The following is a 144179-nucleotide window of genomic DNA, read 5'->3' on the forward strand; positions in this document are numbered from 1 at the left end:
AGCTCTTAACTAAAGCATGGCACGGCAATTTATTTCCCATCCAAGGACTGGGCTGGGTGCATTTTGGCAGTCTCTGAGGACAATAGCATCTGTGCAATTGCAGATAGATGTAAACAGATAGAAGTGGGTGGTTCTAGTCAATCAGAAGAAATACTGGGACTTGGACCTGTAGCAGGAGTATCATCCTGATGTTGTCCAGCTTCAGCGAATGGGTTTGGAAACAGACTTACGAAAGATTTTTTAAGAGATGTGGAGTTGCATTGGCATCCATTGCCAATGTATGTTCACATTAAGAAAAATAGTTTGCATTTAATACAGACTTTCGAAATTGTCAAAACGAGTCTCATTTCGCAGCTCTGTTCACCATGCAGCACTGTTCCCCATGGCTGTTCTTGCTCTACCTGTTATGATGGATCCTTCTTGTGCCAGCTGGAAACCAAATGTTCTGCTGCAACTTACAGAAAGAGTAATTGACTTGGAACCTACTACGTAAAACAGTGAAAAATGAACAAACCTTGTTGCACGGGGCTCTGGTTTCGTGACTGTTGCCAATAGCTCCTTGAAAAGAGTACCATGGGGAATTGTCCTGGGTATAGTGCTTGGACACCTATCAAAGTTTACCTTCTCCCCCCACTTACCCTCCTTTCTTTTCACTCGCCCCACAGTTCCCCATCCTTCCAAACGTGGAGTATTGCTCGCTGAAATGTGATTGTTCCTTATTTCCACCTTCTGAAATGTTTTTCTCCTTGAAAATGAACGTGAAATGCTGCACAACACCCCCACTTCCATGCATTATCTCTGCTGCTTAATGCATACACCATACACATGAGATGATTGTTACTGGTCCAGCAGGCAAAATTGTGACAAGTGGAAAAAGGTGTGGAATGCCAAAATGTACATTAGCATTAACCACCTCGAAAGCGTACTCTTCTCCAAGCATTATGATCCTTGTGTAAAGATGATTTCCTAAGGAAAAATTTTTCAGAATAGCCATTTCCCTAGCATTGCCACATTTCATGAAATCTGAGGACTTCAAAATCAATTCCAATGCTCATCTTCCTCCTAGTGGCAAAATTTTAAGAACTAGCTTTGCATAACAGCTGACCTCACACATTTGGTGAGGGATCATGGTGAGTGGCAGCACGTGTAAAAGATAAACCCCAGCTCCTGTGTGGTGCATGAGGGCTCCTCACACCATTCACATCAAGAGGAGTCATTAATCTGAGCTTCCCACCAGGAAATTCACAAATGCAAAATATGTTTATATTGCCTAGCAGATATTTCAAATCAATTAAGGCTGATGTAATGGTGAGAGATTTAAAAAACAAACCAAAAGCCAACAGCTCCTTCGTGGCACTGAAGGCATAGCATGGGCGAAACAAAGCACATTCCTGAGAAACAAGTGCCCATGACTCTGACATGCAGAGCACTGAAGAAGACCAGCACTCCCTGAATGCTGACATCAATATATGAAACTTTGGTACTGCTTAGCATTCTGAGGAAAAACAACATCTATCCATAGTGGGTGGGTCAGTGTTTCGTGCTGAAACATCTCTTACCCTCACAGTCCCTGTTAGACTGATAAAGCTTATCATGACCCTTGCATATACCAACACCTTCTTGAACTGTTGAAAAATCAGAGTAAGCTGATTTCAGTGTTATGTATGAGATCTCCAGCCCTGCTCTGTGTGTGTGCCATGGCATACCAGGATTGACTTCTACTACAAGCCAAGTCCAAAAGTGAAGCATCCACTTCACTCGAAAGAACTGATAAATCAAACATAACACTCCACTTTTCTGCTAATACGCCCTGTTACTATGGCGTGTCTAAAAATGGATCATCAATTTTTTGGAAAAAAAAAAGATAAATTTGTCTGTAGACAATCCATGCCACGAAAAGCTCCCACAAATGCTTAAATAGCTATGTCATAACAAATGAATGTGACTTTTGCAAGACAGCTCAATCATTCATAAATGTGGTTATACCATTCTGCATCATATTTAAGTACGCAAGCTTGGTAATCAGCAAATTATTGCCAAGTCCACCAGCACTCTGTGTTTTCTGGGCTTAATAGGAAACCTGCTTGAAGTCTGAACTCATGCCTATTAACTTGTGTGAAGGCAGAACGTCATGTCTTGTGTAGCAATAGATGTAATTATCATTGATGGCAAAAATGAATCATCTAGCCACACTGCCCAAGTCGCAGAAGGGAAAGGCAGGAACTGGGAGAATGAGGAACTGCCCACTGTCAGAGAAGATCAGATTCGAGACCATCTGAGGAACCTGAAGGTGCACAGATCCATGGGACCTGATGAGATTCATCTCTGGGTCCTGAGGGAACTGGTGGGTGATGTTGCTAAGCCACTATCCATCATATTTGAGAAGTCGTGACAGTCCGGTGAAGTTCCTGCTGACTAGAAAAGGGGAAACATAACCCCCATTTCCAAAAAGGAAAAAAATGAAGACCTGGAGAACTAGAGGCTGGTCAGTCTCACCTCTGTGCCCAGCAAGACCATGGAGCAGATCCTCCTGGAAATTCCACTAAGGCACATGGAAATGAGATGATAGGTGGCAGCCAACAGGGCTTCACTAAGGGCAAATTATGCCTGACAAATTTGGTGGCTTTCTATGGCAGTGTTAGAGCTTTGGTGGATAAGGGGAGAGCAACAGACGTCATCCACCTGTATTTGAGCAAAGCATTTGACACTGTCCTACACGACATCCTTGGTCTCTAAATTGGAGAGAAATGGATTTGACGGATGGACCACTTGGTGGATAAGGAATTGGCTGGATGGGCGCACTCAAAGAGTTGCAGTTGATGGCTTGATGTCCAAGTGGTGAACCGTGACAAGTGATGTTCCTCAGGGGTTGGTATTGGGACCAGCACTATTTAACATCTTTGCTGGAGACATAGATGGTGGGATTGAGTGCACCCTCAGCAAGTTTGCCAACAACACCAAGCTGTGTGGAGCAGCTGACATGTTGGAGGGAACAGATGCCATCCAGAGGGACCTGGACAGGCTTGAGAAGTGGGCCCATGCAAACCTCATGAAGTTCAAGAAGGGCCAGTGCAAGGTCCTGCACGTGGGTCAGGGAAATGCCAAGTGCAAATACAGGCGGCGCAGAGAATGGATTGAGAGCAGCCCTAAGGAGAAGGACTTGGGGTGCTGGTGGACGAGAAGCTCAATACGAGCCAGCAATGTGTGCTTGCAGCCCAGAAAGCCAACCATATCCTGGGCTGCATCAAAAGAAGCGTGGCCAGCAGGTTGAGGGAGGTGATTCTGCCCCTCTACTCCACCCTGGTGAGACCCCACCTGGGGGTCTGTGTCCAGCTCTGGGGCCCTCAACATAAGGACATGGACCTATTGGAGTGAGTTGAGAGGAAGGCCATGAAGGATGATCAGAGGGCTGGAGCACCTCTCCTGTGAGGACAGGCTGAGAGACTTGGGATTGTTCAGCCTGGAGAAGGCTCCAGGGAGACCTTATAGCGGCCTTCCAGTACCTAAAGGGGGCCTACAGGAAAGGTGGGGAGGGACTCTTTATCAGGGAATGGAGCAATAGGATGAGGGATAATGGTTTTAAACTGAAAGAGGGGAGATTTAAATTAGATATTAAGAAGAAAAGCTTTACTCTGAGAGTGGTGAGACCCTGAAACAGGTTCCCTAGAGAGGTGGTAGATGCCCCATCCGTGGAGGTGTTCAATGCCAGGCTGGATCGGGCTCTGAGCAACCTAGTCTTTATCTTGATCTTTCTTTCCCTTTAAAACTATCTTTTTTCCTCAACTGGCAATTTCAAGAACTTGCCATAAGCTAAACAATTAATTATCAGTCTTTTAAACAATTTAGCATGAAGTTTAAACTAGTACATTAGTGCCGAAGGAATTAACTTCGAAAGTGTCAAATATAGAAAGTAATTGAGCCAAATAGAAAGAAGTGCCTTGCAGGTATATTTAGTGCAGATGTCCGAATTACGATGATTAGTTGTACAATTAAGTCTTCTACTGATGACCACAGTAATCTGCATAACATTCAAGAAAGTAACACACAAACCTGCTGCAGTCAAAAGGAAAGAAATCCTGTATATTAAGGTTTCCAATGTATTTTTTATGAAACCTTCCCTTGAAGATCCTTGCAGAAGCCCCTGGTATACACTCTAAGTCAATGCAACAAAAGTGCCAATAAAATTATAGTTTAATCCATTTGTCAACAAAAGGGCCAAGTGATATGAAAAAACCCGAAGACTGCAAATTACTTACTGACACTAACAGGTTACTGTTAAGAGAATTTTCACCACAAATTTGTCCATAGGCTGCAAGTGTTTTTCTGATGCAAATGAAAAAGAAAAAGGGTAGGCCACCAACTGAAAGAAAACATTTATTGAATCAAAGTCAATACTTTCCTTTTAATATCTACAAGCCAACACTGAACTGACTTTATTCAAGAATGAACACAATGTACAAAAAAAGTATGTCTGTTATAAAAATATGTCAAATTTTTTTTCCTGGCTATTGAGCTGAAAACATTTTAACAAGTGCAAGATAGGTTTGGCAAGCAAATTTAAGCTGCTATTACCAATGACAAAGTTCAAATAATTTTATAATCATAGTATATTTAGGACTCATTGATAAAGTGGCATTGGAAATGTTGACCTCTAAAAAAAAAAATCACTGCACTGCCACATGTTTATGCACCCCATTGAACATCTTGATCTTCTGTCATCATGAATCAGTACCTTAATCAGTGAAGACTATCCAAACTAATTCAAACTATTCCACCAGATAATTAGCACCTACCACTGGAATACAACTTAGGAAAGGCAAACTACCTCCACGACCCTGTATTTTGTGTTTCGCTTGTGAACTGAGAGAGAAGAGTAGGTAGGTTCATACATGTTTAAATCAACCTGACAGCTGTTGCAATGTGAAATCAGGGGAAGGATGGAAAAAGAATAATCATTTACCACAGCAATCTATAGTTACGAACACATGCGTGTTTACATATAAAAATGGATCTGACTAGGCTCAGTTGTTGTTTGGATGTTCGGCTTTTTTTTCCACATAAAAACTTAACTCAACCAGGACTCAAATCATTGACTTCTTTCAAACCACCACCAAGGAGGAAAAAAGGGACCATTTACAGAGATAATCTGAAAACAGTGCAATATTAAAATACAATTTCACAACATGTGAAAGAAACATGCTTTGGAACCTGAGCAAAAGGCATTTACTGACTTAGTAAAAAGTCACCCTGTATGTTGTTTTCATTGGCATCTGTTCCGCCAGATTAGTATGTTGCTCTTAGCAACTTCCATGGCCCCTAAATATTTAGTACACAGAAACTGCCAACTACTTAGAGAGGTCTACTAAACTTTTCAGCTAATATTGCAGGCAGTCTGACATGCTGCTACTGGGAATGACCATACAGCTGAAAACTATGAAAAATTATATAAAGAAAAAGCAGCAGCCAAACATGATGCTTTTCTTTTTTAAACAGCCTAACGTGCTTCCACAACACTTAGATACGGTACTACACTGGTTTACAGTCTCAAGGTCAGCTCTTTTAAAATAAATATACTGAACATTTACAACAAACACCTCATGAATGCAAGCTCTCTCTTTATTATTTCAAGACCAGTTTGATCAAAACTAAAATAAAGACATAACTCTGAAGCAGCTAAGTTACAAGTCCTTCTTCAGAAACAGGCATGACTTGGTGCCACAGCAAAATTTTTCACGAGTCTGCAGGAAGCAACTTTTTTTTTCTTCTAGCACCAAGCAGGCCACCATACAAAGCAACCTCAAAAAGCATGCGGTCATCTACTCTGCTGGTTTTGTATGAAATAATCATTTGTGCTTGCAGGTCCCAGACCTTTCAAAAATCGTTATGAACAATAGATGATTGATGACGTTAATGGAAACTCACTCATTTCTAAATTACTGGAGTGGAGAAAAGATTAAAGACTAAAAAGCAACAGAATGTTGTGCATTAGTATTTGTGAGGGATGAGGGAAGCTAAGGTTGGTGCTTTGATTTGCCTAAAAACAAACAAAAAGCTGAAAACAATCCTAAACAGCTCTATGTCCATGATACTGGTAGAGGCCAATGTGTGCATGCCACTGAAAGGCACAGTTGGACCAATCTGATAAATGGCATCATCAGAGCAAAACAGCAACTTTTCACTGGAGCAATCACAAAGGGTGAACAATGAGCCATCACTTCTCTCATCATGAGCACAGAAAGCAGTCACCAAGGCAAAAGAGGGGACACAGGAAAGAAGATACAGGAACTCACATAAACCTGGAGGACAGAAAAAACACAATAAGCTGAGTTTTGAACATTGAGTGACCATTTTCCTTCTGTAACATTGCTATTCATTGATTTAACACAATACATATTATACTTAAATGGATGGAACTGTTGCAAAAATGGTACCCTAATCATATCACAGAATTCTTCTGAAGTTTGTTATACAACTAACTTCACTTGCAAAGATTTGCCTACAGTATCACCTTAGGTATAAATCAAGCTTACAGACAGACTGATGCATTCAGGACAATCTCTTGTTCATTGTGTAAAAAAAAAATAACATGCTTACAAGATATTGAAATTTTTACTCAGAAATGCACTTTTAAATTGAGCATCATAAAGACAGAGCTATTTTATAGGGAGCTAATTCTTCCTACTACTCTTACAGTGCCTAAAAAGCAGAGTGCAATACTTACTGCAAAGGTTTCCCCGAGGTTATCCTGCCTTTGTATCTACAAGCTGCATCTGAACATTTGCAGACATGCCACCTCCATAGCCTCCCTTGGACTGCATTTGGTTCTGAATGGAGCTGACCTGGAGACAGATGGAAAGGAGGGGCAGAAAAACACGACAGACAGTGAGCTATGGCGTCTTCTTGCTTCCCATTTTATTTCTTGTTTAGGTTGGTTTTCAAGTGCTCCTTTACCGTTAAAGCTACCTTACTTGTGCATGAGGACATGTGCAGCATAGGCTTGCTCGAATTTTCACTTCTGCAAGCAGCTCTGACAGAGAGATGGAAGAACTGGTACTGAGGCTGAAGTTTTTCCTCTCCCCCAGAGAAAACTGGCTGATTCAGGCTTTCAGTGACCAGCTTGATTACTCAGAAAAAATTAATCAAATCTCTTACTGGTATCCAACTCCACTCCACCTGACAATCTTTTTATATGGAAAATGTTCTTTACCAAGTATGATAAACCAGAGAAGTTGACACTGCTACATTAAAATAAAATAGACAACTTACAAAATATCTGGATAGTATCTGCATTGTATGGCTAACTTCAGATAATTAAAAAAGGACTTTCTAAACCAAGAAGGAGCTTTTGGTTTGTGGAAGGTTTTTTATTTATCTATTTACGTAACACCACACACTGCTTTCCTTAATTGCTACCATTCCTTTAAATAGCAGGGTATTTATTGTTTAAACCATATTCAAACTATCAACTTCCCTGGAAACAGCTTATTTGAAGGTATTTTTAGCCTGATACAAATAAATACATAAAGATACCTCACACACGCAAAGACACACACATCCCTGTACGGCTTTCATTGCCCTTATCAACAAAAAGGAAAGGAATCCATAGTTCTTTCCTGCTTGTGTTGCATGAGTCAAAATAATCATCGCCAGCTGCCTGCAGGAAGACAACCCCGACCTTGCAGGTTTTTCTCTCTGCACCCCATAGCATACATAACAAGTACACAATAAGCACAAAAGAACATACTCATTCAAGGCTATGGCTTCTGAAATTGAGCTTGCAGCAAAGCCTATGCCTGCAGGGCACCACTTGGGATTATTACATGCTCCTTCACAGAGACCTTGAAACACCACCAGAAAGCTGTATTAAAACAGCACTGGAGAAATATTAGTTTGCACAATATTTTCCCTGTCTACAAAGACAAAATATGTATATTCTTTTCCACAGCAAAGCAAACCACATGCATACACACAAAATGAATGAGCACAACTCTTTCTTACACACTGTTTCTCAAACCACTGTGAAAAAGAGAGCCTGTTTTAGGATCTTTGTCTTCAACAGTATGGCATATTGCAATGCAGTGCAAAAGATCTGATTTTTATGTATTTAAGCAGCACAAAGTAAACCAATTTTCTATGTTGGCACTTTGCTCAAATAAGTGATACAGCTGCAGCAAAGTGATGTTATATTCACATTTTCTTTTATGGAAAAGTGTTCAGAGCCAATAATCTAGTGGTTTTGACAACACAGACTACAAACTCAGTAAGGAACTGCGGAGAAGTGCAACTACATCCATAGGGTGTTGTTTAAGAACTTTCACGTTTCACCAAGCTGGTCATCTTCTTCATCAAGCATTTTCTGTTACTCACTGGAACAACAGGAGTTTGAATTTAATTTTTTTTCCTTAGAAAATAATTAATCTACATGTAAATGTGTTCATAAGAATTACTTGAGGATGGCATTAATTTAATCTGAACGAAACCTGCCTCTATTGAAGAAGAGACAGAAAAACATCTCCAGGCTTCCCAGCCTGGACAACTTGACTACATGGCTTTAAAATTTTGGAGAACAGCTAATCAACACAAATTACAAGGCACTTGTGTAAATTTTTATAAGTACACCTTCTAAAGGTTAGAATATTTTCTCTGGTACTTGAGTAGGTAAGGAAGTATTAGTTTAGAACGCAGAGGCTGTTAAACCTAAAGCAAAGAGAATGCAGCAAATTAAACTTGCCTGCATTAACAGTTCAGTGGCTATTTTTTGTATGAAAACTTAAATAGGAAACATACAATGTTAAAAACACTAAGCAAAAAGTAGGTCTTACAACTGTAGGCCTATAAGGTGGTATTCTTTCCGAAGCATTGTCCTTTTGAAGCAGTCTTGAGTTACAAGAACAAGCACCATGAAATGCAATTATTTTTCTTCTTTCCCAAAGATGTCATTGCCTTTCTTTGATGACACATAACAGCAAGGTTCTTCTCTCTTACATCTAATTTAGATAGGATAAGATTTTGTATGGGGAAAAGGATTGAACCAATTAAAGACCATACAATCTGTTGTGCTGCTTGTCTATCTCATTGATTTCCTTCTTTCCCTCCCTTTTAGAATTAGGAAATAGCACAGATGGTCCTTGAGAATGAAAACAAGGAAAAAACTAAGAAAAGGATGGAATACACGAAATCAAAGACTAAACTGAGGAATATGAAGCGGAAGAAGAAAGCGAGAGATTTCACCATGGAACATAAAGGTAAAATAAGAAATAAAGCGATGGGAATGAGAAAGAAACAGTGTACAGAAGGCTCCTACTGATTAAGTGTACCTTTGACAAAGGAGCAAGGCACTCCACAGAGAAGGCAAACAAAAAAAAGCAAAATATTTCAGTAGTCAGAATCTGTACTCAGAATCATAAGGATACGTAATGAAGAACAATGTTGATGAAAAAAAAGCACAGAGCAGATAACGGATGAAGAACCAAATTTATAGAGGAAAAGCTAATGAAATTGCAGGAGGCCCTCCTAAGGTATTCAGAAGAGAGAAAGCACAAGGAGGTTCATGAAGGAGTATAATGTCCATACTATAAAGGAAATTAAACAGCAGAAAACCATGTAGAGGTTAACATCCTAATCTTGGAATTTGCACTGCGAAGAATGAACAAGGAGACTGGCTGCAGTATTACAACAGTAAGTCAACACAGAAGAGGCAGGAAAATAAGCGATGTGGAAAAACTAGAGATTTGTGTGTCTGAAGAGAGAGGGGAGAAAGGATTATTTTTTGCATACAGATCCTTTCTATCTGGATTCAGAAAAATCACTCTGTCCACTTATGCAGCACATTATCCAAATGAAAAAAGTGAAAGAGCCAGTTATAAGCATTCAAAATTAAAAAAATGCTTTAAAAAAAATAAAGCAAGCTTCTCACTTTATCACTTTATTATTTCAATTTGTAATGGCTTTAAAGATTAATGTAATATATTGCATTAAGTAATTAGCTTTATTTTATTAAGTTGAAGCTGTGTTTGTCCATTTAACTTGCTTACACGTGTTTTAGTACAAATCACTTCCAATCCATTATGTTGTTTCTGGAAAATTTTAGTATATTGCTTGTCATGTCAGATTTTCTAGCTTTGCCCTTCCCCAATATGTACTGAGTTACAAAAGTTTCTGTCTGATCTCAATAAGCGGTAAACTAGTTGAAACTACAAATGACTCCATTTGCCTACATTAAAACTGCCTCTTTCCTTTACAGCTCTACTCTCTATTCTGATACCTGTGACAGAATTCTTTTTTTCGCTTTGTCAAGAAGTATTTTTCATCATTTTCATCTCAAAACATTTCTTTCCTTTAAAGAGGATTATTACGTTCAAGAAGTATTTTTCATCATTATCGACCGACATTTCACAAAAATATGAAGATACACAAAAGAATCTAACCTCATAAGCTGATTTTCAGTATGTATCTTAGCCTCTGTTTTTCACTTTGAGAGAGATAAAAATACCTGTTGCTCCTATCATCTACAGGAAGCCACAAAACCTTGCCTGTGACATCATTGCTCTCTCTGGAAATAATTCACACTGCAAATAGGGCTACAGAGCATAGAAAAGGACAACAACAAGGACACACAAAAATATTTGTGTGCACCGTAAACCAACTTAAGTTAGAGTTTTACATGAACTATATTTAAAATAGCTTAAAGCATTTAAGGTAAGAAATCTAGTCAATTATAAGACACTTTAAAATGTTTTCTCTAAGATAGACTAGTATATTTTCAAATATACCTCTATTTTAGTTCATACTTGCCATCAGAATGAATTTTTTAAAAGTATTCTACACATAGCCTGCACAATTTATACAGTATCTACTATGTATTATCAATAAATATAGGAATTTTAAAAATTATATTCCATAATTTTCAATGCAGGTGTTTAGGACTTGGAATTAAGATTCCAAGCAGGTTGTTCTTCGGCAGGTTCCAAGCAGGTTGTTCTTCAATTTTATAGAGATACTTTCTTATAGCTGAAAGACTCATTGCTTCAGCTACAAGATACATATACAGTGTTCCTGTATTGTAAGACGAAATAGTCTTCATTCGCTCATGCTTACCGAATTCATTCCACTGAATAGGTCTCCTGATCCTACATGAGCTGTGTGAACAAAGTTTGTTGGCTCCCCAATCATGCTTCGGTCAATCCGCCGCCGTCTTTTCTGAAAGGAACGTAAAGAAACCATCTAACTGAGAGTTGCTGAAAAGCCAAAAACAATGTGTGTCATAAATGTAAAATTTAACTGTCCACAGGATATTTCATACACTGTAAGATATTTTCATAGAGACAAAAAGCAGAGTCCAAATTCCCAGGTTAAGCAAGACATTGGTAATACTGTCCTTTGTTTTTACTTGGAGGATCTATAGCAGATTATTAGACCAGCACTGATACCACTCCTAACATTTATGCCAACAAAACAGTTGTAAATAACCTTATTGCATTCCACAGTTCGTTAATCAGTACTTGCAACTTCTGCCTATGTTTGTATTTAAATCATGATGTGACAAGATCAAATTTGAGGTTTAGTCATTCAAAACAAGAATTAAGGATCAAATAGTATTAGTATAGTCTGTGAAACCGCTATTGTAGAGAATTTCTGATTGCGTGCCATGGGAACTCATGTCACAATTTGTAATATGGCGATGTTCAGAACAATGCCTTGAGTTTGATCAGATTTAGTCACAGACATATCTTTACTGATCCCTGTATGCTAAGATAACTTCCAGTCTGTGTGATTGTAGAGTGGGAGCTGAAGGGGTGCAGTGTGATAGTAAAGCAGGATGCCAGATTAGGGACTCCGATTCCTGTGCCATAAAACAGAAGGCAAGAATTGCTTAACCCCTGCCTCTCCTTTTTTCAGAGTCACAGCTTCATTTTTTATTAATGGAATAACACACAAATGAAAAACTGGAGGCAGTAAGGACTTCCTCTAATTAAAGCTGTTTTGGTTGCCTACCTCCAGCTAACCCTTGCATCTAAAGCAATAAAACAAGAAAACCCTATCCCACATTTCTTAGGCCAGAGCCAGGGAGTTTACACAGAGCAAATCATGCAGTGTGCAGTCACCATATGCCCGTAGCCTGTATTTGAAAAAAAAAAAAAAAAAAAAAAAACCACCAAAAACAATAGCCATGAAGCACAGTATGAATATCACATGTGATATTCCTATGTGACACACAATTTAAGGTGTGTCACATAAAATACTGTGCAATAGCTAAGAAACTACTTGAGCTCAATTAAAAGCTTTACATCACCTTAAAGTCCACTCAGTCTCATTTTTAAAGGTATCTTCGTTTCTAATCTGCAGTGAGGTCATAAGACCACCCAGACCGAGACACGAAGGTACATGCTTCATGAGTGGGCTAGCTGCTACTGAAACAGAGCTATAGATTAAATCTTTATGAATCAGAACCCACAGCTATGAGAATACATCACGGGGTTTAGCCAGCAAGTACAAAACACATTCAATCCTTTCCTGTGCCTTCTCCCTATTACTAAAACCAGATTTTAGTAGGTACCTTAGTGCATCATATTAATAGGTGGTGTGAGGAGAAACACATAAAACACTTCTATAGAAATAACAAAATAAAATGACCCGATCTATGCCATAACTATTAGTGAATTCTCTACTCCAACAAATTTGACAAGATCAACAAGATAAAATAATCATAGCTATAAAAATATCTTCATGTAGTTCAAGGGCTTTCACAAAGAAAATAGTTATGGAAATTAACTGAGATGTCTCAATTTCAGAAAACATTAGTACAGTTCACAGAGCCATAAATAGCCACAACAGAATCTATTACAATGTCCCATCAATGCATTAATATTTCAATATAGAAGTCAAGCTTACTTACAGGTACAGCAAATGATTTCTTAAGTTATGCATGACATCAGCTAGTAAAAAGCATATGTGACTAATGTGGGGGGAGAGACCTCACACCAGGTTTATGCTTCCACTGGATAAGAACTGCTCCTCTCACATGTCCAGGAGAAGCATCTCCACAGGTGCAATGATTATTTCAAATGCACATTGCTGTATTTACACAACATAGTATTGTTAATATGCTGTGACTATGACACAAAAAGAAGCTCTAGAGAGCTGTATGAAACACACCACTCCAATCAGAACACCTAAAATTGTTTCAGGTCTGCAGTAGTTGCCCTTCTCCCCCTTTAAAAAAAATAACCAGTCAGATTCATTTATAAGTCTAAACAATACATCCATGATTTCTTGTTTTTAGTGTACTTTTGAAATGCAGGAGTTTGATGAAGAGAAAATGTAGACATTATCAAAACTTTTGTAATTTTTTGTTTATTTGTTTTGCAAACAACCAAACTCTTTCTTTGGGCAACTAAACTTACCTTCCTCCTTTACTTGTTGCTAAGATCCCTGGCATGCCAGTAACAGTATTAGAGTGCCAGATCTTGTGAAAACTGTAAATGACTCTCTGCTAATCATCAGCTAGTCAACCAGTAACCACCAGTTAAACTGAACCGCTGTCAAACCCTGTTTCTTATCTTAAGTGAGTTTCTTATCAGAGGCCATCAGCCAGTTACACCCTGGCATGTGCCCATTGATGTGATCTCCATGAAGCAATGTAAGAGTATTTAAACGCTCTGCTATATGAAGAGCACAAAGCAGTTCACTCTGAAAGGAAATCAAATATTGCTTTTTTTTTTTTGCTGCAGGAACACACAGTTTGCATTTACATTAGCATTTTAGCTTAGATCATGAGCACGCTTTTGAAGCCACTTTGGCAGTCCCCATTTACTAAGCTTCAATTTCAATTCAGAGTAGTCTCGGAGTGTACAAATTAGACTTCTTTTAGGTAAAAGCTGAACTGGAAGATTAGCTGATGCACTCCCATTGCTAACAGACATTGAGGCCAATGGACCATGTGAGCCAGCCTGAAGCAGACCACAAGACATCTAATGCACATCAAGGCTCCCCAACACCTGCACTACTACATAGCTGCTCCTACTAGGATGTGCCATTTCTGTAGATGCAGCCTCAGCCAGAACCAAAATGACCAGTCAGCATGAGTGAAGGGACAAGGGGAGCACTGTAAAAAGTCACCTCTTTTCAAGGAATGTAACACAGAAGAATGGCATAGGGCAGCACGCCTGGAAAGGTTATAAAGCGTTTACTGAGCTCACCATAAACATGAGCTTTGCCAGGACTTTATTGTAAGGTTGTATTTTCTGAGGCTCTGTACCTGTAAGAATGCATGCAATACCATTGTTCTATAAACAATAAGAATTAACACACAGATTGATTCTTTGGTAAATTTAGTATACCTAATTTAAAATAAGCTGAGAAGGAGCACATTCACATCTTACTTAAGAAATGAATTGTACAATTATGCTCATTTCCTTCTGTGTATCACTTGTGCCTTTCCATCCTTGTTCTTAGTGCAGATCATGTGCCAGAGCCCAGTGAATATGAATTCTCTCTAGCCTTCACCCATGCCCCAAACTCCACTTGATAACACACCATATCTTTCTTGTTAATTTGGGTGAAGTTACTGAAAAATTTAGTATCAATGAGCAAAAAAAGTTTAAAATCTGAATTGTAGTATTTGACTTTTTCCCCCTCCTTGCCTTATACCAAGGCACTTCCCCCTTTACTATGGGGGGATGGGGTGACAAGGAGCACAACGGAGGTGAGACGAGAGGAAGAGACCTGTAAAGGGATCCTGAAAGTGGAATATGAAATGTCATCATTTAATGGTTTTACTCAAGTTTGTTTCCTTTAAAACAATCTGCAGAGTTTGGATTGCGAAGCACACACCAAATAATCGTTACACCACATAAAGAAAAAAAAATAAAATCTTTAAACAGAAGTAGAAGAAATGCAGGTTTGTGTGTTAACTGTTTGAGAGGAACGGAAGTAGTCTGAGGACCCATCTCAGAAGCTTTGCTTTGAACGTGTACTAGATGCAATGAAACGGGATCACATCAGTTACCATAGTAATGAAGTAAAGAACTGAAGTCTCTTCTATTCTTAATCTGCAAGTGATGCTTTGCACCCATACAGGGTAGCATCTCTTCCGAAGCACAAGAATTAAGAAAGCTACCAGCTGTTGCATCACACAGAAATTATTTTAACCCTGCAAGTTTCTTGAAATTTTTGATAAACAGTTTTAAACTTGTTTTAAAAAATTAAACTAATTATACCATGTATTCAACCTGCCCTCCAGCAAAGCCACAAGCATTTTACTGAAACACCATTTTCATAGTTCAAAAAACTACTTATTGCAAGAAATTAAAAACTCTAATTTGTTTCTTTAAACAAATAATAGGCACACACTGATGGGTCCAGAGGCATGCAAAATTTCCTTTTCATTCCCCTCTATTTTTGGCTTTCTCCAAGTTTCGTCCAGAGGCTAGGCTGTGCTTCTCTAGCTCAAATCGCTTCGTAGTGATTGCAACAGTTCTGAACGAGACAAGTTCTCTGCCTGTATATATACATATAAAAAATATAAGTTTTGGGAATTTTTCTCCTTTGCTGGGTCATGCATCCCTCTCTGCACTTCACGACAGGCTCTCTCAAAAAAAGAAAAAGAAAAGACACATGGAGTAGCATCAAGGTCTCAAATATATCAGAAAATACTTGAGTGATGTCACTTAGATCCTAGGAGGCTGATAATTATTTTTCTGGAAGCTGCTAAAAGTAGAAGTCACAAGTGAAGTCAAACAGAATATCATAGAAAGGTATCCCAAAGTCAAGTACAAACTTACATATGCTGGGGATCAAAAGCAAAGAAGTCTCTTCTATTTAGCTGGCAGAAAACCATGTTCTGCTAAATCTACACCAGATTTTTTGAGATAGCTGCTAGATACATATTCCAAATCCAAGTCTGAGTGAAATATAAGTGACACACAGCACTACAAAGGACCCTGCAACACGAAAGCCTGCGTGGATTTGACCTGCAGAAGGCTCTATCTCAGTCCTCAAATGGAAGTGGTATTGCGGGTGCACATAAGGAACATGCTTTCCAAGCATAAAGTGACACATGATAGAAACTGAAGAAATTCAGAGACAATGGTAAGTTATTGCCATATTGTGAACACGTAGTTTCTGAAAACAAGGCCTCTTTATTAAAATTCCCACATATGGCACTCTTCTCCTACCATTTAATATATCTCCACTTTACATAGAAGAAAACTGTCAACTCTTTTTTGCCACACAGCAATACTCTTTACCCAGCTGTTTGTGGTCCTGGCTTTTTATATCTTAGGATCTCAGTCAAGTAAACTATAAGAAACAGGGCAACAGAATACCCGCTGCCCTCAATGTGACTCTACTATAGGGAACAGACAGAGAACACCTACACTAACAACAAATTAATGGCAGGGCCAGAGTGAGAACTTTGCATCTCACATTAAGATGAACAAATTTCGGTATTTAAGTCACAAGTAGTAAATCTTTGTTTTGATCATTCTTCTCTAAAACCAACACAGATACAGTTGCTTTTCTGTTGAGGAGAACACTGTATTATTGTTTATTAATTATTATCTTATTAGAATTAATGTTAATTATTTATTAATATTATCAAGCTACCCCAATGCAACACTTTCCTACTGCTAACTTTGTAACATTTACAAAGCAAGTGTCATTTTACATGACTGCACTTCCATATATATATAGTTTTGTCTTATTTTATATGCAGTAAAAATATATTACACAATATATTTATGTATTACATAACAATATAATATATCATATATTACATTTCAAGGCATTTTTCTGTCACTTCATATTTATCTGTGTTCCAAAAAGCGTAGGGCACGGTAAACTAGATTAAAAAAGAAATTGCGTACTGATCTGATCTATCCAGTCTAATCTTGTGCAGCACGTTTCCAACCAGACCCAAATCAATATGAAGTGATCCATATATAAAATGCAAGTGATGCATCTTCCTTTTTTTTTGACACAGTTCTTTTCATCTTTCATTCTAACTACCTGTAGAAGAGGAACTTTAGTTCAAATTTGTTGTAATTTCTCCTTATTCTGCAACACTATTATTTCTCGTTATGTTATTTTGGCTTCTCTGTTTTTTCAATACAAAATTTGTAAGCTTGCCACAAAGATTCACATGTAGAAAATCTAAAAAGTGGCATTTACTGAGGTATAATCCCTGTGCTTTATAGTGTCTCTTTCTGAATAAAATGATCAGAAACAACTTCTGTATTTTAACTTCAACGACACATATCAGGGATACATAATCAGGGGAAAAAAAAAAGAAACACAAAAGAAAACACCATGCTTTGGCACTTCATCTGATGCAGAGTAAAAGCATCAACTTCCCAAGATTAATTTTCCAGTCTTGTTTCAGTTTCTTCTCTAATTTCAGACTATTTTTTTTAAAAAATTAGATCTTTAAAAGCAGTGTAGATGTGTAAATTAAGGTACTCAATATTCCACATTAAAATGGGCATCGCAGCAGCATTTGAGGCTTCAGTGCCAGGATTGTCTTCATCAAGTCAGCAATGGTTACTGCTGGGTGGCAGGGTCAGTAACTGAGGTAAGACAAAAAATTGGTTTTCCATTTTCTTAAATGATTACTGTCATAAAACAAGGTTATCTCTCTTGGCAAAAAGATCACTAAAGAACATTTAATTCTTCTCTGCAACCTAGTTCAAGACTTAATAAATTTACTTGCTAACTCCCTACTGGGAAACTCTCCCTGGTGAACAGAAGTGAATAATTCATCTGGACGGTATAAAGAGTTCGGCTTTGCAGAATGAGTTCCTGTGGTCAGAGAATGACCACTTACGTTTATTATCTCCAAAAATTTCACTGTTTTCAAAGCAGAAAGACAACTGTGAATTCATAAACACTAGAAACTTAGCTTTTAAACTTGTCTCCACAACATGAGGGTCATTTTTTCAGACTGCTCAGTTACTGCCATCTCAGACAGTAAAATGGGATCAAATACAGTAAGAAGTAATTCACTCTCTATGATAGCTCTTCACAAGCTTGACTTTTAAATAACAGCAGGGTAATTTCAACATAATGAAGTATAGTAACTTTTAACCATGCCTTCTAATCCTTTGCCACACTAAGAGATCTAGAGTTAATACATCTTTCCATACTAAAATGATCCAAATCCTGAATTCTCCTAAAATAAAATAAATCCCAGCAGAGCCACCACAACTGCTGTTCTTATGGTAGATAAGACAAATGCAAACAAGGAATACACTCCTGGTTCTCTTCTGTTCCTGCCTAGTGCATTTGTTTACATGATTGGGAGCTAGTCGTCTCATACATCTAACACTGTAAGGATGCACCATACAGATGGTATGTGATTTGCTAATTTTTATTTCTTAAATAGGAACTATCAGACTTATATGGAGGCTCACAGTTATTGCGTTTAACCTCCCTTCACAAATAACCCTCAAACAGCAACATTTTTTGGAAAACATCTGTTACCATTCATTCTAGTGTTAATTTCAGGCTTACCCAATGAAAAAAGCAAGCTCTTTTCATCTGCTGATTTACTCTCTGGGATCTTTGCCACCAGTCAAGATAGGTGTTTCATAACTCTTTCCCAAGGACAAAGTGATCTGTTAAAAAACTTTTCAGTGATATAATTCTGTTGAAATAGAGCTGTTTCCTAGCTTTGTATTCAAGAACTCTGCTGAAACTTCAGAAGCAGTGCAGACCAAAGATAAAACTAAGATAGAAATCTAAAGAAAGGATTTAATCAAAGACAAGATAGTAAACCATTTCAAAACGGGGGATTTGGATGGTTACAGGAGAAACGGAAGAAAACACCCTTAATTTTAATTTTCCTTATTTGATCTCTCCTACTTTTTATATCTTCTCTGAAAAGAGCACCAGCAACAAAGGAGTCCCTATGCTGTGCCACCCAGCTGATCCTCCACATGTTAGCACACAAGAAGAGCTAGGTACTTGCTCAGAATAGGAAGTATCAAACCATCCTGCAGAGTGTGGCTTTCTGTCTTCCCACATACATGCTGTTCTGCTCCCAAAATAGTCTGATGTGCACAGGATGGCTGGCTGCCTCTCAAGACAAGCTATGGTCTGAATGACGTGTCTGCGTTCCCAATATTGACCTAAAAAGGTCTTAAAGAATGTCTTTCATCAAAACCTACATAAAGGGGCCGCAGAGGCAAGGGTGTATCTCGTATATGTTTCTGATTTTTTCTCCCTAATTAGGAACGTAGAGATACATGTTAAAAACAACAAAAAGCATGTACACATATGAAGCTGGAACGCTAATACATGCCCATCTATCAACAGGATCATTATGTAGCAAACTAGTACTATGAAACCAATGGCTGGATATATACAATCATAGTATATAATATTTTTGAAGAAAAGGCTACACACCTCCTAAACATATCCCTGAATATTGTGGTACTGTCCATTTTTTTTCCAGCTTTTTAAACCCGTGAGGTTATGCTGCCAATTCCAACATTTATTCAACCTGCAGGTACTATATGAAAGTTGATGAAATTAAAGAGACACCATCCACGGTAATGTTAAAATTCCAGTCAGGCACTAGCATATGCTTAAAGTTTAACATTGAATTTAATTTTTGAACCATAAAGTGTCACTGATGTTACCGAACTGCAGGAGAACACATACACTCTGAAGAAGCAAGGTTGAAGAACTAGACTTTTAAGTTTCAAATGCCTTATGTCAAGAGGTCTACCACACCGAAGAAACCCAACTAAGATAATATGGAAAATAAATTAAAATGCTAGCCACTCCCTCTAAACCACTGTATTTCAGTGACAGATTTATTCTAAAGCAGTAATGTGTGCTACCTAAGCCCAACATAGTGATGTTCTGACCAGCTCTATGACCTTCATCAGCTGTGAAATACCAAAGCTCCTACCATTACTAACACAGTCCCTTACATGGGCAGTTTCTAGCAGATTAAAGATTCTTCCTTAATGAGTCTTGATTGCTTATGGATCTTACAAACCACAGCTTCATGAGAACAGAAGCAGGAGGAAACCAGCACAAGTTTTCATGCCTGCTCTTACGCAACAGAGATAAGTAGCAGGCCTCCAGCACACTCAGATTTTATAAAGTTCTCCAAAAATCCAGGACACTACCTGACTTCTCTAGCTAAAGAAGAGTTACGAAATTGAGACAAAGGATTGAAAAGAGGTAAGTTTTTAAATTGTGTAAGCTGTTACAATTAGCATCCATAATCACTAAATTATCACTTGTACACTGGATTTAGACTTCAGGCAAAATCACTTGACATTTACTGACCAACTCAAGTGGCAAAAAAAAAGAGTGAGCAAATCTGACTGCTTTCTGAACTCCTGAGCGAAGGAACTAGCAGTTCCATTCATATTTAGAAAAAGACAAAAGTAAAGGGAAAATAAGAGAATCTAAAATGGCAGAGAAGCTGACTTTATCAAACCTTTCAGCCTGGTTTTAAGTACAACTTCACATCAAATTAATCTATTTTGTAAATGAATACCTCAAACAGGATTGCATATTGCTATCTCAAACAGCTCCTTTGCTTTTAGCAAATTCAGCACCTTCTTGAATCTTTTGATGTGTACACTTTTGATCCGTTTATACAATATTCCATTACATTACGATGGTGTTAGTCACCACATGACAAAACTGGCAATTGTAGCCTATGTTTTCTAAATAAACAGGAAAATTTGCCAGATGAGGTTAAATGACTCTGAAAGACAACAGGTCTTTTAAGAAATGTGTTTAGCTCACACACTAAAGGGAACTTGTTCCGTTCCAGATGTGTAAACCAACTTTAAGTCACACAGTAAATCAGAATCCATTCCTTGGTATAGCTAGCAAGCACTATGCTTTTCAGAATACACATTAGCACAACTTTAAGATGACATTTGCAACTTGTAACTTGGCTGTCATGTTATACCACAAACTAGCTTCTCTTTCCAGTAAGTTTATTTTCATTACTTTTCATGGTTAATGCCTCTTTAACATAATTTTTAAACACAACAGTCATCTAAGATGTTAATACTGGTTTTCTACTATATGGTCTTCTACGTCTTTAATGTCCTTAGACAGACTATGCAGTCTGATTGTAGAGTGACAGGTAATTCATCAATGATAAAGACACAGCAGGGCGTGATGAAAGGAACAAGTCGGTGATACCGGCTTGTGGTATCTCAGCAAAAATCAGAACTTAGCATTGAACTCTTTTCTTACAGTTACCAAGCTGCATAACTTCGAACACATTAACTGTCACTTGGAACAGCTGCTTATTAGCAGGAACCAAAGTTTATTGCTGCAGGAACCTGGAGCAATATGTTGTGTTAGCAGGAACCTGGAACCAAAGTTTATTGCTGCACCTTTTAGAGTGAATCCAGAGCTGTGACACAGGTAAGGGACAAAAACTCTGCTGCATGTGGTATAGAAGGAGACACTGAAAGAGTGGGTTTGTTCACCCTTAAGTAAAGAGACATCTGCTTATGGTCTTAATGCTCTTCCATTACCTAACAGGAGAGTACAGAAGACAGACAGACTTGGAGGTGCACAGTGATAGCATGAGAAGCCACAACCTGAAGTTGTAATATAGAAAATATTGATTAAGTAATAATAATTTAAAAAAAATTGTTATGTAGGTGGTCAAACATTGGACCAAAAACGCAATGAATCTGAACGCCCATCCCTAGAGATCCCCGGAACACAACTGGACATGGCCGTGAGAACGCCAGTCTAGTTGGTTCTGCTTTGAGTAGTTGCATTGCACTAGATGGCATCCAGAGATCTCGTCACCTAGATTATTTTCCAAGTCTCCAACTTCAGCTGATGATGAAGAGGAAGAATGTAGAGCAGGCTGGAACTGACTTTGCTGTAATACAGATGCAGTATATTCTGCCCAGTAATCAAAATCATAATGTTAAAAGATACAGATTAAAAAAGTGATGTAAAGCTACACCACAATACAAACATTCTGGAAATTTCTAATAACTTATTTAAAAAGCAAATCCCAAAGTCCTGATAACAACATGCTGCAAAGTGCATCATGTTAAAGCTCTCTTTCCTTTCACTCGCTGACCTTTTCTAACAAGAACACAGGAAATACTTGAAAGGTGATCTGGCATGATGAGAGCTGTAGTTCTCTAGAGGACGTGTCAGGATTACACCGTGCAGCCCCTCCTGCTCAGCCAAATAAATGTCACCCTTCCCCAGCCACAACACAAACAAAAGCCTCGGGTGTCCCCAAGTACACTGCGTATTGAAATTCTTTCATTAAGAAATTATATTTCATGTTCGCAAATCCTGTTGTAAGTCTTCCTAGAGCTAGCTGGATAACATAAACAGGTTTGTTATATTCTGCACGTGCAGGTGTCTGCACGCATTTGCAATCAATATGGAAGCATACATGTTGCATAAGGTACATTACATACAAGCCTTCTGTACTCATATGTACACTGTATATAATCTTCTAAATCAGAATGATACATACATACCAAACTCCATTACAGAAAAGTACAAGAACAAAAATTAAACTGAAATATTACCTCCAAACACGTAATAGCCACTGCCAGATACAGGATCCTCAGTCACATTCACCACACAAAATCAGTCATTTAATAAGTCTAACACTTTCCCTGGACCAGCTAGTTAAAATATCTACTGCTCTGAAGATAACGTCTCTAAACACACTGTCATATGTGCTTGCAAGCAGCAGTTTGGTACTGCACATTGTGATTCACCTTCAACTATGACAACAAATCAGGGCATATATGGTATTTTCAGAAAACCTCTGCACACAACTCATAGTAATTCCCTTACTGGGAGAAGATGGATCTTCAGGAGTTATGGCACTGATATTTTTCAGCAGTAGGATTCATGTGTGGAAGCTCTAGTACTAGTGCCAGAGGCGAAAACAAAGCCAAAATATTTAATAATAATATCCTCAAGAGTCAACAAACCCAAAGTGAATTCATCAGCTTTTAAATACCTCTGTGAATGTAACCTTAGAAGCCTGACATTAGTTTGCCCAAATAGCAACAGCTTCTTGTTTGTTTTTATATATATATGCAATGAAACACCTAAATATTCCAGTGGCATACTGTACTATTTACTTCTCAGTGAAGGTTTATCAAAATGAACTTGCTCTCAATGAAGATACTTTCTTTTTTTTGTACAAATCCTTTTTTAAGGAAAGTAATCCCATTACAGTTTTGCGTATGTCAGGTCCATGGGACACATTCCTGACTGCTGACCTTTCTGTCAATCTTCCCATTGACATTTCCTTGATAAGTTATTTGTCACCTGTGTGAATTTGTCATTATCTCTGGGTTCTCCTTGCTGCCTAAAAGGCAACCTGACCATCCTCATCAGCACAAGTGCTGTCACATGGCCTCGGGTACACTATTTTGCAGTGGGGAGAAGCATTCATAAACATGGAATCACAAATTTGATTCTGTGGCCATCCCACTTCTTGCTCCTGTGAGGACTTCTGCAAAGCTCCCAAATTTGACTGTCAGCACTGGAAATATGCCCATCCAGTTCATTCTAGGTAAGTTACTGGAATAAGTGCATCCCAAAATACATTATGATATGGTCTGTCTGCTTGCTCTTGAAGCACTAAAGCAAAAAGGAGTTACAACCTATGCAAGGGAAGCAAGAACAGCCTCCCATATTCTTCCCATAGTCACACATTTGAAAGGTGATCCCACTAGTGGATATGGAAATGATGGCATTATACACAAAATAAAAAAAAGAAAATACAACAGCATCCAAGACAATTTAGCAACAGATGGCCCGGTAGGTATCTTAGGGATACTTAGATGCCGAGATGACACATAGCACGGCTAGAAGCATTTCTGGAAGAATACTCTGCCAGCAACTCCTAAGAAATGTTCAAATCAACAGCTGTGCTCAGACTTAAAATACAATTCTGAATGTGTCAAAAGCTGAGCAGAAAGCTATATGACACACACCAGCAACACAAAACCCCATGCCCAAAGTGGGGCAAATTCCCACAAAAGATGGAAGGGAAGTTGTTCAAGACCTAATTAACAAGTCCCAACAGAAGCATGGGGGCAAAGGAAGAGCAGCATGGCGTGCCATTGCAAATCCATAGGGTCAAAAGATGGACAATGAAGAAGAGAGGCCATTGTGAGGGAAAACTTCTACTCAAGCACTGTATTTCTACCTATTTGAGTTCAAAAAGAAACATAAAAAGGAAGTAATTTCAAGGAGCGTTCTGCTTTCCCTGGCAAACCAAAGGAATCCTGGCTGCCTAGTCCAACCTCCTATCAAAAGGAAAACACCACTTCCAAGCATGTACAGGCACTTTTGCATAATCTAGCTGAGGCATGCCACAATTCCACAGGTCTTGAGTGTAAACAATCATTAACTATTTAAATTTCATCAAGTCAGAAAGCTCCCCATATTCCTAATTTATTTGTCAAATTCTACTCTTCTAAATACAGCCTTGCTGAAAAGAGGTATTCAGGAGCAGTAGGTCCTTACTCCTCCACTAGCTGCACTAAGACGACACACAAATTTTGTTGAGGACGAAGTCTCAGGTATATTCATTATTCAGAATTTACTGCCAGACTCACGAATAGGATCAACAACCCACCCACATAATCTTTTTCAGAGGCAGTGTTGGCTGCTCATAATGTTCAGAAAAATCTGTACTTACTAATCCATTTCTGTGGCAAGCCTATTTGTCCTTGTTTTGCAGGTCTTCTGCACTAAGTCATGTCTGATAAATTTATTACTGTGAGAGCAGAATTTTTATTATTGTATTATTGTGTCTCCTTCTTGCATACTTTTTGACACCATTCTTTCAGTCTAGTACTGGCAATTCTGAAGTTGTATCCACTGTAGAAATCCAGGAAATATAGTGGCTTGCTTAGTGTGTCAGAGCTAATGGTCTTGCCAGCATAAGTCCACGTTTAGGAGCTTCTTAAGTTAGGAAGAATAGGAAAGAGTGGTTCTTTAACTGTCAGCAAAACAGGAAGCTTTAGCATTGCAACACTGAGCACCATGGAGGTCCCTCACACTCCTACAAGTTTCTTGCATTATTAGCAACTTCAGAGCAACTGTTTCTCAGTTCCACATGTGTAGTCAGCTTCTATCAAAACCAAAATACAGCCAACATCAGCTGCGGGCTACAGACTTACAGTCACTGGCAGTTAAAAAAATAGTCAGAATGAAGAGAAGAAAAAGCAATGAACATACAGAACAAAACCAGGTTTTCTAAAGAGCTGCAGGCTGGGAATTTCTAAATTGGGCGCGTACCAGGAAGTGTAGATTATTTATAGGAAATATTTTTCCTCTTATTCTCCAGCAAATGGAACCATATGATACCTAAAAAGAAAGGTACACAACTCCGTTTTCCCAACCACTAGAGCTATGAACGCGGAACTGAATAGTAACTGTTGGTAGGAAAATATCTACTGTCTCTAAATTTAAAAAAAAACAAAACACAAACCAAACCAACAACAACTAAGCTGAAACACTACCACCACCACTCTATGTTTCATAGCCTGAGTGTCAGGTACCCTTTCAACACACAGGTCTCCAGTGGACTCTGGCAGCTATGCAAATAAAACAAGTTGGTTTTGAACAGCTGGCTCATGAGCATGACAACTGCCAAATTCCAATCATATCAGATTTTAAGATTCCCTACCACGGTGTCATCAGGCCACACCACCCAGAAACGTACTTCCATGATCAAGGCAAAGAATTTGCAGGAAGTTAATTTTGTTGCCAGATGCCTGGTTTCTACCCAGATTTTCATGGTTTCTATGCCTCAACCTCGCTTCGCCATTTCACTGAGTTTCCCTGAAATTCTGTGAAGATCCATGGACACGGGCATTACAGTACCTACCTACAGCTGTTCTGAACAGACTTTGCCACTTACATGCTTCTCAAAAGCTTCAAAGTTTTACACTAAGGTGAGCTACATACTACATCAAAATAATTTAGGACAAGGAGAGATGCATCAACATGAAAGGTCTCACTTTTAATAGGCAGAATATTTAATAGCCAGAGTTGTCTACCATGGAATTGGCAAAACACCAGTTGCTACTTTACAGTTACCCTACAGAGAGCTTCTCAGAGCTTCTTTAACCTTTCACTTCAGATGGCTGGAAATCGTGCATTAGAAATATTTTTGAAAATGAGAAGGTTGTGGTGGTCCTGCTGTCCCTCTGGTGTTTGCTCCATATCCCTTTCTTCGCTGCCTGCTGAAATGTACACACATGCAGGCACAGACAGCCGGAGAAACATCATTGTCCACTGCATACTCACTTCTCAGGAGCCCTCCTGCCTCTGCTCTTCTTTATTATAGTAACTTTTATCTCTGTCCTGGTCCCCTAAAGGTATGGGTCAACTTTGTCATTTGACAGCCCCTGAGGCAGGAATTTTACCCAAATGCTGCTGCTTTTTCTTACTGTAAAGAACAACTGATTTACAAATTACCTTGATAAAGGATCCCAAAGGCTGCATAGCTAGAAGACAACAGAGTAGCATTAAGAAATCCTGCCACTTTAAGCTTCTGGTTATTCCCTCACCTTTCTTTGTCCTAAATCATCTGTAGCTGCTATGTTAAAGTCCCTCCTGAAAAAAGGGAATTGTGATAGCTCTTCAGAAGCTTAAAAAGCTTGTCTTCCTAAAAACAATGTATACTTGGCTTATGCTTTTATGCAAAGACAAATATTACAGCTTCAGAAGTGACCCTAATTCTCTCTATAACATCATTCTAGACAATTTTAAACATAATTTCTTAAGCCTTAAAGTGCTAATTGTAACATATTATACTGAAAATGCAAATACACTTTAAGTACACTTTATGAATGTAATATTCTTTAAAACTCAGGGGAAACAAATTTCTCCACTAAGAACAGCACAAAGGAGTTTTGTTTTCCAACTGCAAAGCTAAAGAGTCAGAAAGGGGAAATGCACCTTGACGCATGCATCATCAAGATACTGAACATCCCCTCTTTGGTATCACTAAGGAAAAAATTGAGAAACCCAAAACTTGCCCTTCCCAATTGCTTCCCTGCAGGCTTCATTTTCAGACAACTCCTCTGTGTTCTGAGATTGTATAGTTACAGTTAATTTTTGTTTAAGAAACCAGAACAAACAAACTTGCATAAAACACAACATAAAACTTAGGTATGGCTGTTTATCTGTGCAACAGTAGCAGCATGAACCACACCGCAGTTAATGCATCCTGCAGCATTTCTTGTCTTACGCATTGCAAACATAAGTGTCTGCTATGTTTAGTCATAAAAAATGACTTGTCAGTGATATTCACCTCTGCAGTGCCTGCAGAGCCAACATTGCTAAGAGCCTAAGTTGAATTCTGTTCCTTCTTGGTCACGACCAAATTATTTACTAAATTCCAGTGAAATGAAGCAAAGGGATTACTTGCAGAAAACTTATTGTACCACTGTGGGGAAAAAGATTCAGCTTGACTCTCTGAACCCAGACTGAGTTTGTAGACCTGGCAAGTGGAAGTTTTACTTCTTTTCAAAAGTGGTTCCTTATAAGAGTTGATCACTTGATGTACATTTTATTGAGCAACAAACAACTATATGGTAAAAGAATTTTTCAAATTGTATTTCAGAGCATGCTTCAAAGGGAAAGTTCTGTCTGTCTTTTTAGATAAAAAGTACACAGACATCAAACCCAAATAAAATCCTCTCATTCCCTTTATCATTTTTCTTTTCTTTTTATTGGGTAGTAATGCAAGCTGAATAAATCTGGAACACTAAATTACATAAGTTATTATGTAATGTAAGGTACTGTAAAGTACCTGATCATTTTTCCTATTATATAAAGTAGAGATAGCTCAGACTGATTTAAACTCTTCTGTTCACTCTGACTAAACAGAAATTAGTATTTACACTGCTATCAGGTTCAGAGAGAGTGAGCAAAAGACAAAGATATTGCAGAACGTCATTTTGGTGACAGGAAGCATGCTACCAGCAGCATACAAGGACACTAAATTCACTGTCTTCAAAGAAAGATCAAGATGCCCTCACATTTGTAAAATATTATGGCAGATGTTACAAAGCAGTTACTTCACACAAGTATTACACACTTCATAAACTCCTCTTGTATTATAATCTCTTTAGATATAGAAAAGCCCTTTACAATGAACATCAAGTAAGTGGTTAATTTTAAAAATACAGATATGTAATCTACAATTAACATAATCTCTTTTAAAATCTAGCTAGAATAAATGTTCGCCTTAACATTTAAAAACTGTGCTGCCTTAAAAAACAAAAATCACAATACTTATACACATAAAAACCTGCTACTAAACATCCAAGAGTTTTATTTTTTTATTATTTGGTAGTGCTTTTCCTCAGACGATCTCAGCACAGTTAGCAGGATCTCAGACAGGCACTCAGAAAAATATTCTGGCAGTTGTTTTTTGCTGTAATTCAGCAGATTATTCCCAACATACACCAAAAAAAAAAAAAACCAAAACACCAAAATACAACCCATCATCCAAAACGTACTTCACAAATGAGAGAAACACTAAGTGTTGCAGCCTGCAGAAAACCCCATAAACTTCAGTTCTTTAACCACTACATCAGCTAACACACATAAATCTTCATATATTAGTCAGTTTCTTGCCAGATTTTAATCTCAGTGTATATGTATTAAAATGTGAAAATTTCCTCTTGATTATCTTCTCTGTGTAGGAACATTACTCTCCTTTTGCAATGCAAATGTTGGCATTTTATTCATTAATTAGAAAGAGCATCTGAATCTCACTGACCTGAGATACGTGCATGTGTTTTATTTCTTTGGGAGTAGGGCCATACAAAGAGTCCCTGATTAGATCCTTTCTAGTCTTCCAGCTGCCAGTTTAATCCACACTGCTTTCACCATGGCCGCTTTAATTGCCTCTTCCTCCCCATTCTCCCTACTGGCAGCAGCCTACCATTGTGGTTGTGTAGTGTTTTACAGATTTGCACTGTCTTCATGGTTAGCTTACAGAAATGATAATATCCACATGACATATGGGACTTAGAAATCTTTGACAGATTTTAAAATAGTTTTTAAAAGCAATAATTAGGTAGCCTCAGTTCTTCTCTCACGTACAAGTCCTCTTTCTTTATTCTCTGAAGTACACACATTACAGTTATTTTCTTACCTCCCCTAAATCTTCCTTTGTTTGCATTACAAACTGAGGAGGCATTTCGTTTTCAAGCCTTAATTCTGATGTTAAAGAAAGAAAATACACATTTGATATTTTCCCATGGAGAATATAAGGTTCTTTTGCCTGCAATTCTGTAGATCAGCCTGCTTATTCTTGTGTTGCCATTTCTTCTTTTTACAAGTTCAGCAATGCCAAGCTGCTACCACAAACACAAGCAATTCAGTATGTTACATGCACATATGTTACATGCACATATGTTACATGCACATATGTTACATGCACATATGTTACATGCACATATGTTACATGCACATATGTTACATGCACATATGTTACATGCACATATGTTACATGCACATATGTTACATGCACATATGTTACATGCACATATGTTACATGCACATATGTTACATGCACATATGTTACATGCACATATGTTACATGCACATATGTTACATGCACATATGTTACATGCACATATGTTACATGCACATATGTTACATGCACATATGTTACATGCACATATGTTACATGCACATATGTTACATGCACATATGTTACATGCACATATGTTACATGCACATATGTTACATGCACATATGTTACATGCACATATGTTACATGCACATATGTTACATGCACATATGTTACATGCACATATGTTACATGCACATATGTTACATGCACATATGTTACATGCACATATGTTACATGCACATATGTTACATGCACATATGTTACATGCACATATGTTACATGCACATATGTTACATGCACATATGTTACATGCACATATGTTACATGCACATATGTTACATGCACATATGTTACATGCACATATGTTACATGCACATATGTGTGTGCATTTGCATATCCTAGCAGATTTGTTTGGAATACGTGCCTAGCAGGATTTATTGCCCCATTTTAACAGTAATCTACTATTTAACCATCATCCTAGAGCCCAGGAGTTAAATGTTTTTTAAGTAACTGGAGTACGGCAAGCTGTAATTAAAGTAATATTTGTTTCAAACACAGTTAAATAACATGCCGTCCTATATTAATTTTACTCAAGTCTTTCAAGGAATCTATCTGAATTTGTCTTGGAAGCCCATTACGTTTAGAGGAACTTGATGAGTCATAAGAGTAATTTCCTTTTATAAATAATACACTCCCCTGACACACAACTTTAGTTCCCAGCTGAACACAGCCAAGCGTGCTTTCTTTAGATAATTTAATTCCTGATAGCATCAGTTTTTCAGTTCGCAAAACTAATAAAGCACCCAAAAAGGCAAGTTTTATGCAAATATGCTTGTGAGTTAAAGATTAGTAACTACAGTTTATGCAACTGTCTTTTTCAAAACACTGATGTGACATCACATCTAAAATTCTATCATTCTGAGTAACCCCCAACTAACATCTACTCATCAGTCCCGTTGAAGACTTTTCCTCCGTTTTATTCAAATCCGATTCATTTTTCGCTACCCACCACGTCATCATATATGCCCCAAGCAATTTTTCCTGTTCTTTCCTCATTTAAGGTCAGAGGCTCTGAAGCCACTGAAGGACTACCATGCAACTCCCCAAGTAACCTGTCTGACATCTTCCAGCTGTAAAACAAGGCGAGCAATGCTGAAGTTTCAAATGTGTCAGGCCTCAGCTGCAAGAAAACTGAACTCAAAGTCAGTGGCATAACTTGGGGGTTTCAGTGGAGGCAAGACTTTAACCCGTCCTTAAAGCAGTGTGAGGCCAGAATAAGAGACCGCCACAAATTTCCAGAGCATTCACCTGGACTCAGCCATCACCACAGTCACTGCCCATCAGAAATGTTTTTGATTTTTAAGTAGCAGAACTTAAAAGGTCACAATTTCTTTTAACAAAGTGAAACTACAAAGCCCTGTGCTGCACCACGTCACCCCAGAGAGATGGACGTAAAACGGAGGGAAGGCAGACTCTGATAAGCAACAGTATTTCCCGCTGTGCGCTGTGATGAGATGAGCTCTGCACCTCTGCTGCCAAGGCGGAGAGCTCCGTTTGGCCAATACCACCATGCCAGAGCAGTACAGCCATGCTATGTAAGCAAAGAAGTGTTGGTCTGGGCAAACTCAGAAGACAAATCACAACTTAGTCACAATTTATTTCTCAATCTCCGTGGATAAGGCAGCCACATACCAACTTGAAACTATCTTGTGCAGCTTAGAATAGAAACACCTAAACCATAATACAGACCTGCCTAAGATAACGCAAAATTAAAATATTCAGGTTTGAGAGAATCACAGTACCAAACCACAGAAACTATAAACTAGGTAGTCCTTTATGATAAGCCATCAAGCGGTACACAAAGGGTAGTTATTCACACTGAAAAACAATCATGCCACAAGCAAGAGAAACCAACAATTATGAAAACCTCATGCCTATGAAGACAGCATATTATAAACCCACACTGTTTTCTGAGACTGAATGAGTTGAATTTGTAACTGTAAGAGAGATAATGCAGCTTGAAACTATTTTAAAAAATTCCATGCAAGCCTCTCCTTCTTGATGTCAGGTCACTCTCAGAGCACGACATGACAACAAATCACTGAGTGTCACACGTTTATTTGAGGGAGAAAACAGAAAGAGAGATGGTATCTTTCCTTAGCTACAGTAAATGACAGCTCTCTTGAGGCTACACCCAAATGGATCAAAAACACTCTAAAATTATTTGAAAAACAAAAATAAAACTGAGAGGTTCGGAGAGGCATTACTTCCCTGAATCTGCATCAGAGTACAGTTCACAGCTTCAGTTTTTCTGCCCAGCCTCCCCTCCTGTATTCTCCTCACTCCATGGCAGCATATTAACCCAGAATTACAGAAGTCAGCATTTTTAGAGTGATCAGCTAAACCGCTCTGAAGATGAAAGTGAGAAAATCATTGCAAGTGATTACGTGTTAAAGTCTATGGCTTAATGGATACCTTATAATTTTAGGATCTCTGAGAATACATGAAGAATAGCTATAACATAGGAACTCTGCTATCATGCATGTCTTACACATAAGTAAGAGTCACAACAGGAACTGCAGAAGGAAAGGTTTCAGGAACAGTCTGAAAGAGGAAAACTTTCATCATTGTGAAATGTTTATGTTGGAAATTAAAAAAATGAAAGTGCAGGCAGAGATCTTTAAAACAGCCATTTAAAAATGCATATTTTGTGAGTTGCATATTGGTCTTAAGAATTATCTCCAACAGAATATCTCAGATGTATTACAGTAAAGTTACAATAAAAATACAGTAAGATAGCTGCAGAAGAAGTTTTTACACTTAATACTCCCTTTTATATCAAAACCAGTTAAAAGTAAAAGGCTGAGCGCTTAGCTTCAGGGCAACAACTGACTTCTCTATTTACTAACCCAAAGCATACTTCCACATGAAGTCAGTGAGAGTGCACATCTCAGACTATCACAGAATGGTGGTGTCCAAATTACCTCTGCCTTTAGCTGTTGGCAGGTAGAAACACCCCTAAACCTTCATGTTTGCCCATCTTCCCTGCTCCAACATAAAAAGCAGAACAAGAAAAATAGCTGAACTGCCAAGCATTAAAATTAAGGCACAGCAAAAATATCGGGGCTTTGCAGCTTCAACTTAAAAAAATTTACAAAAGTTGCACTGGATTTGTTAATTTCAGAAATACTTCAGCACAGTCTCCAAGGGTGGCTGCAAAACTAACAACTTTTGCTAGGCATTATCAACTATTTCTTTTGGCAGTTTCTTTTGTTAGTGACTCATGCTGAGTTTTGCTGTTGAAGATATCTTCTCACTGAAAAATTTGGAGATGTAAAGGAAACAAGTAATTTAAAGGCTCTAACATTGGTGTTCAGATCAAAGAGTACAATCTACTTCCTCCCCATATTTAAGTAGAAAGCCTGAGCTCTGTAGAGCCTGTAGATATCAAAAAGCATATTAGGTCCTTCCTCAGAGATGCTGATAATGGCAAGACACGTTCTCATGAACAGAAAGCTGGTATAATTATTGTTTCCACCCCCAAAAGAGCTATTTTCCAACCCATCAACTATTATTATATTAAATAAATAGCATAAACACAGCTAACTAAGAAATCCTAAAAAATTCCCAACCATCGTAAAGGATCACAAAATATTCAGATAATTTTCAGTCAGGTATTTACACATAAACACAAAATACTGTCTTTTTTCTTTTCTTTGTAAACTTTTTAATACTTGAACATCACAACAGATATTTTAAAATGTGTAGGGGCTAATTTAAAGGTAAAAGAAAAATCTAGAGACCTCTATCAGGCTGAAAACAGCAGAAACAGATCAGGTTTGAGAAATAAAAGCCAAGCACTTTGCTGCTTATTTAACTCTGCCCCCTTTGACAACGTGTTCCCTCAGGCTACTTCTAAAACAGCAGTGAATAGGAAACAGAAGGAATCTGAAACATCCAGACTAGCAGCTCAATATGTAACTCAGTATGACAACTCTGAAATCTGAGGGCTCTGAAGAGTTGTCACCTTTTACATTTGAGTCTTTCCTAGACTTACTGAATGTGGTAGGCTGATCAAATTTACTGAATAAGAGAGCCTGGGTTTTTGTCATTTCGAGCAAAAAGCTGCACATGGCACAGCACTACAGTAGTGAACAGGGAGCCTGTCCCAGTACTTCTTCAGTAACAAACACCTGAATTTCCGTGCATGCCTACTGAGGCTGATTTGTTCTGCATTTGTTATGCATACTGAATGCTTCATTATCTTTATTGTGTTCAAGTTTTTAAGAGTTGCAGTGGTAGATGTATCCTTAGCTATGTGTATGACTCCCTAGAAAAAAATAGCTAGTGCTGACAATATCCATCAGTGGTTAACTTCCTTAAGCAACCAGAGTCAAGATCATTTATGTCTTCTATAGCATTCAGTTCAGTTGATAAATACAGCAGTATGTGCAGGGTTTTTTCTGCCCGTATTTTAAGATGGGCCTCCCCATTCTAAATACAGATCTGTCAGTCTTCTTTCATACATCAAAAAAGACACAAGGAAACTTCACTTTCTAAACCACTTTAAACATTTATGGCATAGCATACAGCAAAAACACAATAGCCCTCTGACAAAATACAAAATGGAAATCATCTGAACAGGAGAGAATTAACAAAACAGAAACTAATTAACTAGAGAAGGAAGCCTGGAGCAAGAAGGAGGAGAGCAGTTTATTCTTTTATAGTACAGCAGTAATTTTACTGCAAGGTCAAAGGCAACTGAAGAGCTCAGCTGTACTGGGCAGCGGCCCAAACCAGGTGGGAGTGCACCAGATCATGACCAAAGGCTTCTTAGACCAAAAATTAACTTTTCAAGTTAAAAATGGACAGAACACAAAAAAAAAAAAGTGGAGGAAAATAACAGATTCCTGGTGTAGGCGACGAATTCAGCGTAAGAAACTGCGGACGTGTTCTCTGAAAACCTACAAGATAAGAAGCTCTTTAAGCTTCTGTTACCAAGCAGTGCATCTGGTCATGGGGATTTGGCAGAGTTTACTGAAAAGTAGCAGTGGATGGGATGATAGCACAGAGGAAGCATGGGAAAAAAAGACTCATCTTGTCACTGGGAAGTGCAAGATCAGCTTACAGAACCCATAAAGGGTATCAGTGGGAGGTGTAAGAAACCTGGCACAACCACAGTAAGTGCTACCCTTCTCAAAACAAAAAAAAAAGTTTGGGTCAGATCATAAGATATTGAATCCAGGCTATTTAAACAACCAAGAAAACCTGAACATAGTTTTTTAAGAGATTAATATCACCTCCTCGGTATCATGAAAAAAGATATGAAAGCAACTGGTTGTCTGAAGTCTTCAGTGTGGTAAAATATATTATCAATCCAAATCTGACAAGAGAAAACTAGAAGTGGATATGAGAACACCTTCCCTTGGCTTTTGTTTGCATTCTACTGTGGTAAAGACCTCAGGCTATTAAGAAGCAAGACCTAAGCCACCATTAGGAACACGTTTCCTTCAACTGTATCACTATTTAGTTTTGTTTCTTTGGATCCTCAGTGCCTTCATTTATGACCCTATTTCAGAGAAGCATAGAGGCCCATGTTCAAACACGCCCCTTCCTTGATATTATGAGTACTGCAGACTCAGGAACACCAAGTGAGGTATTCGGCAAACAAAGTAACATTAGGAGAGAAAGTAAACCACTGCTTTCCAAGATGCCTATGTTTTATTTCACAGCAACATAGTGCATCCATTTAGCACTGACAAAAGACAAAAAGCTGTGCCGTGACACTTTTCAATAAAAGATGATGGTAATACTTGAATCCTGTCTTTTAATTAAGAAACATCCTAATCTGACCTAGTATAATATAACTGCAACATTGTTACTGTTCTGCTCTGAGGTATGTTATTACAGAAATTATGGCAGTAAAATCAGGTAAGTAATGTGTTCTTATTGCCATAAAGATTGCAAATCTTATGTAAAAAGATATAGTTCAAACCCATGAAAATGCACTGGAAAGCACCGCTATGCAAGTCTGGAAGGCATACGGTGTACTGACAATAACCTAGAAAATGCCTGTGTGTACAGCACGAATAATAGTCTTCTATGCAATTGACTGAAAAGACTTAGTGCATTTTTCATTTTAAGTGCACTATAGCTGCAAAAAATAAAGATGCCGTACTAAAGATGCCTAATATAATATGCTAGAATTTTGCCAGAAGAAAGCAACAGAGATAGTCCCTGCATCCTGGATTTCAAGAGAGGAGGAAAACTCCTTAGTTCAATGAAAGCTATAAATACCCCACAAACACGCAACTACTTTAAGTTCCATGTTGTTTTTTTTCCTCCAGTGAAGAGGCTTAAAATCTATATTTCAGAGGTTATCAGCTTAAAAACAAAAGGAACATTTTAAGCATTGATCAGAACAAATAGCAAATTAAGTAACTTCCTGCTTTCAAGGTCTGTTCTGAGAGGTTGATGGTTGGTGTTGCTGAACATGAAAGTGGTAGCTGGGACACTGTTAGTCAGGCCATGAAGAAGTTGAGATGCAGTAGGTAAAATGAAAGAAGGCAAGTGAAAAAGATGAAACCAGGCTGATGAGACATTTCTCCTGAGGAACTGGACTAAATTGACAGATTGAATGCATGGCAGGGGACAGACAAGTAGCTTTTATGCAAATTTGTGTGTTTCACCTATCTTTTGATACAACAGGGCAATAAGTACCAGTATTTTGGGGCTAAAAACTAGCATGTTTTTCAGCATGTAAGTGTCCCTGCAATCACACAACACCTGCAGCAACAAGGAAAAACTGCTTCTTACCACTTAGCAGTTTGCTCACTCTGACAGTACATGCTTTGCTACATGCCAGAGAGGAAAAACATTCCTGTACTTACTCAGATGCATATATATCTGATTAAATACTCCACTTACTGTAACAGTGCACGGCAGAACAACTGCTGTACAACACAACACAGCAAAATGAGCTGGGTAACCGCAGGGGAAGGACAACTAAGCGCCTATTGTCAAGCATGCCAAGGAGGGCCCACAACTCTTTTCTGAGATGCGTCCTGAAGAATTCTGGCACTTCATAACGAGCAAGGCTCCTACAACATTTGAAAGGCAGAGTTCAGGAACTAGGTCAATGCTCAGCAATGTGCTGCTTCTATGTTAAACATATGAATGGCTTTAATTTTCTAAGCAAATACACACTACCAGATCAGCAGAAACATACAAAAGTGGGTTGTTTCCCTTTTCTCGACTTTTGAAGTACAATCTCCACCCTTTCCATGAGTAATGACCCACAGATCACTACATGCTGTATTAACATACCATGCATTTCTTGGGTAATGACTGTATCATAAAGCTTGACTCAAGATTTTATAAGGACTGAGCCTCAGGATTCTTGTAAAAAAACAGAATACGCCATTTTCTAGCTCAAAGGTTTTTAACAGTCACAGCTTATTTTTAATTGAAATATATGTTCCAAAAACTAGGCAAATAACTTTGGCTACATATGGACGCAGGTAGCATTTTAAAGGACTGAACGGTATTCAAGCAACGTGAGAGGACTGCAGCTTCCCATGTTGGTATCTGGCAGTTCATCTCCCACAACTCTCCTTGACTAAAAGTGAGATAAAGTTGTATTCATTTGTTAGAAATGTTAATGGACACACTTTAATATTTGTGCTGCCACCCAACGATTAGTCTGGCATTCAGGATTTGTGCAATGACAAGGCCTAACATAAGATTGTTTTTTTTCATCCTTTGGCTTCCCTAAAGCCAAATATTATCATCTGAGTATATTAATGTGAGTTTGCTCTATTTGCTCTGGAATTCTCTTGGTCACCATTAATTTCAGCATGACCTTTAGTAGTAACTGGGCTCTTTTCCATGTATTTGCAAGATTACCATCCTTTCTATAGATTCATTTAGCTTTATCTGGATGCCACCCTACACAATGATTTTTCTCACAGTCCTAACCATATTCCTGGTTAATTCCACCTTCATGTAGGCAGACTCTCCCAACAGCATTGGGCTCAGAAACACACTCTAGAGGTACTAAGAGGGCATGAAACCCGAGAATATTTCTGTACTTTCTGTCTTCCTTACATATGCTTTGAAGTATTCTTTTATCCAATTGTTTGCTATGTAGTTTTTCACACAACTGCCATTCCAAATTCTATTTAAAAAAAAATAAAATTATTTACAGTATGAATGCATCCCTTCACTCTCCTGAGGTTTCATCTAAAAATTAACACAACAATTAAGGCTTACTTAAAACAAGGTGGAGGAGGACTGGATTTCATGCTGGACTTTTTAACAAAATCCTTTCCTTCTTTCATCATTGTCCAGTCACACCTGAAAGCAGGCTTTAAGTCACACAGAAGTCAGCACATTTACACTAAAAAATGACTTGTTTTAGAATGACAGTTTAGAACCTCTTCACCCTTCCCTTCCCCTCCTCTTCAATTCAAACAAATAAAGGCTCTTTCCAAAGACTTTGGATAGATTTCACCTTAAGGACAGGAAAATATATGTGACAACCGTCTAGAACAGACATTTTTTTGTCCCCACTAAGCCAGTATGTTAGTTAATTCCTTATTTCTCACTGAGCTTGGCCAGACAGCACTAACTTAAAAAGCCGTAAGAAAACCAGAAAAGGTGACCAATGTTGTTAATTATACGAAAAGAAAGCAGTGCCAATATTCATACTTACAGGCTGAGGCTGTTCTGCAATACAGCAGTTGAAACACAACCAAAACTCACTCATTGTTTACAGTCTGACGTGGGAACACAGATGAAAAGCAGCACTCAACCTCCGTAAAACTGTCTTCAGGTAGCAAGTTCTTTAAATAGGTTTATTTATAATGGTTCCAATGTAAAAATCTTTTCTCTGTTGAGCTCTTCTCCAAAGACGAGTCAGTCCCAGGACAAACAACTTGAAGGCAAAAGGTTATTTTAGAGTCTTCTTTCAGAAGGTTGGTCCCAGCACCACAGAAATATTACGTATGCTTCTTTGGTCCCTAGCGTTACGTGAACCTGAAAACAGAAGTACATTACATCAAAAAGAAAGAATACACAGAATCTCGTGCTCCCGGACAGCCACCCACACCAGTGATTTCTTGCTAATATCTTGAACCACGGACTAAAGAGATACTAGCAAACAAGTCACATGCTTATTTCTACAGCGACTACCAAAAATGGCATATAGCAGAAATCCATATGAGGCTTACATTCCAGCTTTGGTTAGATGAAATAATACGAAGAAGTAGTGTCCAATCTTTTGGCAGCCATCTTTGTCTGATCTGTTTCTAACTTTCAAATGTCATTTTAGAACGTGACAATTGCCCACACACCCCTTTAAACTCCTTAGGGAATTGTGCCTATTGACACTTCGTATTTCTCAACAGAAAAGTTCCCAGTCCATTCACAGCATGAGGTTTAAATAGTATTAAAGCCCAACCTTGTCGAACAGCTGCCAGGCAAAGGTGTGCTTTTCTAAATGTTGAGGAAACAAATAAATACATTTCTGTATATGGAAAATTTGCAAAATGGCCGGACTTGGTCAACTCAAGGTATTTTCCTTCCACTCTCTCTACCCTACTGCTTCATGTACAGTTGGCTTCAAAATAGGAGATTACTTGTAGAGTGTGAAACTGTTTCCTTAAACTTCTGAAATCCCTCATGTGGAACAACTGAGGCTCCAGATTCCAGCCATTCCTTTGCTAAAATAGTGTTTATTGGTTAATCTCCAACCTGGTCTCTTTCAGTAAAAGTGCAATAAAAATTCCTGTGAGATTTCACCCTGGTTGTTTATCTTGCCATCTATCACTCACTTTACTTGCAGAAAGTGAGATAATGAGTATTCAGGTTTTATATACATACTCCTTGACAGTTCTATATACGGCTGCATCTTCATTCATAGAAATGTGTGCATAACTGTGCATCATTATTTGTATGCAATTCCTCACAGTAAGTATGAAGTGGCTTAGAGAGTCCGTGGGATACATACACACACATTCTGTGGCAGACCAGTCCCACTTAGCTACTGCCTTGTCAGTTCTCTACATGCCAAACACACAAGCAATGAGGTCCCTCATTTACTACATACATGCTAAGTTACTGTACTGTGCAGCCACTACTAGCCAGGTACTTTCCGGGACTGTTGGCTACAACACGCATATATGCTCCTTTCCCACACTAAATCCAAAGCCTCTGGGAAGCTTTCCCACCTCTTACCTTTTAAGAGACAAACCAGCTTGATGGTTAAGAAAAAACCTAAACAAAACCCTAAAAAACGCTTCTACACCACCTTTCTTTTGTCAGACACTTCTCGGAATTTGCATGCTACACAATTATTTTCTAAACTTGATACATCACAGTGGGCTTCTCTTGCTGTGCTAGTGACCCAATATTCTGATTTGAAGCTCCTGAACTTCTGACGCCCACATTACTGCTTCCTCACAATATCTTTTTGACAAGTCCAGGTTTAGCATATCAATTTCTTGTTCTCACAGAGGGTTAACTTCCATCCTGCCATTACACCCGGGTACAGAAGACTTACATGGAAAGGGCAGGGAAATTCCTCTGTTGAACAATCTCCTCATTTGCTCACTGATTGCTGGCACACTCCTCCAGCTCACTGCAGCGTTAAGTGCCTGTCTTGAGCTGAAGCCCTGGGAACAAACCCGAAGGGCTTGTGCGTGCTCCAGAGAGCCTGTAAGGCTCTTCCTGGTTACAAAATACTAAAGGGTGCAGAAGAGTTTCTCCACCCAACCACTCTCAGCAGGAAGGACTTGTGCCCTCCAGGACAGAGTTCTCTTTGAAACTGACTCTCCCTCTTAAATCAAAAGTTGCTGAATGACAAAACCAAGATAGACACCGTGCATAATAGTTTCTGATAACACACGCATTCTTAAAAATGTATTTTATCTTCTATAGCCTGTGTAGTGCCACATTTCTCTTTCATCTCGTGGTTCTGCAACCAGTAACAAGCTGTTTTCCAATCTGCTGTCTTTTAGTTAAAAAAAACTGTGGTAGGAGGACATATCTGTAAGCCTGGAGAAAACTGACAGTAAATGCACCTCTTAAAAGGCAAACAAAAGCTTAGCAGTATCTGTTAGAGCACTGGAATTTTATACACCCCCACTCTGCTGAATAAATGATTTTTATATTAACTTGGCCACTGTAAAAGATCAGGTATGCTGCTGCACTGAAATGGAAAGAAAAAGAATTAAACCAAAGGCAAAAAGGCAATGTCAATGGCAACACACTAAGACTTTTTTTACACTGCTAGCTGCTAGTTTAAAGACTGAGTTGAAATGGTAACATTCTGCTGTTCTTTTCCAAGTTATTGGTTATAAAGAAAGAAGGAAAAAAGCACCATACCGACCTACAGCTACCAGTCAGGTAGTTATGTATGATCTGCTCTGTAGCAATCTCGTGACAAAGTGCTCTTACAAAGCCTGGACTGCACCCCAGACCCAGCTGCAATTAATGAGATCCCTAAACATGTGCAATACTTCACAGCTAGTACCTTGCTCCGTGGTAGGATTGAGCTTTTAATGTGGCTCTGTTTGCAGGTGTTGCTGCATTTGCCAGCTGAAGAGGCTGAAGAATACAGCTCAAGACAACAGCTACGTCACTCTTTGTTTTCACTCTTTACACAATTTATCGTGCTCAGAGTGGTAGAGCACCATACAGCTCATGTCTGAACCAGAAAGTTAATCGGAGTGATGAATGGTAAAACACTTACTTGTTTTTTCCCATTTAAACTTTCTGAACTCTGAACGCAACCTACTTTAGAGCATACAATTCACATTGCAAGAATTCACAGGACTATCACGCTGAACAACTTCGTCACATGTTAAGGCTTTTACACTGTATGTACAACTTTAATTTCATCCCATTTATAGAAATTTTAAGCAGTGTGAAGAAATGAAGATATTTAAAAGGATGCATTGTTTAAAATTTAAAGTGAAAACCAGTAAGGTAATTTTCATTACTCTGAAGTTTATTCCACAGTAGGTGATCTACTGCAAAACCCCAAACTACCGCTTATTGTTGAATACCAGTCATAAAGGCACTAAGTGCAAACACTGCATTAATGTAGTGGGGGTGGAGAACATTCTCTTACAGTATCAGCAATTTTTATTAACCTTTCTGTAGGAAATAAACAGAGCAGGAAAAGAAGAAGGGTAGGAAAAAGAAATCAATCTCCCCTGCAAACTCTTACTGGCAAAAAGCAGGTTGGAGAGCCTTTACCTTAGCTGATCCAAACAGGAATACGCTGCGTGCTTTGGAGGGTCAGTTAGAATAAAGGTACTTATTAATTATATAGCTTAAGAACAGAACACTGTTTTTAAAAAAACATCTATAAAGTTCCTTTTAAGGGTGAACTCTCTACATCCTTTGTCTGCATACTCTTCACTATGGGTTCAAACAGGAAGTGCGGTAACAACGCTCTTTGACAATTACTTGAAGCAAATAAAACCACAGGAAGAGAAAGAAAATGAGTGCAGGTGTGAACATCCAAATTTAACTAGACTTGCTCAAAGCTCAGACTACTATTTAAGGCGGGGGGGGAGTGTTGGGAAATGGGTAGTGTAAAAAAAAGCGAAACAAGCACAAAGTCATGACTAAGTCATGACATACAAGGACATGGCATACATGATGTACCATGACATGCACATGTATGCACAAAGTCATGACCAGGACTACTACTTGTTTTTTAGTCTCAAGTACTTTATAAGAAAGAAATTTACAATTATTCTATATATGGAAGCATCATTCCATAAAAGACAGTTTTTTGTTGTTTTTTTTTGCCTTAAAGGCTCTGAACAGCTACCATTTGTATCAATCCTGCAAGCTGTAAGTAGAAAATTATAATTTCAGTGTGCATTTTTAAGACTTCTTTCATATTTTCCACTTTAAATCTCTATTGTAGCAATACTACTTCCTCTTGCTGCTTAGCATATCCAGTCAAGTAGCAGCGAGAAATGAGGGGGGGAGGGGGATTAAGGTGCATCCAAACTAAAAAAAGATGTTGTGCTGGTGCACACTTCCATACACTTATAGCTGTAGCAATTGGAGGATGCTACAGCTACAGCTGGAACCTTTGGGTTCCAGATCCCAAAGGAACCAAGGAGTGCTTGCTTCATTGCCATTTTTTGAAATAGAACAAGCTGTACAAGAAGAAATAGAGGTTTTAAACAAAAACTGCGTATAGGGAAAGTTGCCTTCACACATGAATATTCTATCAGAAACTTTATCTCACCAGGGCAGTGTATTTGTAGAAGCACTCTTCCTCCATTCCCTTCCTTCTAGCAGAGTGGGCACTTCTGGGGACTTTGGCACTGCTTTTAAAGCACCAATTATCTTTTGCTCTTTCAGATCCTGAGAAACCTGAGCTGCAAGTAACTCTTGCCAGACAAAGGACGATGTTCACCATCGACATAGGCTGAATAAGGCTGAAATCCCTTTTTCACTTCCTCATAACTTTCCCATATCTATTCTGCTCCGACCAACACCATCACCCCCCAAGTACTTCAGGGTTTAGTTTCAAGACATTGAAGAAGCTTCTTCAAAGTTTGAGTTAGACTTTCTTGTGTATTTTCAAACCCTGAATGCATAGGTCCTGACTCTAGAAAGGTATTTTATTCATGTCTCTATGATACAGTTTTGAACATTATGACTAAAACTCTTTCTAAGATTTTAGTATAGGGTTTTATTTTGGGATTATTGGTCATTTGGAGTCGGGGTTGCGTTTTTTTGTCCCTGTTTATGCTGAAAGCATTTTCATTAGTGTATTTCCTTAACAATTTAGGAATAGGTTGCTATCAAAGCTCTACACAAATTGCTAGCCACAAATGACTACATATTATGAGAGTGCTTTGCTTCTGAATTTGCTTCTGAATTTCAAAGAATATTGAAAATAGTAGAATAGGATGAAGGTACTCTTATGGCTTACTTAAAGGAGGAAGATGAGGGTGGTTTTTTTTTTTTAATTCTTGTTCTTGTTAATAGAATGGAGTCTAGCTTTAAGAACAATCTCTTCTTTCACTGGAACCAAAATACTTCCAGTTTTTGTTTGTGTTTTCAGTTTGTAGGAAGACGCCACAAGCTTCCCTGCAACAAGTGTGCCCATCTGAGATAATACATGGGAAGGCAGCAAGAGATATAGCAAGTCTGTAAGGAGAAATACTAGCTTTTCATATCAGGTCACAGACAGCGTGAGAGGGAGCTGAAAAGCAAGTGAAGGCAGGAAAGCAGGCCATTCGGTCAAGCAAAGAATGGCTCACACAGTGTGACAGTAATCAAGTTTGCAAGTGCCAGCTGGGACCTTAAAGCAGAGAGCCTTTAAACATATTTAAAACATCTTGATAGCATGAGGCTCAAACATTTGTTTTATCATTGACAAATGTCCCATCCTGCCCCCCCGCTCTTTTCTTCACACGACCCATCTGCAATTGCCTTACTCTCTAGCCATTCTATCAAATTTAATTTCACCTTGAATAGTCCTTATTACTTTGTGCACAAAACCAACAAATGAAATAGACAGCATTACAATGATCCCATTAAAATTACCTGTGTCCACTCTGAAACAGGAAAACAGTTTTCAAAGCTTCCTGTGTCTTCAATTAACAATTGCTTTCAATATACATGGGTTCAATGCAGGTTTCTGAAACACCTGACTTATTTCATACTATTTCCCATGCATACATGCAGACAAGAACCTACTTCTCTGAAAACCACAGCACAGAACATCTAATACTTCTGCATTATGAAAATACACTACGAAAAGATAGAAAGACTTAACAGAAAAATAATTGTCCAAATTTATTCACTAAAAAACAGGAAGGCAAACCAAAGACAAAATAAATATGTTTTGTCCTACATAAGACATAGTCTAGGCATAATATATTTTGCCCTACCTACAAAAACAGTCAGTTAAGAACAAGTGTGAAGCCTTTGAGAATCCACTCCTATGGGTTAGGAAATGTGATTTCATAATGCCTGCCCATTCACATTAAAAAAGAATAAATCCTGTTAGTCAAAGTTCTAATCAGTCAATAACATTATCTTCTACAGTGGCAAGCCCTGTTGAAGGTAACACAAAAGAACACATTTCTGAGCTGGCCTCCTTGTTAATTCTAACAGGTAATACCAGTCAGAGAGAAAAAAATAAACAAGGCAAACTAGTGGTCTAAGGCAGGCTCAGTACAGGGTAACATTTCCACAAAGAATGGAAAGAAAAAACAGAAGAAAAAAAAACCACCAAAAAACCTAAAAACCTTCCCGAAGAGGCCTCTGACATTACTTCTAAAGTAATGATGGGAAATGGTCAACATCAGCATCCAGAGAGTCCATCATTTTAACAACAGTGTAGCATTAAAAGGAATGGAATAGTCTATGGGGACAAAAGTACCCATGACAAACTATGTGGCAGACCATACAAGATATTCAAGGGACCCCTACCTGTTTTTTAGTATTACAATACGTAAAAAGCATTATTCACAACATTCATAATATTCCCTTTTCCACAGAAAACTAATACATCAAAGCAATTTCCAAGGAAGTTCTAGGATAGAGGAAAGGAATAAGTGGGAACAGGGGGAGAAAAGGCCATTAGAACTGTCAAGAGTTCACAGAGGCAAACTCTCCTCAGCACAGTAAGTGTTTTGTGTTAAAACCATCAACATGGCACACTGCTGTTGCAGATTTTAAGTTACTTTTCTAAGATAGACAACCTTGCAACAGAAGTCTGCCACTGTATCTAAAGTAATTTTAACACACTTCTGTAGATTACTGCTGTCACTTCCTCACCTCCCACTCAAGCACAAAATAATTACTAGACCAACTGCAGTAAGCAAAGCAGCATCACGTTTTGTGGGACTGGATAACTAACGTTTACGCAGTCACCCAGTAACACTAGCAAGGGTGCACATTTCCCTGGTTGACATGCAATATGAATCACCTCTGTTTAAGCCTTTGTTGGCAAGTGGCGATGATATGTTTCCAACAGGAAGAGTGCATCAGCTCAAGCAGCATGCTTCTGCTTCAGCTTTCAGTTCCGTAGCTTGCAAGCAACAAAACAGCAATAGTTTTCTGTTCAAAGTGCAGCAGAGCAGCATATTTTTCATCTGCTAGCATTTAAGGCCCTACCATTTCTTTATAGTTATTCTCTAGCCTTTTTATAATTTCTCTATTATTAGCTGCTTTAGATGACTTGAACTGTGTTTGTGCACCTGCACATATGCACATGGGAGATTGCTTAAAGAAGCTTAAAAATTAAGACAAATCACATTTTCAAAGATTTCAAAGATCACTCTAAAATAGAAGTGGAATTTAGGCCATTTGGAGTATGAACTTAAAGAAATTATAGGCAGAGATCTCTAAGTTCATGCAGCCCATTTTCTCAGGTATAGCAGTTCCCAGGTAGCAGTACAGTATATTGTATTGTACTTTCAGCACTCCCATCAATTCTCCTGAATAACCACTCTGCAGCTTAATACAGATCACATTGCCAAGCTCTATAGCCTATCCAGATCTCTCTGTAAGGCCTCTCTACCGTCGAGGAAGTCCACAGATCCTTCTAATTTAGTACCACCAGAAAACTCACTTAATGTACATTCAACTCCTGTGTCCAGATCATTTATAAAACATGAAAGAGCCCTGGCCCTAAAATTGAGCCCTGGGGAATCCCACTGGTGATTGTCTGCCAGTCTGATGTAACCCCATTTACTATAACCCTTTCAGCCAGATCCTTCAGCCAATTGCTTACGCAATGTATTCTGGACTTGTCTAGCTCTATGCTGGACATTTTGTCCAGAAGAATACTGCGAGATGGTATCAAAAAGCTTTGGTAAAATCAAATCCCCATATCTGTTGGCTTCCCTTGGTCAACTAGACAGATGACCTTGTCATAAGAGGAAATTAAGTTTGTTAAGTAGGACTTTCCCTTTGTGAACTCACACTGGCTATGAGCAATGATGGTATTGTCTCTCAAGTGTTTTTCAATAACTCACAAAAAAACGTTCTCCGTAATTTTACCAGGCACTGAAATGAGACTGACAGGACTGTAACTGCCACGGTCTTCCTTCTTACCCTCCCTGAAAATTGGGTTAATTCACTGCTTAATTACCATTCAATCATTACTTACCATTTCCTTTTAATTCAATCATTGATAAAATTATAATTTGATCATCATTTAATCATTAACAAAACCCTTTTAGTTAAGCCCATAACAATGACTTATCTTAATAATTCCCCTGCAACACATCTTTTTATACACTAGACAACATGAACAACTTTATTAACTTAAAACTTTATTTGATAAAGTTTATGAAATCAGGTAGAGATGTGCAATTTTAAAACCAAAACACACTATGCTGTAACATACATAGAAAAATAGCCAAGCATACATAGAGTCAGCTTAACATAAAAATAAATGGTGCACAGACAAATCTCTAAGATTGAAATGCAATTTCAATGGAGATACCAGAATTATTGGCCTAGTTAAGGAACAAAGTGCTGTACAAAACAGGGAGTTTCAAAATGTTCCAGAAACATTTTAACAAAGTACATATTCTCAGCAGAACAGTTACTGCTGTTCTGAAATCTTAACACACAGGAAGCTAAATTGCCTCCTCAGAAATGACCTGCCTATCTTGCCAAGAAACACTGAATTATGTTCCCTGTGTACCCACAAAAAGTTCAAGGCCATTACTGCTAAAAATGCCCATTTGGAAAATGCTCTGTGGTGGTGAATCTCAGTGGTGGTGAAGTCACCTGGAGTTTCACTGTCAATGTAAAACCACTGTAAATCTCAAATGGTTTGGCTTCCCTATGAAAACCTCCATGTATACAGCAGGATATGGCTTACCTACATCGATAGGTATCCAATGAGTGGAAAAACCTAGAATAAAGGTGTGTCAAGACTAAGAGTTATTTTTCCAACATTTTTTTTTTAAAAAGTTGTTCATACCTGTAAACGCTAGCCAGGTTCATTTCAGTTCCCCAAACTGAAAGCTGCTGACAAAAAATCATACAGAACTTGCAGTGCTTGCTTACTAAATATGAAAGAAACCTTATGTATCTCTGTTCTTAGCCAGTGCCTCGTGATAAGGAAGTTAATAGGCAACATGAAAAGTGTACTCTGACACCAAATAACCAGAGGATGACACTATTTGAACTCCACAATGAACTTCTAGCTATATTAACTACAGCTATTCAAAATTGTAGTCTCATACAATAGACCTGTATAGCATATAGTTAGAAATTTTACTTCCCTACTTCCTCCTAAAAACCAGGCATATCACAGAGAGGATATAATATTCTGGATGTAAATTCAGTCTGACAACAATTTAAAGAACTTTTGTTCATAAATTGCAGAGATTATCCTATGTCACAGACTTTCCAATTTTAACCAAGAGATGCTAAGAGAATGTGTTTAAAAATGCTTCACAACACAAACAACTACTCTTGCAAATTCTGAGGTGTTTTTTTTTTTTTTTTAAAGGAAAAAAACCTAAAAACATTTTCTAAAAAAAAAAAACAAAACCACACTCCCATGGAATGACTTGTGATGAATACAAACATTTCTCAAAACTGAAGACCCTTCTGTTCTTTGCGATGCAAAGGAAATATTTTCTTTCAATGTGTAGTATTTTAGTGTAGTATTACAAGTTTCAGCTTGCTGCAGGCAGATCAGCCTTCCCCAAGGATCAAGCCCTGGGTCAGGGACCCCCAACTCAGCTTCCCGGCCCAAAGGTACGGTCTCACTGATGTTATGTGCATCTGCAAGTACGTGCCAGTGCAGATAGTTGACAACTTTTTAAAAAGCTGGACGAGATAACAGATGGATAGTCAGATTATTAAGATTTTGTTTTTCTCCCCACCAAAAAAAACTGATTCACCTGCACCACACTTATTCATTTTGACTGCAGAAGTGCTGCAGGCAGTTGGTTTTGACGTAGTCATGCATCTGCTGTTAATAAAAAATGCTGCTCTTCATTTGCTTTTAAGCATATTTTGCACTAGAAACACAGAAATGCTCTTCCTATTCTTTTCCCAATACATTCTAGACTAAGCTCATATCACACAATAAAAATTATGTTCACTAGAGAACAACTACATCACATTTGCAAAGCAGAGTCATGCCAGCTAGCGACACGACCTAGCTGAAAACTACTCAGAACAGTACATTTCCCTCCTAAAAGTCTGGGGGCAGGGGGAGGGAAAGTACACTAAAAGACATTATGTATCATATGAAAGGAGACTAACTTTCAGGCTTCAATCTCAATCCAACCAGTGGATTGGAAAAAGAAGGTACACACTGCCACTGACATTTCCTCCCAAAAAATGTCAGTGTTGCAGCCTTCAATGCTACTGCTGCTACATGCGAGAATGCTGCAGCATGAAAAATAAGCCATTCTAAAGCAAAAAGTGCGCACAGATGTAAATCTGCTCTGTGTTTCTATCCAGGGCAATAAAGAAGTTTTAAATAGCATGACATTTTTTGCTCAATTTACCTTTACAGTCACTGGTTTAATTGTTAACCACCTTCTTGGTAGAAAATGGTTTTCATACACTAAAGCTCAACCCACAGCAAAGCTACCTGCTTCTCAATTTAATGCAGTTTGAAAAACAGTACTTTCTGTCACACCACCAGGTGTTGAGAGACAGGTGTTGTGAATGTACTATCAACTGCAGCACTTGTGCTACCTGGAGTCTTTAACTAGGCTCTAATTTCATTAAACAAAATTAACAGGCTTGGTTCCCATAACTGACCAGACAGCTTTATTCTGAATTAGCAAGTAGCAACCATAACAGCAGAAGACCTTCCCATAAAATCTGCCCCCCCCAAAAAATCCCCAAAACAACCACACCACAATCCTTCCCACCCTCAAATGAGGGTATTTCATTCTTTAGCCAGACAGCATTTACTGCTTACTTCCTATTAGCTTCCAGTTACAGTTATGTTACTACACTATGTCTTCTGCCTTTCAAAGTCTCTGTTCTTAATATCACTTACAGATAAAAGTACCTTATTAACAAAGAAATCAGAAAACCTGTTCTGGAAAGAAAAAAAAGTAACTAACCAAGAACATGCTGGACATGAAAGTAGATTTGCCATTTGTCACACACATTATTTCTACAGAAGGAAGAGGTGGGTGCTCAGTTGTTCCGAGATGTGATTTCATGCATAATCATTGCACTGCACTTAATGTACTTCCCACGTGGGCACCTCAGGAGGTGCTGAGAGTGGCTATATGTGAGGAATCTGATTTTCACAAGCAGAGTAGTTGTACCCACGCCATACAGGATTTTTGAGCAGACTACGGAAAGTAAGTCTAGACTAGCTACTGCAACATCCACATGCTACTGCAACATCCACACAAAAGCAAAAGAAAATCCCACACATGAACAGTCATATCTTGGCAAAGAAATCAACAGATGAATGAGCAGATCTTTTCTATTCCATTTTTCTTAATGATTCTGTGTGAAAGAAATCAAAAGGTCTTTAATGTACATTAAAAAACTGCATTACCAAAAAAAATAAAATTGATTTGGTACTCATTTAAAGACTTGGCAAAAAGTTTGAGAACCAGTATCAAGCATGTAAAAGAACTGCAACTTTTTTCCTGAACTTAATATACTCCCAGCATTCTAACACAAGCATAATTCTTAATCTTGGGTCATGGTGACTTCACTGATATAATTTGTGAAGTCAATTTTGTGACAGGATTGTCATAGCAAATGCTAGTAATTACTGAATTATCGTAAAAAAAATATGCATAAAGATCTTAGAGTAGAATCCATTATCATGAATCATATTGCTAACTATTTATCAGGAATTAGTATAATTGCTTAAAAAAAAAAAAAAGAGACACAACAAGGAGGCTTATGGCAGGCACAGGATTTGCCATGAGCACTCTGACTTTGAGGAAGTCTCCTGACCTCTACCACTTTACATGTGTGGGAAACTGAGGCATAATGACAATATTATTTTATAACTCAAGATAGTCAAGGACATTCTTACTCAACTTAGTTCCAAGCACATGCATTTCCACCAATTTATTGATCTCAGTGTATCTCTTCTCACAGAGCTAGCACACTGAAACTGCTCTGTGATGTTAAAGACAGAGGGTAAACCTTTGCCCTGCAAAAGTGACCAGCGAATGTTTATTAGTTTTTAGAATTATGTAGGTTAATCTTTTACATTTTAATGAGCAGGCATTGAAAAGAACAAGATAAAAATATGATATATTTTCATATAAAGCAACAAGTATATTTCTCAGCGGAACTTTTTCTGAACTCTGCTCACAGAACTCTGAAGTTGCCGTGAATGGTCTGCCTTGAAAAAAAACACTGAATATACACTGCTGATAACTTTAATCTTTAACGAATTTAAAAAAAAACAACTCTGCACATCTGTCTTGTTATCTGCTTTCATTGCATTCTAGCAATATAACCAGTCACATATTCAGACCACTTCATGACGAAACCACAACATTCTTTTTAAAGGGAACCTTTTCACTTATTCAATTTTGCTGCTCAGAACAAACATATCAAGTGATATTTTGCAGGTCTGGAAGTAATACAACATGTTAGTTCTCAACTAACATTATCACTTTAAGAAGAGACTAGTTTTAATCCTTCATTAGGTGTGAACGACTGGTTGTAATATTTTATGAATATATTGCAATGGCTGCAGTATCCACAGATACTACTTCCCTACTAGACATTCAAAATTATAGTATCCACGTGGGGAGTTAGAGTATGATACCTATCAAGTTTTATGTACTTTTAGTATTATCATTTCCCCTATGTCAACCCCATCTTCTGTATTTATAAAAGCTCTGCAGTATAGTCAGCAACTCTTTGACGAAACATCATTGTTACACCCTCCTTAAAAAAAACCCTAATGGATACTGTAAGTCTTTTCTTTAGGTAAGATATTAATATATCACATATGCAGTTGTTATACTTACCAATGTTTACTTGCTAGGTACATGCCAAGGAAAGATAATCCCAAAAATATGAAAGAGAAGATTTGCCACCTTTGCTACCATTAGGCAACACCACAGGACTACAACTGTACCAGATAGCACTGCACTACTTAATGTTTATCAATACAGAGTTTGGACAAATCACTGGAATTTTATGTTTTATTTTGCATGGATTTATATATGACATAACAGGATTTTTAAATGCCTAATCTTTTCCTCAAGATACAGACTTTACACTTAAGGCTTGAGACTACAAATAAGAGGCAAAGAAAAAAAAGTTATACAAGAAAAATATGCTAAAACAAAATATGGTTTGGAAAGAAAGCTGACTTACTAGTGGTGATCTACAGAAGTTATCTGAAGAAACAACAACATCCTGCTTACTGATGCATGAGTTTTCTAGCACATCGTCACGTAAAAAAACCTGCATTTCTTTGCGTGGTTGTTCTTTCCATGGTTGTTCTTTGCCAAGCACTATTAAGCTGAAAGTAGATTCTTATTTTTAATCAGTCAAAACAACAAATAAATAGATAGTTAAGTCATTCGTTGACTTGAGGCCACTAATATGTTTCTACTGCTTTGTATTTAGCCAAATTTTCAGTCTTCTTTTGGGTTCGTTTTTTTTTTTTTTGTAAACTAAAGGGGGAAAACCCCTGAAGTTTGCAAGTTCATTGTGTAGATAAGTGCCAGCTAAACTGAAGATGGCCTGCTTTAGAATTTCTAGATACAAACAGAAATGGTGACAAAAGGACTGGTGATTCTTGCAGTCTGAAGAGCCCTCTACAATGTTGTTATATAGTATTCTATGCAAAGACACATTAATGTCATAATTGAATGAAAACTAAGATCTTGACATTCTAGTCTATTTTGTGATCCTGTTTTAAAATAGGCATTCAAATGTCACTTGAAGAAAACAAATTATGGGGAATCCATTAGTACCCTTAGAAAGTTATTCTGATGATTAAAGCAAGCCAAGTCTTAAAAGTATGCCTCTTTGTTTCCGTACAATTCAGTTATACAGAAACTTTATCATCCCTTCCTCTAAATTTTGTTCTCCCTTTCTCAAACAACATTTTCTCAACCTCCTTACTTTTCAAAAGGGAAGATACAGGAAGCAGTACAAGTAGGCATCTGGAAGGTGTGCATGTGGGGAAAGATCACACATCACTTGCCTTTTATTTTCATTAAGTAGGACATTTCAAGTAAAGGCATACAATTTATCATTTTCTTTTTAAAAAAATTAATCAAGTCTTTGTAGAAATTTTCCTTACTTCACAATCTACCTTGACATTTTTCCCATGCATGTATTATATTTCTTTTTTCAAAAAATTTAAAAAAAAAATATTCTGTTGGTCTTACCTATGTATCTAGCTTCTGTAGGATGACCTACCTGGTACAACTCAAATCTTAAAAGAATAAAGATACTGGAGTAATGGAGGAATCTGCAATTTAGGAAAAGTGAACCCCAAACTTATAAACATTTTCCTCCTTAACCCTTCCCTCAAGATACTTGCACTATTATGCTGCTGTTAAGGCTGAAATTGGTATTAGCTAGAGTTTTGTGAACGCTTCATCTTTCTGCCAGTATTTCAAATATAGCAATCACCCTCAAGGTGTGTCAAGCTGCCAGATACTCAGCCTCTGGTGGTTTTCCTCTTTGTGCTGCCTCTGTCATCCCTGTAGTACTGCACTGCGAAGCAAGCACGTCGAATCCTAGGAACCACAACTTAGAAAACAAAATAGAAAGAACAAGCCAAGCAACCGTTTTTTGCTGAGTCCACCTCTTCCATACAGTGAAGGTGAAAAACAGCCCTTCAAAGTGATGTGAACCAGGTGCTTCTTGCTACAGGGTCCTTTTATGCTTATGTTCCCAGAAGTTTTGTTGAAAGAGAAGCCATGCTTCCTGCTCCTGCCCTGTGTTGTCTAGCCTAGCACGGTCTTAGACATTGCTCCTAACTACTTCCTGCTTTCTCATCTCTTCCTCAAGAGTACCTATACTTCTGTCCTCCATGCACACATACGGTAAGGCAACAAGTTTCACTAAATATTGCATTTTGTAATGGCCAAAATAGTATCTACTTACAGCAGGTGTTATCAGTGTGAAATAAAATTTTATCTCTGTAAGACAGCACAGCAATGAAGTTACATTCTTTTTCCTATTGTGGGCACTTCAATTCCACTGTCACATTACCTGACAGCATTTGCTGAATGAATGAACTGAATGAGCACTTTCAAGTACAAAGACCTAGCTCTGGGTAGTTTGCTTGGGAGAGGAATGGAAAGCGAAGAAATGAAATTATTTACAAGAAAACACATTTAAAAACAGTATCAGCATCTGTAGTATGGATCAGAGGCATACTGTCTCCAAGCAATCCCTCTTACGTTATTTTAGTTAGTCACTTTCTTTCAAACACGTAAGGAATGGGGGGGGGGGGGGAAAGGCCACACACAACACACTGCCCTCTTCTTTCCAACCTTCTGACATAAACAAAACCCCTAATGGAAGCCTGGAAAATAAACAGTGTTTTGACCATGATATTTCTCATGCCAAAACAATTGCTATACATACAGTACTTCTGCTGATAGACTTGAAATATCCTGAATAACAAATATGAAGTATACTACTTGTGCCTCCTTCTATGAAAAGAATGCTGCTGCCACACAGAGTAAGAAACTCTATAAATATAAGCATGAAGATTCAAATGTTTCTCATTTCTCACATCAATCAAAACTGTTTGCCCACTTGAAACAGAGAAGTACAAGTTCCTTTACTCAAGACCAACTACGGAAGTTTTTCAGACATGCAGTCTTTTTATAACACACATGACAAAGCCGTAAGTAAAATGGCAGCAGCAACGATTGCAGCTCTTCATAGCAGGAAGGACCATCAGGTTCCTCCCGGACCTCTTTTGTAAACTATGCTGATGAAGACTGCAGAACAAGCCACAAACCGTGAAGTGAATTACAAGGCTTAGCTGATGATGGATTTAACATCAGATGCTTCCGAGTTTAAGCTTGAAATAAAATGGTTTGCCAGCACCACCTACTCTGTTCTCCACCATCTGTTGTCTTATTCTACTCTTTTGACAGGTAAACTTAGTTAATCAGAGTTATTTCTCTTGGCGAATGCTTAGTTCCCTAGACCACAAGGTAAATATATATTAGATATTCAGAACGATCATCCTGGCTCCACGTGTTGTTATGAAGACACATGAAATACCATTACAATTTGCTAACATACAAATCCACTACCTTTTCTGGTACTTCCAGGGTCAGGAAAGCCTATGGATACTGGTACATGCTCCCCTTTAAATGAGAGTATGCCTATGATTTAAACACTGGGGAACTTTGTTCTATGCTGGGATCACAGCAATTTGGAGATACAAAGCACTAAGTAGCACAACAGCTTCATTTTCACTCAAGAACTGCCGTGGCGAATAACCAAGAAACAGGAATTAAACAGACAAGATTTGTAAAAATAAAAATAGCCCAAACTAGCATACTGTCTTTTACAAAAGAGGTAAAATTGCATCTTCTCTCAAAATCAAAAAAACTGCCCTATTTTCTTTAGTTCTATGGAGACTTTTGCACCTTTCCCCAGTTACCTTGAACTAAGAAGTTTTGCAGCCACCTTTGAAGAAGAGATTGCAAAGGTTTGAAGCATATACAATTGGCAAACATCTTCATACTGACCTTTACAAACTTTGTGATAAAGCACACTACAGAACTGCTGGCAAACTCCTTCATCACTGAAAATTTAAGCTGTAAAATTCAGTAGAATCCTCTCTGTTCAAGGGAAAAAAAAAGAAAGGTCTTTTCTGCCTTCACATTTCTCTTAGTTGTGTATGGTTTTGTTTTCTTTGTGTTTTTTTTTTAATCATTTAATAACATCATAGTATTTAATTTGTATAATCCTTTCCAGGGAAAGGCATGGAGATGGGTCACTGGGGTTTTGCTGAAGGGTACCATCAAGTCTGCATGTAGAACTGAATTAAGCAAATCAACTCAAATGAAAAGCAAGTGGCAACTACTTTGACTAAATTGTCAAACAGTTGTGACAATTCAGTTTACCATACAAAGCTTACCTATTTTGAAATAGATCATATCTCCTCCAATGCCATACACTTTTTTTTTTTTTTGGGGGGGGGGCGTGTGGATGATATTCTCCTTGAATCTGCTGACAGAGATATTCTCTGTATATTTGGCAACAAAAATCAAACAAACAAACAAACCCCAAAACACACACCAGTTCCTTTACCTGGGATAACAATTTTTATCTGAAAGTTAAGATTCAGGTGTAGCAAGTATGCACTTAGATAAAAGCTACATGTACTCTTTAACATGTTTTTCCATTATGGTTACTCTTTTTCAAATAAAGAAAAGGTATGTTAAAGAAGCTGTCAAGCTCTTCAAATTTGCAACTTCACTTTCACTAGCAACTTCTGCAAAGAGCACAAGATACAGTTGTTAAATCTAACATTGAAGTCTAACATTTTGACGCTGTTTCCCACAGCATTCTCCTGGAGAAACTGGCTGCTCATGGCTTGGACAGGCATATGCTTCAGTGGGTAAAAAAACTGCCTAGAGGGCTGGGCCCAAAGAGTGGTAGGGAATGGAGTCAATTCCAGTTGGCAGCCAGTAACAAGTGGTGTTCCCTAGGGCCCAGTACTGGGGCCGGTTCTGTTTAATACCTTTATGAACTACCTGGACAAGGGGATTGAGTGTATCATCAGTAAGCTTGCAGCTGACACCAAGCTGGGAAGGAGTGTTGATCTGCTTGAGGGTAGGACGGCTCTACAGAGGGATCTGGACAGGCTGGATCGATGGGCCAAGGCCAGTGGTATGAGGTTCAACAAGGCCAGGTGTCAGGTCCAGCACTTTGGTCACAACAACCCCATGCAGCACTACAGGCTTGGGGAAGAGTGGCTGGAGAGATGCCTGGCAGAAAAGGACCTGGGGGTGTTGGTTGACAGCCACCTGAATATGAGCCAGTAGTGTGCCCAGGTGGCCAAGAATGCCAATGGCATGCTGGCCTGTATCAGAATAGTGTGGCCTGCAGGGACAGGGAAATGATCATCCCCCTGTACTCAGCACTGGTGAGGCCTCACCTCAAGTACTTCGGCCAGTTTTGGGCCCCTCACCACAAAAAAGACATTGAAGTACTGGAGAATGTCCAAAGAAGAGCAACAAAGCTGGTGAAGGGTCTAGAGCACAAGTCTTATGAGGAGCAGCTGAGGGAGCTGGGATTGTTTAGCCTGGAGAAAAGTTGTAGGTCTCTACAACTACCTGAAAGGATGTTGTAGAGAGGCGGGGGTCGGTCTATTCTCCCAAGTAAGAAGTCATAGGACAAGAGCAAATAGCTTTAAGTTGCACCAGGGGAGGTTTAGGATGGATATTAGGAAAAATTTCTTCACCAAAAGGGTTATCAAACATTGGAACAGGCTGCCCAGGAAGTGGTTGAATCAGCAACCCTGGAGATACTTAAAAGATGGGTAGACGTGGTGCTTACAGACATGGTTTAGTGATGGTTTTGTCAGAGTTAGGTTAACGGTTGGACTCAATGATCTTAAAACTCCTAACCTAGATGATTCTATGATTCTAAGTACAGCATCAGATCCTATCCCAGCCCAAAATATTTCCCTCATTTTTCCTACCCCTCACAAAAATACAGAGAATTCTACAATTTGAGACTCAAGGTGTCTCCAAATATTATACAGGTGTCAGACCTTTCCCTAAGCACTTTACAGCAAGTCAACAAATACACCTAGTGAGGGAACACATTCTTCCTAGCCTTCACCTTCAGTCCAATTTAATTGTTCAGGCTGAATACAAAACAAGTTGGGGAAGAGGCAAAAGAAAAAAAGGAAAGCCAAAATATGAGTAACTCCTCCCATCTACAATGAAACTCCAGTAAGTCTTGCTTGAACAGTTTAAGAGCTTTCTACCCAGCTCCTGTGCAGGATATTCTTGCCTGTTTTGCAGAGCCAGCAGAAGGGAACACTCCTGACTTGCTGATGCCCCACATTAGCACGTTGGCCTGATCAGAGAACATCCAGGAATCATCACATCTGCTGTTCCATTTGCTCTGGGCTCTGACTTACAATCAGCTTGTAGCACAGATGTTGGAGACTACATACAGGAGGTAAAAAGTGGAAAAGAAAACAAACAAACACCTGTACCTATCTTGCCAAAAAATGGCTACTGCATTTGTCAAAATACTGGAAAACAGAACTAAAATAATCAAACTTTTCACATCACCATTCTTCGTTATAGTAACTAGATGAGCATGGTGCAGTAACAGCGCCTTCAGCGCTGGCAAGACGGACTTTCTTCCTAAGAGGACTTGATTTCCTCTTTTTCTCCCCAAAAAGGAGGAGGGGTGGCTCACATGCAAGGTTCAGCATGAAGGCCAGATATAGCCAAGATCGTTTCACGTAGGATGATCGGTCACTTCCCCAAAGCCCTCTTTGTCTGCCACTCAGCCATAGATCATTTGGTTTAAGGTATTCATTATTCAGTCTCTCCCTCAAACAAACGCCCCCACTCTCCCAGACACGCAGCCAGAACTGTGGCTGGTGAATCACTATCCACAGCTGGGTAATTAATGAAGCCTATTGTATTCACATCAGTAGCATTATCCCAATTCATTTACAGGACTTCCCATGCAAATAGATGGGAGTGCCACATCTTACAAATTAAATATTTAACCTGAATTTTTCTATAAAACATCTGTTCCAATAAGCATAACCACTTTAAAAGCATCAATACAAATCTTGCAAATAGTCCCAGGAATATATGTACATATATATGTATATTATTTTTTTTTTTTTTTTACAATAAATTAATTTCTCAACCCACTGCTTCTTTAAGGATTTTGTGCATCCATACTACAAAAATCAGCTCAAACGGAATTCCTTCGTGCTTTTTAACTGGTGACAATGAATTGTGAACTGTATAAAACAGCACTGTGAATCCTCCAGGAAATGCATTATCAACTTAAGACTCTAAAATCACACACGCGCACACACACAGAAATAATCTTGGATTTTTACTACCTGTTATGCGAAAAAGCTTGCAGAGTTACATTCAATAAGAGAAACTCCTGAAGCCCAAACCAAGATAAAGTTAAAAGTAACAAACAAAGACACTGGCAAGCCTTAAGTCATTGATTTATCTATGTAATAAAACCCCACATAGATTGAATTTAGTCTAAGCATTAAAATTAAAAAAAATAAAAAAAAAATCCCTAGGCAGAGTAACAGGCACACAGGTTCTTCTAAATACTATGTTGCTGGTTTAATTTCCTCATCTTCAAATGTGACCATCCTCTGTTGGGAAGCTGCCCTCATTCTTTTCTCCAGGCCCTGTTGCTAGGGTTGCAGCTGCACAGCCCATTTCTGTCGAAGCGCATGTCAGCCACAAAGGCTTCATTATGTACTCCTCCAAGCAGGCACAGCATCACCAGAATAGAGCATTCCCCTTTCTCCCCTCACCAGAAAGTGGGCAGGCACCTCCCACCACTCCGCTCCGCTCCGTCGTGACCACTTACATAGGGAGGGCTAGGGAAGCTGCCTACCACCACCACAAGTTGCATCCCTCCAGGGATGGGTCTTCAGAAGCTGCTCATCTATGTATTATCCAGTCATCTTTACTCACAACTTGATGGGAATTTCAGACTGCAGTTCGACTTAAGAACTAGTGAGACGAGATTTGGTTTTTTTTAAAACCAGTAAGAACAGTTTCCTAATATTTCTAATCTTCCAGAAAGAGTTGTGTTTAGAAGTCCTGGCCTTCTCTGGGACATAAAGATTGAACACACAAAACAGAAAAGGACACAACAGGATCAAAGGACCAAATCCACACACTATGGTGTGGTTCATTCACACTGAACTACCTTCCCAGGGCTTAATTTAAACCTATATTAGCATTAAGAGCTGAATTAATTCTATGAACACGTTTAAGTGGTTGTGCCACTTGTTAAAGGGAGAGGGATATGGGCAGCGTTTCCATTTGGAAAATTTAGAAAAATAAATAAATAAAACAAATTCAAAATAATTAAAAACTAATTGCTTCTTAGACTGGTTTTGGTACCTGGTTCTTGCTTGTAAATGCCAGTATATTGTCAGCAATTTCCTATAAAGAAGTTATTTAGCATTCCTAGTGTCAGAGGAAATAAAACGGACAAAAATAATTGGTTTTTACTTTGGACTCCTCTTCCTCAGGGCAAAAAATTCATTGTTGAACAGCAGAAAATGAATACCGAAGAGAAAGAAACTAAGTCTCCATAAGAACCCTGAGTATCAATACATAATAACTCATAAAACATGTTTTTTGAGGCTATGTGCAAATAAATAGTTTACAATGGAAACTGAGAAGATTCATTTCATAGACAACAACCCAAAGTGATCGTTAGTTTTACATTAATAAGCACAGGCAGAGAGTACATGGGGTGCAAAAACATTCTCACATAGGATGTCAGACTACTACACAGCAAGAGGTGGAAAGGAAATCACATTTTTTGTAGCCCTTAACTAAAGGTCAGGCTATTTTTTCACATAATATTACCAGATGAGCAATCCTCTCCCTGAAGGTCTGTCTCTTTAGCAACAGTGGACGAAACATTTGAGATTTGTGCCAGCTCTGAGGAACCCAAGTCTCCATACAAGGCAACAGGAGTTCTAGAGTTTGCTGCCTGTAAGATTACCAGAGCATCCTGGCAAGGTTATACACTTACCACACTGCCAAAGAGTCAGCGTATGACAACTTCCAGATACAGTCTGACACTAAAAGACTGCTACCTGTCCCATGATCTGACACCTGTGATCTAACACTGGAAGGACTGTAAACAGAAGGATGATATGTTAACTCCGTGTTGATACAGGACATATGCTAGTCTATTTCCTGGTAACCTTTTGAAAAACGTGTTAGATCTTCCCTAATGTGCTTCCTCTTGGTACTTCTGCTGAGGTCTTTGAGCCCCATGTGATTATTTCTGAATGTGCACAAAGCAAGGCAGAGATGAACAAGCCTATTTTTTCAAGGGAATGTCTTTAAAAGTTCACATTTTGAAAAAAAAGCAATACATTTACAGTTAACTGTCTGAGTTCTGTGTAAAGCACTTAATAACCTGGGGTGGGGGGAACAGTCAGGAGTTCAAATAAAGAGATCCTGAAGAATCCAACTGGTATTATTCAAGGACCATGACTCAAATACTTCTAGTGCAACAGAAAGTTAATTGTTCTTCTAATCCATAATTTGTGATGCCTTAACCTATAATTTTGGGCTTCCTTCCATGTGAACATCTCAAATATTTAAAGTAGGAGTACAACAAGATCAAAAAAAGGTACAAATACCATGCTTATTTGTAATACTATGTATTTTAATACTTGATTCCACCTGCTCTTTTTCCTAGCCTGATCTCATACCTCTGTCTATCCAACTCCTGTTGTATAGGTCTGTAATTGGGATAGTAGAACAATTGCCAGGAAGAAATTCCATTTCTATGTTAAAGGTATATGTTTGCTAGAGCCCAAAGAAAAAAAAAACAACAACAAAAAAAACCAACAAACAACACATGTATTTCACCTTAGCAGCAAGCAAGCCAGAAGTAACTAGAAGCATAAAGAAGGGTAAGAGTCAGAGGAGCAGTAGAATACCATACAGTGGTGCTGAAATAACTGCAATTCTTGAACATGCAAGTAGTGAATAACACCGCTATTTGTCAAGAGAGTGAATCTGCTTTTCATGTTGCTAGTACCTCCATTTTTGAACATTTGAAATTAACTAGTATTTTTGTATCTTATTTTTTTTTAATATATCCCTATATACCCTCAACTTGAGACTGAGATTTCAAAACAAATGCTGATTTCACTTGCTTTATAATATACTGATATCCCAGAGAGTTGCAAGATTTAGACAGTGCTAGTAACACCAGTAATAATAGTGCATATTGGTCATCAACTTTCATTCATTAATTCTGTACCAGTATGTTGATGGGGAAAGAGACAAAGTGTTTGGGATTTTTGCAGGAGTTCTGAAAACAGCAATCTAAAATACTCTCTTCCACTTTTTGATTAATAGCCTATTTTACTGTAATATTGAAAAGGCAATACCTCAAAAATGCAGTACTTTCTAAAATGTAAAAATACCAATAGCAGGACAATGAAATAAAGTCTTTCAGAAGCTTTTCTGAGAAGTTACTGCTCTGAATTTATGAAGTGACAGACATTTCTTCTTTTCATAATTGCTTCTTTTCATAACTGTTATTAATAACTATGTTATTGAACATAGTTATTATCAGATTGTATCAGAATACAATCCGTTTCTGCAAAACAAGCTATTATTTCTAATTGTATGTGAATGTATCTTCCTTCTAAAGGATTCTCATCTATCTGAAAAACAGCAGTGAAACAAACAAAAAACCACTTCCACACTTGAGCTCAGCCTGAACTACCAAATTAGTAATAGCTGTGGTGCTACTCCACTGTAGAAGCTTCTGGTAAGTAAATGCTATGTGACTTTGTTAAACATATATGAAAATGAAAGTGCATTTTCTGTCTTCCATAAAGACAGGAACATGCACGTGCTTCTGTTACAGTTTGTTTTGGGACATATAGCAAAGTCATACTTTTTCTGCAATAAAGCTTTACATCTGGGAATTTGATACCTATTTACAAGAGGTTACTAGCCACCACAATGCAATATTTTAGGTTAACAAAGAGCATCCAAAAGCCTCCGCTCCTACATTAGTAACACATATCAAGTCCCTCACTCTTAAATGGCACTGCAGTCAGATTTTGCAGAGCTAGCAACTTTTCCCAAGCCTTTTAAAACAGAAGTTACAGTTTTCTCCTGTGCCACTCCATGGAGGACTTAATAATGTAACATTATCCAGCAGCCTTCCAATTCTGGGTCCATCTAGCAACATCACCACAGCAGTAATGACCACTACAGCCATTTTGAGATACAAGCAGCTGGAAGGAACAGGAAGAGACAGAAAGGTGACAGGAAAGGTTGTAGTGTTATACTTGGTGAAGGAGAGAGGGAAAGGAGAAGCAATGCAGAGCACAGCAAAACAAACTATACTCATGAAACAGATATGAAATTTACATACAATATAAAATAACTGGGTGGGAGATTTTTTTGTTTTCAAACATATAAAAATTGGCAAAAAGAGGAAGTAAAAGCACTTGTAATGATACCACAACAGATAATCCACTGCATTAAGAAGCTTTTCTGAAATATATCAAAATATCCAGAGGCAAAGATAATGCAGGAGATATTCAGGAGGTAGACGCAGAGCAGAAGAAAAAGGGACAGAAACAAAGGAACCATTGCATTTATGAGATAGCATCTGTTGACAAAATGTTTTTCTAGACTGGCTTATCTGAAGGTAAATAATGAAATTTTGACAGCAAATCGTATTTTTCTTCTATGGCAACCCTGTTAAGAATGAGAAATTTCAGCGATCTTACATGAGTTTGTTTTCCTTACCACAGATAAATCAAGTAGTAACATCTGTGTACAAACTGGTCTGGAGATCTGCACTTTAAAATCAACTGGGACTACAGAGACTCATGTCACAGTGTGGCTTTTCATTTATTTGTTAAGTCACAGTCCATTAAAAGGAAGAAAACATTCGATAAAGCAGCTCCCCAGACTCTTGTGGTATCTCAAGTTAGGAGCCTTATGTTAGAAGCATCTCAAAACAGAACTGGAAATTTAGGTAGATAGATTTTCAGAAGTGTTAAGTACCCAGCATTTTCCACTCAAAGCCTTCCAGATTTTTGAGAAGCAGGTGCTACTCAATTACAGATTTGGCTTGCTGTTTTACAAATCAAACAATTCCTCTGGCACTCCCACCTCCCAATAATTAATTACAATGCTTCCCCATGCCTCCCTTCCCTCTTCTGAATAAGTAAATTAACATCTTTTCATATACATGTTGTGGAATAATTACTAAATTGGCCAAGAATACAAAAGTACAGCATTGTTCACACATTAAGGAAAGTCATAAAATCAAGAGGCTTCTGAGGTAGAATACAGCCACAGCTGGCACGCGAAGAATGCAACATCTGCGATTCCCTGTACAAGGCTGTTTGCGAAACTACACGAGGGATGGAACGGAACGTGATTGTTCTGTGGCCTTCCCTTGTGACAAATAGCAGATATGGGAATGAGATGGTACTATGGAATGGATAAGCGGCCCTACTCGCTACCCGAGCCAACATTTCGTCAGATGTTGATGAAATGCTGTGCTTTGTGCGAACTTTGCTCCCTACAATATACCAAAACACACCTCCATCCCGGAGACTATCCACCCCCAAGGTGCGACCACTCCTCCTTGGGTACACCAATCATAATAAAAGTATTTATGACTAAAGTCACTGAAACTCCACTTTGAAGATAAAAAAATAGTATACAAATAGCCTGCGAGAGCGGGGATATCAGGGAAGACACCATCGCAAACAAGTCAGGAGAACTCCATCACTGACTTCTGGGACCAGCTGAGAAAGGCTGAGTCTTTCTTCCCCCTCACGGGGATGCCTTTGGGTAAGACTTCGATTATACCGAGTGTTTCCTCGGGGAACTTAGAAATTTCTCTAGAGAATCTCTATGCTACATTTCTATCCAGGCTGTATCGTTTATAACTTTGTCACACGTTTTGTATACTTAACAATATCTTCATTTGCACGTGCTTTGCAGACAGTGTATTTATCACCAGCAATCCTAAGAACATATATATCTCTTGTTTAAATAAACTGCACTGTTTAAGTAGCTAGTCATTTCGGTTTCCCACTGAACATGACCAAAGACTTGAGAGTGGCCGTGCTAGTTCATGAGCACGACTAGACTGAAGGTGCAGTCCACTATTAGTGTATCCAAATCGTAATAGTTTAATCATATTAAACACAATTGGACTGATAGCGCTGAATTGGGCATCACTCAGAATTTAAACCTAGCCGCACCTAGCCTCCCACCTCGGTGAGCAGTGTTAGAATGCAAGGGGGTTTATCTTCTGCCAAAACCGCTTTGCCCCTTTTCATGCAACACATGTATAGCAAATAACTATCACCCATGCATTCCTCTTAAAGAGGGTATTTCACATTTCCACATCACCACAATAAAGGCATCTTCCCTAACAATACTGCTAAGTGGAAAAGACTACTCTTAAAAAGGGGGCTAAGCTAGCATTACCATCCTCATTTTTTTAATTCACTCATATTAACTAAAAAGCAAACAAAAACCCCAGCAAAGCCACTGCAACTCCCCGACCACTATTTTCTTGCCTGAGTCAACTCAAAAATTGCCAATTCAATTGACAGTAGCATTCCTCTTCTGCTGGTCAATGGGATTTAAGGAAGTTACAGCTTGAGGACACTCTTTCAGTTCTTTAAATTCCTGCACAAACAAGTCAATGTGCTCAGGATGTGCAATAGCAGCTCAGCCTCCAAACATGATTCATACTTAAGGCTGGTTGACCCAGCTTGACTGACAGAATAACTGTTGACAAATACTTGGAATGAACAAACCAGCCTCAAAAGAATGGTCAGTCATGCATATTCCAGCCAGAGAGGGGCACGTATCTATTATGCAACAGGAATAATGGAAATATTAGCCTGCTTACCCTTCCTCCCCAATTTACTCAGTAACAGATAACATTCCTGGCAGGATTAATAACTGGGAATCAAGAAAGACTAGAAGGAATAAAGACTGATATACATTTAAATACAGGGAAAGACAGAAAAGATGTGCTTCTTCTGAATTGCCTCAGTCAAAAGAAGAAATCAGATTCTTTAAAAATGCTGCAGCTACTAGCTTATGCTTAAGGAAGCAGGAACAGCAAGAAATTACTTTGCTCATTATATTTTAAAAAGAAATTGACATTGCAGAATGGTGTCTTGTGAGAAGCCTAATATGATTTGAAGAAAACATATTCCAAGAAACTAGATCAGTCTCTCCTGGACACAGGGTAGCATCCAAACGTCTCAACCAAACTGCAACAATTCTGGACATGAGTAAATTGCTGACTAGGTGTCTGTGACACCACAGAAAGGAAGCGAGAGGTCTGTGAAATCTGCATGTCCAAAGCTGAATATTAGTAAGATTTTCAAGACAGTATTTTGAATCTATGTGCCAAAGTCCTGAATAAGTTCTTACTGGAACACATCCCTCATTCAGGGGACAGAGCTTAAAGTGCTTTTCTTATTAAGGGAGCACCCAGTAAGTTAATAAACAAACCCATAATGTTAATAAACAAAGTTAGAAAATAATCCATTCTATGTCTTTCAGCGTGCTTTAACAACTGTTCATGCAAAAAGATGACATGACATCAGAGTGGAAGAGTATTTTCTGTGGCAAAGACGAACCTGTTAAATTGGACCATTAGCAAAAGTCTGTTCATTACTTCCTCTTTCCTTCTTGATACTACATCATTAATATAGGAGAGAATATTGTCCTTTACCTTCTTTTGAAGAAAACAGACAGTTGCTATGGCTAGAAGTTCCACCCAGAATTCACAAAGAAGATTTAGATATGGTAGGGGAAACAAATCTCCTCCACTTGTGTTCACTTTTGCATCCAGCCTGCTCTAAAGATCAAATTCTTAGACTTCATATGAGCTCGTCTCTGCTTCTGAGCTACCTAAGTATATCATGTTAATTTCATGCTGTAGAATAGGGTTCCATAATTATTTGATACCTATATCAATCTAATTTGATTATATAATGTGTGCGTAATGTCTGGTAGCTTTTCTGAATGAATAGGCATTGTACATTGGAGGGCAACTACAAATCTGATGTACCAAAGACAGACAGCAAGCACTAAACAATTTGTGACAAGGACTATTAACACTCAGCCTGGGCTCTCCCAGGAAACAGGACGCCAGTGTTCAAGTAGTCCCAGGACATTTGTCCTTGGCATTCTCACTGCAGACAGTACTTTGTCCTGAGTGTTATGCTTTGGCTTGGGGCATCTTCTGTGGAGATGTGATTATTCATGGTGGTAAAAGCCAGAATTACACTCTTAAGCTTCATGCCTTGATTATAAAATGGCAGATTTTTTTTCCTGCATAAAATCACATATGAAACAAAAATATGATTGCTAAGTACTGCGTGTATAAGAGGGCAGGAAGCACGTACAGGTTTTTCAGGATGCCATATTTCACACTGTACGTAAGCTTAGCCAATTTAAGGAAAAGATTACAGCGTATGACTGTACTTCCAGAAAGAAAAAAAATAACCTTACAGAACAGAACTTCCCAATCTGTTAGAGATGCTTTAAATATCATTATAAAGTACATTCTATAGCTAGTTAGAAGTCTAAATATAAAACCTGAAAACCAAAAGATCTCTTAGGGCGCATATTCAATATTTCAAACTACAGTAACCGAACATCATGCAGGCATACTTCCTAGCATCATTTCTTTGTGAGCCTCGTGCTTTCCTTCCCCAGTACACTGCAGGATGGCTTACCCACAAAGGCAGACAAACCAGTTTAAGAGTCTAATTGAGATATCAACCAATATTCCCAGCACAGTTTCCTATCCTACTTTTTGTTTACTATTCTTTTCATACAGACAGGTGTAATGGAAGTTGGTCCATGATAGCAATTTTCTTATTGACCATCTTTGATTCCTTGTTTTCTTCTGTTTTATGGTTTCCATTGCCACAAAGCTTCAATTACATTGTTCCTTGTGTTCCACTTTACTGTGAAAAGTGACAGCAAAAGTTGCACTGTGGGCTTCTGTGTTAATATGGTTCAACTGGATCAGCTGTGTTCTACTTCAAAATGCAAACAAAATGCTTCAGGGAAGAAAACAAACCCATTTTTGAAGACCTATGTAAGAAGCAGAATCAGACACACAATCCAGCTGCATTCCAGTGATTTGAGGCAAGTTTAACAACGAAGGAAGTGGAGGACAGTCAGATACACACACAGCTCGTGCAAGAGACAGCAGTAAGGCAATGTATTTGTACAAATAGGCATTTGAAAAGGAGTAACAGAAGAGCACAGTTTTGCACATGTGTAACTTCAGAGTTATTCTACAACATTAATGCAATGATCAGAACTCGGGAGTTGCAGGCAGAAGTTAAGCTAAACTGAAAAAAATAAGAGTTCTTCATTAAACAAAATGTTAAAATCCAGCATCTTATGGGAATTTTTTTCCTTTGCCCTTAAAGTGAACAATACATACAAATTTCAATTAAATAAGTGAACTGAAACTTCTCTTTTTGCAATTGCTCCAACTTTACGAATCACTTATTAAATTTAAAATAAAGAGTCATACAGAAGTGATGAAAGCATCGTGGATGAAGTCTAAACACTTCCTTACACAGGAAACTAAAATCCATGAAAATCTTAGTCAGAAAAGATGGCCCACGAGCCAAATTTGAAAACCATACACTACAAAAGCAAGGTAATAGAAAAGACATATTTCAGATTTTGAAGATATGCAGGCTTTTCTGTGATGGTACCCAGACATAAACACAACACATGAATAGTCTGCTAATATGTTAGGCTAAGACTTCTGGCTGCAAGAATGTACTGAAGAAGCATTGCAGAAGCTTTTAGTGTTAGATGTGAATGGAGTAAGGCTTTCCTTCACAAACTCTGATATGAAAGCATTTATCTAAAATTCACTACCACTTTGACACTAGCTCCAGAAGGGAGAAGATTTTTTTTTTTCCCACCTTCACCCCCACCCCAGTATTCTAGACCTTTAGTGAATTAAGTGATAAGTTGCAATACTAGAATGGCAAAGTTAAGGAAAACACATTTTTATCTTTTCTTTTCAGATTGTTCTGGGTTTGCTCTAAGCAACTGGAAAGTATATGTTTCAGAGTATCATGAGATCAGATGAGGAATATACTAACCATGATGAACAGCCACAAGCCTTAATGCCTTCTCTTTCACATCACTGGAAGTATATCCACCCACCATGTGATCAAAGTCATGCAACAAGAAACATTGGCTATGTGAATGAAGATGCACAGAAGAGATAAAGGAGAGAGACATGTTGCGGGGTTCTAAGTAAAGAGGCAGCATGGAATGGCCCTGGTGTGCCCATCCTGCATCACTGTCTTATAGTATGTCCTATTCTAGCCTAAAAATCCATGCTTGAAGTTCTAATATTTTTCTTTGTTTATCTTAAGTGTTTTGAGGTTCAAATCCACAGGTACACCTGAAAACACTTAAAATAAATGAATTAAAATATTAGGACTTTAAGCATGGGGTTTTTTAGGCTGTAATAGGACTTACTGTAAGATGTTTATGGAGATTTTACACTCACCAATTTCATAGCTGCCAGTGAGGCAAGTCAGGAAGGCTGTACTTCCTGACCTGGGATTGAAGCTTCCTGCAGACACTCCTGAAGCACGTACAGAAAGGGCAGCCAACAGGTTGGGAACACCCGTTGCACTTCACTTGTTTCTGGCACAAGAATGAATTGCGCATATTTTTGCACTGTGGAGTTCTCTTTGCTCCCTGCCTGCTCCAGAGACGATCACCACTCACTGCTGCCCGTGCTCCAGAAGTCCTGTCTCTTCCCCACTTGGTCTTCCTGCACCAGCTCTCATGCACAGCCATCCTCCTGCTGCATGCAGTACAGCCCTTATTCTCCTTTGGTAGTAAATATTCCTCCTCTTCTTCAAACAGACATCACCAGCTGCTCTTATCACCCCTACAGCTGCTACCCAACTGCCTGTCTTCTCTTCTCCACCTTCCATTCACCAACACAGGGTGGGATTTTTTGATTAGTGGGATTTTCTGGGGTTGGTAGTTTTTTAATTTATTTTAAAATTACCTGATTGGGCTACCATTTCCTTCTCTCTCCTCCTCCTAACAGTCTCAAGGACAGATATTCCACATCACAACACCCCTTTCTCATTCTGCAATGAAACTTTTTCACAGGGTGGGAATATAAACGTCTGGGGATGCTCCAGATGCATAGCAGCAAGAAGCTAACCAGAGGAGGAACAGCAGGGCCAGCACAGGAGGCTGCAGCTCCTGCTCCCACTTTGGGATGCCACTTACACTTCCAGTTTCACACGTTAGTAATAAAACCACCTCCTTGTCACATACTTCTCCAGGGTAAATTCATGTGCAGACTCTTCCTTCCCCAGGCTCTCTGGCAGAAAGATTTTACAAGAGTGAAATCAGAGCGGAAAAAAACAGGTGTGTTCATGGAAAGGAAGGAACATGAAGGATAAGCCCAAACATGTCTGGTATCATCAGTCATGCTGAGAACACCTCAGAGTTGTCAAAGGAACATGGGGGAAGGGAGAGAGAAAGAAGAAAACAGAAAACATGATGTTAGACTTTTACCAGTACTTAAATGAAATTCAGCATACTTTCAGTGTTTTTAGGGTAAAACATCAAGTTTAACTGCTATTTGAATTACATAATTCATGAATGGTGCTCAGAAGCACAAAGAATAAGGTAAAATATAAAGATATTTATGAAGTAGTACCTGAGAAATGAAATAGATTTTTGCAGGCTTTGCTCTCAATGCAATGTGTTCCACAAGTTACACCTCTTTCTGAGGAAGCAGCATGTGTAAGATTTTTATGCACATTTCTTAAAGTACTGTACCTAACAGAATCCTTCCCCACAGTTCATTTGTATTTTTAGCAAAATCAAAAATTTGAAGTATAATATGAAACAGTAAAGGAAAACATTAAAGTAGAATTTAAAAGCTTCTAAAATGAAGTTGCTATACAGAGCTGAGCTCATAAGAAAAGAGCACTAGTTTCAGGGTTCAACTGTTCCGTCAGTACACGTGTAATCTACAAAAATTAACCCTACATAAATGTGCTGCAATTGTATCACTGACCAAAGTCAAATAGGAATAGATCTATCCTAGAATTTTGCTGGAGGCAAATTCAGCTGATTAAACAATGTAGATGAACAGCCACTGTGTTTTTAACACACCAAAGCACACATACTTGATGGGTATTAAAAAGTAAAGTCAAGCTGGATGGGTCCTTCAAAGCTGAGCAAACCAGGATAAGCAATAGCGTATGATACTAAATTGCAAGTTAAATTAGTAAAGACATGAAAAGTATCACACAAAGAACACCAAAGGAGTTTTGTCATCTTATTGAAGAATTAAGTGTTTAGAAGACTTACTTTGAACAAAGGAACAGGAATGAGAAATTCACATAAAGTAATTAGTGAATCTATTGAGAACGTATTTTGATAAGAAAGTTAGGGAAAGAAAGCTAGATAAAGCATATGTGGCTGCACGTACCATGAATACCGGAGTTTGTTGGGGCAATAAGACCATTTAATGCTGTCAAAAATAATCCATTAAATTAATTGAGTGTCACAAAGTACCTGGATCTCCTGTCAAAATTAGTCTGAATTAGGTATGCATAATAATCAATCTGTTTTTATTATGAGCACAAAGGACATTTGCATATCATAATCCTGCTGGACTTCTTATCAGGGGCTCATCGCCAGGGAGGCACTTGAAATGCTGCTTAGAATTCATGAGAGGAGCTATGAAATCAGATCCCATCTACTTAAGGTTAATATCCCTATCACGCTTTGATGGTTTTGGTACCACAAAGAATATTCATAGATCCGTCATCTATGTTTACCTCAACATTTAAAATGAAAAGTAAACTGACAGTATTGCCTACCTGAATTTCAAAACTTCATCTACCCTAGTCCTTTCTCTAAGCAGCACGTTATTCACTGAAGAGATACCCAATTCTAGAGAGCAAAGAAGGAGGGAAAAAAATGGCGTAACTACCTATTACAGCTCCTAGTGCAAATTATTTATAACAAAAAGCAATGTAACTTCATGTCAGCAGGAAGAAAAGAAAACAGCTACCAAGACAGACAGGAGTTTGTCCAACTCTTGCCCTTTGCGGAGCGCCACAGATATCAGAACAGCTGAGCTACTGCCATTTGTGAATGGATTCAAGGATTAGAGGCTACCTTGTTCACTGCAGTGTTGGAAGAAACCTTCATTGACTTGTGCACTTTTGGGTACTCTTTATTCTTTTCCTAATACATTTCTACATTGTTTAAAATACATAATTTGTGTGTGTGTGTGTATATATATGTATGGCATAGTTAAAGGAAGTAAACAAGGAGCATGAGCTCAAAAGCAGTTTTGAGCTCAAACTTAGTTTTGGCTGCTCCCTTTGCTAGGGTCAAACCTCAGTATTAGCAGGGGCTGGTGGAAAGGCCCTAAACCAGATCCCGACATTTTTGTGTGCAAGATTAGTTAGATAATCCTTCTCACTGATCAGCCTTCAGATCACTGACAATACCTGGTAGTTCAGGAAATAACTGTTTTGTACTAAGTGCCCAATAAAAATGTGTGACTTGGCAGTTAAGTCTCTAACTCTCACCTCTAAGCGTGAGGTTTAGCAAACAAGTTTGTTATTGAATTATTGTCCATGACATCTGCTACCAAGTTCAGCAGTTCTCAGTAAAAGGAAGGATGGATTACAAGTACTGCAGGCAATAACAGAAAGGAAACGCATTCCTTTCTGTCAGGAATAGAAGGTTCCCCTTAGGAGGACAGAAGGTGCCTCTGAGCAACAAGAGAAATGACTGCTCTAGAATCTGCTGTTGCAGTAGCAACAGATTATTTACCGGTGTTGAACCTGTATTCAAAAAATACCCCAACAAGCCAGAAAAACCCTGCATTCAGAGAGAATCTACTTGAAACAACAAATTTCACTCGTATATCAGAAATGGGCTTCAAAACAGACAGAAGCTATGAGGAAAACTGAAAACTCCAAACAATCCAGTTCACACTTGAAATGTTCATGTAAACCAAGGTAAAATTAGGAATAAATTAAATTTTATGCATCCCCTATGTTAGGTAGGGCAATGTTTTGTAGATTTTATTTTTAAAAAAACAAGTAACTCTTCCATGCTTGAGCTCCCTGGTGTTTTAACTTCCACACTACATTGCAAGACATTTGCTTGTTGACTTTCACTGGTGGCTTGTCATATTTCAGTCCTTCCTTGCTCACAAACTAGGGAACCAAGTCTTCTGTGGTTTTTTCAGACTGACATAAACCAGATTTTTAAAGTAAAATTAAGTGTATTTTAATCTTTACCCTTGTAGTTTTCAGAAAATTTATGGACTAGAACAAAGAGCTGAGGCAGATAAGAGCAGGTAAAACAGACTATAAATAAAGAAAAATGGTAAATCAAGAAAAGAATGCTGGGGAGGAAAAAAGGGAAGGGGGAAGCTTGTCTGGACAGCATTACATGTCCGAGACACAAAGCTTTGACTACCTTTTTTGTTAGGGTAGAAATCTGGGTGGTCAGAAATGACTTCACAACAGTGGATTGCTAAGAGGATCAGTATTGGAATTGGCTATAACTGCCTTCATGAAAATAACGTTTGATGATTGCATAGCCCTGACAGTGACACAAGGAAATTCTGTGGAAAGGATAAGATTTGACTCCTTCCTTTGGGTAAGCAGTCAGACAACAGCTTTTCCCTCTTTGTTTACCTTTAGTTACCTCAGAATAACAAACAGTAATGAAGTAAACTTTAATTGACAGAACTATAAGCTTGACAGACTATATAAAAAGAGTAGAGTCACTGAATGAAGACTGGAGAACTACAGGTCCTAAAGGTGGGACATCAAGATGAAGAAAAGCTGAAGGCTGTCAACATAGTGGCAGATGCACACAGGGAAAACACTTTGATGTCATAATGCTTAGGCTCCACATAAGCTATGTTCAGAATACCTGTAAGAAGAGTTCTGATGATTTTTCTTTCCCCTGGTAAAATAACCATATCGCGATACGCTGTTCCTCAGACAAAATAGCTGAGCAACCAGCTTATAACACATGACACTGCACTGGTTGCCTAACAAGTTCAATAAGAAAGCAAATAAAATCCTTAAAGCCAGCAAGGCAAATATGCATTTTTAGAGTAGATGTCAATTTTGTAACTTAATTGCCACTGAAAGCTGGCTCCCTCCTAGTTAAAGGCTCTGTGGACAATATCTGATATATAGGTAAGATATATAGAACCAACTAATTCAACTGTATTTAATCATGGACCTCGTCACTCAAATGCAATGCAACTGAAATCAAAGTAGAGAGAGATTCATATTAGCAAATTTTACTGAGAGAAAACTGAGACAATTCTGCACTATGAGGTGTTAGCACAGAGTACTAACACAATAGCATACATAACATCATGAAAACATGTAGAGACTGCAGTTCTGTATGTCACTTCAATATGTAACAATATTTATATAAATGAGGTAACAGCAGATATATCTATATTTATGACTTCTGAGCCAAATGCCTTCCTCTACCCCTCTCCCTAAAGAAAAATAGACTAAGTAGAAAATAAATTAATTACACTTTCCTAAACTGTTGCATTCGAAATCTAGGGCCATCCTGTAAGAGCATCAGGACAGAACAAGGAAAGCCATCCTTGTACACTAACGTTTTAAAAAGTCAGTCACAAATGAGATCCGGACCAGTAGTTGTAAGTCATCATGCCACAGCTATTTAGAGTCCCAGATGAATGAAGCCTGTAGACTAAACCCACATCCTAATGGACAATTTAATTCACAAAACCACTTCTACAAACAGTAGACTTCTGGCTTGAAAAGCTATTAAATGAACTGGCACAGAGTACCAGCCAGCAGAGTGGAAAGAACAGTTGTTTGCAGGTACTGCCAAGGCACACTACTGATCAAGCTGTAACCACTTTCTATGAAGGCAGGACAGCTTATTGCAGACTTGCCCACATCACTCATTCATTAAGAATGTCAGTTATAAATAGTAATTGTGTAAGTGTTAGCATTTGCATGAGAATTTAAAGCTTTATGCTTGTCTAAAGCCCTGTTTTCAGAGCTAACAATTCAGCATACCACCTATATTTCTAAATAATAATTAAATTACTGATTTAACCAGGTAAAAGAAATTGCCAATGTTGCAACATTGGCAGGCGATTTCATCATTATCCTGACATTATCTGCTCAGATGATTTCTCATTTTACTTAGTCCATCACAGCTTAAGTTGTATTAGCCTTTTTGAGAAGTTCTGTGTAAGACCTGTGTATGAAAACAAAGACAACAAAGTAAAAATCAATATGATAAATGACATACAGATTGCCTTATATAGGTGAAACTTATTTATTAGTACAGTGCTTCTGCTGAAGACATACATATACTTTTAGATGCCAAAGAAGTCTATTCTGATAGGGCAGCTACAAAAGTGTCATAAGCATTAACAGACTTGAGAAAATTGATGCTGTTATTACTAAATCTATCAAATTCAGAGAGAAAATCATTAGTGCAGCCCCATAACATTTTCTAAGTTGTTTCTAATTACACAGAACAGGTTGAAATATTATAAAGAGCTTGAAAACACTGTATATGTAAAGTGTAAGCTTCAAAAATGCATTTGTGTCTTGAGGAAAAGTATTTTCTAAGCTAAAGAGGCCATGAGTTTACAATAGATGAAGAGTTAAATAGCCTGCAAACATTCAGTCCTCTCCATTAAAAACCAAAAAAACCAACCAACCAAACAAAAAAAACCCAACAAAAAACAACAACAAAACACCCCAGACATTGAATTTTAGCAATTGCACCAGTTTATCCATACGGAAATCATCATCTAAACTTTATATTGGGTTTTGTTATCTTCATTAGAACATCTGACTTTTTCCATCCTTTCACCAGCTATTAAAAACAGAAATGGAAAAAATACTAAGGATAGTTTTGCACCTGCTAAATACTATAAAGATATGTAGTATACAGCACAGATTTACAATCATCCTTCCATTCCAGTCAAAGGCAAAGTCACATATACACAGAAAATTACAGAGAAGCAGTGGACCATATTTTATCATTTCATTATGAAGCTTATAACTGATACACCAATTCATTTAATAGAGCCATAATGAACGTGAACGGAGTTGTTAAATGTCAATGAGTTCAGAGCTGTGCATATTTGGAAGAAAAAGAGCCATAAAGTATGTAAAATTAAATGTAAGTTGAGGCACAAAGAATCATGAAAACTCATTTTAGTCTCAAAATTACACTCCTTTAGAGGACAATGTAGAGACAGAGTTTACGCTTAAATACGTCTGAAGGAAGAAGATTATCTCTATTCACTAACTTAAGCTAGAGGAGGGCTTGGGATAGTAGCCTACTTGAATTTATCTCTGAATACCTTTTCCTCACCTTAAACTTTGTTTTTGAGAGATCCTTAGAAGATAGAAACATTAAGACATTTCAATGTTTTACAGTGTTTACATTTACCTCCCTTGGCCTCCAGAAATCTCCCCAAGAAAAAAAGCAAATAATCCTCTTGGAAACTACTAGGAGTCAGACACATAGATGGCTGACCTCCAGGTCATGTTTACCTGTGCATTAAGCTTTCCTGTTCTAATGAAGTTCTTTGGCTCAGTAACATAGGTGTTTCTACTTCAATGACGAATGGACAGTGCTGTATGAGCACACTAAGAAGACTGAAAGATACCTGGGTCGGATGCTGCGAGTGCAGAAATTCAGCTATGTAAGGCGTGAAATCTTACATTTCATTCCAGTTGGATTTTTAGTATGGAGAAACTCAGTATGTATTACGTTTGAGAGGCTAGGCCTTTCACAAAGAGAAGGAAGAAGTATCTGTGTGTTAATACTTCTTTCTCAGATTATTTTACTACCGTAGAACCTAAATCTAATGGTGATCTCTTTCAGAGTATGTAAAGGCTTTCCTTTTTCATAAGGAAACAGCTGAAAGAGGCTAATACTGTCAGGAGTTTTGGTGGGAGGAAGGTGCATTTAATAGTATGCTTTTCAGAAGCAGGTACTGTGTTTTCATACCTGTCAACGTAGACTTGGTGAACATGACATGAATAACTTAACTGATTCATCATATAAAGGATGTAATTTACTTAAATTTTTGCTTCAAATGTGGTATGAATAATCCCTTAGCTGTCTGCTTTAAATCACACAGGTGACAATCAGCTTATGTGCTCCTACAAATCTTGTACATAACAGAAGCAGATAGGTTGAGGTAATCAACAGAACAAAAGACCCCACCCAGAACTACAACAGATCATTGTTTGAAGTCCTGTCGATTCTAAAGTTTTGTCTTAAAGAACAAGAGGGAGAAATATCCTGTTAGTGGACATTAAACATCTCCTCCTTCAACATGCAAAGAAAGAACATAGCAAGTTACTAGCTATACAGACAGCTCCACTGCCTACACAGTGCAGTTCAGCTTTCACAAAAACAGCCTTGAAAAACTGCAACTTGTTTTCCTAAGGCAAAGACTTTCAAAGTCATCACTTCCCACACTTAGCCTTTCAAAAGAAGGCCTGGCATTTTGAAGAAAAAATACCATACTAATAAGCATTATTACTATGACAGACTACATATAACAAGTGAATAGCTTTGTAAAAATAAAATACACCAAGTGATGTAAATGCACACAGGGATAGCTCAGACCTACAGCTGACTGTGTAAGTTCAGGACAGTCTGACTGTGTTCAGCCACATCAGGCTAATGACCTCGCTCTGCCGGTGGCACAGGCAGCTCTTGTGAGCCTCCCCTGACTCATCTGAACTCTGATGCAGAGACAGCATTTCAACTCCGCATCCCTCTTGGTGGTTTTGCTATAGAGCTTATCTATGCAATGAAAAAATGAAGAAGCTCATTTTCTCAGGCCATTTAACACAAAAGTCCTTATAACTTGGTCTGCATTCTGAAACAGTATCAATGCCTCTGTAATTTTCAGTACCGGCAGGTCAATGTTTTTAAACTAGTAAGTTATTGCAATTCATTAAAATTTGAGACAATCAATATAGTAATGGGGAAAATACATCATCCTTCATCCAAGTCTCACTTTTCTTTCCCAGTTTATTTAGACTACAGTAATAAAGAGCCAAGAAATGCCAGATTTAACTTCTGTCACACACATAAAGCAATAGCCAGCCTTCTTACAAATTCCTATTAATTTATAAGTTTATCTGTCATCAGCACTGACTGAGTAAGTGTAATTGTTAAGAATGTTTCAGCACTCAAGAACAGAACACAGTTCCTCTTAAGAATGTGTTGTCTGGGTTTTTTTAAACTAGCATTGACTACACTTCAAAACTAACTCTGTGTCTAAGGCAACAACTGCATGTACAAAAGTATCCAGACAGGCTTACCCAAAAACCTTAAGCATTCACAATGACTTGGCAGAAATCACCAAGACACAAGCTATCACTAGTAAGTGTCCTTGGTATGTAGCTCCAGTTGTAAAACACTAACTTCTAAGCCTATCCGTAAGTTCTTGGAGAGCCACCAAGTTTTGAAGTTTCTTTGCTAGATTACAAGATTCTTATATGCCATTTCCTGAACAAGATGACGACTCAATGATTACCCACATATCTGATTATTTCAGTGGATTAGTTTCAGAATCACAGAAAAAAAAAACTGATTAAAAGAACTCAAACTATTAGCAGTATTAGGTGAATCATATCACTTTGTTTTTAATTAAGTAAAGAACATATCTACATCAAAGAACAAGCAGTGCTAGTGGCACTGAGCATATGCAATACTAACAAATTCTGTTAATGCAGATTCTGACTTTAGGCCTCCTCCCACACACATACATTTCCATGGTGATTCTCAAAATTTGCTGCCTGGGATTTTGGAACAGTACAGTATTTGAAATGCCCTCAACATCTTTGAATAGATGCAAACACAAATTAAGTTACATTTAAAGACACAATAAGTCACATACAGCTTGATAAAGCTGTCTTCACAGAAGAACACTGACAAATATCTCATAATACGACCTCAAAAAGTAGAAACAAAGCAACAAAGCTTTCAGATTATGCTTTCTGTCCCTGAAAGAAAGGGAACTAAGTCCATGGATTCGAGAAAAGGAACAGCATACCTTCAGTATGTAAAGCATAATCTAGATTCACCCATTATTTCTGTCCACATTTGAATAGCTATTTATGGAAGTGTCACTTTCAGAACAACATATTTGCTTTAAAGGAACTCTTAATTTATATACTATTTCACTGAAATGCAGACTTGTTTGAACTATAACAGGTCTATGCCTGTTGCGAGTTTCCCACAAGTGGAATCACTCTTGATGCAGTTTCCTTTTATTTACTATAATTTTCAACAGAAAAAAAAAAATTAAAAGTCATCTTAAGAAATGAGGATCGTATTACTGTGACTACATATATATCCTGACAACATAGAGGCCACAGGACTGGGAGCAAAGGCGACAATTCTTGGTTCTTTGTGCCCCAACCAAACAATAGGTTAAACAAAACAAATCCACCACAATGTCTGGTGTCTGTATGTCCTGTATATACAGTGATAATGTCTCATACTTTTCTTTGTAAGCACCTTGGGATACAACTAATGCAATTATGATTCTAATGAAGAAATACCAGAGACAAGACTTCACCATAACTGCTTGCTGCAGGTAATGACGAATATTACCCTTGCAAATGCATTCTTGCAGAGACACAGTTGATTTTCTTTACTGACACAATTGTAGTGGATTTAGGATCTCAATGAAAGGTTCACCACTAACTTCATCATAGCCAGGCTTTAACCTGAAATACTTAAAACTGATAGGTGTCCCTCATCACCTCTACCGACTTCCCAGGAAAGGCCTGCAGTAGGTGGGAGCACCACCTAACAATCATGCATGGGTGAAGAAGAGTGCAGTGACAGCACAGGGATTTACAGACTCTTCTTTAGAGCCCTCATAGGAAACTTGGCAATGGTGGATCCTGGGTCCATATGGAAAACCTGCGTTAGAGTGAATCACATGTTTCACAACAGAGTGGGTGTATTGACATACTGGCCCTTCGAATTCACCTCAATACAGTCTTAAGTCCAACTAACATTTTTCAAAAGCATCACAAGGCATTACCCATTACAAGACAGTTAGCAGAAAACAAGTTACAATTGTGTCAAACAACATAGTTGGACACACCTAGATTTCGCCTTTCAAAATAAGTCACTATTTCAACACTGAAACAAAAAGACATGATTACACAGCAACCCCTGGCTGTACCAGTGACATGATCAGTAACATGCTCCCACTGTGAACAGATCACCTAAACATTTGTGTAAGATGAATTTTTGATGGGGGGGGGGTGGGGGGGGGGGGCAGGGAGGGGCAGGTGGGGAAGAAGGAAATAAAATAAAGGAATGCACCAGAGCTATTGACTTAGTCTTCCATTATCTCCACAAATTATTTCCCCCACATGCTTGAGGACAATTAAAAAAAAAATAAAAATCTGATGAGCAACGAGTGACAACTGCATGAAATACCAAAACTGAAGCAATTATTTGATGACCACTCCCTCCTCAGTCCCCTTAAAAATTAGTGGGGAACTTAAGCCAGGTATTTCTAAACCTTTCTTTCAGTGCACTGTAGATTGACTTCCTGGCTATGTCACCACCAAATGAAAAACAGGCAAACTCCTGCTTCTGAAATACTTAGAGACACTTTTGGCTGGAGAAAACAGTTTATATTGTATCTCAAAACTGTTTATACTGTTCAGGTGAACCGGACTACTTTTAAGTTTAAGCTACTTTCTTACACCAATTTTAATTTTTTTGTTATCTCAAGGCAGAACCAACCTTATAAAACTCAACTTATTAGGAAAGGTCTTCAGAATGGAAAATCAGGGCAAGAAACCATTCATTTGAAGGGTTAAGAGGGGAAAGAGGCAGTTGAGCTCAAATGAAAAATTGTCCTTAGGAAGTTTTAAAGGAGTAGGTGGAATTCCTTTAACAACTGGCGTTTGATGAGAACAGCTGCATCACATGGGGCCAATTGAAAGAGATGTTATCCGTCAGCACAAGAGTTATTGAACATGAGCCTTAAGATAAAAGCAACCAATATATGTAACAAAGAGCTTTCTGCATGTAATATTTCAATACTTACTAGTATGACTGTTTTGATGAGAAAGCCAAGCGCAATTTATGAAAGTCCTATTTTTGCACAAGATTTAAACAATCTCCAAATTCAGTGGGTGAGCACAAGAAAGATCACGAATGATCCCCTTCCAAAAAGGAAGTGAGGGAAAAGTATATCAAGCCCATACAAAGATAAACCTATACTTTATGACAGAAAAGGCACTAAGTTTAAGACAGAAATCACCAACTTCATTCAAAAGACAGACACACTCATTTTTTTCTATCAGGACAATTGGGATTCTGACTGGGAAGGCTTTGGTAACAACACACTTTCTATTCTGTGGAAAGGAAATTCTCCTAAGAAAAAATTTCTGAACTCTGTGTAATAACTGATAAAGTTCAAGGCATGTGCAGTCAGAAAAAAACATGTTGAATTGTACAACAATTTGTAAAAAAAGGACAAGACCCCAAAATACCCAGCAAACAATGATGCAGTGTGTAATAGTTACTTCGTTCATACATTGCTTTGCCCTTGTACTGTGATTTATATACCAATAAAACAAACAGTTCTCTGTTTTAGCCTAAATGGTTAAAGATACCTACAATATTTCACCCCTGCTTGCCTTAAGTGCAATTCTAAGTACTACAACTGTTCGCTGTGAAAAATGATTTGATCAGAGCGGTCATCACCATTAGAAGCCCCTTATCTCCCAGCATTAGAAGCCCCATATCGTTCAGATGAAATCTTCTCTTTTATATGCTAAAGATGAATTGCAATTTCTCCTCCAGCACCTCTTCTCCAACGTAGAGGCAATGGTTTATACAGTGCAAACAAACCTTGTCATGGACCATGACACTTTTGCTACAATTTATGTAGGATGGGGAGAGGATTCAAACTCTGTGCAGTGAAGGACTGAGCTGACAGTTTTCTAATAACCACAGTATCAGATCAAGTGCTTAGGTATCTGCAACCCGATAGACCTTTGACATTACCAGATATTGGCCTATTTTGTGATCCATATGTTCAATATCAGCCAAATAAGCAAGACGTCCATTGAACACAACCCACCGAGATATATTTCAGTAGTTTGTTTAATATACCTTAACCATAACTTTAAAGCAAGCTGAAAAGCAGTTCCTAGCTCTTCAGGCAGTGCAACTGTCAGCAGCTTGCCTTCTCCGATGTACCACTCTGATGCACTACTGCACATGCAGAGAGAAGGTATCAGTTCTCCCTCTGACTTCTCATGACCAATATTACCGATCTGATTGGACAGAAAGCAAACTAAATCAGAGCAGGAAGTTAAACAGTATAGCCACGTTTCCAGAAAGAAGCCTGCAAAAACCTGCTGATGATCACATCGACACCTTATGCCTCCCTCCTTACCCTTCTCTCCTAAACCCTTCCATTAATGTGACAAAGATGGAAGAGTGCTCTGAAGTAGATCTGCTCTCCCTTAACTGTGCCTTCATGAGAGCTCTTCATCCTCTCAGAGTTGAACAGGAGTGATCAAGGGAAACTTCTGTTCTTCTTGGGACAACAATTACCTTTGGATTAATAGTTTCTTCTCGCACATCCACTTCAAACTGCACATAAAACACTGAACTAGAAAGAGACCACACGGGTCCTCAGGCAGACTTAACCAGCTATGTAACAAGCACTGAGAACAGACCCTCTTGTAGGACACTCACCAGCCTAACTTTCCTACATTCTCTTTGTTAGTAATAGCCAGTTTTCTCACTGCTAAACTTCCTCTTTGATCTGCTCTTTATGTGAAGCCCCTGCTTCAACATTTTCAGTGCAGCTGTTTCATTGTTCTCTTACCCACTTTCATTTGTTTCAGGTTGCTTGTTCCTTGAATTTGTCATCATTTCTTGACATCATCACTAGTCATGCAATAAAACTAGAGACAAGTATCCTGAAACCTTAAGTGACTGTGAATACTCAAAAGCCTCTCTTCAGATTTACTGATGTTTTTTAAACAAAAAGGAATCCAATCCACCCATCTCAGGATATGCATTCTTCAGAGAAGCATTCCTCCTCCCCTTCCCCCCTTTATTTTTCTCCTAGGCTTGGCTACAGGAAGGAACACCATGTCCCTCGTTTTCCCATCTCCATCTAGTCTATTCAAAAATTTGTTCTTGAAAAAAAAAAAATCATTTAGTTACACAGTCATCGTCATGTACACTTACTTTTAATGCAACAGTAAGCTACAATATTAAAAAAAAAAAAACAACAACAAAACCCTCCTTCATGTTAACTCCACTAAATATTCTTTAAGCATTGATAAAATTGCATTAGAAGACAGGCATATATGTACCAGCTACATTTGTGGAATAAACAGCAGCCAATTCCCAATAATTCTTCGGCATATATAAGAAAGCATTTCTCTGACTTTTAAGGTACCAAAACAGTGACTTAACACTTTTACACCACCCTCAGTTCTGTTAAAACTCAATTATTTGCTTTACAGGCCAATATTAAGATTAGGAGACACAAGAAGACTAGTGTTAAACAGGTACGTCAGCAACTAGCAGGCACATTTTACTGAATACGACACAGCAAGGTACAACAAGGCTCTACAAAAGGCCACACTAGTCTTCACCCATTTTCTCTATCTGAGCACACAGAGAGGTGTACAGTAAGAAGGAGATACCCAGAGGTAAGGTGGTGACTAAAGATAACTGGGTCATTCAGATGCATGTTTATGTAAGGCAACAGTCTTTAATATTAGCTAAAACCATATCTAGTAAAAACATGTGTTGCAGTAATGAGTTTGATGATAAATTGCTATTCAGTTCCTGGACTCAGGTTGCCAAGTATAATCAAGAGCTGCAACTAAGTTGCTGAAAGCTACTTTGAATAGTCAAAGTATTACTCAAAAGTAAGTGAAAGTTACTCATATTTTAATTCTATACAAGTACTTGGTGACACTGACCAGAACCCAGTGGGTTTCTGCACACAGAGCTAACATGAATCATGATGGACTTTGCAAAACAGACTGGCAAGAGATTTCCTTTAGCAGTATGGTATACTAAGCTTACACATAATTTGCCACTCCACAGCAAGCTAAATTCACCAAAAATGAAACAAAAAGAGACCTGCAAGCATCTTCCAGGAATTATTTTAACTTTTTTTTTTTAAAATTAGTGAGTAATTTAATTCCACTTTATGCTTCATTCCTAAAGGTTGGTCTATAAATCACATTAAGGAAAGCAAATCTCAACACTATTCTTAATGGTTTGAAAAAAAAATCCTTGAACTCCAAGAAACTGCCACTTCAGTCATATACCACAGAACGAAATATGTTTCTGTTGTAATTCATATGTCAATAGTGTAAAAAACTCCATGTTTTTCTAATGTAAATTAGAAACAAATCTCTAAATTGTAATTCTAGTAAGAAATCCTAACTGAAGAGATAAAAAAAAGAAACCCTTTCACACTCCACCTTTGAGGGTCAAAATGTCAGGCACAAATATCTAAAGGGTTCTTGCAAGCTTGATCTGAAATGTCTGCTCAGGTTACCAGGTGTTACACAGATGCCTCCCTAGTGGACAATGAATTACAGCAGCAACTGCTGATTAACGTTATTTCACCACCAGAAAACATTACTCCTTCTAGAAATGTAAGAAAGCGTCGATTACACTTCTTGCTGCTGAAAAACATGAAATGAGTCATTTAACACTTCTTGTTCACTGTAAGGCCTCCATAGGACATCGAGTTGATTTCTCAATACTACTCTAGGGTTAATGTTTTATCACTGAAATGAAAGCCAGGTAAAAAAAAGTCAGAGTAAAACATTTAGAAAGCCACTTGGAACACACTCAATTTCTCTTCTCCCCTTCCTGTTTCTAAACCAACTCAACTTATTTTTTGGACAGCAGAAACTATGATGGGATGTTCAAAACATTTCTAACTGTCTTTGCCCTATTGTGACAAGCCACTATGTCCACAAGGCTTCCCACAGACCACCACGCTGCAAGCCACCACAGAACTTGCGACACCCTCATAAGGTCAGAATTACTAGCAAGCTTCAAAACAATTTATTTGGTCTGGTGATATGACCAGCATGTGTAAATTGTCAATTATTTTTCAGTGAAACAGCCTTTAAATCAAATATAACATATGACACAGCTGTAACATTTATGGGCAAGCTACACCTAACAGCAGTTTCAGAGTTCTTCACTCCTCTGGTGTACAAATGCATTATAACCTTTTACAGACTGTATACCATAATTTCTGTTCCATAAAACTTTGGTCAAAGTATACAGAAACTTCACCATGAAGTTTCTTGAATATAGAATAACTGTTTGTGTACTGTGGAAAGGATACCAGCCTTTCCTCAAAGCAGAAAGCATATAGAAAGTATTACCCATTAGCTAAATATTTTAGATATCCAGACAGCTGTACCCAGATTGTAGTTTCTCACCCACACTAATGTGAGAAATTAAATTTAAGAGAGCAACTATTGACACACAATCAAATTTATGTACATACTAAAATGTATACAGTGAATTATGTCCTTACTTATTTGAGCTGCTACTTAGTTCATTAGTGGTTGCAATCATTTGCTCAATCTCTTTCTACAATTTCATCTATAACCGTCCCTTTCACCCTTCAAAAAGATTTTTACAATTGAAATTAAGTATTTTATTGCATCTTTCAAAATTGCATCTATATTTTAACAATGTAAAAAACAACTTTCAGAAACATATCTGTACCTTCACTGTGCTCCTATTAATCAAATTACGTAAGCAAATGAATTGACTTAACATTCCTTGTGAGTGAGGAAAAAGCACTATCTTATCTCAATTACTTCAGATAAACATAAGGAAACATACTAGTATTACTACACTTACACATGTTTCCTATACCTTGATTTAAGCTTAAAACGTGCCTGTTAACCCTTAACGATTAAATAAAGCCCATCATCAAAAAAATACCTAAGAAGAGAGCTCAGTGCAACCCCTGTCCCCAGGCTTTACAGATTTTCTTTACTTTTCTAGTTTTAACCAGTTATCACAGTTCACCAGGGATATATTTGCGATGGGCATGGGAAAAGTCTGCTTAGGGTTAAATTACTTCTTAAGTTTTTGTCTCACAAAAGTGAAATAATTACTCCACTCATCCATCCAAGTTCAAAAACAAAATCAGAAGACTTACAGTTTAATGCATATCCAAGTTCAGAGTTCAGTCACAGGTCCTTATGTTCTGCTGGCCTATGAAAGTAAGATTCAGAATTTCGTTAAAAGCGCAAGGTTACATGCACTGAATAACCGCCTGAAAACCAAACGCTTAACCCAGAAAACAAGTGCCACATTTCAAATAACTGCATTAAATGCGACTTCACCTCTCTGGATGCACAGCAAAGTCACAGCTGCTATACCCCAGCACCCCCCCGCGCCCCCGAGCGGCCTACTGCCCCTCAGGCCGCTCTGCGGGGCTCCCCGCGGCGGTCGGGGACGCGGGTGGCGGCGGCCGGGGGCAGGCAGCCGCCGCGGCACGCCCGGCTGGCCGCCACGCCCGAGCCTGCCGCAGGCCGAGCCCGGGCCCCGCTGCCCACCCACCTGCGCACAGCGGCACCTGCCCTCCCGCCACACTCTCTGCCAAGGAGGAGCGGGAGGGGGGGGGAATAATAATAACCCCTCTTCATCTCTTTTTTATCGCCCACCAGAAAATCTGTTGCTCGCTCCTTTTTGTCTGAGCGTCAGGCGGGATCACCGCGGAGCATCAACCGCCGCGCCTGCGGCACTGTCCGCTCCCCGCTCCCGTGGCGGCGGGGCCGGAGCCTCCCCCGACAATGCCCCGCCCGGCCCAGACCCGGCCCCCGCCGCCTCCGGGCACCTCGCTCGCCGGTGCCCGGCGCCGGGGTTGGCGGTGAGGTTACACCGGCTGTGGCGAACAGGCAGCCCCCCCATCCGCTTCCCGCCTCCGCCGGCAGCAGCCCGAGCCCCTGCGCCCCCCCGGGGAAGGGAGCGGCCGCGGCGCAGCCCGGCCCGCCGGCAGGTACCTGCCCCGCTGGCGCGCCGGGGAAGAGCGGCGGCGATAGCAGAGACCCCCACACCCCTGTCCCCGCCACTCACCGCTGCCCACGGCGGCGCCCGCTCCTTTGTCTGCCCGCCGCGCCCCGGCACCGCCGTCCCCCGCTGCCAGGCGCCCCGCGCCCCCTCCCCGCCGCGCCGGGGGCGGAGGAGGACGCAGACGAGATCCGCGGATGACGCCGCTACCGGCCGGCCGTATCAAGCAGCGGGCGGGCGCGACGCAGGCCCCCCTCCCGCGCTGCACGGCAGGGTCCGAGGCGAGGTCGGGGGGGGGGGGGGTGTGAAGATGGCGACCTCGGCGGCGCCGGGAGGGAATCCCCAGGCCGGCCCGCTCCGCTCCGCCGGCTTGGGCTGGGCGCGGCGGGGAGGGGAGGGGACAAAGGAGGCCGGGCGGCGGCGAGGACGGCTGCCGCTGCCCGTCAGCCCTGCCGTTGTACCGCCCGCTCCTCCTCCGCCGCCAGGCGCCGCAGCGCCCCCTGCCCGCTCCTCGCCCACCGCCGGCGCGGGCCCTGTGGTCCACGGGATGGGCTCCCCCTGTCCGGGGCCGGGCGAAGCCAGCGCCCCAGAGTCCTCCGAAGCCTCCAGAGCCCCTCCTGAGCTCCTCAGATGTTTTTCCTGGGGCGGCTAGCACAAATGGCTGACCGATCGTTAGCCATCTGTCCAAAATTTTGTGCTGGCATTGCAGAGGCCTTGAAGAGCTGCAGAAACCAGGTCACGCAAGCTGGTGAGGTTGGGGCCAGGCCTGTAGGAAAAGAGAAGGGCCTCTGGTTTCTGACCCCCAGCTGTTGACAGCAGCAAACCCTGTCTGCATGTTGGTAAACTTCCCCATCCGTCATCCCCCCTGGCAGGCACTTCAGTCCCTGACAGCAATACGAACCTGACCTTGCCGAGAGGTGAAGGCTCGTCACAGGTGCTCCACAGCTGTAACTGATTTACTGATTCAAAGTAGGTATGGCGTCACTGCGACTCTTGAAGAGAGCTCTCTCCACTCCATTCCACTGGACCATATATTGTCTTTCGAAAAGAAAAAAAGGAGGAAACAAAAAAAGCTAAAGGTGGCAAGCATGACTCAAATATGAAACATGACAAATGTGCAAGATCAGGTGTTCCTTGCTGGGTGGCAAAATATGGTGGCAGCTCTACCCAGTGACACCTCAGGGCTGTTGAGCTGCAGTTCTCCACATACAGACCTGCTGCCATCCTCCTGCATCCCACCTGTGCGCTGCTTGTCCTGGTTTTGCAGATCATCCATGGTTCAGCGGCATGGGTTAAAACGGAAAACGTGGCAGTGCTAACGAGTTGCCAGTAAGCTGAATTTGGACAGTATCACAGGGAAAGAGACTGGAGAGACCAATTGTAGAGTGGGAAGTTTCCTGGTCTATACCTAAGTCCACAAATTGTTATAGAACAGTCTGAAAAGCATATCAAGCACATAAAAAATAATTCAAAAACTCCTGATCTCTGTTTTTAGTCTGTATGAATCCCTGACATTTACGATTCCTAACAATATAGATTTCTTGTGGTTAATAAGACCTGCACCAACTGACAATAAGGTTGGTTTTTATTATTTTTCCAGACTCTTTTTTTAAGATTTTGGACATTATTCTAAGAGGTCTTAACTTGTGTCCACTGAGGTACCAGATGTAGTTGTGTCTAATTTGCCTTCAGAAGGTGATGGTGTGAGGGGTGTCTGCATTGGGCATATCCAGCCACTGATCTCCCCTTGCACAGACAGGGGCACTGAAAACCAGTCCCAGCCCAGCACCCTGCTGGTGGTGTTTCAGCTGCGCACGTTTAGATGATGAACACCCTTATCTGATGCCTGGAAAGAACAGCTGCGATGGTTGCTTCCATTCCGCTTAAGCTTCTCATTACTGTTAATGGACTTCACAAGAATACTGTGATGTAGAGAAAGTATTATTATCCCCACTTTCGAGATGAAAAATTGCAGCATAAAAAGGCAGTATAGCTTGCCTCAGGTCATACATATAGTGTGTGGTAAAACCAGAAACAATCCAGGGTTTGGGTGCAGATCCAGTCAGTCTAACCACAAGTTCATTTTCTTTCTCAAGCTCTGTTTCTCAGGGCTCCACTCCTGAAAAATTCTTTGGAGAAGGAGCAAAGCAATATTGAAGCATACACACTAACAGAAATTCTGTTGAGTTCATGCAAAAAAAGTTGTAGTTAAATGGAAATGTTGCAAGTAGGCATATTTACACACAAAACTTCTGCAGAAACATTATCCTGTTTTGCTAAGTGTACAAACCAAGGGGAACACCACGCAACGTATCGCTTCAATATTGTGCATTTGAGACATGTGATGTAAGTAAGAACTTCTGGCTTTTATTTACCAAATTTCATGCAGGAGCTGGTGAAACTCAGGAACATCACAGGAATCTCAAGCCAAAGCTACTAGCACGTTAATGATTCCCATGAAGGACTTCAGGAGTACCACTGTATTCTAAAGAGTTGTGGCATTTTCATCAGACCTTGGGGTAACATATGGTTTGAACTGCTCCCCACAGCAATTCCTCTCAAAGAATGTGTCACATGCATGCATTTACAGTGTTAGATGGTTCTGGTACATCTTCAGAGTTTCGGGCATCTCCCCTGCCACGTGTCTCAACAGACACTAGAGTGCCCAAAGGCACATTGTGTAGCCCAGTAGCATAAATCTGTAAAAAGCCAACCTCTCAAAACCAAGTCCAGCAGACGGTCAGGAGATTCATCTACATTGTGAAAGCACATGCCAAATACTTGTCAGAAGACAGTCATGGGCCACGCTGCTTCTGGCAGCAATGGTATGTATTCAGCTACCATAGTTACTAACAAAGTACTAAGCATGTTGTGTGTGAGAACAAACTGTGTATAGAGCCAGCCATGTTTGCAAATAAACTCAACTAAGCCTTCAATGGGTTGGGCAAAAGTGCTCTGACCAACAGTTTGTACTCTGCCTCATTACAGTTAGTTCCTCAAAAGCTCAGTCGTGCTGTGTTCACCACTTTCCAGTATGTCTGACTAAATACTGACCATTCTCCTGATTTCTTTCCCCAGTGACAGTCTTGCCCATATTACTGACTACTTTTACTAATTACCTCTTCCATATTTCAAAAACTTTTCCCTCTCCTGCTGTCCTCAGGCCCTCATGCCGAAGCATGAAAAAATGGTCAGGCAGAAATAACTCAATATTTATATGAACCTTTGATGATAAATGACATTCTTCCCACCATGTGGGCCAGAGTGCTTGCTAGCTAGCATACCAAACGCAACAAATGGAAATCCATCTTTGCTGTCTTTTATGGTGTCTGTGAAAAAAAAAAGATTGCTTTTTAAAAGGGAAAAATTAATTTATAAGTCCAAATTTAACAATGTGTTGTTCCCTTTTTTAAATGAACAATAAAGTGAACATGTTAGCTGTGGCTAAATAGCAGCTTGTGGGTATAACACTCATAAACACCATGGGATTCCTTTGTTTCTAGTGTAGTCATATACACACCAGTGAAGGCGTGGACAAGCAATTACAAGTGGTTAAGGTAGCTATTCGCTGAGCTGTGGTAGCTGACCGTACCTGCATTCCTTACCTGTGGCAACTGTGTACCTTCATGATGGCAGCCTAGGCAAATGTGTTTTGTTCTACAGTCGCCACAGGCAAGGAAACAGGAGTACAGTCCATTAATGTGGCTCAGCTAACAAGAGGCAACGTGTTACGCTCTGCTCTTTCAGTCAGTTGCAAGGGTCTTCTCATGACCAATGCTGAACGTAAGTTCAGTCATAACCACCTGCTTTAAGAGGAGCTCAGCCAGATGAGTGGAAGCGGAGAAGAAAAGCAAGCTTCTTACTTCTCTTCTGCTAAAAGAGAAAGCTACTGGGGATTTTCACCTTCCAGTGTTTTCTCTAGATGATTATTCCCTGTGAACGAGTCTGGGTAAAGGAAAAACTTGCTTTTTCTAGAAGAAGCAGAAGTTTCATCTGGAAGTCCCAGCAAACTCTCTGAATCTGCATGTGTTTTGCATATAAGCCCTTCTACATGGTCCATGTGGAGGCGGATGCACTATGCTTGCTCACTTGTGGCTTTGTAGCTACCATATGGCTTTTTCTGATTTAGATCCAGAGACCTGAAACACAAGCTGAGGTGCTCTTTCATCAAGTAGTATGAGGCAGATTTACCACGAAAGTGTGGGGAGAATGGAAAACTCTTCACTCAGTCACTTCTCACTCAACATGTAAAGATCTGAACTTAGCAGAGCTTTTCTGCACAATAAAAAGAAGATCCTTGAAACAGAAAACCTCACCAAGTGAAAATCCAAAGGAATTTTCTCAGATAATCATACTGTTTCTATTAGAAAGAAACTTTGCTAAATAGCAGTGGTACAGTGAGGCTGCAATGAAATGTCTGTATGATACCTTCATTCATTGTCCTTTTTTCTGACAGAAATGCAACCCCACAAACAATAGCATTTTTTACACTTGCGAGAACCAGGGCTGGTAATTAGGTTTCTAACATATTTTCTGTAACTTCTCTTAGTTTTCATTCTGTGTATGTACATGGCTTTGCAAAGTCGTAATTATTTAACAGGCTCTGTTTCCTCTCTCACCCTCTGGCCGCCTGGTCTGTTTAGATTGCATATTTCTGTTATGTTTGTGCTATGTTCGCAAATTGCCTGGTATTAAGCAACTCCCAGTTTGTTTGGCTTCTCTACTTGCTATTGTGGTACAAATAATAAATAATTCTGCACTTTTAAAAGTCATTATTATTTCAGAAGCTCTAGGGATTAACTTTGCTTTCCTGTTTATGAAAATATAGTTTTATTGGGTTTACCAGAGACTGGGGGCATTCCATTAGGCCCTGTAAAAAACAGGCTTGGCATTTTACAGGCTTTGCAACATGCTACTATGAAACTGGGTAGAATGGTCCGGGAATCGGAGGAAACCACCTGGAATCCTCTGTGATGCCTAATTTTTGTCCCTATTGCTGTTAATATTCCTAGGTGCCTTGCTAATGTCACAGAGAGTTTTACAGACTTATCTCATTAGTGCTGCTAGCTAGGTTTAAGTATTTTCCTAGGAAGATTTTATTCATCTATGAAAAAGTCTTGTGAAGTCAACAGGAGCTGTGGGCAAGTGACTTATTAGGTCTCTGAATCATTTATAATCATCCTTCCTAGCATCCAGATAGCACTTTTAAAGCTGACATTGCTCCCTTGTTTTTCTTCTTTAAGTTGATTTTCTTCTTTTTCTTTTTGATTTTTTAAATTGCCACTTCCATTAAAGAATTTTACTCACTGTTTTCTGAATGCAACCGTTTCAGCCCTGTTCTAAACTGCCAACCAGGTGGACTCACATTCTCACTGCTATTAACCTGCCTGTTCCTGCAGCAGAACCAGCTCAATTTAACTGGGAAATGGTGGCAGGATGGCAACTCTTCATATGTGAATGATATAAATCCCCATTGCTGTTTCTTCCTTCAAGCTGTTCAAACCCATTTTGCCCTGCCTCTCCTCTTTCCGCCCCCCCCCCCCCCCCCAAAAAAAAAAAAGGGAACATGAAAAGGAAACCAGCATTCCTAATACTTTCTGAATAACTCTATTTCTGACTTTAAAAAAAATCAATAGGATGCTGTATCCAGTGTCAGGGGTATTTTGTGTTTCTAAGGTAAATTCTGTCCTCTCTATGAAACATTCTCTTCGTTCCTAAACACAGGGAGGTACCCCAGTCTGATGCTGACCTTAGAACTTGAATGACCTAGTGAAAGATATGCTACTGTCTTCAGTGAGACCAGTTTTTTACCTCGTAGCTTCCTAACACAGTACTTTGTGTGTCTGTGACTTTTTTCTTTATACCAGGAGCTTTCATATTCAGTTCCACCTTATAAGTTTCAGTGTCTCTTTTCCATTGAGCTTTTTTTTTTTTACCCTACACTATACAGTGTTTATAGTAGCTAGTTTAATTTCATTATTTAATCGCAAGCAAGTGAACAGACTCTTACTCAGCTGATGGGTAGGTAGTACTAAAAGCCTGCTTGCAGCGGTATTTGGCTCTGCCATCAGCCACTCCATTATGATGCCTTCCTTGTTTACGTAACTGGCTGCAAATGGCACCAACTCATATATTGTTGGTATTTTTGATGTTTTGCCAACCTGCTGATTAATTTGGAACTGATTGCAGTTCTAGGCCACCAAAGATTGACGACATTTCTTTTGAACAGGACATTCATATTAATGAGAAAAAAACCAACTGCTCTCAGCATCTGAACAGTGACTGTATGCCCTCAAGCATGTGCTCTTTGAACTTGAAACTGGGATTTCAGACAGTATTATCATTAAGTAGTGGTGTTTATTTTGTGTCCATAGTACCGGTCAAAAGAGGTGGGGCTCACAACAGAACTAGACGATATGCCAGGAAAAAAGTGTCAAGCTTTTGCTAGAACAGGAATTCCACTAACTGCTAGCAGAGTTGGGAGAATTTCAGAAAACACTCAGGTCAAGCCACTGGCAGGATATATATGAAGTTGCCTCAAAAATTAAACTCAAGTGCTACCCACCCCACAGCAAATATATGTGTGAGGTTACACAGGTTTTTTTTTAACACAACACCATCAGCTTCACTGATTCGTTCTTGGGGGAGGTGCAGGTTTGCACGTGCAGCTGCACTGCCAGACGGAGAGAGTTTGCCACAACAGGGCATGGGTGTCTGCACAGGGTTCATCCCCAAAACCTGCCTTTTTATTCCTGAATTGAACAAGCCCACTGATGTAGCAAATAACATTGACAATGGGGCAGAAGTCATGCGGATGTTGCCCATAGCATTCAGTAGGAGAATGTTTTCCTGAAGTGTAAATGGGTAACATCCATTCTGACTGCTAGTCTCAGATATGCAAAGAGAAGTGAAATCTTGATCTGTGCTGAAACTACAAAAGGACAAAAGTAGGCATACGTTGAAATATGACTAAGATGCACTAACAGTAAGAGAATAGTATGAAGTTCCATGAATGCTGGAACCCATAAATTCTAGTTTCTTAGGGTCTCTATCCTGTGACTGATTCCCTAGTGTCTTGTAAAAAGTCAAATGACCAAAGTGGAGACATTGCAGTGGAGACATTCACAAAGTCTCTACTGCGCAATTTCTCCACAGTCTAATAAAGGGAAATAACATTCTGTAGTTTTCCATCTCCTGGGCAAGGTTTCTCTTATCTCTTGGGCTACCTCTTTTAATTAAACTTATAGGGACTTACAAAGCTGTGACTTTACCTTTTTATGACAAACACAGAGACATAAACAGCATGCACAACTTGAATTAAGGTAAGAAAAACCTTACTTACACAGGCACAAAAAAAGAAACTCTAGCACAAAACTGAAAAATAGATCAAATGGAGTAACAGGAAAATAGTTTTAGAGGAAACTCAGGTTTTGACATTTATGTATTTGGGAGAACTGCTTTTGAAAACAGGACTATCCAATTACCCAATTGATATGATGAAAATCATAGCTGCCATAGGCAGCCAGAATATATTTTTTCCAATATATGGTGGCAATAAGTTCTGTCAGCTAATTGCACTGTAAATCCAAATATTCTCTGAAACTCTATTTTCTCTCTGTCTCGAGTGACTGCCTTTTCTCCCCTATGGCACGAAATTGAGAAAGCAGCATTTAATCAACCATTTTCTTTCCGTTTACTAGTCTATATTTAATCTTAATTTAGTTCCTTTTCTCATGAAACCGTGCAAAACATGGGAAGTTTTCCTCAGAGGTAACTGTTGAGGTCTCTGTAGCAACATGGCTGTCTAACACATCAGAGCATCAGGATACCTAACCTGAATTAGATATAATCCTGCTATAGCCCTGAGTAATGTGCTCTAGGCAATCCTGCTTTAGCAGGGGAGTTGGACTAGATGATCTCCAGAGGTCCCTTCCAACTCTGAAAAATTCCGTGGTTCCATGATTCTGTGATATCCAAAGACAAAAGTAAATATACATATATTTCTACAAGAAGGGAATTTAACTCCTTGGAAGTCATGCTGGAAAAAAAAAATAAAATAGTTCACCTGTATGAATTAATTGGTAAGTTGCAAACTAAAATACTATCAAGTATGACTTGTCAGAAGTAGGTTTCAGAGGTATGAGCCCTCAGTGGAAGTAGCTTGCTGCTGTGCCTCCAGGGTTTTACCTGGCAGCCAGCAGCCAGAAGCAGAAGCCAGCAGCAGAAGCAGGTAGTGGTGTAATGAGGGTGAGATGGCCAAAGCTTCCTTCCCACCACATTGACATTTGCATCAGGCCTCTTCCCAGTGAGACAAGACCTTAGATGGTCTTTGGTATGACAACCGACACTTTGAATGTCACTGAAAGTACTTTTAACTAAGGTTTATTGCTCTGTGTTGTATTTCATGTATTCCTGGAACCTCCTTTTTTTGTGGACAGCCACAGTAGCACTGCAGGAGACGATTGCAGTGCAGAGTAACATCTTCGCTTCAGACAAATCTTGGGCCATTCAGAATTCACCACTTGTACCCAAGTCTTACTTTCATCATGTTATAGAACGGTCTAAAGAAAATATTTGAGGTGAAAGTATTAAAAAGACCACACTAATTCATACATGTAAGTTTCTGTGAAAAATTGCAGGAACACACACCTGGTTTTCCCCTATAAATAGAAGCATTGAGCTGCTGCTAGTTGGCATACCCATGTCCTGCAATTTTAGTAGAGTTTGGTGGATTCTGAGTAATTGCAACAGGCACTGCATGATAAAATGGGGTGGACAAACTTAAAAACAATTTAGACTTTAAATGGATACTAAATGTAATTCAGGTTCCAAATTAGGAGCCCCAGATCTTGGAGGTGCTCCAGATACTGAACTCCCATTGAAATTTACAGCAACTTCAGCAACACCTCGTATTAAAAAGCAATAGGACTTTCATTGTAGCTGGGTAGATTTCAGCTACTCATTTCAGAACAGTTCATTCCGTAAACAAAGCACTCTAGTGTAGGTACTATTCATAAGAAAAGCAAGTATGCTACCAGACCAGGTTCAGGATTTTGACAGGCTACCCCTTGATAAATGCTAAAACTGTTATTTTTCTAACATCCCAATAATAGTCCAAGCAAAATGTTGATGAATTGTTTTCTACTTCGAAAATCCCTGACAAAGAGACTGATTTCAGCGTGCATAAATAAATAAATAAATAAAGTTATAGTGAAAACGTGGAGGATAGCAGCAGGGAACAACTATAAAAAATGTCCCACACATTTATATATTTAGGAAAACGTTCCAAGGATTTCTATGCTGAATACCTCAGAAACTGTAAAGGTACTTTTCCTCAAACAACTTACAGCTGAGCTGTACATGGCAATCATGCTTAAATAGGACTGTGCCCTGGAGGATATAAGGATGTATAATTTTGAAAAGTCAGTATGTACTTTGGTGCTTTGTGTCCACCACGTGATTGCTTCCCTTTTGGTTTCTGTATTTTTAGCCCTGTTGGTCCAAATACACATTTGGAAGCAGGTTAACCACCATTTGTTTCACTGAGACCGTACACAGCCTACCTGTGTGACAAAACCAGAACCAGCTGAGGTGTGCTGGTTGTTAACACACTGCATTGCCCTACCGAGGAAGTGAGGAATTCAAATCAGGGAGTAACACCAGTGTATCACACAGGGCCTTGTTATGGGCTTTATTTCTATCCCTTTATAGGGTAGAAGAGGGTCCATAGTACAGCAAAGGCAAGGGACTTGCTTTGGTGTGTGGAGGACTGGGAATAACATTTTGTTTCACAGCTCTCCCAAATGTTTACACTTTTGTCACCATCTGGTTATATATAATAGTTCTATTTTGGGGCCCTGTCCCTCAAGCACTTCAAGTGCTGGTAGCCAGAGCTAGGCTTAAACCAAAATCTTGCTGGAGAAGAGCTAGCACAATTTACCCATGCAATGTGGGATCACATTTAAAAACCATTTAAATCCACTCAAGCACTAAGCTTTTGTTTAAAGGTATTTTTTAACCTACACATTGCCGGTGCTAAGGCAACTTCGGTAATGTTGAGAACAAGTGGCACCAACAGCAAATACATGCTGCCAGCAACCACTGCTGCTCCAACCTGTTCCACATAGCTGTCAGAGCTTTCCCTGTAATGTTGAACAAGCAGATTTCCACCACTCAGGAATGGTTGGAAATTTTTGACACAAAATTTTTGGTAGCCTCTAGCAAAAGTTTACAGATTGGTATTGTAAGATACTTTAGAATAGAATCATAGAATCGCCTAGGTTGGAAGGGACCTTTCAGATCATCGAGTCCAGCCATCAACCTAACTCTGACAAAAACCATCACTAAACTCTATCTCTAAGCACTGTATCTACCCGTCTTTTAAATACCTCCAGGGACAGTGCCTCAACCACTTCCCTGGGCAGCCTGTTCCAATGCTTTATAACCCTTTCCATGTAAAAATTGTTCCTAATATCCAGTCTAAACCTCCCCTGGTGCAACTTGAGGCCATTTCCTCTTGTCCTATTGCCTGTTACTTGGGAGAAGAGACTGACCCCCACCTGGCTACAACCTCCTTTCAGGTAGTTGTAGAGAGCCATAAGGTCTCCCCTCAGCCTCCTTTTCTCCAGGCTAAACAACCCCAGCTCCCTCAGACGCTCCTCATATGACTTATTCTCCAGACCACTCATCAGCTTCGTTGCCCTAATCTATAAGATATTTGTAGTGGAAACTGGGTTTAATATGTAGGCATATGTCAATGTGGGTTTAAACAAAAAAAAAGTACTAACTCATCTGGGTCATAGGACAGATTCAGAGTGATCTTCCAGTTTTTTTCCCCAACTCATTTTAGATTTGGAAAAAAATGAGGGATTTCCTGTGAAGTGAAACTCTTTACCTATCTCCCATGCCACTTTCTCAAGAATGCAGAGGCACTTATGATGACATAATCTGACAAAAAAAAAAAAAAAGAAAGAAAGAATAACACAAGGATGTACCCTAGAAGCCTATTTCTGTTCCCAGTGAAATGGATTTAAAAATGCCCATTGACTTCAGTGGAAGCTGCATTAAGCTTAGTTAGTTTTAGAGGAACTTTAATAGAAGAGACTTTTTGCCTTGGGCAAAAAGAGAATGAAGGATTTTCCAAGTATCAAATTAGAGACATGGGGCTCATGTTCCATTTATTATGCCCAGAAAGTCTACTGTGGGAACAGAACAATTAAATATGCTCTGGTCTTCCTTTACAAATTTCCTACTACTTCTTCTCTCAAAAGAGACTTAAAAAGAACAAGCACAGACACACAAAAACCCCAAACCCTCCTCTTAAAGCTATAAAATTCCTCCTCCCTCTTTCCTTTCCTCCCCAAAACTCCCTCTGTATCAAACAGTTCATCCACACACTTGAATTTATAACCCAGGCACAGGCCAGATTCTGTTTCAGAGAGTGCCTGATAATTTCATGTTTACCTACCACCATCAATTACATGCACTTCACCATATATTATTAACTGGATCGTGATTGTCTTTTCAGTGTCTTAATCTAGGAGCGCACACTTATGCCAGGACAGACCTGGGATACAGCCAGGGATATGTGAACATCGTTCCTGGCTGTACCTTAGTTGTATACAGAGCTAACCAGGGTTGGCTGCCCACTGGGGACTTGCAGTGTCCTCCAGCAAGTCCTGTGTTCAGCATGTTGGTGGACCAGAACATGGGATGTGCCCCAAAGCATACCTACCCCACAGAGAAGACACAGCCTATTTGTCCCATACTGATGTTAGAAAATCTCACAACTGTCAAATTTCCATTCAAATTTTATAACCACTGATATGTATATGCCTGAATAAGATGCCAGTTTCTCTGGCTTTTCTGTCCATTTGAAGTTCACTCATATATGACCGCTACATATACAATTTTTACAAGCACCACAAACTGAATTTACAGAAGCAGGAAACAGCTGTATATTCATTAATTTCCCAAGGTGGTCAACTGCTTTGAAAACAGGGAGCAGGAGCAGGCTGAAAATGTAAGGGAAGCTCAGGATATTAAATATGATTACTCTTAGTTTTGTTGCTCTTTATTATTTGCCTTGGTTCAGCATCCAAAAGCCCCACTAAGTCATATTTAAAACCAAAACAAGAAAGTTCTCACATACGTAGAAATAGATTCTGCCTTGAGGAGCTCACAGTTAAGATGAAGTAAAGGTAAAAGTAAAAAAAAATTATGAAGGAGGAGATGAGGATGGTTAAATGACAAGTTGGGTGGCTTTGGTACCACTCTGACAGTTCCAGGCTACTAACTGAAAGATAAATATTTCTCCCCAGATTTTTATCAAAATGGTCTGTTTCACTCAGTATGACATTGAAAAAAGAATGCCTTTGCTGATGTGAGCACCAAAGGAAAAGAAAAAAAAGAAATAAAATTTGGCCACAGGCATATTTTCCAGCAGTTTCTTTATTCCAGTTACCTCTTTTGCTTATAATAATTTTTCCTTTAAAGTACTGAGGATTCAGGAATTTCCAATTAGTTCACTCCTGCATTTATCTTCCAAAGCCTCCAAAATGTGTGTAGTGTAGATATCGAGTCCTCTGCACGAGTGCTTTGCTCTACTGCACCGCTGCTGCTGCACCATGCTATTTGCACATGTAGAAACTGCCTTTCTGAACTGTTTCTGAATTAGAGTAAGCACGTCATGCAACAGATTGTAGCAACCCATGGACAAAATTTGGCTGGAGTGTGTTAGGCTTTCTGTCTCTTCTAAGCAGCAGTGATGTACTCTGTACCCTATTATAATGCTTAAGTATGGATTTACATATGTAACTTTGCCATCAGAATTTGAAAGTGACTTCTAATCTGGCTCAGAATTCAGGACTGTTGGCTTCCCATATTCTATATGGGTCCCCTTCCTATATTCAGGACATCTTACAATCCCACCCTGCACATAGGGTATTTATTTATTTTCTACTTTACTTGTTTGAAAAACATAACTGCTGAATCCTCATTTGGCGTTACAGAAAACTGCATTCATACATACTTGTTAAGTTTCAGATAAACCTATTGTGACATGGAGACCTCAAAATGTAGAAGTGCCCTAGAAATTAACTTAGGCCATCTGAATTCACTGATGTACAACAAAAGATGTAAATTGAACAGCTGGGCATAGAACGTTTCACTTCCATGATGTTAAAAAACTAGACTGTCGGACCCCTGCCATTCAAGGACAGCTTGATTATTGTATTTTCTACAGAGAACTAATAAATATTCACATCAAATACACATCCGTGCATACGTGGTTGACAGAGAGAACTAGTTGCATGAGGTTCCAACAAGCGTAAACTCCTATGAGTTTATAGGGCAGTTTTATAAGGGCATAAAAAATGGAGAAGTGACTTGCAAACTGAGTACAAGCAAGAGTAGATCTGTGAATAACAGTGTATAAATATAAACTAATCATAAAAATAACTTTTGAAAACTGTCTATAACAAGGCAAGTGGTTCATTAAAAATCCCCATTGTTTTTCTGTATTCCCTTTTGTATCAATGGTTCTTCTGTAATTCTTATTGTATTCTTGAGCCATTGCCAATGGTGCTATCTGTAGAGAAACAACTGAAGCGACTTTAGAGATTGCTGTCTTTATATGGCCACAAGATGCTAATACTGCAAAGCTGATAATTCTGCAAGCTGTCTTTCCCTCATTTCATGCTTCTATCACTGCAGATAAAATAACTATTGCAGAAAATGTTGTGCATAGCTCTATAATTTCTCCTCAGGCTGCCAGCAAGGTGCTGCAAGAAGTCGTGTTCTTAGGCGCTGCTTCTCTTACACATCTTTGCAGTATTTCTTTGCTCTGCTGTCAATGGTGAAGTGGGTTTGCAATCACAAACAGTTATAGATCTCCATCAGCAATGCAGAAGTGAAAGGAAGAGAACTACTGACAGAGATGAGTGAAAGTATGCATGAAAGAAGGGGACCCTTCTTCAGTGTCCTGTTCCAGCAAGGAAATAATCTCCTTGACTTGTGCTTTTGACAGGGCTAGACTGAATGAGCATCCATTCTTTGACAATGCAAACTGTCCCTTTTTAACCACAAAAAGGGAATAAAAAACACGTTCCCTAATTCACTTGAAACACATGTTGTGGTGGACAGACAAAATGCACTCCAAGCTTTCCCCTGTGATCCAGGCCTGCAAATAAACTCAGGAAGATGGTATAGTGCATTGCTTATGTTTGGATCTCAGGAGACTTCTATAGGATTTAGCTTTCCTTTTTAATTTTTCCCTATCATTGCAATAACTCTAATACATTATAAAGGCCCTTCACACACACATGTCAAACTTCACACGGACAAGTAGTCTCATTCATTTAAGCATGTTTGAAAATGCAAAGCTACTCATATCTGACACTGTCTATCACAGTGCTCTACCTTGTGCTCCTTGCCCTCACCAGGTGCCTGTTCTGAAGGGGGTGCAGGTAGCCCAGCAGTTAAACTCTGACTACATGACTTGGCAGTCAGTCCCCAGAGCTGCAGTTTCACCAAACATGTGAACTGTGGGTATCTCTAGAATGGCAATCTGCTTCACAAGTAAAAAGGACGGATTTTTTTTCTTTATCCCCTATGTGGGAACAATTCAATTGCCTTCAGTGAGACTATTCACAAAGTTGCATGTAGATTGGAGACCTGCTGTGAATGGAGAAGAAAATATGAAATGCTGATACTGCTCTAAGTTGTTTCACTTCTCTGTCTGATTGACAGAAGAATTCAGATGTAGGGTTTAGGTGTTTATTGTTAAAGGCTTCGGCGTGGGAGGAAAGTTAAGTGCGGAGAGAAGTAGCATTCATTCCATTTAGAGTTAAGCTGGTGAACATGTGAGGAGGCTCAGGACATTGCATATGTTTTAAGTTTTAAAATGTCTTGTTACTAGCCAGAAACTTTTATTATGCAAAGAAATACTTTTCCTGCCTCATGTAATCTGATGTAGTTTATTGAAAGTCTAAGTTTAACAAAGCTATTTTTATTTTCAGGAAGTCATAGTTTATACAGTTTAAAACATGAATGCATGGAAGACAGCCCTGGGGAAACTAAGCCCATATCTGGAAATGCAGCAGAGGATCCCTTGTGCCAATTGCCAATTTAACAAAGTCTGTTTGCAGAAGTCAGAACTAATAGCGTTCATGCTCCCCACTTATTCAACATTGTACTCCTCTCAGCAGTAAATATCCTCCTGTTTTATTAGTGATTTTAGCCTTATTCTCATAGTCGACAATTTCTTACAGTTCTCCTTTCCTGTAATTGGAATTAAGTATTTCTATTATACAAAAAAAGCATATGTGAATAATGAGATGCTGTCCAAATAAAGTGTCATTTAGATCAAGGTCATGAGACTTAGTCTTCTTGAACTAAACTCTCAGCTTTACCACCTACTTCCTTTAAGACCTTTGATAAACTACTAAATCTCTTTGCATCCATCTACCTACCTGCAAAATGAGAACAGAAATACTTTCCAAGCTCACTGATTAATATTTTACAAAGTACCTTTGCAATTTGTAAGGACAGAATGTCTCACAAGAAACAGGTGTTACTGCGCAGGCCTTGATGAACTTGACACAGTACGAGGCATGGGGACAGCCCTGGTCTGACCTGGGGGATTGCACAGCTGGCTGGCCACGACTGTTTTGTATATTGATACTAGTGGAGGCCTACAGCCACTTTATTGCAGAACTTGCTTTGTAGGTTTGTAGATCTGGAGGCTATTCAAAAGAAAATTTTGTTAGCAGATGTCATATACTAACCTGGCAGAGAAGAGTGTAAAACCCCAAAGTAAAAATATAAGCAATTTTATTTATTTTTCTTTCCACAGGAATTTAATCTATTAAAACTATCTTAAGCTCATTTTTTGGTGCCTCTTGAAAATGAACCTCATTTTTAGGATATATGCAATTTGACTTTCAATTTGAAGATTTTCTGAAGTTGAGAAGCTTATGGAAGGTTTGGGGAAAGTTTACGATTGAAAGAGGAGACTGATGTTGAGAAGAGATACTTGTCCCACTGCCAGTCTCCCCTGTCCCTCTGGCTTCCTTGACTCCTCTTTTCCTTCCTTGACCTTTCCCTCCTCAACCTCTTTCCAAAGAGTGATACCACTGATGTTTCAGTTCCCATGCTTCTGCTAAAGTACTGCCACTCTTCCTCACACTAGCAGAGACTGGGTTTCAGTTGTTTATGTCCTGTGTTGTACCACTGTGTCGTAACACTAGGGGGTAAAAACCCCAATGGTGATTTACATCAGGGCTGTTTTATGAAAAGTTGTCAGGAAAGGCAGATATTTCCTTAAAGGTCCAGTGAAAGACAGAAAGCCACCTACATGAAAGGAACAGACTAACCTTGATACTTGTTTTTTCTTGTTTCGCACTTACGTAGTCCTGAATTGAGAACTTAATAATGATGGCCTTTATAACCCCCACTCCTTAGTACATAGCTCATCTCAAGTGCCGAAGAGAAAGCTCAGGGTACAAATTCCATTCCGCCACTAAATTAGACATAAAAAATATAGGGGATATAACATTCAGCACTGCAATGGCTTTGTCCTTCTGCAGAGATGCCTCTAATCTTTTCTCCAGTGACAACAGCTGGAACATTTCCATAATGCAATCTAGGTCTCATTTGCGTACCTTACAGTAGGGAAGGGATGTAAGTAAGGAAAAGAAAAAGAATCACGTATTAGTCACCAGAATCATATATTTCATTTTTATAATCTATTTAAATTTTATGTTATTGGTATTTATTACCACCAACTTCTATATATGAAGGTTGCTGTTAGTTCCTTTAATGGGCTTATTTCACTTCTCTGCCCACATACTTCTTTGCATCAAGCATGCCTTCCTGGCAATATTGATTATGAATCAGTTTACTTCTGACAACTGTTCTGAGTACAGATTTTAGAAGGCCATGAATCCTTCTTTCCCAAGGTGTTTCAGGCACAAGGAAAAGCTAATAATATAAAACTTAGTGTTTTCTACAAGCTCAGCTATAGGGAACAAAGAGAAAACAAGGTAGAGATACAGTTATTTTTACCCAATGGTGTTCGTTTCACCACAGGGTAAGCAAAGAAATTTTTATGTGATAGATGTCCATAATAGCTCTCTGGGACGAGGCAGGCAGTGAACGCAGAGAAAGACGCCAGCCTCACATAAGTAGATGCTAAGATAATGTTAAATGGCTGTGGGGGCTGCTGGGAGGGGGTAGATCTAATGTTCATTTATTTTCCCTTATTTATTTTACCTCAATAATTAGGATTTAACTCTGTCTGTAGCTGTAGCAGTGCTGGTCAAATTTCCATAAAGACTACTAGTACCTTCAGAGGTCCTGAAGCCAGCCTGCAGATGTCCCCACCTGTAGCTGAAAGAAAAAAAGAAGGATTCAACTAGTAAGAGTCACATCCAATTCACTTCGAAAATGTAGAGGCATAAATTGTACCTGTGGCTTCTGAAGACTTTTGCATCCCAAAAGAGAGATTTCTCCTGAGAGAGGTCAGGAGCTGTTTTTGCCAGGAGCACTGTTATTGCCCCCACGAGACAGCAATAGCACTGAGCTGAACCAAGGGGGGATCCTAAGTGAGTATACGGTTTTAGTGTCACCCTGAGCCAATCTTAGGCTGTGTTGCTGTTAAAAGAAGCAGTCCTGCTCCTCCCATGACATCCAGCTGCTCAAGACTGAGGTGTTTGCACTTGTTGTGGGGATCCCTTAGCCATGAGACATGCCCATCCTCTGATCTTACTGAAAGCCAATATGTCTTTCTTGAAGGCATAGTTTTCAACCACATCAACAAGCTTATCTGACTTGCCAAACAATTCCTAGTTTTGACAGGAAAGAGGTAGCAAAAACATGTACCTGGGAGCGAAGCATAATCACCCCTTTCAGTGGCAACTCCATCTTAGAGCAGCTTAACCCAACAGTGATATTATGCTGAAAAAGTGTCTTGAACACATGCTTTGCTCTGCCAGACCCACTTGATTTGATGTCTTCAGTGTTCCCTTGTGTAACTTCCATTATCACTACATTTGTCAAAACATATTTTTGTCAAACACAGCCTGATAGTGTCAGTATCTGGTTAAGCCAACTTCGAACTTACCTGAGAACGCTGCATGTAGCAGAAGGAAGCCTCTGGGTCTGTCCTTACGCCCCAGTGAGAGCACTAGCCCTATACAGCTGAGGTAAGGGCTAGCCTGTGCTGTGGAGCATGAAGCCCATGGAGACGCGGTTCAGACCTGGAGTTGTGCTCCAGCTGTGACACAGCTACACAGTGTCAGAGCTTCACGAGCTATTATTTTGTTATCACCTCCTCTAAGTCTCATCTGAAGGCTCAAGACATTCAAGATTTACCTATATATGAATAAGCAAGGACACACATAGCATGTAGCATAATCTAGGTGTTTTATTAAGAACATAACCATAACTTTCAGAGCTTCTTTTAGGACAAACTAAATGCAAACATGCTGTGTTTTTTCTTTATGTCTATGTTGTAGAATTGTATGACATCAAACAGCTATTAAAGTGATTTATAAACTTCCAGCATGAAATTTTTCATATAATCATTGCTACCCTGTTGTGGGCACCAGCAAATTCTCCCCAACTTTATTCTACATAGTGCATGTCTGCCAAATGGTAATTGCTTAGAAAGTATTTTCCATGTGAAATATTTATTTTGTAGCACTGTGAGGATGTATGTGATTCACCAGAGAATTGGAGTACTGCACCATATCTCACTGAATAAAATTTAATAAGTGATTTCTAACAAAAATTCCTGCTGTGAGAAGCATGAAAATTAGAACAGTATTTGGTCCCTGCAGATATATTCTTCATCTCCCAGATTTTCTATTCCAGTTATAAAGGCCTAAAAATACTACTGCTTCACTGTAAAAAGCCCTTGAAAGCCTCATATATGACAAGATAACAATACAGCTGTTATCAAGACTTTTTATGTATGTTTTTGTGAGTGCATATACACATATGCAAATGACATACATAGGTACCAGTTTCCTTATATAAGGGAGGAGCGTACTAAAACTGGGGGTTACAAGGGGAAGACATGGTACAGTTCTTTGTACAAAAATGGACAAAAATAACAGGGACATGACCTCAAGGACTGTAGCCTAATGAGAAGTACGAGCAGGACATTTCTCCCCCAACAGTATGGATACATCCATCTCAGATAAATACTGTGAAAATGGACTTGAACTCCTCAACATTACTCCAAGTTACAGAATCGTAGAATAGAATCATAGGATGTGTTGGGTTGGAAGGGACCTTTAAAGGTCATCTAGTCCAACCCCCCTGCAGTAAGCAGGGACATCTTCAACTAGATCAGGTTGCTCAGAGCCTCATCAAGCCTGGCCTTGAATGTCTCCAGGAATGGGGCCTCACCCCCTCTCTGGGCAACCTGTGCCAGTGTCTCACCACCCTCATTGTAAAGAACTTCTTCCTAATGTCCAATCTAAACCTACCCTGCTCTAGTTTAAAACCATTGCCCCTCGACCTATCGCTACATGCCCTTGCAAACAGCCCCTCCCCAGCTTTCCTGTAGGCCCCCTTCAGGTACTGGAAGGCTGCTATAAGGTCTCCCTGGAGCCTTCTCTTCTCCAGGCCGAACAACCCCAGCTCTCTCAGCCTGTCTTCATAGGAGAGGTGCTCCAGCCCTCTGATCATCTTCGTGGCCCTCTGCTGGACCAGCTCCAACAGGTCCATGTCCTTGTGATGAGAGTTCCAGAGCTGGACACAGTACTCCAGGTGGGGTCTCACGAGACCAGAGTAGAGGGGCAGAATCACCTCTCTCAATCTGCTGGCCACGGTTTTTCTGATGCAGCCCAGGAAGCATTTGGCGTTCTGGGCTGCAAGCACACATTGTTGACTCATGTCCAGCTTTTCATCCAGCAGTACCCCCAAGTCCTTTTCCTCAGGGCTGCTCTCTATCACGTCATCCCCCAGCCTGTATTGATAATGAGGATTGTCCTGACCCAAGTGTAGGACCTTGCACTTAACCTGGTTGAATTTCATAAGGTTTGCACGGGCCCACCTCTCTAGCTCATCCAGGTCCCTCTGGATGATATCCCATCCCTCTGGCATGTCAACTGCACCACTCAGCTTGGTGTCATCTGCAAACTTGCTGAGGGTGCATTTGATCCCACTGTCTAAATCATTGATGAAGATATTGAAGAGCACCGGTGCCAGTACAGATCCCTGAGGGACACCAGACCTTTGAATTTCCTCCAGACCTTTCATCCAGGTCTTAGATCTGCTGACATATCAGGTAAAGGCCAGGTAAAGAGGCAAAGGCAGGTATTTTCTTCTCACCAAACCTGGTGGGTCCCGAGCCCTTAATTTAAAGATGAGAGATGAGAACTGCCTCTGCCAATACATCTCCACATGAGCTGTGCAGAGTAGACCATCCAGGTACACAAGCAGGTTCTGGCCAGTCTACTGAAAAACACGTTTTAAATGGGTAGCCTTATCCCTGTACACCTGAGAGCCGAGCTTTTGATTCCTCTAATGAGGAGATACTTCCTCCTAAGGAAACTCTGTAATGCCACCATAACCATTTGCTTTCTCCTAGTCCGCTTTCCCAGGTTGGCTTGTGGCCAGCTTTGAGCAGGTGGTATTCCATTTCTTTGACTACTTGTGTTCTGTTCCAGTTTAAGAAGTGTCCTCTTGTGTGTTGTGTTTATGTGCATAGCTGCTGGTCACTCATTCACTTCTTACATGGACCTACTCAGACCCCACCCCTTTATCCTGGCATTGTGCAGGGTACTCTGGTGAGTAACAGAGCAATCTCTTGTTATTCTGTACAGCCACTGTATTAATTGCACACTCATCACCCTGCCACTTGTGTGCTGTGGATGCAAATGGAATCCCATCACTGCTAATTTTTACAGTGGTCCCATTCCTGCAGCTAAACGCAGAAGAGAGAGGTAGAGTCGCTCTGAAATGCATGCAACTGTGGTGTCACCCAGACAGCACAACCTGACTATGGCTCTCTGGCTAGCAATGACTATGGCTTCCTCTGCTTTTGGGAGGAATACTGCTTCTTCTGCCTCTAGTCCTTTCTGCTGATAGCGTCTAGTTTTTACCCATAGCTGCCATTAATGCATGGGACATTAATGCACTGCAGATACACAGCTAACATTCATCCTCCCACTTAGCCAGACATCTGGCAGTTCAGTGGCATCTGACCTCTCCTTTGGTCTGGACCAGGAAGTGTGGGCAGGTTTCATTTTGCTCCCTGGTACCCACATCCTGCAACACAGACAGACCCTCCAGACCCTGATGTGGATACCTCGCTCCTGCCATGGTTCCAGTCATTTTCTTCAGACAGTATTTGCAAAAGAACCAAAAACTAATTTCAAGAAGGGAGGAAGGGAGAGGAGATATTACTATGAAAACAATTTTGTGCTTGCAGGGAAAATACTTGGGATATAAGAACTTCAAAGCAGGACAAAAGTGATAAGAAACAGATCTCAATCAGAGATTAATTTCCTGTTTTCTATTCAAAACACTCCTATGTCACAACCAGTGCAGTATTTCTACCCTAGCATGGCCAGAGAGATTTTATCCTAAACACTCACCCATTTGCTATAAGCAGAATACGAAGAAATAAGAGCACACAAAACATTTTTTCTATAAAAGATTTTAAGACCTGCTCTCTTTCTGCTGTTTTGGTAATGAAACTGCAAGTATAAATTCCCACAATCCACCATCATGATTACTGAAAGTTCTTTCCCTTTGGCTTCCCACTGCCATTTAATCTACAAAGCAGATCTTAAAACTGCTCTCCTTGGCTACAAATCTGACCTTGTCAACTTTCTTTGTTACATTTAGCTCGAGGCTGGTGTTCTGACCTCCCAGTCAAGTGCAAGCCAGTTCGCCTCCAGGAATTCAGCCTCTGCTGCATCTCACCCTTCATGCTGCTGGGCTGCTATGCTCAGGTCATGGTCTTCTGTTCCTACAGCTGCCCTCGGTCTCTGGGTTTTTTCCTCATGAAAATTTCTCCTTAGTTCCTGGTTCCATTTCATACCTCAGTCTCAGTTTATGTGTTGCTGTTAACAAAATATACATACATGTCCTAAAATAAAACTTTCTAGTGTTAGGCTGAGCAGCTAGGTCAAGTTTTTGCTGCACTCAGCTCCATTTCTCCCTTTGTTGAATTATGTTTTAAACTAATTTATAATCTTCTCTTTGCATTTTAAGGCCTCATCCCCTGGCATTTGCTTTTACTACTATTAAAAATTGTAAATAATTGTAATAATTATCAATTTACACAGCAGCTTTTGGCTTTGCAAGGTTTGGTCTGAACCACTAAATTAATCTTTTTGGAGACAATGAAAAAGCAGTCAAATATCACTGAGTAATGAAATTCAACAGATTACCATTTTTGAAACCTTACACACAATTTCTTGTTACTTTCTTTATCCATTTAATAACTATAGCTCTACCCTCAACACCTGGCCTACTAAACTGAGACTAGGATAAAAATCCTCCTTTGAAGCACCCAATTTAGCTAGTTTTGCAACTGTGACATGTATAAAGACTAACAGACAGACACCTCCTTTTGCTTAATTTATTGGTATTGACATTCAAAGTACAATACAGTCAAGCCCTTTGGCAGTTTGCCTCCAGCACAAAAAACCTGAAAATGAGAAAAAAAAAAAGAGAGACATGTCCCATTCCCTAAAATAGTTTCTAGACTGGACTACTGTTCCTATCAGGAAGGAATAATGATGAAATCTTCAGGGAAATGACTGCACCTAGTCCTCAGCCTGTACGCTGGCTTCAAAATGCAAACATAATAATCTGTATAGTTATACAGCACTTGTAACTTAAAACCAATAACTGCCAAGACCTAAGGCAACAGCAGGGGTAAATCTGGGCTTCCTGAATTGCATGTGGCTTCCAAACAGTCCAGCTATGGGCAGTACCTGCTGATACATTGTGCAATGAGAGGCGGCTGCATAGGTCCAGAGGGTGTTGGATGATGCCGAGTTCCATGTCTAAAGGCGAAAAGAAAAAAAGAAAGAGTTTCTGTGGTCAGTATCATCATGTAATCCTCTTTTCCTAACTGATCCTCAGGTTGCTGCACTCACTTGGCTTAACGGACAAAGAAATCCAAGCAGGAAGCTCTTACGCCACTGACGGGAATTACAAAACCACTGTGGATTTCCAGGGTTCTGGAGGGACCTGTTGAGAAGCATTTTGATATTTTCAGAAATCCTCTACAATTTTGCCTTACCCAGCTCTTCATCTTGGGGTAATGTCTGTTTACCACAAACCCCCTGTCATCTCCTATCCCTTCCCCAGTACCTCTCTCCTTCTGCTTATGCTCAGACACCAAGAACTGCCATGCAGAGGGCTGGTCATTGCTAACAAACTCTGCTTAACGGGGCTAGGGACCAGCCTGCAGCTCCCTTGGCTCTACCATGCTCTAATGACCAAGGTGCTAGATGGTGTTGGGAGGATCCAGTCCTGCCTGTTAGATTATGGGGGAGGCTGTCAAGGCAGCAGAATTGATATTGAAACTGTGACTAGTGTGGGGGCTGAGGATGACTGTGCAAGGAGGTTGGGACACTGGAAAGCGCAGCCCTGCCAATTCCTGTGCAACACACTCCTAAATGCCACTAATGGCAGGTATGAGCTAAGCACGGCCACAACTAGCCCTCCCCACTCCCATGCCATGCAGTTCTCTGAGCAGTGTCCCAGGGACTGCCCTGCTCGCAGGACCCATCCTCACACAGTTTCATCCATGGGATAGGAGATTGGGCTCCTTAAGGTCTGCTGGAAATTGGACAGAATACTGTCTAGCATGTGGAGCTCTGAGAAAGCAATTCTAAAGTATGGAATCAGGTTTTTAATTAGAATGACAAGGCTCAGTTCTCCATTCAGATCTCCAGTTTTCCTGTCTTCCTGCAAGAACACATTATTACATACAATAAATGAGCCTCAGAGCACAGACAAAAGCCATAAAACTCCTGTGTGCTGGTGTCTGTGTTTGATGTGCTTGTGTTCATCTAAGATTATTTGAGGATGTTCAGGTGCATAGATGGAAAACTAGAATACGTTATTATGTCAAATGTACTGTTCAAAAAATCAAACATATTGTTCAAATGGCTGCCCTCAAAGAGTTTCAGTCAATAGCTCAATGTCCAAACAGTGAGCAGTGACGAATGGTGTTCCTCAGGGGTCAGTACTGGGAGCGGCACTGTTTAACATCTTTGTTGGTGACATGGATCTTGGCATTGAGTGCAGCCTCATCAAATTTGCTGATGACACCAAGCTGTGTGGAGTGGCTGACAAGCTGGAGGGAAGGGATGCCATCCAGAGGGACCTGGACAGGCTTGAGAAGTAGGCCCATGCAAACCCCATGAAGTTCAAGAAGGCCAAGTGCAAGGTCCTGCACGTGGGTCAGGGAAATCCCAAGCGCAAATAGAAACTGGGCAGAGAATGGTTTGAGAGCAGCCCTGAGGAGAAGGACTTGGGCGTATTAGTTGATGGTAAGCTCAACATGAGCCAGCAATGTGCGTTTGCTGCCCAGAAAGCCAACCGTATCATGGGCTGCATCAAAAGAAGCGTGGCCAGCAGGTTGAGGGAGGTGATTGTGCCCCTCTGCTCTGGTGAGACCCCACCTGGAGTACTGCATTCGGCTCTGGGGTCCCCAGTATAAGAGGGACATGGACTTGTTGGAGCGAGTCCAGTGGAGGGCCACAAAGATGATCAGAGAGCAGGAGCAGCTCTCCTATGCAGACAGGCTGAGAGTGTTGGGATTGTTCGGCCTGGAGAAAGTTCTGGGGAGACCTTATAGTGGCCTTCCAGTACCTAAAGGGGGTTTACAGGAAAGATGGAGAGGGACCGTTCATCAGGGAGTGTGGTGAGAGGATGAGGGTTGATAGGTTTTAAACTGAAAAGATAGGTAGATCTAAATTAGATTTAAACTTGATAGGTCTTAAACTGAAAGAGGGTAGATTTAGATTAGGTATTAGGAAGAATTCTTTACTGTGAGGGTGGTGAGACACTGCAACAAGTTGCCCAGAGAAGTTGTGGATGCCCCATCCCTGGGAGTGTTCAAGGCCAGGCTGGATGGGGCTTTGAGCAGCCTGGTCTAGAGGGAGGTGTCCCAGCCCATGGCAGGGGGTTGGAACTAGGTGATCTTCAAGGTGCCTTCCAACTCTAACCACTCTATGATTCTAATAAATTATTCCTTAGGTCAGGGAAGTTAAAGCATTAATGTACCATATATAAAGGCATAAAGATGAGCATTACAAACCAAGGAAGTCAAAACACTTGACACAGCATGTAACTTGTCTTTTTGAAGCAGCATGTTCACAGCTGCATAGCTGTGCAAGCAGTCAGTAGCGTGAAACTTTGTGAGTTTCTTTGACAATTTTGTTGCTCCATGCTACAATGCATGTGCAGATTAGAAGGTCTGAAGAAGGCTTTGCTGGTGCTCTCTACAGCTGGTTCTGTGACTGTATCTTTTTGGACTGTTACCATCCTATATATATGAACAAAAAAATGTATCTATTTAACTGTACTAGATACACTTCTTAGAGAACAGCCACATTGTCAGTAGAAATCGAACATGCAAGATATGAGCCACAAAGCTATTTTCTATGAAAAGAAATCAATCACTATGGCAAAGATCGATACAGACATTCTCCCGGGTAAAAATTCCAAATGGCTCCAGAAATTAAATGAGTGGTTACACATCCTTTCTATTGATTTCTGTATTGCTTTTAGGCTACTACTTACCCAAAGGTACACAGTGCAAACAAGAACTTGGCACACTTTGAAGACTATGCCACAGCCTACTTGCTTTACGCACCAAGGTGAATTCAATAAGACTGCTTCTGTGCACAAGGCAGGAAAGATTTACTCCCAAGTTCCTCATTTCCTTGGCATACTATCATTATAAAACTTGCTGTCAGTTCTGCAACTGACATTTTAATAATGTCAGTTTAACAACCCATTTAATTGGGCTGTTTATAAAAGTTGGAAGGTGTATTTGCTCAAATAATAACCAATACTAACTATAGATAAAATTCTATGCCATAGCTGGAATTTTCATATAAAGTCATGCTTTAAGTAGGTAAGACACTCCTTACTGAAAGCCCTCTCCCATTGCTGCAGCAGTAATGGTGTGGGTAGAGGATTACACACCCAGGGGTTTTAAACCTGTAGTTCCATACACTGCCTTTCTACTTCCTCGTTGTGAGATTGATGGTTGAAGATAAGGCAGCGAGAAGCGCTAGCCTTTCTGGTTCTAATGGACTCAGGATATCCACAACGATTTACATCTTGTGTATACAACTACCTGGGACAGAACAGGCTGCTGTTAACTCTTCTCGCAGTTCAGCAGGAGCAAAAAAAAATAAATCAACCTCTCAAAAAGAATCATCTGAGATATGTGGCACACAGTTAGCATCAGTTCCTGTATCTTGACAAAAAAGGAGCATTCTGGTTCTCAGGCAGCAAGAGAATGACAAAAGTTGTGAGGGAAGATGACCAAGACAGATGTCGGCCAACAAAACTAAAAGATTGCGAAAAAAGACATTTTTCTGTACCAAGGCTAAGACTGCTCTGATAATTGTACCCTAGCCAGAACTTGCTGTGGACCAACATTATGTACGTAAGAAGAACCAGAATGACAGACTTACAGGAAACCCTCTCACAATCCTGGAACAGCTGGTAGATGAACCTGAAACGTGTGGAGTGCTTCCACTGATTCAAGTGGGATTGTTATTCCTCACGCTTAACTTAGTGCAAATATCAGCAGATCCCTGCAAATGATTACTAGCTGATTTTTTTCAGGGGTAGAATATTCAGAATCCATCTGCTGGGTAAGGATTAAGTAACGCATGCTAATACAGTGTTAACATTTAGTACTTGACATCTGTGAAATTGGCTCTGCGCAGAGTTTCTGAAGGGCACAGGTAGGAGAAGTCAAATGCGCAATGTTCATATGTAAACTATTAAGACAAAAAAAGACTAGTAGCTCACACAATTTTCATCTTAAGTCACCTGGCAGGAAGACTTCCTGCTGTAGAGACCATGAGCTACAGAGGGGTATTACAGAGGGGTGTACTCCCACCGAACCAAGTGCATCACATCATCTTTTTTTGCACTGTCTCTCTCCTTGTCTCCTAATTTTCTGGTAAGCAATGGTGGAGGCGTAAGAATCTCCTTCCCTTTCAGCTGCTGTGTGGTTGAGCATGTTGCTTCAAAATTACTTTGACATACATATAACATAGCTGTTACAACTCATTATTTTCCTAGCATCCAGCTGAGTCCTCAATTCCTACTCATTCTAATGTGTTTACTGCATATACTTCAGTATTGTGGGAGGTGAGACTTCAAACATCCTAACAAAAAGGGTGTCCACTTTCCTGGAGGCAATACTTCACTAAGAGAAGATACTGAGCAGAGTCTAATTGGCACCAGTGAGAGCTGCACTTCATACTTTTCTTGATATTCAGCCTATATTTTCCCCACTTTCTCTTAGCCCCAGTTATACATTGTCAAACCATCCCAGCCTTACCTTACCTTCTGAGGACATATATTGGATGTGTAGTCATATTGAGAAAGTATGCTATTTTACACCAGCCAAAAATACAGCTCTCAATTCTTAATTTCCTTATGTATATGGATACTTCCTTGGAGATCACTGTTTAGCTAATCTTAGTTTATTCTTAACTTCACATCGGAATCCATATAAAACATTCTTTCTTGATCTGCTTTAACAAATATTAAGGTAGCATTTTGCGCCTCTGTTTAGTAACCCTTAGTGATTTCCAAATACAAAGCATTCCTCTAAATAATTCATAAAATAACAAAATTATTAACATTTCTTTTCTTCTTGCTCTAATTTACTATTACTTCCTATTAGTCCTATTACTTCCACAGAGGTTTTCTTGGGTTCAAGGGGATTTTAATTTCAAAAGCATGCCAGGTGCTAAGCAGTTCAGTTCAGATGCTTTTGTGCTTTTTTATTTCTTTACAATTTCAGCTTTCCCTATTTATTTGCTTTCTTTGACATGGAGTAGAGGAAATGGCACTTAGGAGAAATCCCTGAGAGATCACTTGACTTAACTTCTGTGGTTTGAGTTACTGTGTATTTGAATAAATTACTTAGGTAACTACTTCATCTGTGAGAAAATTAAATTTTAAATAAATGGAAATGTACAAGACCAAGGTGATGAAATTTGCAGCAAGCTTTACAGGATGTCTCAATCACAGAAACAATGTTGCATACTTTGTTCCTTGTTTTTGGGGGTTTTTTTGGCACTCCTTTCCTTTTGCATATTTCTGCCCTGGAATGCATGTACCAGCATTTGCATGCTTTTTCTCCATTTTAAGTGTTTGTAGTTTCAAACATTCATTGAAATGTGGTTAAAAGAAATAGTGAAAGAAATCCCAATGTGCATCTTAAAGCAGATTTTCAAACTACGAATCTGTCACAGGGGAATGGGAAATACGTCAAACAGCATGCTCTGAAGTGTGATTCATCATCTGATGTAACCGGTGCACCATAGCATACATTTTCTATCTGACAACGGCAGGTAATGCACTCTTTACAACTCTGTCCCAGGTCTTTTGTCCTTGGAGTCATAAATCCCCTAAATTTTGTCTTTCACACAGTAGCTAAAGCAAAGCAGCACTGAGGAGCATACCTGCCACAGTTCTGCCTGCCTGAGGCCTTTCTTCACAGTTTCTTCTCTAAACACACCTTAGAGGCATTGCAAAATGGACCTCACGATTTCTAGAGTCCTTGTTTCTTTTCTTTTTATAAGTGTTTGTATCGTTAGTCTGACATTAAGTTGCCATGTTTCATTTTCTCATACATAACATGCTTATAATCTACTTAATTCTGTATTTTGATGAAACTACAAGAAGCTGTGAGCTTACCACCTAATGTGTGCATATCTACAACGTTACCAGAAAGTAGTATGGGTATATTTGAAGTTCTTACATGATCCTCCTTGTTATAACGTTTAAGAGCTCCCTTATACGGGAAATTCTCTTCATTCTCCAAAGGAATAAAAATACAGACGGAAGTCTCTGCAAGTCATCGCAGATGGGTATTTATTTATCTAAGTACCACTGAATGCAACTGAAATAAAGCAAAAACTTACATAAAATTATACAAAAAAAGGACTGCAAAACAGATAATTGACTCTAAATCTTTCTGTTCAAAGAATTTACTTTCTGCACATGCTGCAGTCCTAATGACGACTGCAATGAAGCATAATCAAGTGAAAATTAAAGAAAGTATTTGCCTTTATTATTTCTCTATTCATTCCTCTGTTCCTCTTCAGTCTTCCTTTCACCTCCAGTCTGCACTGCAGACTATAATTAAACAAAGAAAATCTGACATTTTCTTATACTGGAAAATTGTTTAAAAAACCATTTAGTACATTGACTTTTTTTTTCACACTAGTGCAAAATTTTTACATAATATTCCTTTATTCCATTTGCTGTTCCTTATATGCATTTTAATGCTCTCATCCTCATTCATATGCTCATTCATTTCACATTTCATTTATTGCTTTGACAGTATCCAGCCTCACCTCAGCTACTACTGGACAACGCTGCAGGGTCCAGTGAGACGAATTGTCTGCTTGTATTTCCACAAAGCATGTTCAGAGGAAATTTACTGAGGAAACCACATACATAATTAAATACTAGTGACCAAAAAAACCTGGCACGTTCTTAACATTAAAGGGAAATTCCTTCAGGGACTATTTCCAGCTAGGTAAGAATTCCTTCTCAGTACTCCCTTTATTCAGTACCATGTTGTTATATAGGAGATTTCTTCCCTGCTGATCCAGTATAACACGTTGGCCAAACTGCTACAGAAAGTTTACTATATACGTAGCCTTTGAAATCACATCCAAAGGAATTACAGCCTGAGAGCCATACTCTGTGTTGTGACATAGCTAGAGACAGCTAACTGTGAAAAGTGCAGGTTTGTTCCTACTCCTTAAGAGCACTTGTTTTTCATGGGCAGAGTTTGTGCTGAGTCTCAAAAAATCCTCCAAGAAACTGATTTCAGGCAGTACTTCTGCAAGTGTCAGGAGGAAATGTGAAGCAGAGGATAGCAGCCCTCCCAGACAGAAAATGTATGAATGGACTGATAAAGACTACACAGAAACATCAGTGCTAGCTCCTCTGCAGGTGGACAGAAATGGACCAAAGATTTTTATCTTAAATACACACTTAGAAAGGGAAGGAAGCATTGCGATGACCTTTTATTTTTTTTCCTTAACAAACTGACTGGAAAAAGTGCAGCGTCACTGCCTGCTTATTTTTACTACCACAGGTCTACTGCACAGAGAGCAGAATGACAAAATTCCCATGCTCAGCTACAGAGATGTCTTTCAGCTGGAAACGGCGGTTCGGCAGCAGCTGAAACAACCTTCGCACAAAGCCACTGACCTCAGAGTACACAGCTGCTACTACTGCAGCAGCAGGTGAAACAGTAGAGCTGTTCCTATTTTTATGGCCTAATGCAGAGAACGCTATCCACTCTTCCAGCTTCTACTACTTTACAGTAGTTTCACCAGCTGTTTATTTAATCCTGACTAATCCTGGTCTTAAGCCATAGCCTTTCAGGTAGATGAGATGGAAAGCAGAAGCACAAACTGCAAGAAAAAGGAAAGTGTAGTATGAAAAGTAGATGCTTTTACTCCTCCATCTGATGCAAACCAGATTATTGAAGTGCTAACTGAATGGAATTATTTGCTTATAAAAAGAGCAAATTATTTAAACTTATTGCTGTTTACCAAAGTATAAAGACGTGCCCTTCTTTTTTCCCCTCCTCAGATTTATTCTTGCTGGCAGAAAAAAAAAGTCACCGGAAATCTAAGCTTTTAAAAAACTGAATAAAGCTGTCATAAAAGCATCACTAGTGAAGTCTTTCAACAGAATTATAGATCTGGATATCTACACCACAGATTTAGGCCATACAAGCAACATATACTTTACCGTTAAAGATGACTGGATTTCTACTAGAGTTATCAAAACATCAAATCCTTATAGCTGTAAAATACCATCCTTAATAGTAAATTCATCTTGCAATTTGTGCTTTCTGTTTAGTAATTAATTTCCCATAAAGCTAAGGATCAAAGATTTGAAAGCCCACCAAACTCCAGAGTTTAGGATTAAATTGTTGCAAGTAGTTTGGAAAGAGTTATCTAAGGCAGGGAAGTACTAGGACTCAGCTCTTCCTGTAAGTTGGTCAGCCTTTATTTTTAGTTTTCAATTGTCAATATTTTTTTTCCCTTTTGTAAAGGAAGCGTAAAGAACTGCCAGTACTTGAAGCTAAATTACTTTATTTACCAGTCCAGTGTGATACAAACAGGACTGATGATGCTATGAAGCATTCAGACTAGTACAGCTCCTTCAGCTGGCAAGACCTCTAAGAAAAAGAATGAATGCTAATGCTGGATTTAGCCACCGAAGTTGCCACAGGTTTGTTGATCTTGTATTACCTGAAGAACTGCCCAAGAACTCAACACCTTGGGGAAGGTATAAGCCACTTTTCCACATTAAACTTCTAATGCTACTTCTAGATCAAGTCTTTGTGTAGTCGCTTTGTGGTATACAACAGCACTCCCTGTAAAAATAGCAATTAAATGCTTCCTTTACCAAAGTGTGCAGGAACAAGGAAGTGGACTAATTTGGCCCTCCTAAATTAGAAAAGCCACTTTTGTTTCACCTGAAAACCATAAAGACCTCAACACAAATCCTACCCATGCAAACAAAATCAATCCATAGATTAAATCTATCACCTGTGTTTTATGAACATCAGGCTATAACAAATGTACTAATACCATGCTTGATCCCTATCCTGAGCTACTGCTTGCAGAAAAAAAATCCTGAAGAAACCTTGTATTTTGAAACTGTTGAATAAATGGGAGGGAAAGGTGTTTATAACAAAACCAAAATATTTAAACAGGAAATATTCCTTAGCTGTATTTAATGCTTTCATTAAAGCTACAGTGCACACAAAGTCAACACTTTGTGAAGGAGAACACCAGGGCAGAAGGCTCTAACAAACACATTTCTCATCCATGATTTCAAAAGCTGAAGTGCTTAGAATGTTATTATGTGTAATCACTGAGGTGACATCTGTTCTGCCAAAAACTGCGTAAGCACATGACTACCTCAAGTAGACCTGAAACTTGCCTTTAAAATACCAGGTCCAGCTAAGCAGCACTGCTGGTGTATCTGCACAGGTCACAAAGGCACCTCTGGACAGCAACACCCACTGGTTAGACCATGCTGACTTACTGGCTATAGCAGCCGACCTGTAGCAGATCTGAACAAGCAACAAGCCCCTTTCAACAGAATTTCCTGCCTGCCTGCAAAAGATTTCTACAGATTTTTTTCTATTTAAGATATAGTTAAACTACGGTTTAAAGAACTATTACCTTTAAGGCTTATCTTTTAAGAGTGATGATACATACACTGGAAGAAAGGCACATATGTCTGCTTTAAAATTCTGCAGTTCCAGTAAACCTGAAAGAGTTTACTGTGATGGAATTATGTTATTGTTTGCCTATTAAATTAGTGTCTGTTGTAAATAATCTTTTTCCCCTTCCAAGTCATTAAGTAAAACCTTGTGGAATGTTTGAAACAGTTTCAGCTAACACTTCAAATTTTGCAGAGGGAATGCAAAAGTACTACCTGTCTTTTTAACATTATTTATTACTTTATAACATTATTTATGACATTAATTAAGGAAAATAAAGAGATATATGAGCACAAAGCCAGCAGTATCAATAACAGATTTACACCTGGAGTGAAATGAAAATGGAAACGGAAGTTGGGGAGATGACTGAGTGGAACATAAACAAAAAGGTAAGCATGGAACAAGGGGAGGAGGAACAGCCACTACCACCACCTAGCACAGAGAAGCCTTTAACTACCAGCTGCTCATTAAGCAGTTTTGTGAGAGTCTTTCAAGGTTGGAAAGTTAAATTTGCAGAAAGCAAGCACCTGCTGCACCCAGACAGTGCCCAACTCTGAGACGCTTTGAGGCTCAATTCCTTACTTGGATTCCTAATTATCCTGGTCTGGATACCTCCTGGATTCCTGTTTAAGGACTTTAGTAGTCTTTTGCCTATCAACTTGATTTTCCTCATCTCAGCACTGCAAAATTCATGTCTTTGCTGCCCAGGAATGCACAAGGACAGCAGTAACATGGAATGTTAATGCACAGACAGTAAACATACTGCACAGGAGCGTAATGAGAATTGTTCTGAAGGCCATTAAATTCTAACAGCCTTTTTCTAACATATTCTTTATTTTCAGCAGTTGTCTATGTTATTCAGGTGACTCATTCCGTATTTTTATTCGGAGTATTCAAAATGTAGGTAAGATGAAACACACAAATGCCTGTCAAATCCGAAGCCTGATACTGTGAGTTGACATTTCCACAGAATCTATTAATGTGTTAATTTTTGTTAAAAATAAAACCCTCAAACATATGACAGCAGAACAATACTGAAGCAACAGTCACATGAAAATAGTTTCTCCACTTGGCTATTTCCTCAAACATCATACAAAAGACCGCCATCTACTGTTGACATCACTAAGTCTTTTAATACATATTTTGCACAGTAACAGGCAATACTATTTTACATCGCTACCAAAAGACTGCAGGCCTACCAAGCCTCAGTTCTATGAAATCGATCTGAAGGATAAATTACTAACACATTACTCCCATAGTAGCCTAAAGCAATAGGTCTACCAGAGATTAATCCCCCCAAATTACAGCATGCCATGGGATGTATACGTTAACAGTTGTATAATTTGTCATTCTTGCCAGACCCCTGCTTAATTATTTGTGCTTAAAAATTAGTTGCTTCACTTGAGGTAGTGTTCTGTTTTCTCTTTATAACTGCAGTTACCTTCTGTTTTCTCTCCCTTGCACACTCTTATCCCCCTTATGGAAAAAAAGTCAATGTAAGCAGGCTGCAGAGCAGTGGGAAACTAGACATAGAATATGCCTTGTCTTTAGGGAAGTAAACAACACAAGAAGCCTAGAACAGCACATTCCCTACAGACCAAGACATTTGGTTTTTAGTGGAGCCACTAGATTGCAACAAATAGCACGAACTGCACTCATGTCATTCTATTTCCCATAATTTGCTTGCTGCCTTTAGCTACAATGCAGGGAGCATCAGTGCAACTGGAAGAGGGTTATACTGACAACGTATTTGCTGCTGGCTGCCCTGCCCATGGCAGCCAGAGGCAAGAGTTTTAAAGAAAGGAGTACTTACTGCACTGACATGCTGTGTGAGGAAAACAGTCTGGATGTGGACAGTAGTTTTCCGTTTTACTCAATCAGTGAAGCCCTGTGAGATCCCACATGGATATGCAATATTGACATCCTGGAGGCCTACTAAAAAAACCAGAATCACTGGGACCTGAAACAGAGCTAAGAGGTGTCACTGGGCTACCTCACTCCTGTGGTGAGGTATTTAGATTCTAGGATGGTGCCTGTTACTGATTTCACACACAGAAGATTCTATGTATCACTGTGGTTGTATCTGGTTCCAATGAAAATGGAAGTGAGCAGATCACTCTGATGAACTCTGCACAAAGCAAATAAGTCTCCTTTAAAAAAACGGAAGTGATAAGGGCTTAGTAAATAAACTCACCATAAATTCACACCAGGCAAGACAGATCACTTACGACTAAGCAACAAGCCTCTTTTCTTTGGAAAGTGCCTCAGTAAGTCACTCTATAAACACAAGATAAAAAGAAAACCTTATATTCATATACCATATGATCTAAACCAACATCCTTAGGGGCTAGGTTGTGGCTGGGTTCTCTTGTTCCACTGTCATCTAAAAACTCCAACCCTGCCATTCCCGCTCGTTCAAAGATGCTGGGGAGAAGCAAAAAAACTACACACACTCTTCCATCTGTAAACCTGAATAATTTATTCAGATAGACCTTACGAATGCTCTCAAACATTACAGTATACTAGTGTACAATTAATGACAGCCTCAGAAATCACATTTTTGGTGCAAAGCATAAATTTAATGCTAAGTGCCACAAGACGGTTTTTCATTACTTCAAAGCAGCATATCATTTACAATAGACTTACGAATTTTACCAGGATTAAGAACTGCATTTAATTTGTGTTTAGTTTTGAAAAACTCTAGGAAATAATCTCTGTCTTACAACTGTCATAATTAAAAACATTCCTGTCTGAAGTAACAGCAGTGTATTTTTAAGGGAACCGTGTGACTTAAGTTTCAGTGGAAATATTAGTATCTTCCACAACAAAAGTGCACGATGGTATCACAGCCCACAATTAAATCAGTGACTTGGTTTCAGTGTCTGTTTTCCTGATAACGATAGTTAACTGTTTTTAAAATTTAGGTTTTAAAAATGGTATCCACTATTGGCTATCAGAGATCTCATTACAGGATGTTAACCTTCTGCAGGGAAGGGCATGTTCTCCTCAGGATTCATGCTTTTTTGTTGGTTTATCAATGTAAGGAGTGTTGTCTTGTAGCAGATCTTTCCTGGGTATAAGCACTGTAATAGAAAGAAACCCACACCTATAAGAAAATACTATTACACTAAAACACTTATCGAAAATACTATTTAAAATTCTAAAGTTGTTCTTACATTTACAACCAAAATATCAGGTTACTACAAAAAATCAGGTTACTTAAATAAGAATCTGAACTTCTGGTAAGTGTACAAGCAGAATCATGGTATCTACCCAAGACAAAATTATGTTAAGATTTTTACTTTTTGTTGGTCAGAATATTGCCTTCTCCTTTTTGATTTTAAAAGCACTGAAAATATTTCAATAGCATTAAGAATCCATAAAAACTGGTGTTGCAGTAACTTTTAGCAAGTGAGAAAATGGCAATTTTATTATGCCTGAGTCAGATTATATTTAATTCAACAGTTCCAAAAATTAATACTGAATTTGACTTAGCCCTCTCCCCCAGCATGCTAGAATCTGATCTGTAATATTCATCTTGTCACACCCGTTTTAAAGGCCAACAGGAAAAGAAAGCATCAAATGAAAATTATGGCCACTATATCACCACAGAAGTGCAGTGTCTTTGTCTAATTATACACTGTTTTAACCTCTTCCTGACTCTTAAGTTCTTGCCATCTAGCTCTTCAGAAATCAGCTTGTCCTTTCTTCATGAAGGGAAGGAGCTGTATCATGTCAGATTTGGTCCAGTAGCAAAAACTAAAGCACAAACACCTGAAAACATAATGCTGTACTTTGACTAGGTCAGACCACTGCAAAAGGTACAGTAAACATGCAAAACTGTGTGTGTTTGTGTGCATGTGTGTAATAAGTAACATTCTGTCCAAAGTGCACTGATACCCCTTATAAGAAAACTGATTTTCTTGAAGGTATGTTCCTTTTGCATCTGTGTACTGATACTGATCCATTTAATAAGTTTCTAAGAGCTTTAAGTAAAATTTCAATTGCATTACTCTTAGATAAAATACTTGCGAGTACATTTATGACAAAACATGTTGATCTACACACCTAGACATAAACACCAAAGAAAAACAGAATTGGACATAAAGTATTGAAAAACAGAAGTCCAAACAAATAAAGGTTGAAAGAAGAATTTTTAACCTTCCTTTTCAAAACTATGTTTTAAACATACACTGCAAAAACACCAAATCAAATCAAAATCATCGTAACATACTGCATGTGTGGTATGTTACTAAAATGTAAGCTCTACTTGTATCAGCTTAATCTGAAATTAAAGTGAAATGAATAGAACCCAGACATTTTTATACATAACTCAGACCAAAACACTTTAAAAAAAATCATAAAAGTTGTCTAATATGACTAACAAGCTCCTAATTGAAATTGTCTTATTTTTAGTAAGAAAACCTCTGTCTAGTTTCTTTTCTTTCTTTTTTTTAAAGATTTACCAATGAACCCCTAAATGACTATACACTGTTACATCTCAAATTTTTTCTTTTTAAAGAATACCATTTCTCTGTGCACTGCTTTTACCACAGCACAGAATAATTTCATTTGATTAGGGAAAATTTTCCCCTCATCAATATTTGTTCTCATTAAGACAAGTCTTTGGCTTTTCCTTTTCATGTATTAAATAGCTATTTTAGAGATGCAGGATTGAAAAAAAAAGCCAAAAAACACAAAAACCCACAAACATGAGGTGTAGCTAAATTGTATATTGTCAGCTATAATTCAAAAAGTTAGAGTCAAGAGATTCTGACAGTAACTGACATAAGGAAGCCAGCTGCAGCAGTAGGTTTCTGAAAACGTTTTACCTAGTTTCTTTTCTCCCTGCTCTTCTTTCATAAAACATAGGGATTGATTGCTTTAATATTTTTTTGGGCGGGGGGAGAAGGGGGAAATAGCTTGGGATGAAGCAAAGAAATAATACTAATTAAAATACAGCCAAAATGTTAAGTATTCTACAACACTTTTTTTTTTTTTTTTTCCAAATAGGCCGATGTACTTTCTATTACAGCAAAGTAAACCTTCACCTACAAAGTCTCCAAAACAAGCATGTAGCACCTAAGAAATGTAGCACTATGAAATGTAAACTTTTCAACTGCGGTCTCTTATTTTTATTTGCCAACAAACCGCAACTCAAGCAGCCACCTTAGGCCTGCACTTCCCCTTATTTTTGCACGTGTTAATAAATCTGTCCCGAGCCTCTCATTTAATACATGATACCATAAACGCAATGAGGGAGCTAACCGTAATTGTATTGGCACTATAAAAGTTACTACAAGAGCATAAAGATTAAGGATCAAACAAGTTGATTTTGTTCTGCTAACACTTCCTTAATCGAAGTCGTACTGGAACGGAATATGAGCTTTGAATGTAAATTTCAACTTCACTATATGCTCTTTACATTTTCATTATACCAGTACAAGTAAGAATATCTATCCATTCTATATGGTTTTTTATACTGTCCATTCTTATTCTGTGAACTTCTATTATGATACTCTAGATTTCTTTTCTAAGTATTCCTGATCTTCTAATTGGTGATTCACTACATTATCAAGACTAAATATTTCTCACTTCAATATATATTCCAAACACACACAAAACAGACAGCTCTTAAACTGTGATGGCTGTTTCAAGATTACTGTTTTGTTCTTACTGCAATAAGATCAATTACAGAATGAGAAACAAAGCTCAGACCTATCCAAAAGAGATACGGGGGGGGGGGGGTGGAGGGGGGGTGGGTGGGGGTGTGGAACCATGGGCAAGAGACTGCATAATGTCATCCTTTGCATTCATAAGCAGGTCAAATCAGGTCAAATGCAATCTGTGTACAGATGCACTCCAGATTTTTTGCTGCGGGACAAAGTCTTCCTGGACAGTACTAGACTCAGGAAGACCTCCCTCTGTAGAATTAGGGGGGGGCAATTCTATCGCATTTTGTTTACAGTGATTTTAAAGGAGATGGCATTAAAGCTCTGCTACAGTCAAAATGGACTATCATCACTACTCTCCCCTTGTCTTCTGAGTGAAGTCATTTCACTGTAAAAGGGTATTAGACTGGTCAGAGAAGATAAATCCTCTTCATAAATCTTTGCTGACTATTCCCAGTCCCCATTCTGTTCATACAGCAAGACCTGAACAGGCTAAGACAGTTGGGAAGAGCAAAACCTTATGAAATCCAACAAGGGCAAGTGTAGGGTGCTGCACCTGGGGAGGAATAACCCCATGCACCAGTACAGGTTGGGGGCTGACCTGCTGGAGAGCAGCCTTGTGGAAAGAGACCTGGCAGTCCTGGTGGACAACAGGATCACCATGAGCCAGCAATGTGCCCTTGTGGCTGAAAAGGCCAATGGCCTCAAGAAGAGTGTGGCAAGAAGATCAAGGGAGGTCATCCTCCCCCTCCACTCTGCCCTGGTGAGGCCACATCTGGAGTACTGCGTCCAGTTCTGGGCTCCCCGGTTCAAGAAGGACAGGGAACTGCTGGAGAGGGTACAGCAAAGGGCTACTAAGGTGATTAGGGAACTGGAACATCTCTCTTACGAAGAAAGACTGAGGGACTTTGGTCTTTCTAGTCTGAAAAAAGAAGACTGAGGGGGGATCTTGTCAATGCTTATAAATACTTAAAGGGTGGGTGTCAGGAAGATGGGGCCAGCCTTTTTCCAGTGGTGCCCAGTGACAGGACAAGAAGCAATGGCCACAAACTTGAAATTCCATCTAAACTTGAGGAGGAACTTCTTTACCTTGCGTTCTTTACCTTGAGGGTGGCAGCGCACTGGAACAGGCTGCCCAGAGAGGTGGTGGAGTCTCTGTCTCTGGAGACATTCAAAACCCGCCTGGATGCATTCCCCTGCAACCTGCTCTAGGTGACCCTGCCCTGTCAGGGGGGTTGGACTAGATGATCTCCAGAGATCCCTTCCAACCCCTATCATTCTGTGATTCTGTGAACAAGTTCATGAGAGAGAAACCCACTCAGGATAACTAAAACAGAAACCATCCCTGGCTCAGGAATGGCTGCCAGGTGTAAACAGCTGGAAGATTTGAGAGTTCACTTGCTTTGTTCCTCTTCTACTGTCATCTGCCCAGGATCACTGTGGAAGACTCAACACTGGTCTAGACCTATCTTTGGCCTTGATTATAATGGCTGTTCTAAAGCTAAATGCTTTACCAAGTCTAATACTGAAAAATAGTTACAGCTTTACAGACACCACTAAGCGGAACTGAAAGGAAACAATGTACACAGCTGAAGATTTCTCCTATTCTCTAGCACACAGTTGCATGCTGAATCTACTACTTCTCTTGTGTTTGACTGCAAGATAAAAGAACTTCTAAACCAGGAACCAAGAATTTGATAGGCTTTGCGTCAAGGCCATTATTATTATTATGTCACAAATCTTCCAAGGCATAATCTGAAAACTTAAATTGTCAGAATGAGGTTTTTAGAAAAAAACACTCAATACTCAAAGAAAAAGCTATTCTATGGATAGCGTACTACTGCATCTGGTAATTCCTCTCAGGCAGCTTCTCCCTATTTGGTAGAGCAAACACCTACAGATACTGTGGCTACTTTCTTTAGATATACACTGACTTACTAGCCAGTGCATTCATGCTGACTTGCTACCTAATCGTTGTCACTCCTGATACTTAAGGTATGAAGTTATAACTTCTTTCTCTCAGTAAGGACATTAAATGCAGTTATTACTTCTTTTCCACCAGACCCTCTATTTCAAAATATTTGTTTAGAAACTGTACTTCTGAAACCTCCACCCGTCCTAGGTAGTGACAGTAGGCTTAAATTAAGAGCTTGGGCAGAGAAATGAGAGATAGACAGACTTTTGCCCTCTCTATCCCCTTACTTAGTTTTCAAGTTTTATATTTACTTACTGAACTACAACATTTTTAAACATCTTTTTAGCATGCAATTTTACTCACATATTTTGTCGGAATCAGTGTGAACTGCCTGAATAACAGAAGTTCTGAGAATCACTTCAACATCTGAAGCCATTTTCAGAAGCTAGTAAAAGGGAAAAAAAACAAACAAACAACACAACAGAGTAAGTTAAATTATATGTAATTATTCCTGAAGTATTTTCCATACTAGACAGCTATCCAAATAATAAAGCCAGTCAGTTTTATTATTCAGTTAGCTATACACTATCCATACATAACTTCTACTTTGGGGATCCTGGAGTAACTTATAGGTTGATACATAAGTTATCTTGACATACAGCACGAGAGGAAGGAAACCTGCTCAGTGACACACAGCCGTATAAAATCTATACACGCAATTAAAAGTGCAATCAAATAAGGTAGAATGCAACTATGAAAACAAGTAATTAGTTACAATGATCAAAGACATTGGTGAATGCCTCAATGACATTTGACTATCCCTAGTGAAAGGGCAATCTGGTTCTTTTAACATTCCTGCTCTTGAAATAAGGAGACAAAAATAAGGGCAAAACATGACAAAAATTTAGAATACTGAGGTTTCACAGAAAAGCAGTACAGGAACAAGAACAAGGCACTACCTAAAGATTAGTAGAGGCATTAATATTTGGCAAACGGCCTACGATTCCTTCCCTCATTAAGAGGATAAGCAGAAGCACCTTTTCTGGTTTTGTGGAGCAATTAAGAGAAGCCTAATACTTGGTTTGCATGACACCTATATCAGGAACAAATGAAATTGCACAAGTGGGATACTTCGCGAGACTTGCTTACACTAGGAAGTAATGTGTACCAACAGAAGGGGATCTTTGCAAGAGTTAGAGCTCAAGATTTGACATCTACACTGAATTTCTCCATCCCCCTTTCCCTTTTAAGGGTTTGGATGAGGTATCCTCCAGTTCCCCCAACTGGAAGCCCATTAGCAGCTAGGCTGCATGCTCCTGAAGCACACCTTCCACTTCAGATTCATCTTAAAGGAATTCTGCCATTACCACTACCATCTGCCACAAAACAAGCCAAATTACAGCACATGGAGATAACCAAGGTAACTTCAGAAGCACACTCCTGGTCTGAACTAAAATGCTGCAGTAGATTCAGCTGCCACATCTCATATTCTAATACTGCAGATAGTTACTCCGACCTCCTTAGTCTCTCCATAACTAAGTATTTGATGTCACATTAGAAGACATTGCAGCCTTCTATTCTGGCCAAGTAATGCACATGTGGTTGGTCAATATTAATTTTTTTAGCTGCTGTCCGAAGCAGAGCACTAACACCCTTATGTTTATGCAATCAAGGGCCCAAATTCTCACAAGTCCTGTGAGAATTTGAGTCCTGAACAAGTAATTTGATTCAGTTTCTCTGCATCTGAGTCTATTCAGTATATATATATGTGTATATATAATGACAGCTTCTATGATGTTCTAGGATTCTGTTGTTGTGATGAAAGTCTAGAATTTCTTCCACTGACACATTTAATCAAGATCTCAATTAACCCGTCTTTTGTAGGTTGCCATTCCCAAAAAATACAGATTTAAAAATTACAACAAATATTTTTCCTGTACATCTATAACAAAAAGAACATAAAATTTAACAGATCAGACACTGGGAACACAAACACAGGGGCCTGATAACAAGGTAGAAATGCTAGTAAGTCCTAACTAAATGCTCAGAACTATTTACGTTACTGTCCAGTGGCTGGTATGATGCAGAGGTTCAGATTTACTTCCGCAAAGGACACACAGAGGGACTTTCTTTCAACTAGGGCCCAATGACAGTGTAAATACAGTCTGTTAAAAGGCTGAATGACAAGGACTAAATTACTCATTCTGTATGGAAGTTACGAACTAAAAATAGCTAAAATATAAAATTTTCATTTCAGGCCTCAGTAAGTTTTGGAAAAATGACTCAATAAAAAGTGTTAAGACAACAACTGAGCAAAGGTTACTTATATAGTGAGTTCGCAGAATGGTCTATTCCTTCATCTGCCAGATTATCTAATTTCTCTGTATCTTTCTGTGCTTGTGTATACAACAAAGACCAGGTAAACTTAAATGACTACAGCTTAGATAGACATTAAGAGCAAAGTATACAAAACACATGCAAGAAAATAGCAAAATAGAACATTTTTTTCCATAATTTTATTATACGCTTCAAAGTAAGCACGTTCAACTACCAGAAGACACTTTCTCCTTATGTATTTTTTATGTGCAAAATTATTTAACATACTATTAATACCAATGCAAGTATCAATAAGATCCATGTAAAAGCCTTTCAAACTCACCCGGTTCTCACAATGTCCCAGTAAGTACTAACATGGGTTTAGAGATCCTTCAAGTAAAAAGCTCCTTTATAAGTATTCTTACGCAAAGTGGAAAAAAAACAATGAAAACAAGAAGTACCTCATTTATCTTCTCTTCAGATGTCTCATCCTGGTTATTTTTGAATTCTTCATTTATCTTTTGTCTTGCAGCTAAATAAAGCAAATAAATATACTAAAGTGTGAACAAAAAAATGTATCTTGTCTTTGTCACTGTTTCAAAGCTCAGAATCCCAAGTCCTTTATAGCACCTTCCTGGTGTGCTCTGCCTGAAGTATTTTAATATAAGATTTCCATGGAATTCAGGTGATGTCATATTTTAAGTTGACTCATATAGGAATAAAATATGATTGCCTATCTAGCATTCTGAGCTTTACCTAACATACAGAAGCCACTAGTAAAAGCTGGTTCACTAAAAAAAGCAGCACTTACTTACCTCCTGAGGAGCAACTGTACCTAAAGAGAATCAACCCAAATCCTCAGTACAGTTAAATATGCTTTGGCTGGACCAACGAGAGAAAGAAAAAAAAAAAAAAAAGGAAAAAAAAGGAGCACAGATCAACAAGGTTCCAAAAGAGATGTTTTCCTTATGAAATACAGCTTGAGTCTAACAACCAGTTTTTGTTTCAGATGAAAGGATGCCTGGTTATAGACATACAAGTTTCCACAATGATTACTTGCAAAATGTGGAAGGGAATAATTTAAAAGATTATGTTAAGAATTCTCTTTCTATGTATATGGAGAGGAAAGTTCCACATAAAGATAGGTAAGCATCCACCACACAAAAAAAAAAAAATCTCACCTTCAAGGGCTCTGGTATCGTTTTTAAAAACTTCTTGACGGGTTCTGTGTAATAATTTAAAAAGCTTCAAAACCTGTCAATACAACAACATTGATAGAATTAGCTTGTTTGATAGCAGGATGCTTAATTACAATGAACATGTTGCAATTAGGAATGTTCTGGTTGATTTTTCACATTCGTTCCATTTAGTACAGAATTTGGTATGGAATCGGTATTTAAGATGCTCTACCTCAATTCCTGATCAAGTAACTTGCAGACAAAACTGATCAAAATCCTAGACAGTTCTAGATGTTTCAAATTAACCGAAGATGATAGAGAGTACTATCAATACACTCCAAAATAACGATTTGGCATGATGGGAATATAATCCTGAAAGTACATTGGCTCAAACATATTTATTGTGAGAATATCAAATAAAGCCAACACAATCAGAATAACTCTAAAAGTCAAATTATCAGATGGGCTATCAAGGGTACAGCACTGGATATTGTCTGATTACAAAAAAAAGATAGAAATATAAATGGCTGAAGTATTGTCATACTTACAAGCCAATATGAAAACGTGAATTTCAAAAGGATCTCAAACTGCTTATTAACTAATTCAACAATTATCTTTCATGCCTATATAACACCTGGGCAGAATCTTCTACAGCTGATGTGGCAAAACAAACACAAAGCAAAGTCCTCCCCTAAATATAACTGCCAGATCCGCAAACAAAAACTTCAGTAAAAGCAAATACTCAAAAAAAAATAGGATTTACGATGTAGAAATGACATCTCTCAGCACGTTCATAAAGCAAAACTCCTGAGAACCACAGCTCACAGTCACATGGTTTCGGTTGTTTTGTGTCCTTCTTGCCCTGAAGGCCTCTGCCTGTTGATACTCTATCGTCCCGTGACATACAAGGAAAAACTCCCCTAAACATATGTGTGTCTTGTTACTATTTACAGCCTAAGGTCGCAAATTTGAGAGGGAGCACAATGCGCAGTAGACAGAAACCCCAGATGGGGCATGGCGGCAACGGCTCGCTGGCGGCAGCCTTCCCCTGGACGCCTGGGCCACTCTAGAGAGCACGGGTGAGTGCCAGCCTCGCACAGTGCGCAGGCCAAACAGGGAAGAGCAGGGTCGGTCCTGAGGCCGCTGTAAGGCGGCGACGGAGGGATGCGAAGCTCCAGCAGCCTCCACCACCGCCGCCTCACACGGGCGGGGCCTCCCCGTCCCTTCCCCACCGGTGCCGGCTGGAGGCGATCTCCGAGCCCCGGGGAGGCCGGAACGCCACCGCCGCCAGCCTCAGGAAACGCGGACAGTATGGGGCCTCGCCGAGACAGGCCGAGCACCCTCTCCTGAGTGCGGGGATGGGAAGGTGGCTGCGGCCGCTGGCGCCCTCTCCCCGCCGCACCCCGGCCGCGCATGCGCGCCACCCTCACCTGCCCGCGGCTCGCCATGGCGACGGCCGTCCTTTTCCGGTCTGGGGGAGCGGGGAAGTGGCGGAGGCGGAAGTGGCGCTACAGACGTTCTGCGGCCTGCCCGCCGGCGATGTGGCCCGGTCGAACACCACTCCCCACCACCGCCGTTCCGGGCAGCCTTTTCTCCACCCGCCCCCGGCCAGCGCGGCGCCGCCCGCCGCCTCCCGGCGGGCCCTCCCCGCCTGCGGCCGGTCTCCAATCCTGACGCGGCCGAAAGGGCGACGCGGTCGGCGGGTGTACGGGGATCGCGACCATGGGTCCGCGGGGCTCTGTAATACACGCGGACATAGAGGCTTCATCCTCGAAATTTCTCTACTTTATTGCAGATTGCTACAAAGTAATCATCACTAGCAAGTGTACTACCACAAAAATCACCCCTAGCAACCGTAGCTATGGTTAAGAAAGAATATAGAATATATATAGAATACGTATAGAATATATACCTATCCCAAACTATTACAAATTACTAGCAGCGATCAGCAAACAGTCGTATGGCAACAATCAACACTACAGCAACAGCCAGTAACAGCAACAACCCAGTTGGTATTTACTACTGCAGGTTACTACGAACTTACCATTAGTGAAGCAACTTATCAACAATAAAACAGCAGACAGATTATCACAGATTACTTGTATGGATATATGATACCAGTATCAAGTGAGTCAGATTTCAGAAGGGGCCAAACCATCCCAGAGTGGAGCACACTTCACCCAAAGGTTTGTCAAGCATTGGAACAGGCTGCCCAGGGAAGTGGTGGAATCACCATCCCTGGAGGTATTTAAAAGACGGGTAGACGTGGTGCTGAGGGACATGATTTAGTGGTGGTTTTAGCAGTGGCAGGTTAATGGTTGGACTTGATGACCTTAAAGGTTCCTTCCAACCTAGACAATTCTATGATTCTATGACACACCAATCCCAGAGAGGGACCTGGCCATCCCAGAGGTGGGAGGACAGGCTGAGCCAACCCCAGTGGCCGTCCCCAGGGGGCCATGAAGTAACAGAGTCACACTGCAAAAATCTGTGGCATGGAGTCTGGGGCCAGCCGGGCATCCCCAGTGGGAGTCCAACATCACCTAGAAAATTTCTGCAGAGAACTGAGCCTGTTTAGGAAGGGACAAGTACCTGCAGCACGGGATGTTTTCAGAGAGAGGGGCTCCATTTTGGAAAAAACTGCAGTCATTTTTATATCATAGGGACATAAGAGGGCGTAGGACACCACCACTGTCAGCAGCCAAGGGGTGCTGTTAATTCCTGTTTTCTGCCTGGAACAGCTGATAGATGATAATGATGATGTTTGCTCTTCTTACAGATCAATTTTTATTTTGCCGGGCCGTTCACCTGTTCTTGCAGTTAGAATACCCAGTCACAGTTATGAATTCTTACTTTTTTCAGGGTGTTTTCCCCTTTCCCTTTTTCACCTTTTCAGACAAAAAGTTGCTGTTACAGTTCTTTGCTTCTGTGCTTATCGATGGTATCTCAGGATGTCTCCCGTTTCTAGGTACCCAGCTGCACTTAAAAAAGTCCAGCTGCACTTTTCAAGGATGCTTCTGGTTCCCAGCCCCCACAGCTCCCAGGCTGGCAGGCATTTTCTCTGCTGGTGTTTTTCAACAGACTTTTTTTTCTGTTCCATCATTTTCCCTTTCCAGGCAGGTCACCTTTTTGTCTGCTCACACCCAGCTCCCCACAGCCCTGCCTTCCCTTACCCACAGCCTGATTGACCATCCCAGCCGCAGCCCGGCCATCACAGGGCTCTGACTGTACTTTAAAATTCAATTGCCATTCCCTAGAAAACAAAAAAACCCCAAGCTTATACTTCAATAACACATCATCCATCATTAGCTACAGGCAGCATAAGGACTTTAAATGTAAAAAGCTTTACTATTTTGCTAGACCTCTCGCTTCAATATATAGTCTATTTCATCATTTAATTGCAATGACATTCAAAGCTGATTGAAGTGTAGGAACACTAAATATTTTTAATATTTCAAATTTCCTAAATGCACTTACTTTGTACTATGTACTTCATAAAGAAACTTGATCCATTAGTACAAGAAATGATCCTTATTCATAGATCTATTTGCTTGAATAATGATTGCAGCTGTGAATGAATGATTTAATACTTTGAAAAATAACATAAAATCTGACATTTACATGGTGAGAAAAAAATATATGTTGAAGCCAATTATATGAAAAAATGCTTTTGCATTTTCAGAGAAACTTCTTCAATTGTCTCTATATGTCTTCTCTTAACATAGAAATATGCTTTCTAGACTGACTCCATGGAACTACTTAAATACACTAACATGTACAAATGGATCCTGAATAAATATATGTAAGTTAAATTCTTCTGTCTGTTTAGCTAGTAGTATCAACTCTTCTTTCACAAAATATGTTTAATTCCTGAGAAAATAGAGAAAATTATTCACATTTTTGGTTAATAAGCACAGTTAAACAATAATGGAAAGCAAATAAATTTGCCTGTGAAGCACCAATTCCATCCTTGTTTTAGCAATCATACTTTAGCCATACAATACTATCCGTAGGACATACACATGTCAAAATACCTTAACACAGCTCCATCAAGTGAGGCACAGAATATCATCCCAGTGTTTAACATGCTTTGTCAGAGCTTTGTTTAGAGTATCTCAAGATATATAATTTCAGAGTTATTACCAGACACGTATGACAAATTCTGCTCTTTTTGTAACAAGTTCAGGTAACTAAATGCGGAACCATTTTAGTTTTAAACCACTTAGCAGTTTTTATTCCCTGCCTCCTTCCAGAATTATGTTTCCTGTGAGATTTTTGTCACAAGGCAAATATATTTAAATGTCAATGTTAAAATCTTCGTAGACAATGCTTGAGGGAAATCAGATTAAATCTATTTCAACCATGAAGTTTAGAAAATGAAGCTTTGTTGTTACTATTTTAGGGATTTTTTGTTTGGTTGGCTTGGTTTTGTTTTTCCCGCTTTTTCATTTCTCCTATTTCATGACTGGTGTCATATATATATATATGTATGTACAGATAAATATATACATATATAAATAAAAGCACTTATGACCAGTTATGTAGCTGTGTAATATTGTGTTGCCTGGTCATATTGATTGGTCGATTCGACAGTTAGGAAATGGCTAATGTGTAGAAGGGCTGGCACGTTAAACTGCCACAGATTTCCCCTCTGCAAGAGTCATTCCCATATTAGCAGGGCCTGACACCTCAAACTAAATCCTGTGTATTTTATGACTTTACCCTCCAAGCTTTGGGTCCAGTCCTGATGTTTATGAGAGGTGCCTGCCTGCCTCAAACCAAGCCCTATCTCGATGGGGCCCTGCAGCCCTGAAAGGCCTTGAGACACTGGTGTGGTCCGTTCGCCTTGTGCTCTGTGCAAGGGGCCACACAGCTTCCATCTCGGAAGTCTCCGCCAAGGCAGCAGGGCCTCCAGGACAGGATTCGTGGCAGTTTGTTCTTCTGCAAACTTGTATGGAAAAGGCAAGAGCACCCTTGCCAAAGCTGTCATTTGGCTGCAGGACACAGTACCAAGAAGTCACACAGATATTTGGCATGGATTTGATGCGGCAATAAACAATATTTCTGGGTGCAACCGCTGCTCCACAGCCACCCAGATGGTCGCTCCACAGCCACCCAGATGGTCGCCTCACAGGTCGCAGCGTTGATTCCTCCGCGGCCTCCGTACACCACTACCCCTACCCCTCCCAACTCGGATCCCTCCGCGCCTCCCTGGGCCCCATCACCACCGGCTCAGCGAGGGCGGGACAGCCGAGCGGGCGGGGACAAGCGAAAAAGACAGGCGAAACCACCAATCGCGAGGTGGGAACTGTTAGCCGTGACTTGTCCACCCAATGAACGCGGTGGGGGGCGTGGCCTCCGGAGGAAGCACGGGGAGAGGGGCGGCGGGAGCCGAGCGGGGACGGCCGCCATGGCGGACGAGATTAGTAAGGCGCAGGCCGCCCGCCCCGGCGGCGACACCATCTTCGGGAAGATCATCCGCAAGGAGATCCCCGCCAGTATCATCTATGAGGACGACCAGGTGCGGGCGGTGCACGGTCGCACCCGCTCTCGCAGCCGCCGGGTCGGGGGGTACCGCTGAGGCGCTCGGGAGCGTGGCGAGGCGGGCGGGAAGGACGGGGCCTTTCCGTGCCCTCCTGCAGCGTCCCTAAAGCGTCGGACACGTTCAGTGCGCGGCCGGCTCGGCCCGGCGGGTGCAGGGCTGCAAGTGTTGCTCGACCTTAGCCTCAGCCCCGCTGTGTCACCGGTCTGCGTGCGGACGAAGGGCCTCTGGCCATAACGCACCCGGTGGCGGCCGCTGGCATTCGCCGTGTCGCAGCCTTAACGGTATTGCAGGCCGTGCTGGCTTCACTGCCAAGGGACGGAGCTTCGCACACCTGGTGTAGGAGGGTAGTCGTGAAACCTTAGATTAACCACCCTTGTGGATTCCGGACGTATGCATCTAAACAGTACACCGAAACTAGCTGTCTTTTGCACGTCAGGAATGCAGGTCTTGATGTACGTTTCAATAGCATTACAGAGATTATACAGCTGTACCTGCCAGGCTTTCGTTATGAACCTCTGAGAAGGATTCTGAGAGTAGAGAATTATAGAGAATTGCAGCTTGTTCCGCTGTTCGCAAAAAGCGGGAACCGGTTATCCTGTAGGCTGCAAAAATCCATTAAATCAGTGAGTTGGGAGTGGTAGCGTTCAATGATGGTGGTGCACCACAGTGTGCTAGGAGCTAAGTGAAATAGCTTATGAAAAAATGCAGCTGTTGTCTCTTAAGATGTAAACTAGACTAGTATCCAGTAAACGCCTTTTTTTTTATTTAAATACTGAACATTAACAGAGGGTTTTGCTTTTAAAATAAGGGATTATGTGCAGTGTAGAATACAGGCTCACTAAAGATGTATTTTGCCTGATTGTGTGCTTAAAAATTATGGATAGCTTGGTACAATGTTTTATTGATAGGCAAAGGTTGCAGCTGACACCTGCTCTCAAGAGTACTGGAAATTTTCACTGCTTTCTGCAAACCATGCTTATGTTACTGTTCTGTGTCTATGTGAAGGTGTGCATTCTTTCTTTCCCCGGCTCAAAGCTGCCTGAGGTTTTCCTCGGCTGTAATGGCTACATCAGCATAACGTGAGCACGGTGCATGATTGAGAACCAAGACATTAACTTTGGTGAGGACTTGAGAGCATGTAACCTACTCTGACTGCCATTAGTGCAGAATATTTTCTGGAAGAGCAATTACCTGCAGTGTCTCAATTAATTTTTACCTTGAAGTATGCAGAAATGTAGAACTGCTGTTAGAGTTTAGTTCAGTAAAGGGGATGATCTTTAATGTGTTTTGTTGACTCTGTGGAGGTCTTAGAGATGCTTGAAACATTACAAGGAGAAATGTAAGGAAGGCTTTTAATCATTACTTGACATGCAGAGGAAGGGAGATATTAAAAAGTACAAAGGTTCTGTGGAATTAGGCCTTATCATTGTTGTTTTAATTGAATCTAAACTTGCTGAAATTAAGGTTGGTTTACTGTGCATTCATGGGCTTCCTGTGATTGTGCTTTTGTTTGATACTGTTTCTGCTCTCTCTCCCTTAGAAAATTATTTGCTACTGGTCTTCTGTTTGTTAAATTATTTGACTCAGTTTGGCCATTTTTTTTTATTCATCCATTCTTTGCTTACCACCCTTCTCTGTTTGGGAGAAACAAGCAGTTCATCAGAGATTTAAAACTCGGCATTATCTTCTTAAAGATAGCTTACAATAGGACAGATTGGAGGTATACAAGATAAGGCATTATTAATGTAAGTAAAGTTTGAACTTTTCACCAGCTTTACTCTTGGCAAAGGCCGCAGTTTCTCTCGGTAGAATTAAAAGCCAGTGTTGTCACATAGAAAATTCCCTTTATTGATTCACAAATAACTGAAAGTATCTAGGAAATACATATTTTGAAGAATGTAAGGTATATGTTTATATGTGTGAACTCTGTGGCGTAACTCAACTGGTAACTGTGAGATGTTTTGCAATTAAATGTGATGAGTGAGTCAGGGATGCCCCCTGGTTAGCAGTGGCAGAGTGCATGCTCATTGTCGGCATCCGCAGATTGTGGTCATTGCAGTAGCAAGTCCTGGTTCTGTGGTTGGCCATTTGCACAAAGTGGCATAGCTTTCTTGTCTCTGCCCTTGCTTTCTCTTCTATTTCTTACCTATTGGAAATTCCCAATTTGAGATTTATTTGATGTAATTAGGTGCTGTATGCAGTTTCTGACTGATAGTAATTTTGATACTTCCATAAAATTATCTGGGAGTCAACTACTTACTACAGGCGGTTGTTCATGTTTCAAAAGTGATACCTTTCCCTCAATTTGAGAATGTCTGAAATAGAGGCGGTCTTAGTATATTATTTTGAAATAATCTTTTTCTGAAATACTTGGTGCTGTTGAGAACAGAAATATAAGATGACCTCAATCACATAATTTCAGGTTCTTTGAAATGCCATATTATCTTTGATGAAGGCAATATTCAGACATAACTGGAAAATGATTAGCAACTATTTGCTATTTGTTTTATTCAACAGGGTGTTAATAAATAAGCGTAAGTCTACTTTTTATAGGTATGCATGCCATGAGCTCTGTTAGTTGTTAGGCATATGTGTAAATAATAAATAATGACCCTAATTGCATATTAACTTGCAGATAAGACTATAACTTTTAAATAATGCTTAACACAGAATAATTTATTTTTTTTTTTTCATACCAACAGGTCTTGGTAAGTAGGTATTTTGTGTTTAGAAATTACAGAACCTTGAATAATGTATCGCTCTAGAAAAATCAACATCTCTGCTTATGTTTGCAGTATCTGATAATCTGCTTAAGTATATATTTAGTGAGGCATATTGATTTACCTAACCAGTTGCCTTTCTCTGAAGCGAATTATGTTTTAACTGTGTTCTTCCTCCAGTGCCTTGCGTTCCACGATATTTCACCCCAAGCTCCAACGCATTTCCTAGTAATTCCTAAGAAGCCAATTGTCAGGTTATCTGAAGCAGAAGATTCTGATGAATCTGTAAGTACTCAAGAAGCTTTCTGTACACTAAACTGTACCTCTAATTACTGCATAATTTACTAGACTCTCCCCCTTTCCTTTTGACGTTTCAAAGTGGCAAAGTAGTTTTTCGATACTATAATCCTTTTCCTTTAACTTAGAATGGGAATGGAGTTGAGATTTTCCAGTAAAAGTAGTGATATAAAGCAAAATGTGTCTCTAGGTATGTATTTACAGTGCAAAATGCATTATTATTTTGGAGTACAGTCTTGATGTCTGTTTTTATGATTTACAGGCAGTAGTACTTATTCTAATATGGGCTTGGGGTTTTTGGCAGGTCAAAGTTAACTGAGAGATGCTAAGTATTTAATTTGTCACTATAAACACCAAGTTCAAAGATTTTGTAAACTTTTACATGATAAAATAAAGTTTCTTTTCCACAGAATTATGTATATTGCCTGAAGAAGTAACGGGGTCTTTAAACATAAGATAAATTTAGCCTCTATGACACTTCTGTAGTCAGCTACTGTCTAGATTGAAAAAAAAAATCTTTAGCTCTTTTCCCGCTCCCCCTATATTATGCATATTCAGTCTTTATAGCTTTTCTTGGAAAGTCTCAGTTGCAGGCAGACAACAATTTGAAGAGCAGTGGCCGAATTCTAAGAATTAGCTTACTAGCTTGTCTGAATGGTTTTCTGCTCTTGTTCCTTCCCTTCCTGCCCTCTCCCCTTTTTGTGTGTTTTCTGTTTGTTTGGTTTTGTTGTTCTCTTTTTTTTTTTTTTTCTCTTCTCCAGCTTCTTGGTCATTTAATGATTGTTGGCAAGAAGTGTGCTGCTAACCTGGGCCTGACCAATGGATTCCGGATGGTTGTGAATGAAGGGCCTGAGGGTGGGCAGTCTGTCTATCATGTACACCTCCACGTTCTGGGTGGTCGTCAGTTGGGCTGGCCTCCTGGCTAAGATTTTTCCACCACAAGAGTTAACTGCATGCATACAAACTACCACCAAATAGATTTAACGTGTTCCCCACCAATGTAGCCACTGTTAATGTTGTTGTTTTTTTTTTGAATGTGTCTCTATATAAAGGGTAATAAATGCTCTGAACAACATTCGCACAATAAAGATTTAGCATGTGGGAATCGCCTCTGTCTGGTGTGCCTTACTGATGGAAACCATTGTGCAAGTTAAAATGGTCTTCTCCAGAGTTTTAAGTATGTAGTGTATTGCAGTCTGCTGTTAACAACCTTCTGCAGACAGTAATTTGCTGAGTCATTTGAAACCTGAAGGTGCAACTGCTTATCAGTCTTCATGTCTTTTGGGAAGAAAACTTAGTAAGTTTTTTGAATGTGGTGTGCAAGTATTCATAAAGCCAGTGTAGGCTTCTGTTAAAACTTCTTAAAAAAGCGTTGTATGTGAAATTCCAAACATGCTGTGCAAGGGCTGTGTCAGTACGCTGCAATGTGTTGGAAACCTACATCTCCTATTGGAACCGTCTGTCAATGGCTGCTTTGTCCCATCTTTCTGATGACAAAGGCTAAAGCAATAGTCTTAATGGCAGCTGTGATAGTTCCATAGCACACTGATATTTACTTCTATGCCATGATTTTGATGGAATTGAGGGCTTGAAATAAAAATATTGAACTGTATCTGTAGGGCCTTGTAAGATGCTCAAGGCATTTTGTCTTGGCACACAGGCAGCATGATGTAGTACGTATATGTTTTAGATTCCTGATTTTATTGGGCAGACTTTGTCCTTCAGTAGTTTCTCTATGTTGCTGCATACAGTTGTTCATACAATGCTGTCATTGAATCTCCAAGACAATGGATTTTCCTGAACTTTGGGTTACAGATGTGTCTGCCAGTGTAAATATAAAGCAATTCTTATTTCTGTTAAAATTGAGAAGTCCCAGCTAGCCACTTCTTATGATGAAGATACTTAGAAGCCTTTAGGCAGATGCCTTAAGTAAAACTGGAGTATTTGTGTACTTCTCTGGAGTACAATTTTAACGCCAAAGGTGTTAGAGAAAGAAATATGGAGTGTGGAAAGTGGACAGGTAAAGGCTGTGAGTTGTGATTTCTATTCATGTAAAAACTTGCGAGTTTGGTAAAGGCATTTGAAGTCATTCGATTTGAAAGTATTCTTTAAGTACTTCTGAAGGTCCTGAACCTTCAGAATTTTTACCTTAAGACGTGACTTCAATTGGAAGATCAGCTAGCACTTCTGAAGGTGGCTGGTCTATAGTTGAGTTAGGTTTAGAAAGATGGTCCTGTAGTGGCACCTTGACAGCTGTTCTCCTGGATATCCTGCGCAGAAGTGGAGAAGAAAACCAACCAACCCGCAGAGGTACAGCATCCCTGAGCAGACAGCTGCTAGTGAATGAGGTATCACTAGCAGATACAGTGGGGCTACAGTAAGGAGTTATGGCTGGGAAACTTGCTATCAGAACAAGTTCTTGAAAAACACTTAAAAATATTGAGATTAACCATTGGTTCCCAAATGTGGGAAAGGGTATACAATGTATATACTACTTCCAGTTTTCTAATTTCTGTTCTGTTATGTGTATGCTTTATACCATTGTCATTTGTGAATGAAACCATGACTGTTAAAAGTGAATTGTATTGCTGCTGAACCCTGTATGAAAGTAACACAGTAAAGCTTTTGTTGCTTTACTTGGAATCTGACTTGAAGATGTATGTGTTTCAGGAAGGTAAGAAGACTTCCGAGTGAAGGCAGAACCATGGAATTGTTGTAACAGTAGCCACGAGGTGAGCTTGCTAGCTGGTTTGGTTGTGTGTCAGTTTAAGGTCAGTGTGTTCTGCAGTACCTTGAAAACAAAATATGTGCTGAAATGGTGAGAATAGTAGTACTGAGCTCAAGCCACCTGTCAGACAATGGTGAACCATTGAAGGAAAACTTTCGTTTCCCTAATTTGTGTCTGTGAAGAGATAATGAACCTTCAGGAAATGGGAGAACTGGGTATTAGTTGCCCTCTTCTAGGTCTTAAAAGCACATGTCAGTTTGTTGCTGAAAGGTGGGCTTCAGCCTCCATGCCACCAATTTCCTTCTGCTTGAGTTGCAGTCTGTTACGTCCGTGGCTAGATAATCATCTCTGGTACAGCTGCTTTGTCCTGTAATTTCTAAGGTGAGTTACAAAGTGAGATGCGTTAACTGCATCACAGAGAGACAGCAAACTTCATCTTGGATATTAAAAAAAATAGGGACATGGACACAGGAAAGCAGGGTTATCCTACATAGCCCTTCAACTCTGTATTACTGACAGATCTGAGACACCCACTGAAAGATGTCTTAGTCTCTCGTATTTCTCCAAATAATCAAATGTAGTTAGATGACAAAAGCCTGTAAGCAGCCCAAGGACTTCACCTTTATTTAATCCTCATGGGCAGAAGGTGGAAATTCTTCACCTGAAGTAGACAGAAGCTGATGTATGGTCTGAAATTGAGTTGCTGTAGTGTTTGTGTCCACTTAACTGAATGATCGAGCTAGACAACGTCTATTGTTAGGTCTCTGTAAACTCCCTGAGGTATGTGGGAGGTGTTGCTGCTTTTCAGAGATAGGGATGGAGTAGGAAATGTGTTGGGAAGCAATATGGTGAATTTTGAAGAAGCTAGGTATGGATCATAAATTCAGGAAGATGGGTTTATAACTGTAAGTTTCAGTGGTCTCTGGTGGAATTTATGTCTCATCTTCCAGATAATACCACTTATGTTGCTTCAAATCAGAGACAGCAAATGGATATTAAGCATTAATCCCCTGAAAAAGAGCTTGGCACAGAAAACTACTGGTAGAGAAAGCCTGTGAGTCACATATTTTAGTCCATTTTTGAGGAGTTAAAAACCAGTAACCAATATATGTCTTATATTTTGTTTAAAGCTGTCAAAGGCCTTGAAGTTGTATCCTCTTGCAAAACAGGAACAGTTTTGTCAATTCATTCATAAAATGCACATCTGTGCTGCAGGTACTTTTTTTTTTTCTTTCTCCAAGAGTAGCCAGTCAGTAAATGCTATTGTATGTAAGTACGGGTGTATGATCAATGTTTGAGAACACAGCAGCTAGTACTTACTGAAGCAGCTGGTTGGAGCCACAGCGTTTTGGTCTCTTACAAGGTCATTTACCCTTGCAGAGTTGAGATAATACTGTTTATCCCTGTGCCTCTGTTTTAACGTTGTAGTTATATGTAGACTATGGTGTGTGTGGAATAACAATTCCAGAAGCTTCATTTCAGGAAGGAAATGTCTGGGGAAAAGGAAAGGGAGAGGTGAGGAAAAAAAGAAACAGTAAACTGAATGTTGATTGAATGTGGTGATGCTGCAGTGAAAACCCATGCCTATTTATATTGTGTTCCATCAGGAAGGGGGCTATTCTCATGAAAATCCCCTTCTGCTTTCATATGTGTCACTGGGAACTTGTGTATTCCCAATATTGTTCTCTCTGGGCCCTTTGCTCAGGTGTAGAAATCTGGAGGTCAAGTTGCATAGCTCCAGGAGTGGTTGCTTGTCTCTAATTCAGCTCTGTGCTAGGGGTCTGTCTCTGTGAAATAAATAGTGCAAGCCAAGAGAGGCTCAGCTCATCCATGTATCTATAACATTTCTGTACTCTTGCACAGAGGAGAGGTTCCAATAAGCTGTGGTGACAAATGCAACATCACCATACTTACATAAGTCTGTCTTTCTGTAGTCTTGACTGGAATGCGTTCAATGGATAGGTTGCAAATGGCACTGCTTCTTATTGATAGTGTTTGTTCTTTTTTCTTTAATTTCTGCAAAAGGATTTAACTTTGTTGAATTTTTAGTCCAAAAATTTTACCCCATAAATTGCATCTGGATCTCAGTTCAGTGAGAACACTTGATTTTATGCTTGATGGAATGAATGAGCTTGTCAACACCTTTTTTGCAGTTAGAAAAACCTAATCTGATTCTTGATATTGTGGCTTTTTTATTTTTCAGCCGCTCAGCAGTGTCCACAAAATTGCTTCTGGTTTTATTCATAGCAAACAACACACATTTGCTTTTCCAGCTGTGACATAGAAACATTCAAGTTCTGAATCAAAAGGTGTGAAATAAGTGGGAGGCACGGTACAGTTCAGTTTTCACTCTGAGGCACTTCTCTGGATTGCATCTTGGTCTCCCTGGAGACTCCAGTTATCATTAAGTTGTAAGCTAGCTTAGGGTCTTCCTCTGTTATTTCTGCACAAACAGAATGGAATTTTAGCTTCGTGGCCAAACAGGATGCATCATGCCTATAGGCCAGTGGTTAGCAGCTTATTTATATCCACTGAAGCTTATCTTAGAGAATTATGGAAAATACTGTCATCCTGGTCCCGGAAGAGATGTTGAACACCACCAGCGTTAGGGTCAGGCTGATATGGCCATTTTGCAGAGGAAGCTGGGAGCAACAAGAGGGGAGAATTATATTCCTGCACTTTAAACTCAAGTCCTCTGTCCCATACTAAAGGCATATGGTACATGACATGGTGACTACTT

The 144179-nt window shown here is 39.5% G+C and overlaps 3 protein-coding genes across 11 annotated transcripts; 1 reads left to right on the forward strand and 2 right to left on the reverse strand.

The window, feature by feature from the left end:
* Positions 1-4361: 4361 nt before the first annotated feature.
* On the reverse strand, positions 4362-87042 carry LOC141736277 (CDC42 small effector protein 2). Of its 4 annotated transcripts, none has more exons than XM_074570220.1 (6): positions 86632-87042; positions 85712-85767; positions 38361-38683; positions 11098-11199; positions 6722-6839; positions 4362-6296 (listed from the first exon to the last, which is right to left on the reverse strand). In XM_074570220.1, the coding sequence occupies exons 3-5, from the start codon at positions 38412-38414 to the stop codon at positions 6741-6743; spliced, it is 255 nt and encodes an 84-aa protein (XP_074426321.1). In that variant the 5' UTR covers positions 38415-38683; positions 85712-85767; positions 86632-87042; the 3' UTR covers positions 4362-6296; positions 6722-6740. The 4 variants fall into 4 exon arrangements, with proteins under 4 accessions (XP_074426321.1, XP_074426322.1, XP_074426324.1 ...); XM_074570221.1 differs by lacking the exon at positions 86632-87042 and adding an exon at positions 86220-86323; XM_074570223.1 differs by lacking the exon at positions 86632-87042 and adding an exon at positions 86116-86320.
* Positions 87043-109158: 22116 nt separating this feature from the next.
* LYRM7 (LYR motif containing 7) lies at positions 109159-131733 on the reverse strand. Of its 6 annotated transcripts, none has more exons than XM_074570626.1 (6): positions 131580-131677; positions 130153-130225; positions 129433-129503; positions 127019-127100; positions 109689-109782; positions 109159-109595 (listed from the first exon to the last, which is right to left on the reverse strand). In XM_074570626.1, the coding sequence occupies exons 1-5, from the start codon at positions 131595-131597 to the stop codon at positions 109694-109696; spliced, it is 333 nt and encodes a 110-aa protein (XP_074426727.1). In that variant the 5' UTR covers positions 131598-131677; the 3' UTR covers positions 109159-109595; positions 109689-109693. The 6 variants fall into 6 exon arrangements, with proteins under 6 accessions (XP_074426727.1, XP_074426724.1, XP_074426725.1 ...); XM_074570623.1 differs by lacking the exon at positions 131580-131677 and adding an exon at positions 130913-131562; XM_074570624.1 differs by lacking the exon at positions 109689-109782 and having other exon boundaries at positions 131580-131686.
* A 3767-nt stretch (positions 131734-135500) lies between these two features.
* On the forward strand, positions 135501-139816 carry LOC141735769 (adenosine 5'-monophosphoramidase HINT1). The gene is made up of 3 exons (XM_074568903.1): positions 135501-135670; positions 138595-138699; positions 139473-139816. Exons 1-3 carry the CDS (start codon positions 135560-135562, stop codon positions 139635-139637), a joined length of 381 nt encoding a protein of 126 aa, XP_074425004.1. The 5' UTR covers positions 135501-135559; the 3' UTR covers positions 139638-139816.
* The last annotated feature ends 4363 nt before the right edge of the window (positions 139817-144179 follow it).

Source organism: Larus michahellis, chromosome Z (assembly GCF_964199755.1).
Source record: "Larus michahellis chromosome Z, bLarMic1.1, whole genome shotgun sequence".
NCBI classification, from domain to species: Eukaryota; Metazoa; Chordata; class Aves; order Charadriiformes; family Laridae; genus Larus; species Larus michahellis.

Bases quoted from the DNA above. Each gene is read 5' to 3' on its own strand.
- LOC141736277 (XM_074570220.1), bottom strand. From the start codon at position 38,414: ATGAGTGAGTTTTGGTTGTGTTTCAACTGCTGTATTGCAGAACAGCCT. The intron at 11,200-38,360 runs GTAAGTATGAAT...CGTTCCTTTCAG, and splicing joins TTGCAGAACAGCCTCAGCCT to AAAAGACGGCGGCGGATTGA. The intron at 6,840-11,097 runs GTAAGCATGAGC...ATCTGTCTCCAG, and splicing joins TATTCAGTGGAATGAATTCG to GTCAGCTCCATTCAGAACCA.
- LYRM7 (XM_074570622.1), bottom strand. From the start codon at position 131,077: ATGTTTAGGGGAGTTTTTCCTTGTATGTCACGGGACGATAGAGTATCA. The intron at 130,226-130,912 runs GTAAATCCTATT...TTGTATTGACAG, and splicing joins AGAGATGTCATTTCTACATC to GTTTTGAAGCTTTTTAAATT. The intron at 109,596-127,018 runs GTGAGTAAAATT...TTTCGCCTTTAG, and splicing joins CACTGATTCCGACAAAATAT to ACATGGAACTCGGCATCATC.
- LOC141735769 (XM_074568903.1), top strand. From the start codon at position 135,560: ATGGCGGACGAGATTAGTAAGGCGCAGGCCGCCCGCCCCGGCGGCGAC. The intron at 135,671-138,594 runs GTGCGGGCGGTG...TTCTTCCTCCAG, and splicing joins TCATCTATGAGGACGACCAG to TGCCTTGCGTTCCACGATAT. The intron at 138,700-139,472 runs GTAAGTACTCAA...TCTCTTCTCCAG, and splicing joins CAGAAGATTCTGATGAATCT to CTTCTTGGTCATTTAATGAT.